The 109,421-nt window shown below is 39.2% G+C and overlaps 7 protein-coding genes across 9 annotated transcripts in view; 5 read left to right on the plus strand and 2 right to left on the minus strand.

The window, feature by feature from the left end:
- mtfr1l (mitochondrial fission regulator 1 like) overlaps nt 1-426 on the plus strand; it is a 5,936-nt gene extending 5,510 nt beyond the window's left edge. For both annotated transcript variants that reach the window (XM_022751191.1, XM_022751190.1), the window contains exon 8: nt 1-426. This exon is cut by the window's left edge and continues 1,447 nt beyond it. The gene's annotated coding sequence lies outside the window, so the exon portion shown is untranslated.
- A 12,982-nt stretch (nt 427-13,408) lies between these two features.
- stac (SH3 and cysteine rich domain) lies at nt 13,409-46,445 on the plus strand. 2 transcript variants are annotated; one of them, XM_022750726.1, is made up of 12 exons: nt 13,409-13,782; nt 15,062-15,094; nt 16,794-17,127; nt 25,765-25,898; nt 31,636-31,717; nt 31,943-32,049; nt 33,225-33,306; nt 34,285-34,352; nt 37,816-37,913; nt 41,181-41,232; nt 44,037-44,174; nt 46,008-46,445. In XM_022750726.1, the coding sequence occupies exons 1-12, from the start codon at nt 13,669-13,671 to the stop codon at nt 46,104-46,106; spliced, it is 1,341 nt and encodes a 446-aa protein (XP_022606447.1). In that variant the 5' UTR covers nt 13,409-13,668; the 3' UTR covers nt 46,107-46,445. The 2 variants fall into 2 exon arrangements, with proteins under 2 accessions (XP_022606447.1, XP_022606448.1); XM_022750727.1 differs by lacking the exon at nt 15,062-15,094.
- A 5,649-nt stretch (nt 46,446-52,094) lies between these two features.
- Nucleotides 52,095-54,058, plus strand: LOC111225993 (antimicrobial peptide NK-lysin-like). The gene is made up of 5 exons (XM_022751063.1): nt 52,095-52,168; nt 52,273-52,358; nt 53,190-53,267; nt 53,345-53,499; nt 53,746-54,058. Exons 1-5 carry the CDS (start codon nt 52,111-52,113, stop codon nt 53,819-53,821), a joined length of 453 nt encoding a protein of 150 aa, XP_022606784.1. The 5' UTR covers nt 52,095-52,110; the 3' UTR covers nt 53,822-54,058.
- Nucleotides 54,059-60,286: 6,228 nt separating this feature from the next.
- Nucleotides 60,287-62,194, plus strand: LOC111225994 (antimicrobial peptide NK-lysin-like). Its single transcript, XM_022751065.1, has 5 exons — nt 60,287-60,426; nt 60,530-60,618; nt 60,992-61,069; nt 61,148-61,302; nt 61,660-62,194. Exons 1-5 carry the CDS (start codon nt 60,369-60,371, stop codon nt 61,721-61,723), a joined length of 444 nt encoding a protein of 147 aa, XP_022606786.1. The 5' UTR covers nt 60,287-60,368; the 3' UTR covers nt 61,724-62,194.
- Nucleotides 62,195-63,861: 1,667 nt separating this feature from the next.
- tonsl (tonsoku like, DNA repair protein) lies at nt 63,862-76,984 on the minus strand. The gene is made up of 28 exons (XM_022750584.1): nt 76,695-76,984; nt 76,502-76,597; nt 75,545-75,687; nt 75,172-75,355; nt 74,918-75,047; nt 74,608-74,779; nt 74,389-74,503; nt 74,126-74,277; nt 73,800-73,952; nt 72,615-72,740; nt 72,169-72,367; nt 72,013-72,068; nt 71,796-71,885; nt 71,378-71,450; nt 71,101-71,264; nt 70,160-70,283; nt 69,819-70,060; nt 69,186-69,672; nt 68,891-69,093; nt 68,141-68,247; nt 67,766-67,922; nt 67,586-67,664; nt 67,192-67,496; nt 65,474-65,645; nt 65,051-65,226; nt 64,844-64,917; nt 64,589-64,722; nt 63,862-64,355 (listed from the first exon to the last, which is right to left on the minus strand). Exons 1-28 carry the CDS (start codon nt 76,717-76,719, stop codon nt 64,156-64,158), a joined length of 4,338 nt encoding a protein of 1,445 aa, XP_022606305.1. The 5' UTR covers nt 76,720-76,984; the 3' UTR covers nt 63,862-64,155.
- A 2,827-nt stretch (nt 76,985-79,811) lies between these two features.
- Nucleotides 79,812-93,774, plus strand: LOC111225654 (gamma-aminobutyric acid receptor subunit rho-1-like). Its single transcript, XM_022750658.1, has 10 exons — nt 79,812-79,954; nt 85,421-85,471; nt 85,594-85,700; nt 86,674-86,741; nt 87,537-87,760; nt 88,487-88,569; nt 89,221-89,361; nt 89,836-89,988; nt 90,980-91,176; nt 92,421-93,774. Exons 1-10 carry the CDS (start codon nt 79,848-79,850, stop codon nt 92,721-92,723), a joined length of 1,434 nt encoding a protein of 477 aa, XP_022606379.1. The 5' UTR covers nt 79,812-79,847; the 3' UTR covers nt 92,724-93,774.
- An 835-nt stretch (nt 93,775-94,609) lies between these two features.
- Nucleotides 94,610-99,715, minus strand: pm20d2 (peptidase M20 domain containing 2). Its single transcript, XM_022750659.1, has 7 exons — nt 99,091-99,715; nt 98,342-98,490; nt 98,083-98,225; nt 96,760-96,914; nt 96,234-96,360; nt 95,933-96,040; nt 94,610-95,759 (listed from the first exon to the last, which is right to left on the minus strand). Exons 1-7 carry the CDS (start codon nt 99,490-99,492, stop codon nt 95,620-95,622), a joined length of 1,224 nt encoding a protein of 407 aa, XP_022606380.1. The 5' UTR covers nt 99,493-99,715; the 3' UTR covers nt 94,610-95,619.
- Nucleotides 99,716-109,421: the final 9,706 nt, after the last annotated feature.

Genomic DNA, 109,421 nt, shown 5'->3' on the forward strand with positions numbered 1-109,421 from the left:
ACTTGTGTGTTTGAACTGAACAAGAATGTGCCCATCCGTGTGTCATTGTATGCAGTGGAGTTGAAGTATGTTTTGTCTTGTTAGAAATGGCGCTGAACGAGTCTCTGGTAATTTTTCTCAACAGTTAACTTCCTCATCAGCCAAAGTGATGAAGTATAAACTGATAAGCTGAAATACTATATGCAAGTTGAAATATATTCATTGTATGTCTGTACTTGAGATGGTGAAACTTGCACAACTTCAGTTGAGGATTTTTCAGAGAATTTATTGACTTTGTTTTGAATTTTGACTGTTTGTGCGTGCTGGTTTGAGCGTTTCTCACCATTGTACCTCTGTGTAGGGTTGAGCCCACCACCACCACCTGTACGTTTATTTTTTTGTCTTGTATGGACTTGTAAATAAAGATGGGCTGATGTTTTGAAACTACAACTGTTCTGTCTGTGGAAACTGTTGCACTTGGAACCACCGTGCAGTGACAGTTGTCACCAGAGTGGGGCAGTACAGGTGAACAAAACAAATGATTTGTTTTAGTTATTTAATTTGCCATATAAAGTAGTGAGCACGTTAACTCCCCATCACAACTGTGACATGTATCACATAGACATAGACCACCAGAGAGCAGTGGTTTGGATTATTAGCAGTAAGTTGGGGGTAGATGTACTTAAGTACTGTAATTTTGAGGTACTTGTTTACTTCAGTATTCCAATTTTATGCTCTTTTATACTTCTACTTCACAGCATTTCAGAGGGAAATGTACTTTTTTGACAACTATAGTAAGTAGTTACTTTTCAATATGAATTTACATGCAAAACTTAAATTAAAAAATGTGACACATAGATTACACTGTCTACATGAAAAATGTCCTGCATTCAAAACTTCAGGTATGGCAGTAATAGCAAAATGGTCTTAAAGAATCAAAAGTAAAAGTGTCAATTATACAATTAAATTTACTGTACATATTGTATATAATTGGTTTATTATTACTGATGCAGTAATATTTACTCAGAATTTTAATTTTGCCATGATTAAGCAACTTTAACTACTTATTGTTGTATTGTAGGTTATTTATAACAATGTTTATTACCTTACAAAATGATCATATGTTTTACATGTGAAACGTTTACCTATAAATAGTAACGACAGTTGTCAAATAAATTGTCGAATAAAAGGTTTTTTCCTGAAATTAAGAAGGAAGAAGGTAAATTCAGTACTTGAGTAAATTTACTTAGTTACACTCCACTACTGGTACCAACACTCAGCATCTGGCCCATTAAGCTAAGCCTAAAGCCTTCAGCCTAAAGTTTATGTGCCTGGAACATCAAGTCAATCTTCATTTTTCCTCTGAATAAAATCTGAGACAGTCATAACATGTAGTACCTTTTCACTAGATCACACCACGGGGGGCCTGTACTCTGTAATTTCCACGATTATTGTTAACCCACATTCTTTCACATTTCCTGTTCTTTCCCAAGATGATCCAGCCCCTCAGTGACTCACAGTCTATTTTCTGTGTGAGTCCTTGGCCTACTTTGTCCCTCTTCACCTCCACGATGGACTTCCTACCTATTTTAGATACAGAGAGATGTCTGTGGAGAGCTCAATTAATAGGGCTCAGTGTCAAAATGAGGCTCTGTTAAACCTATAAATACAGGCCTTTAGTTCAAAGTGACATTGACACATTTTCATCACTGAGACTTGTGAGAAAGAATTTCAATGGAGTTAATACACATTTGAATTGGCAGGTGCTAACAGTTCCCTGGAGCAGTTGAAAGGTTAGTGAAATACTGAGTAAAATTTAAACAAAAAATAAAAATGTAAAGGTTCCATATTGTAACACTTACAGTTATATCTGTACCATTTATGTGCGTCTATTAAACACTTCTGTTATGGTGTTAAAAAAAAAAAGAAAAAAAAAAGTGTTGATTTGATCCCACTGGTGGTAATCCTCATGGTAGCGCTAGGGGAAAAGTAAGGAAATTATGAAATCATAGGATTCGTCATTAAGGGAAAAATTTCACACCTATCCGTCCAATGTTGAGATATTTCATCCCATACTAAAAGTGGTGGACCGACCGGCCAACAGACTGACATCGGCGTCGACAACATTTTGGTCTAAACTTCAGACATAACACTCAAAACAATGACTTTGTTCCATCTGGATGTGTCTCTTCAGCAGTGCCTCTGTAGTTTGGCCAAATCCAATCCCACCAAGTAGAGCGCTATCTCCACCCAAGTTCCCGCACTGTGATAAGTTGCAGTGAAGCAGCAAACACGCCAACAGGTAGATTATCTGTCATCCTGACTGGTTGGCATGGCTCCTCCATCTCCCTGAACCGCTGAGCTTTTCATCACTGTCTCCTTACGTGGCTGGAAGCTCTTCATAAGGAGACCTGTCATTGGATACAGAAACTCCCCCCAAATGTCCTAGATGTTTTCTCATGCTGCCCAGAGGCTGTCAGGCTTCGAGCCCATTTGTTACTTTTGACTTTCCCCTCATGAAAAATATGATTAAAAGAATTGCTTTTTGGTTTCCCTTCATGGAGTGAGAATTTTCTTGTGCTGTCTGAATGGATGAAGTTTGACTTTGGACAGAAACATTGCTAGGGTTTTTGGTTTTGATTAATCTATCTGACAAATGTGCCGAGCACTGCCGCAGCAGGGAGGGTAATTCTGAGCTATGGCTGAGCGGAAGCAAAACGAGGGGAAGACGGATCGCACCAACAACTATCACAAAGAGCAGGTGTTACACAAAACGTGCCACAGTTTTACACATAGGCACAGTCGCATCTTTCGTGGGAAGGGCAGGGAATGGTTTCATTCATGGTTCACCTCTCACATCTCCTGAAAATAAAAGTTAGTGCTCAAGTTGCAGGGAGATGGCTGTGTCATCATCATGACTTTATTAAAAGCGCTCGTTGTGTTTAGTGTTGAACAAACATCAGATTTCCAATCACAGCCTTAAAATGCTTGTTTCTAAGTCAATTTAATTCAAAACATTTTGTCTGCAAAATAGGAACTTTTGTGCATTGAGACAATATCAGTTAAGTGTTCTTGTTCATACCATGTTGACTGAAAAGATTTTTTATTTGAACTGTAACTGCAGTTGATTCAAAGTAGGTTTTTGTATCTCAACCATATACCAACCTCCCTGACTCTAACTCACTGTTGAATTAACAAATTTTACTATGTAGTATAATTTTTAACACGAGTGAGTTCAGAAAATTCTTTCCTTGCTGCGGTTGTGAAGCTTTTCTGCATAGAAGTTACAGTTTTCTAGACTGAATAGCCTTCAACTTTGGAAATACCAGAGGAAATACCAGAGCAAAAGTGCTCTGAGCTTCATGATGATGAAAACAGCTCCCAAACTCTGTCCTCCTCATTTTCTACACATGAGAGGAAGCAACCTGAGAGCACAGCGGGAACATTAGAGCTCCCCTCTGTTTATCCAAATACAGTCAAAGTCTCATCATCCTCTTCATTTGACCAAAAAAAGTCACTGAAATAAACCTGTCAAATACAGTTAATGTGGGATTTATTTAACCGTGGCAGCAATATGTTAAGTATTAAGAAACACAATCATACTTTGACTTCACACCAACTTAATGTGGGCAACACATTTCAATTATGCCTGAAATAGAAGAGACTTCCCAGAATGTGTAAAAACGTAACAGCTTTTATGTGTTTTGTCTGCATGTTCAGTTCGAGTGTCATCTCCCATGTTGTATCGTAGCAACAACCGGCTGAACGAAGCCGAGACCAAGTGGATGACAAAGGTCTGGGGGAATACAAGCGTTGCATCTGCTGCTCCCATCCACCCTCCCCCAGTGTCACCCACGCATCCGCCCGCGTCATCAAGACACAAAACTAACTTGTGAGTCACAACAGGAACAGCTCCACAAGAGCGGATGCAGCGCCATTGAATTTACTGTTATTTCTATTTTAGGGCCTTTGTAGGGTTTCTGTCTTGTTAGTGGGCTTGCCCTCTAAACATGATTGCTTTGTGATGCAAAGTAAATTGCATCCCTAAGTGGAACTGTTGATAGCACTTAAGTGTGGTGTTGCGCTGTCTCGCACTGTAACACTGTGATGAACCTGGTGCTGCTTTTACAGTGTTGTGTTTAAATGCAACATGCTCCCTGTTAAGATGATGAAAAATGTGTGTGAATCTATCAAATATATATCAGACATGAAATAGACTCTTTTTTAATCTGCCCTCGATTTTGTGTAAAATTCCTCTTGAGCCTCTTTCAATCCTCTTTCTCTTAACACTGTAATACAATAGTTGGACATTATGGGAAATACTTTTCGGGAATTTACGGGAAAGGAGAAGAAGAAAGGCGTAATGAGGAGGGATTACAGATGAGGCTGATGGGATCTGTATTAGGACAGTACAGCACCCAGATATCTGTGGTATGTTCAAATCCATCATTTTACACCATAAATTGGAGCGAGTCATCATCATGCATCTTGCTTTAGCCTGCCAGCTCCTGCTACCTTAGTAGGAAAATATCTCAAAAGTATCCTCAGGACAGGGTCAGCTTTCTATATTACTGGTCAAAAGAAGGTAATAAACACATATTTGGTAAATCAAGGAAAGAAATATGACACCAGGTATGAGACTGTTAATAGGAATTCACCCAAAGAGATGGAGTCACTGTAAAGATGGGGGTGGAGTCCTTTCTTTCCTCTTTTCTTTCCTCCTCATTCTCTTTCCCCCTCAGCTCACGAGTCACGTTTTGATAAGAAATTGATAAGAGCTGGGTTGTAAGTCCCAGATGGTCCCCCAGTAATATGCCCTATGTGGCAGTCATTCATAAATGATTCAGTTTCTGTGGAAAAAACTAAATCACAGAAGCCAGTATGCTCTCTAAGTACTGTACACATATTTATGATACACTAGAGATGAATTTATAATGACTGCTTTAAATGGTGGGTTTCCAAAATGCTTTTTGGTCAAAAGGAAAAATATTTGATTTAATGTGAGCTAGTAATATTCAAGGAAAAGATCAAAAGTAAACATGAGCTTCCTTGAAATGGCCTGCAGGTGGGAAATTAACTATATTGAATAAACAATTACAAGAGCCCGTGTCACAAAATGATGTTTGTTCTACAGCTGATCTCGCTGACGACTTTTCAAATGAACTACAACTGGAACTAACCACAAAGACAACGTAGGGTCTGCAGATATCCACTTTACCTGGTTGGTGATCCAGCCATTTTAACATTAATTTATGGTTTACCACCAGGCACATTATTACTCAGCAGCAAACATTCTAACATTATAAGTAAATCTTTATTGGCTACAACCACAGATGAAACAATTAGTGCCAAATATATGATTAAAAAGAAAGACCAGAATAGATGAAAAGAGCACAGATTCACAGAGCACAGTATGTCGTCATCATCTGCACATTTCACTTCAAAGACTGTGGTTACGGGTAATGCACACTATTGCATCCGACTGGCAGCGCTGAAGTGTTCATAAATACAGCGAAGAACGTCCACAAAGTGTATGATGAGTATCTTCAGAACAGTAAATACATACAAATCAAAGACAGAAGAGAAACAGGGGAGCTGCTAACTAGCTCCCTTGTTACTACAGGAGTTGGAATTGCAACCAAGAAAGCCTAACTAGGCAATGTTTTATGGGGATTAAAAGCACGGTTGGAACCAGTCTTTAATAAATCAGATTGCTTGGCTGAACCGACCCATGGTATAAATAAAACATCTCACTTCAGGCCAACTGTGTGCATAAAAAAAAACTGGTGATTCTAGATGAATTGCATGTTTGATGAAGTGTGCACCCAGTGATCAAATGTTAGGTAAAATACAACAGTCAGGGAATGGCTTTTGGTCCAGTATTCTTCATGTACAGTAATTCAAATGTCTTTGAGGGATATCCCTAACATTTGAGTCCTTTACTATAATTTTTTTCACCAGGGGTTGAACCAGGGGTTGACAGTGTTGGACACAGTGTCCAACACTGTCAACCCCTGGTAAATGGTGGACAGACATTGTCTCAGAGACTCACTTTTCTATAGGTAGTCCTTGTCTGTCTTTCAAGATTTTTATCTGGAATTTAAAGATTGACATAGATTATATTCTGTATTTTGAACATTAACGACAAATTCCATGAAAAGACCAAAACCAACAATGACTTGATCCAACAAGTGTTGTCAGAGCCAAAGCCTTATTTTCTTTGTGAAATTGATCCCCACTGCCCAAAAACTAAATTCAAAACACATAAACGATGCACACAGTTGCACTGGGTGACATGTTCCTTCATTACCATGAACGTGTCATGATTATTTTAGGTCTTCGCCACCTACACCATCCTGCTGCTGTAAAGTCTCACTAGCGATCCAAATGCACATTAATCCACAGCTGAAAATAGTCCCCTGACAAATGCACCATTTGCTGAAAACCAGATCCCAGCTGTTTTAGGTAATTACTTAGCCCTTTAAAAAAAATGAAACTGTATATTTGTGACCTATTTTGAAAGATCTTCAGAAGCAACCAGTGAGTATGGCTGTCTGTGGCTGAGTGCTACAGACAGGGAACTAAAGTACTAAAGTACTACTAAGTATGGAGAGACGGACAAACACATTGCTGATTTTGGTCTTTCTATGGGATTTGTTGACAATAAAAATTTACTTTAACATCATCCTTTAAATTTTTAGTGACATATTTTGGTGTTGTTTGAACTTACAGTTTAAGGAAATCGATAATCGTTTTAAAAGATTGTAATTCTAAGTTTTGCGTCTTTTTAAAACTATAAAACAACAGGTTTTCCTACCACAGTTATCCAGACAATTCAGTAAACTTGATTCCTGGAACAGGCATCTAAAGCATATTATTTTGCAAAATATGTTGTGATCACAAACAATTGCCAATCCTCTCAATATATGATTATTCTAATTGTAAATATATATTTATATATGCATCATGTTTAAAAATAAAACCAAAAACCTCCGTAACAGTAGGTCAACCTGCCTTGCTCTTCCTCTCAGCGAGAGATGATGCTCTCAGTGAGGCAGAGGATCAGCTGCTGTTCTGTGCTGTTTTTAGCCTCTACTGTCTCATTAGCTCTGACTGGCACACACCGAGACTTAGAAATGACCAGCTGGAGACCGGTTACATGGTCGTAGGGGGTCAGCCATGCGTCACTGGATCAAATACAGTGATGAAAGAATGATCCTCCAGTTTGAACAGCAGCTCTCTCCCGTCACAATCGGAGTCCAGTGAGGAAAACAGATAACTGTTCAGCATCTCAATGCTGAAGATTAATGAATCAGTAGAGACAGACTAAGACAAAGTTAGTGTTTTTACCTAAACCTAAACCTGTAGTGTTAATGTCAACCTGCCATGTTCACAAAATGTTCTCACACCACAGACACACATACATCTGGTGGGTAATTGAAGGAGTAGTTTGCTCTTTTGAGAAATACACTTATCCACAAGAAGATGGATACCACTCTTGTAAGTGGAGTCTTTTTGTCTTTTTTTGGCATGATTCAATTATTGAATATGCTGTCATTTTGGGGGGAAAAAAGTAATGAGTAATTTGACTTGAGATGAGGACATGAAAACCTGAGAAGAAACTGTCAGAACGGAACTGGGTATGTTATGGTACGTCTTTCTCTGAGGGCACTAGATGCCCCATAATTAAACATTTTTAACCATACTTTGTCATTGTCTGTTCTTTAAACATCTCTAAATTACATTTTTCTAAAGTCAGATCTCACTCTTATTCTCTCCCTCTCTCTCTCGCTCGCTCGCTCTCTCTCTCTCTCTCACACACACACACACACACACACACACACACACACACACACACACACACACACACACACACACACACACACACACGTACAGTGTATATACACCTATCTCTTATTACTTTGTCATGTACCCTGCAGAGATTATTCCTGGGATGGTTCATAATGAGATGGGCTAATTAGCCTTGGTTCTTAGGGAATCCATTTACCCATTACTGTAACACATGCTGGGACACATGTGTGTGTGTGTGTGTGTGTGTGTGCGCGCGCGTGTGTGTGTGTTGTATAATGTCAGGCGGGGTCATTGGTAATTGCTAACATTTTCAGTTTTGCTTTGAGCTGAGGACACAGAGAAAAAATTGATTGGTGTACACTTTTAGATAACAGACATTAAAGGGCCATTTCAACCATTTAATATCATTTGATTCTCTGTATACTTCCACTTGTTTGCAGTGAATATCGATCAAATACGAGTCTTAACATTTATGCTTCACATATTTGCTGTTTGCTCTAAATTATTCCATTTCTAGTGAAATACTTTGCAGTTCCTTATGATCCATATAAATGATAGAACTGCCGCAGTGTTAAAAATAAAAATGTAATAAGTAATAATAATGATCTTCCATCTTAAACTAGACAGTCACCTTCCCATCAATTTTCCAGTGTTATTTAAAAGTCACTGTTGTAATAAATCGTGCGGAGAGCAATAATGATAAAAAGGTGGTTTATTACTTATGATTAACAACAATACTTTAGTTCTGTGAGCTCTCTACTTCTGCTCTGAACATGATGAACACTGATGGCAGGATTCAACACTGATCATGTCTTCTTGGCACCAGAAACCAATGCCAACACCATGTGCGTGAGCGGGAAACTACACTCCAAGAATAACTGGCTGCCATGTTGAGTCCCCTAGAGGAGCTGAGAACTCAGCAGAAAGAGGCAAAATGTGGACTTTGGCACATGCAAGTGCGACAGCGTCGGAGAGGGGATTTCACAACCGCCTGGTACTCAAGACACAATGAGCGGAAATGGCGTTGATGAATCAACTATGTACTGTTTACAAGAAAAAGTCGTGATTTGTTTACAGGGATAGGACAACTCAGCAGACAGAAATGAGCAACAAGTTATGGTTCCACCATATGAAGTTTTGTAGAATTTTTTATGACTACAGATCATATTCATAAAATTCATCTTGATTTAACAACAAATCACCCTCATTTAAAGCCACTACCATCAATTTCTATCCTTTTTCCCCAAAGTCTGGTAGGATGACAACAACAGCTACAACAGGAGTTTTCACACCTTGTAACTGTCGGATCAGGTGGATTTCATTAAATATTCAGCCAGGATAACAATCAATGACTACATTACCTTTTATTTAGAAATTTTTGCAATGGACTCCAGTATGTCAAATCTATAAATCTATAAATGTTTTTCTTTTCGGTGTGGTTGAAAGAAAATTGTCACAGATTCCACATTTGATTAGTAAAATAAAAAGAACTTCACTTTGTCTTTGTCTTAAGGGCGCCACTGTTTTTGGTTCCATATAAATGTTTTTAGTCATAAATGCCAGTGATGTGGGCCTCAGGACGGCACAGCCAGATGGACCTTTCATCCAGCACCACTGTCAGGTAAACATTTCAGTTTGTCTAATACTTGTATAAGTTGTCTTAGATGGAGTATATATGCTGAATCTTTAGAGATTCATTATGTTCACTCAGCAACAGTTCAGACATCTTAAGATCCTTCTATTCTTCCAAGGGCAGAAACAAGCCGCAGTGACAGTTTTTTTTAACCTATACAACACATTTACGTGTGAAATCATTAAATATGCAGTGTGGCACTCAAACTGTATAACAACCATTTACAACCTGGAAACGGCAAGTGAACCACAGTTACTCCAGAACAATATTCACACACAAACACACATTTCAGCAAATCCTAAAATACACACCCTTATCACCAAGTCTGCTGCATGTGTAAATCCGATGATGATCAAGTAAAGGTTTATTCCATGAAACAGACATTCTGATTTCATTTTGGACTTGTACGGTGTGACATTTTCGCATTACTTTATCATTATTTTCATCATCAACTTCAGCTTTTGCATTAATATGAAAACAAAACAACTTTCAAATGAAGAAATTGATATATATCAGACTGCTTATGCAGTGTGCACTCTTTTTAATTTGTGAAGAAATATAGTCATATTAAAGTTCATTTAGTGGCAAACAGACCACATTTTTTGAGTACTGTGTAATTTTAAATCAGATCTGCAAACATTTATATATTGAATAGTCACATACCCTTGGCAAATGAATTTCTGAGAAATGAATGAAAATGACCAGAGCAAGTTATAAAAGCAAAACCGAGAATTGTTTCTGGAAAGTTTGACCACAAACAACCACATGGAAATATCTGCCTGGATGGAATCTCTCTGATAAAATCTGCGCAACAACTCAAATATTTCTTACTGGCTGTCTCATCTGGTGGCAGGTAAACATAAGGTTAGAGCGAATCAAAGAGGTCACTCTGTTTTCTTTAATTGTTATAGTTATTTCATTGAAGATGAAAGAACTCCTGTTTCTTATAAACAGGAATAATAATTGTACGACAGAAAGAAAGAAAAGAGAAAGATAGAAAGAAAGAAATCCTTAAAAAAAAACAACGAGCGACTGTGAGCCATGAAATTGCGCAACTCGTCTCTTCACATTGCCTTGATGAAACCTTTCATTTGGAATAATTAACCCCTATCGCTCTAGTCCTCTGTCCTATCCTCCTCCATCGCTTCGTCTGCCTCTTTCATCTTTTCACGCCCTCCTTCCACTGCGATGGTCCGGCAGCTGAGAGAGGAAATTATAATGTTCTCTCTCTGTCTCTCTTTCACACTATCTCCTCTTGCTTCCTGGCACAACTGGTCATGCATTTGGCTTTTTCTGCTGACATGATTCACAGTAACCACACACACACACACACACACACACACACACACACACACACACACACACACACACACACACACACACACACACACACACACACACAGATGCAACACTGACTCACGCTCTGGTTGTCTGGCTTTCTGACTAACTCGGGGAATTGTCTTCTCCAGGTGGTGGGCTATTATGTGAAAGCATACAACCTCAGCTCATTTGATGTCACCAGTGAGCTTAAGTTTCATCTTAACACCATTCTTAGTACACTGACAACTTAAAAAAAACAAAAAAAAAACAAAAAAAAAAACACCCTGTGACAAATTTAAAAGTTCAGGATAGACCTTTATAAATTGTTTGGAATAATTTAGACCAACATTTCAATAGATAGTCATGACAGTTCTTTCTTGACCTTGCAAACAGACGTTTAAGCAAGAGGTAACAATCCCAGTCCAGGGTCTACTTCATCCAACACAACAACCACTTGTCTATTGACTAGATATTAGTGACATTATTTCCTAAGTCAGAGATTCAAAGCTGCAGTCTAAAGTGCTACCCTGACATTTTCTTGTTGTATCCCTAAATTCACATTCTTGATTAAGTTGATTGAGAGCCTGTTGAGTGGGCCTAGTACCGTAGGTGAACTAGTCCAAGGACTGGAGTTGGGACGAACTTTCCTTAGTGACTGATCGCTTTCAAAATACCTTTAAATGCATAGATGTTTATGTAGCTTTCGCTGCCTCTTTGGCAAATCTGAACAAGCTGTGAACAAATAACACCAACCTTTTTTACACCTTGTAAACTACCCAGACACAGTATAAAAAACCTGTAGCCTCAACTCCATCACTGGTTTATATATGTGTGTGCCACTGCCCAGACAGTTATTTCCAGCCATAAATCTCTAAACTTCATTCATCCTGCAGTACTTTCTCTGATGTATGGATCTTAAACACTAGATACATCCTCAGTCCCTGAATGCTTGTCATTTAGCTGATGCCTTTTTAATGACGCTGTAAACTGTAAAGAGCTTGTTTTTCACAAGTGCCTGAGGAGAGTCAGAATAACACATCCACAGACAAAGCGATACCTGGTCTGTCAAAAAAGTGATGACTCTCTGTGCTACCTGTTATTTTTAGCCTTTCTTTGACACATTTGTCTCATTTCAGAGGATGTAGCTGAGTTTTTAGGGAGGGAACCCCTTCTGATCTCAAGCAAAAAACTGAGCTGGATATGTAGACTCAACTCCTGGGGACTGTGTGGGTGTTTGCATTCCTGTCAGAGTGAGCAGACTGCAGTCTGGTGCCTGCCTCCTTCGTCCCGCAATATAACTTCAAGGACATCACATCACAGGGGAGCCTGGAGGGAGGCAGCGTGATGTATCACTACACCGGACATCACACCTATCCTATCAGAGGAGGATGAGATGCCTCATATTTCACTGCAAAAGCTTAAGTGTCATGATGTTGTTTATTTCCTGAGTAATAGCATATCGATGTGCTAATATATGAGTGTATACTCTCAGAACAATGACTTTCAGATACACCCTCCCATACGATTATTAACTGAATAATAGTTAGACATTCTGGGAGATTCCAGCTGTCTTAATCAATAATATATAATAACATAAACAAAGACTCAAACATTAACTACTTTCCTTTAAAGAACATCATACTACCTATCCAGCAATTTTTTTTGATAAAAAACTATTAATGGGTGCTATGCAGGAGTGTATTTGAGTATAAGTAGTATGGTTGTGTTTCAGTTAGAGTGACCACACGTCCCCAGTTTTCATCTCAGAAATCTTAGTGACAGTGTTTACTGCAGAGTTAGACAAGTGAGGATTAAAATATACCCTGCTGTTCGAAAAAGCAGTATAACTGTTACATTTCAGTATTTAAATGCCCTTAACAACAGACTTTTCTGACACCTCAGCACTTTTTTAGGGCCAGGTCAGATGTATGAGAGCTTTCGTAAGACTTAAGTCATAATTACAACTTGGATGTGAATGTTATTTTGTATAAGAAATAACAGCAATTATTGTAACTTTGATATGACATGTGGCATTAGTCACTTTCTTGCTGAGAGTTAGATAAGAAGTTTGATACCACTATAGCAGCTGATTAGCTTAACTTAGCACAAAGCCACCGGCTAGCCATGACTCTGTCCACAGTTCACCTAAATCCACCTATGAGCATGTCTAATCCAATTTAGTGTTATATTGCTCCTTACAACCTTTTTCTAGCTACTATTAAGTTGTAGTTATTTAGTCTTCAAACCTTACTTAAGTGAAGACAGCAAAGGATTAGCCTAAACAATGTAAATTAGGTAAAAGACATGGTTCCAGTAAATTCTTAAAACGTGTGGATTTGCACTAGAAACACGAACTACCTGAAACCTTGTGACCACCGCTGTCAACTTCATTTTTTCACTTGTTTTTTATTTAATTTTTAAGCGGTGATTCAATTTGACCATATGGTAGTTTTCTATGTGAATTTTGGCAGGACAGAGTCCTTGTGTCATATTTCTCCTCCTTCCCTCCCTCGGTCTCTCTCAGCTCTCCGCCCATCAGTGTATTGGCAGTGTGAGGCGCACGGCGCACAGCGTGGACTTGGAGATGTCTTGGCAGGATTACGCACGACGACAAGATCAACGCGAAAGCCTCTTTTAGCCAGACAGGACACTTTCAAGCTGGACTGGACAGACTTTTAACAATTTGGGAAACACAAATTTTGCAGCTTCCTCAAGACGTTTTTCTTATCTTTTCCTGTGGGACTCTGAGCAACAGCAGCAGCAACAACAGCAGCAGCAGCAGCAGCAGCGGGTCTGGATGACTTCTCCTTCTCTTAGACTCGGGTCACGGTGACTACAGAGGAATGGGACCGATGTAAACAGCTGGTGGGAGAAAACAAACTCTACAGAGCAACAGTTTTTCAGAGATCACAGAAAGAGGGAGGATGATCCCGCCGGCCAACATGATTCAGGACGAAAGTGGGGGCAAAGAGGACGAACGGGACCAGAATGAGACACCAAAATCCCCGACGGCAAACGCCAGCCAGCAGGAAACCAAGGTAGGACTACTCTGTTATTACTTATTTACCACCAGTCGGATATACTGTGTGATCGCACTGTGCGTCAGTCCAGCTCTTATTAATAGAGCAGGGTAAACAAACTTCTAACATGACAATAAAATCGACTGAACGGGGATCAGCTCAAAAGAACAACAACATTCATTTAAACTCTGTCAGTCTGATCAGCCTTTTAAAACAGCTTCAACAGCCTGATCCTGATTACATGCAAGGGCGATACCGTACCAATTACACTGATAGAGTTCAACAATATCAGTTGTACAAATAGGACAAAAACACGAACAAAACGCGCTTGAAGTGCCATAAAGAGTCATTACAGACTCGTTTTCAGTACAACACAACACCGTCAGTGTGTAGGAATACCATTAGAATAACATCATGACACCTTTAAATAAAGATGAGATCAGTTTAAACTCACTATTGAGTACCACACTTACTCTTTCTATCTTAATTTTTACTTTAATAGAGGGGTAGCGTATTTTTTCTTTAGGAGAGAGACTAAAACCTGTGTAAGATCACCAAATTGGAATTATTTGATGTAAGATTAATAAGGATGAAACATGTCCATGGTGTGCTTTAGAGGCAAATGAAGCAATATGATGTTATTATTATGGGTATATTAATAAAAAAAGTGGCATGTCGGTTTTTACTTTCTACTTGTGGCTGATACAGAAAAGTAGGCTGTTTGATAGAGATCCACAGCTGCCTCAGGCGTTTTGCCATCTATGTGGGTCACATGGTGCCCAGACTACTACAATTAGCAGTAAAATATTGGACTAGTCATCATGCTAGTGGATGGCTTGAATAGTTCTCCTCTCCTCTCCCCAGAGCTCTCACAAAGGACAGATGAGACTCATACTTTCTTTCTTTGACTGTTTGTGAAGATAAGACTTTTGCATTCGTGTAATCAGTCATCGCTCAGGTTTCTCAGTTGCAGAAGGGATGACAGAGATGATTTCCTCTGTTGCATTATGTCTTTTAAGGCACGAGCATGTGAGCTCTTACTTTGGCATGTGTAGTCAACAGGGTATTTCAAGAAACTCCTGGCTGACTTTTCACATAATATTGAAGCTTCTGCCAAGCAGCCACACTCACTTCCAATATCATAGGCGGAACAGCTCAGACAGACAAAAAAAAAGTGATTTAAGAAATAGTTTCATCATTTTTACAGACAGGATAAGTAGATCGAGCTCCTTAGTTGGCTGAACAAGTTTGCTACCATTAAGTAAAGCTGTGTTTGTGTTTTTATTCCTCCTTTAAGAATACTGTGAGGCCTGAACATCAAAAGCGCAAGGTGAGCCTAAACTCTTGTGCAAACTGTAGAGTACTGCTGATTTTAGTCCATCGTAACGGCATACCTGCATGTACATGAAGATAAAAGCTGTTTCACATAACAACTTTTACTGCTTTTAAATGATCACTTAGTTATGTAGATGCTACACAAGGTTAAAAATCCATCACCCCCCATATTTGTAGAGGGCACTCATTGGTCGAACGCTGCATCAGTAAGTGTATTCATGTACAGTGATTTGACATGTTATCTTACGCAATAACTGGCTTTGTTTTTTGTTTGTTTTGCATTACCCTGCTCAGCCCTCATTAACCCTCCCGGCTTTATGACAGAATACATCTCTTATGGATTTGATGCCATTAAACACAGCATGAGCTCCTGGATGCATGCACACATTCCCTCACTTTGCTGATTTTGCGATATCTTTATTTATTAAGACTGTTTTTTAATTAGAAAACCATATAAAACCACCTTACAGGAAAGTGTAGTATCTTTTACCATCACAGCATTTATAGATAAGTATAACAAACAAAGATTTTACAGAAAAAAAACTGTACATCTATCCAATTTAGTTATCTAGAACCAGCTGTGTTTATATTATCATTATGTTTTACCGCAAATTTTATTTTCAGGGTATGTAAAAGCCATGCGATTGAAGAGCTACCGTAGGTTGCAGGGAAATGTATGTGTGCCTGTGCGTACGTTCATGTGTGTGGGTGGTAATGGCAGAGAAAGGGTCTAAATTGATTGTTCCCAAAGTGAGCTGTGGAGCTGATTGATCTTCACCATGCCAAAGCTGCAATGATAAGCACTCTAAGCAATTTGCTAAGGCATGTTTGCCAAAATATCAACAGCAAACAATATACAGTTTGAATGTTTATTCTCCTTATAGTATGACAGTCTAAGGCTGGGATTTCAGAAGAATATCTCGGCTCAGAATCGGTTGATGTAAACTGTGTCTGTGTGTACATGGCTATTACTTCGTAGAAAACAAACTTCGAAGAGGACTGGTCAGCCTCGAGCAACCAGCAGAACATCAGTTAATCCCAACAGGTGTTTACCTGTTTACAGTTTTACATTCAGGCCTGTACTGTATGCTAGGATATAACGGATCATTAGGAGTCCTTCCCTTCCTTCTTCAATCAGAGACCTACAGCTATACACCAGCCAGAAACCAGAACCATAAAATCATATTTCAGTAGCTTAGGCATTCTTCATTATGTGTGTGAGCCCAGAATTAAGTGGGTTTCACAGGGGAGGAAGTACACACTGAGAGGTTAAATGAGGAGTTGTCACTGTGGAGCATTATGAATAGCATTACTGTAAAATAGGAGGCTAATGAGATTGATAGAGGCTGTGGCCAGAAACGACGGCACAGCTTGTGAGAAATAGTGTTGGTATAATGCATGGGCCTAACCTGGAAATCACATTATCCTCCAGGTAGGGAACCTCGAAGGTTTTCCACTGAGCAGTAATGAGTTAACCGTAGAAATGTACTTTTTTATCGGACATCAGACAATGAGACATTTGCTTGAAGGTTTGAAAGACTTTGTAAGCTAGTAATTTATTTAGGTTATTACAGGAATTGATTTACTTCACGTCCCACTTTTCTCTCTCCTCTGTCATTCTCTCTCCTCATGCAATTTCTGTCTTTTTCTCTCCCTCGCTCTAGTTTTCTTCAACTCTTTCTCTCTCTTTTCAGCTGCAGAAACTCAAACGCTCCTTGTCCTTCAAGACCAAAAGCATCCGCAGCAAGAGCGCTGACAACTTCTTCCGAACCAGCAGTGACAACAAGACGGAGCTGCTCTCTGACGTGAGCAGCAGCACGGGCCATCTCTGCAATATCGGGATGGCCCCGCCGCACACCACCAACCTTCCCATCCCTCCTGTCCCTCCGGCAATCCCCTGTGCTCCTCCTCCCACATCACGCTCCCAGTCACGCAACCCGCTGCAGGTAGACTCTGCGGGACACTGCTTTATGGAGCACATCTTCAAGAAGCCCACATTCTGTGACGTCTGCAACCACATGATCGTAGGTATGGTAATGATGCCTCCCTCCTTCATTAGTGTGATGAGAATATCAAACAAAGCACAGTGACAAGATCATAAGAGAAAACACAAGAAAAATCTGCTGCACATCATCTAATGAACTGTGCAATCACAGCGTTTAGAGTAACCTTTTCATAAGGAGACTTTCATTCGTTTCTGTTTCAAGACCATGATATCACAACGAAGCTGTAAGTGAAACTTTTGTCATCAGAGTTAAAATTAGAAGGTGATAAATATGTAATACTATGCACATATGGTATGCAAACAGCAGGAAGTAAGAGGTTACCGTTTCCTAAAGTGTGTACCTTTGTTTTTGTATTCTAAATACAACATTGTTATGCAGTGTGAATAGTTTGCAGAGCATTGACAATCACACACACGCACGCACACGCACACACATACACAATATACTTTCACACATACAGACAGTTAGGCACCTCACTCTGAGTATCCAACCTGACCTGCTGACATGTGACAGAAGTATCTCCGTCCTCCTCATTCACACACCGAGCTCTGTCCCTCCATCTGTCTACTGAGTTGTCAGGTAGTCAACAACTGCCATGCCAGCTCCTCTGCTGGTTCTCCCCTCGCCAGATGTTTCGGTTTCTCTCGCTGCTCCCTTGCTTGTTAACCGTCAGTACTGAGGGACCACTAAGTCTTTATATCCCTGGGCCTCTGCAGCACGATAATGACGAAGGCTGTCCGTGCCATCTGCTCAACAAGCCCCTGATATAAAGTTTGGTAGCAGATAAAAGACGTCAGACTGGTGGGAATGTACTGTAGGTGGGTTAAAAAATGTGCATGTAAACAAGCACATGTATACTACAGTAAAATCACAAAATACATCAGTTTTCCAACAGTCTTTGATTTTCCTTTGCACAATTGAAACAAATGAGATTGTCCCATATTCAAAATATTCATTTTAAAAGCTGTGTCCAGTTTTAAATCATAAGGTTGAACTCAGTATTTCCTTTTTTTCTAAACTAAGAAAGACAAAGTTCTTAGTTGGGTGATTATGTTTCTCTAATCTCAGTTCCCAACCTGACGTTGTAATGTCTAATGTGAAAGGGGTCACACATAGAGAGAGAGACTTTTCACCCGACTCTGCAGTTCCTCTCAACTCTGTGGAGCTTTATAGCATCCTTCAGCTCATTGTTTTGGTGTTATTGCCCACAACTTTACATTGGTTGCGGTTCACTTTCATCAGTGTTTTTTCCAGCCGCAGGATGCAGCTGCTTTCAGACAAAAAGCTCTACACTCTGCACTGTACACTACTTGCCTGTACCAAATGGCAGACAGACACCATTAGTGACTAGCTGGTGAACATGGTAGAACGTTTAGCAGATAGTTCCCTCAGGAGTTGATAGAGATCAAAAAGTTAAAAGAGAGTGAAAATTAGACTCACATTCATCAGGTCGACACAAACAACTCAAAATGGATGCTAATGTTGCTCCATTTCACATGGATGTGAAAATAACCAGCTGTTTACTAACAAGTTTGCTATATCAACGGGTGATAATGTGAAAAATGTGTTTAGAAGTGGTTTCCACAGCCCCCAAGTGGCCAAAAAAAATAATCAATCAATGCAGGTTTAATGTTAGCTGGTTTAATTTGCACACTTAGTTTACAGCATTGAGCAGCCAGGCAAACATGATAGCACAGGTGTCTGATGTGTTTTCCACCTTGATAGATTGAATTCATAGTGGCTAGACATGATGTGCTCACCACTTTCCTCTCTGCCTTTGACTCTGAAATACAGAATTAGTGTGTCATCATGGATTTAGTTCAGAGGCTGGCAAGCATAAAATTATTGGAGAAACAGAATTCTTATAATTTCTGACACAACAAATCTATTTTTCTATCCACGGTTTAGTGTCACCAAAAATCCATACTGGCTTTGAATGCAAAACAACTAAAGTAAAAAGTAAAACTGAACTCAACTAAACAAATTTACATGCTTATGACCAGTATTGCTGACACTGGTCTGGTTTATGTGTCCTAGCCAGTGAGGCACGTCCAGTGGCCATAGCTTTGAATGGCCCTCTGGTGATCTGTTGGTAATGAAAGTGTGATGTCAGGTCTGCCTGGCCCTGTGATAGGTGCTGTGCCCTCTGTTGCACTCGTGAAAAAAGATGCTGCCCTCTTCTTCATTTGTCCTCTTTTAATGAGAACATGGCATGGTCAGCAGAAGGGGGGGGGGGGGGGGGTTTTGGGGGGGGGGGTTCTGTGTGTGTGTGTCTGTGTGTGTGTGTGTATAATGAGCTGCAATAGTGCTGTCAAAGTCTGACTCAGTGTCCCAGAGTCAAAGACCAGCACACAGGAGAGATAGCGAGACTCAAACTGATTCAGAAGATTCTGAACTGCAATCACATTGTGATTATTAAATCTCAATGGCTGTTCATTTGAAATTTCTGCTGGTTAGTGGAGTTAAATGGTGCAGTAATTAAACGTGTTTTCTAAGACTGATTAAGGTGGGGAAGGTTCTGTGAACTGGAAAATACTTGTAATCAAATGAAAATTAGTGCATAGTAAACCAAATCCACATTTGTACATCTCACAAAATCACACTGTTGGATCGCTCAAGTACAAAACAGGTGTTTTAAGTACAGATTTCCATTCATGCTTTTGTCAGTCTCATCCTGAACAACAGACTCACAGACCTTTTTGACATTCCTGAGGCCTCAGGTAGCTGATTTAGGTTTTTTAACTTTATGAATCCATGTTTTGCCCGAGTTGTAAAATCAAGAAACCGTATAACCAGGTGTGATAGAAATTTACCATTTAAAACTAATATAATTTAATATATAAAAGGACATAGAAAAGGTGTGATAATGCACTAACTCCACTGCAAGGATCAATCTTATAACCAGTTTCACTGTTTTCACTATTTTTAATAACAGCTAATAGATGAATACCAATATGTTAATATTGAAAAAAGCAGACTGGAAATATTAAAACACCCACTTTCTTCCTACAGGAGGATCCTTTGTTATATAAAAGACTGTACAAATTTAATGTGTCATCCATTATTAAAAAAAGGCTGCTTTATATTATAGTCCTCTCTGAGTCATCCATTAGCTTTACTAGATGAAGGCAGAGTAAACTACATTAGTAAATAATTGATAGAGCCATAAACACATTACCATTTTACTGTAGGCGTTCATCTGTGTTTTTTTTAAACACTTGTACTGTATATAAAACAATACCTTGTACAATGTGTTCAGTTGATGTGACTAATTGTAATTGAACGTCAGGATAAGAAACTGCCAATATATTTAAATCTACAATGCAGCTAGAAGTTACAAAGTTCTTCTTTTATATATATATATATATATATATATATATATATAAATAAATAAAAGCTATTCAGATTTATAAGCTATTCAGATTTTGACGTTTTTTGACAGTGTTAAAAGTGTTATGAAGATCATGACATGATCATGATAACATCATCACATCGTACTTCAATTTACAAATGTCCTTTACAGGTTGACCATGATCATAATTTTTATGCCTCCGTGCTGGAGACAGCTGTGGATGACTTTTGGGCTGGGTTTTTAGGTTGTCTGTGCATCCATACGTCTCGTTCTATTGAACGCTATATCTCAAGAATGCCTGGCACAAACGTCCACTTGGACTCAAGGATGAACTGATTAGATTTTGGCGGTCAAAGGTCAAAGGTTAAGGTCACTGTGACCTCATAAAACAGGTTTTTGGCTTAAGGTCGAGAATTCATATGCTAAATATGATAAAATATACGTAATACTTTAAGTCTTCACAACATATATGAGTCTGGACTAGCTGAGTAGTTAGGGCGGATATGACATAATCATACATATGCTGGGCCTCGAGTCCCTGGTCTGACTCCCGGGTGACCAGACCAATTTTGCTGCTGATCATTCACCTATTCGCTTTCCCCACATATATTGTCTGTCTTCACTGTTTCTAGTCAATTAAATACATCTAATTTATTTGAGAGATTTAATTCAAATTTATTGATTTCACTGAATTAATTTCAGTGAATTTAATAGAGTACAATTAATTAGATTTAAAAATGTCACTCAATTTAATTCAGTTTCATTTAATTGGGCAAAATTCACAAATTTATAGTTTCATTTAATTCACTCTATTACATTTCATTGAGTAAATTTAATATAATTTAGAAGGCCGGGTTAAATAAAAAGATATATTCACAACTTTTAGGTTGTGGATTTACATAAGAAATTCAACATACAGAGCTTAAAAGTTTACAATATATCTAACAATGTCTGTTTTTCTAGAATGACATAGCAGGATATATACAGATGGAATATGCAGAAATTTTAACTATGATTACAAAATCTCACTGTCAGACAGTAATGACTGATCTCCTGCAACAGCTTTTAAAGGTTAGACAGTAATTTACTTTCAAGATCCCTGAAATGCCACAAATCAAGGCATCCAATTCCTAGAATTAGCAAAACAAGTTAAGAGAGTAATCTCACTTGATTAACATGCACTAATCTGTTCTATGAAATCCCTGAATTACACATGACAGGTTTGGTTGAGCCCCTGAGAGAAATTAACCTGGGGGGTCAGGGGTTAAGGTCAGCCAGCAGACAAATGCTGCTGTGATGCTAAATGATGCTTTACCAGTCCTCCCTGTATAAAACATACACACAGACAGACACACACCTCTCACAGTGTGAGAGGTGTGTAGTAGTAGATGTCAGTAGTGTGTTTGGTATTTTATCACAAGCTTGAGTCACTTAGTGTATGTCACCACGCACGTGCATTGTAACAGGATACCACTGCGTTTTGTGACGACCTAGCCCTTCCACTGATCCTCATTGTATCCACTTTACTGTAACGACTGACAGCTGACATTGTCCCACACATCTGTTACAAAAATGCACTATTAAAAGTCAAACTACATTGTTGCTTGCAAGAAAATGTCATCTAAAAAATTCAGCCCAAGAAAAGTTTAAGGAAAGTGAACATTATTTCAAGTTTGAGACTTGACTCATCCTAACTATTTTTAGGCATGTGGGGTTGATGTCTGTCTGTCTGGCTGGCTGGTCCAGACCGAAATATCTCGAAAACTATTTGATGAATTGGCACAACATTTTGTACAGACATCCATGGTTCCCAGAAGATGAATCCTACAGACTTAAGTGATCAGACTTTGATGACCTTGGTGATCTTCTGACTTTTCCTCACGCGCAACCATGAGCTTGAGATTTGTGGTTTTGTGTGACTGTCTTTTTGTATGGATTCCTGTGAAACTTAATGTCTCTTTTAGTGCCAGCATCTGGTCAAAATTTCAATTAAAGTTTGCGGCAGAGAATTTCGGATCGGATATCTTTGCAAGCTGATGCTCCTCAATACTGCAAATAAATTTTATTTCTAAGAACACTTAATGTCACAGCGGAGCACAGCAATACAGTTGATTTCAGATTCAGAAAACCCCTGATCACAGATGGATACATAAAAAAACAGCTATAGTATGGCATCAAGCATTCTATGCTTTATTTCCTTAATTTCCCAGAAGGGGAAATGGTGGGAGAAAATCAAATGGCTGTGGGAGAAACTAATTAAAGTCTGCAAATAAACAAAAGAGATCTGCTCAGGTCAGTGTTGTGGAGGAGCTTAAGAGGGAGAGGAGGTGGAGGAACCACTGTCGCAATGTAGGCTATCTGCACATGAAATCAGGAGGTGTGTAGTAGGATTGGCAGCTTAATGGATCAGTGTATGGCTATTGCAGCTTTATGCAGCTTGAGAGGGGTACTGTAGGGAGGACAAATAGCAAATGGAGGAAGAAACACTGTGCAGGAAAGGATAGGAGAGAAGATGGAGAAAAAAATGTGGCAGGAGTCTTGTTCTTCACTGTAGTGTAAATGAATAATAGACTTTAAAGGCAGAGTAGCCAAGAAAGAGCAAATGCCAGAGAGAGCAACACTGTCAATTCATTTTCCCCACAGCTGTAATGGCTTTAGACCCTGGACTCTTCTCTTAGCCTGGAGGAAAAAGCACCTAAACACACACACACACACTAACGTCATCACCTCGCCATTACCAAAGGAGGAAGACAATGTCAGCTTCTTTTATCGTCCTGCTAAAACACAGCATTGAGTTCATTTCTTAGCTGTTACAAGTTAACGTGGAGGCATCTCACAATTCTCCCATGTTGGAATGAGTCAGCTCAAACAAGCCAATCAACAACAGCTTGACAGGAACTTCATTTGCTTCCTGCTCCTGTGCATCCGCAGAGACAGACAAGAGCTTGAGCCAGGGTGGTTTAAATATACCAAAGAGAAATTCTTTGCTGAATGAGAATGACACTCAAAGTGCTCATTAAGCAACATCATCAGTTGACCTGATTTCGAGTGACCTAAAAATTGGTGCAGGTTGTGCTCATTGCCTCTGCTTCTGCAGCAGTTGTTGTTGTCGTTGTTGCTGTCGGTGATCTGTAGCTGACCGGCAAGGATTCAGGCAAGGATCACATTTCTCTCGGTTTCCGTCTCAGTGTAACCAGCTCTGCCAGCTCAGCCAAGCAACACAAGAGCTTTAAAAATTGGGGGGTGCAGATCCAGTTTTCCAGACATTACTGAGTTTAACTGCTGTCCAGCTCCAGATAGCCGTGACACCAGGTCACATTGCGGCACGTGAAGAGCAAGCAGAGATTTTCTTTTCCCCTCTGCTGGCTGAGTAAATTACACATGAGGGGCTTTGTACTTTAAGCACACAGTGTCTTGTGTTTGCTGTCTTGTTCGGGGATCAGGTGTTCTGCTTGGTTTCATCTTTACAGTAGAGCATTACCTCTGCTCACTGACCCCCCTCGGCCTGCTCATCAAACTGAATATGCTGCATTTTGAGGGTAACCTGGCCTGAAATGCTGATGTTATTTACCTGCCACAATGGCCAGCCACAAAGCACAAAAACACTGACAATCTTTCTGTGATGAAACCTGCATTCGTCAAATCATCTTTTAACCTCCCTTGTGCTCTTGACGCCCACTGAAGTGGATCAATGATTCCTTTGCATATCCATACTTTCACACGCACACATGGACGGTGTGGGCACGTGATCATTGATTAATCAATAAAGAGCTGGAGGCGCATCGCTGCCAGACTACAACTATTGCAGCACTGGGACTTGGTAACAGTGTCCTCCCTTGGTAATGTGGAATAGCTGTCGAATGATACGCCACTGCGGGCTGTAAGTGGTGGCTTTTGTCGTGCTATGTATAACACATAATGGTTTGCAGGTAATTTGTCTTCTCAGGAACCCGTGTCTGCTTTCATCTTCTTTGATAGATCGAGTCCACATGAAAACAAAAGAATATTAATTCACATTTTCACATACTGGTCCTTATACCACTAGCCTCCACTGTCCAGTAATAGTTTGTTATTAGCTTAACTACTAAATAAAAGTTTAGCTCCATCAAACATATAATTTGAATGCAGAATATGTACAGAGTTGATATTTGATGTTTAAGCACTGGCAATGTGACTCTCTCCAAGCATACACAATCTCAGTGGAGCAGATATTGGACTCTGTGCCTACAGGTGGATTGTGGAGCTTATGAAATGTTATATTAACATTTTTTTTGCTGGCTTAGCCCAATTTTCAGGATCTTTTTCTCACCGTGAGCAGGAATATGGCCCATGATGTTTCAAGGTCTAGACAGTAATATCAGGATCTTTTAAATCTTTCGAAGTTAAGGAACCTGAACTTTTGACAGATAAGTGAGGTTGAGCTATTTACCTTCTCAGTCTACTAACTACCTTTTTAATGATCAAGTCCACATTTACTTAATTAAATTTGTAAGATGACCAGTGAAAGCCAGATTTCCCCTGCAGTGATATCACACCCCTTTAATTCCCCAATCACGCCAGTGTTACCTAATTACCACGTATTCATGCATACCTGCCAATTCATATCTTGCCCTTTTGTTGTCTGTCTTTTAGCCTTACAAAGTCATTCACAGTGACAGTCTTAGCTCAGTGATCTTCTTTAAAGACTGAGCTGTCACTGTTGCCATGTGAGCTTTATTCTCTGCAAGCATATCTCTCTTCACAATCTCACATCTCCACCCAAAATTATCATTCTCATTTTTCTGCTCCATCATCTACAGTCTCTTTCCTCTGTATTTCACAGAGGTTATTCATTTGTTATTCACACACACACACACACACACACACACACACACACACACACACACACACACACACACACACACACACACACACACACACACACACACTCAATGCTTAAAGTTTAAATGTTGCGTAACTCTGGTTCGCGAATAAGTCAGATTAATCTTCATTAATTCCAGCAACAGTGAGTCACGTGTTAATAAGTGAGGGTGAGCTGCACTCAGACAGAAGTTTGAAATGGTTTCACATGTTGGAGATAGCACTGGCTCAGTTACATTCGTATTGATGCTTTTGCAGAAGAGCACATCACATGTCACATTAGCTAAATTTTGTTCCTGTTAAAATGTTCCACATGTAATTTTATTTTGGCTGGGAAAGGCTCCAGAAACTCTGGCTTATAGACAATAAATAAATGAATGAGATGGAGTCCAGTTCCTGACAAAACAGATTTGAACCTGTTGCCTCTATTCTGTGTGTGTGTCTCAGGTACCACAGCCAAACATGTGGTGTTCTTGGCGGGAAACACAGCAAAGCATGGCCTGCGTTGCAAAGCCTGCAAGATGAGCCTCCACCACAAATGTGAGAATGGAGTGGGACAGCAGCGCTGCATGGGAAAACTGGTAAGATGTACGACAGAGAAAGATACAAGACATCAAGACAAGATATAGGCGGAACGCTCTTCACTTAGCTGTCAACAATTTGGGAGACTCTGAGCTTCAGGGATATAATAATCGATGTCATTATGAACAACCAAAACAGACATATTGGAGTTGGCTTTCTGACGATTTCCCACCAGAATGTGCTTATTCAGAAATCACACTCTATGTGTGAGTGTGCCGGTACATCTGTGACCACCATCCATCCTCAGCATCATCCTCATGATCGTTATATCATCACTCTGTCGGCCTGTGCGTTAGATAATGGTAATGCAGCACACCATTTACAAAAATTCTGACCTCCACCTCACCTCCGTCATGTTCTGCCGCGCTGCCGTCAGCATATACCATTAAGTCAGGGTCAATATGATCACACTGATGCAGTTTTATAACCACTATTGAAGATCCGTTTTATTATGAGTTTGGCATTTCACAGTTTTCTTTACATGTAAATCAAGCCTTGGTCTTTGTCGAGTTACAGGGTGCAAGAGTAAGATTAGTCATCACTATAAATGATTAAATTCCATATTTTCTAACACCAGCAGAGGTTATGAGTTTGTGAGAAGTTTTCAGTATCACAAAGATGGAGAAGTTGGCTATAATGACTGGTGATAATTACACTGAATAAATAATATAACAGCATATTGACAATCTGCTGTTGTTATCTGCCTGTCCCGGTTCTCAGTTTCTTTTGTTTTGGTTTTGGTTATTAACACTTGAGCATGCTGAACTCTTAAAAGTGTTAGGAACTAGTATTAATTTTGTCAGAAGTCTATAACATATAGTCAATAAAAAAAAGAGAAATTCTGGAAACACACTGGAAACGGCACTGGTCAACCTTAAAATAAACTGGTTTTATTCATCTATAATTAAATCAGTTTACTTGCCTGTTGAGTTTCATAAAAGCCACTTCCCTGCTAATGAACTCTAAAACATTAAATTAGAGCTGATTGGTCGATTTCAATTATGCTTATGTGTCAACATAAAAAGCTAGAGCGAAACTGCCTTAACTGAGAAGAAGAATTTATTTAATAGTTGGTATAGTCTATAAGCTTTTCAGTGCTATTACTTCAGAAATTAGAGGTAATGACCATGTACTGTAATAACCCTTCAACTTAGTAATCGCTATCGTTATTGTGTCATTTCCCTCCTAGAAACACACTTTTTGGAGGTCTATCCTCATTATTGGGTGATGATAAATCAGACTGGGCTATGATGCGATCCACAATCATCATCGCCACTCATCAGCTGTGGATGTGCTGCATTATAATGAAACCGTTTGGTTACGGAGTTGGTTTGTCGGGGCGGGCAGGCTGTTTTTTTTACTGGGGAGACACTAGTGAAACCAAGAGCCAGAAAGGTTTCAATGCTTTCACCTCCATAGCAGTTCAGAAAACTGGCAGTCAGAACTGAACTAGTGCTCTTTAGTCATTATTACACATCACACACTGAAGAGAGAGAGATTGTTGCACTGTCAGGTCATATTATGTGTGATCTTGTCTGACTTGACTACACCTCGCTTGAGGAAATTTAGCTGGAATCAGTTGAAGAAATCTGGAATAACTTGAATAGCTTGGTGTTACTCAGCAAGAATAAAGTGAACTGACGTCTTATGGAAATATTATGGACGTGATACTAACAGCACAGGCCCTTTTTCTCCTTCCCCGATGTGACGTCTTTCCACTAGATGCCTTAGGGATGAGGCTTGAAGATATGATCGGCTCTCAGGAGTGGAAAATGAGGTTGAGAGGTCATGCATAAAAAGGGAAGTTTCCCCAGTGGAGTACAGCTCTAAATTCTACTTACTCTAAACTTGGACACTTCTGCAGCCATGCTTGTTTCTGTTGGCTTGAGAATGCTTGAGCAAAGGAATCAAGTGACCTCATGATCTGAATCTTCAGTGTATCTTAATTTGTTCATTAAGTTTCTGAACTAACTGACACAGTGATAAAGACTCTAACAAATCTAGTTGAAAAATCAGGGGTAATGAACACGTAAGCCTTTGTGGTTCAGCTATTTCGTTATATAACTTTACTTAATATGTATTTATTGCTTCAGATAGCAGAGCTGGGCTCCAAGAGAGAACCTAAATTTATAATTATTGGTTTTGGCAACAACCAGCTGCAAAATATTAGCGTTAAAGATGCAGTTTTAGTTATTTTACCAGTTCTACCAGAGGCTCTGCAAAAGTTAAATTTCGGAAAGATTTTGTTATTTACATTGACACATTATTTTATGGCTCTGTATACAGTTTTATTGCAGGCACAGTATGTTGGTCTCTTAGCTAACAAAAGCTGAGCACTCACTAGAAAAGAGTAATTCTCTCCTAACACATGGTTGTTATTCAGTCTTAACAACAACAACTCCAGTCCAATTAAAGTTTCTGGGAGACCTGCCAGTTTGGATCAAACATGATTAATAATCAATATGTGTCAGTTGATATGTGAGTCACTGCTTGAAACTCGGCAAACACCCTCAGTCGGTAGCCAATGAGATTTGAGTCTTACTACAGTGCTTGAGCTACATATTGCACCAGATCTGCTGCAGTGACACAGTTCAAAAAGTTGAAGTGATTCAGAGCGATACTTATGATAAATAACATGATTTACTTATCAGGTTTTGATGAGCAATGCTTATCGCTCACACTCAAACAATAGCAGGTGTCCTCATTTCCTCCCGGTCATTGAGCTCATATTCACAACCACAACTTCATGCAGATCTTTTACTCCATCTTCCTTAATTTCCTTGGTGCTCACTGTACACAAGTGGTTATTCAAAAGACTTGCAAGAATGCAGCCTTGAGCACTGCAGTTTAGGAAGTCAGACCTGACCCGTGACTCTGCTTTCAGCGATTGAAAGAGACAAGATCACAACATTTGCATGTTTTCCCCCAGTATTCAAAAACTTTGGATGAATTTCTTACTGTCTATGTGATCAAATAGCAGTACCTCCCAAAACAGGGAATGAGGAAATACACAATTACACTTTTACAAAAGCTGATTGCAGCTCTAACTGAAGTAACTGCTGTTATTTATTTACAGTATTAATAAAGTTACTAATTTCCCAGCTAACATAGAAATTACACAGTCTTAACCATGCCAGATGAATATAACTTATAAATGAATGAACAACCTCAACTCTTTCATGTGATTTTAAATTTGTAAACACATCTTGTTCTCTCTGTTTAGCCCTTCGTCTGAAGAGGCTAAAATGTGTGTGGTGAGACTTTAGTGTGTGTGAAGTATCTAAATCTTAAAATGCCAGCTTGGTGTTTCAGTATGTACAGGATAAACCTAACTTTTGCATAACAATGACTTAAACCAGCACAGTGAGGGTCAGGGCTGTGTGTCAGTAAAGTTAGTTGTACTGCTCACCTGTGCTTGGTTGTAACCTTGTGCACAGAGGAAGGGTGTCTGCGCAAAACATCTGTGCATGAATAAATAATTTAGGTGCTGTGCTGTGCTGTTCTCATCATGACTTTTGATTAATATAAACATGAATATTCTATATCTAAAACTATGACAGAAAGGCTTCCATGACCCTAACTATACTTTTAACTGTATCTGTAATCACTGCTGTCACAACATTGGTGCAGTAAATGCAGCAACTGTGACAGGTGTCTTTTGTTTGCAGCCAAAGTAAAAAAAGAAAAAAAGTGTGCTCTTTTAACCTTTTCCTTAATGAGTTTGCCCCTGAAAGTCTGACATGCAGTTCTTACGATGGGCCTGAAGAGCTCAAGGGTTGCTTATTTTAGTCATCTCATCATGAGAAGAGTCAAACAACGAATCAAGGAGGACTGATTAACCAACTGCAGTTTGGATACATGAAATGTAAACAAACAGAAACAGTCGTGATGCGCACATCCAGTAAAGAACTGAAGTTATCTTACCAGTAAATGGCTGTACAGTGGTTATCTGGGACGTCTTCCAGAAATCACAAACCTATAGAGAAAATGCAAAAAACTGTGAGTACGTACATTAATCATTACTCACTGTGCCTCAGGTAACATAATGTCTTCAACGACTTTGGAGAATTTCAATCTCCTGTCTTTCTTCTGTGCTTAAGACAGATTCAAAACTGATGGGGAAGTATTGATTGGTGAGGACGCAGACAGATAATGGATATAGAAATGATAAATGTTTGAAGGCCTTGGAAGATATGAGGACATGACAGGCAGATAAATTAAGACCTAGACTTTAAGACCAGTTTTTCTAGTCAGGTGACCACAGGCAAGCCACATTTTCTACTCCTTTATGTTTTGATTTGAACATAACAAATCATTTATGAATTTATGATGGTCATGCACGAATTAAAACTGTAATTATTAATATTTTTCATTCAAACTATAAGGTGCTGAAATTTAATTTAAATTGAGTGGAAATAATGTTGCACCTCTGCTGCGGGGTAGTGCAGTATTGAGTGTGGACTGAGTCTGACAGCCCCTTCAGCATCTGCGCGCCACTCCACCCATTCTGTCTCTCCTGCTGTGTAACTCTCAAGCTATCCAGACCAGCAGTCGTGCGATTGTTTTTCACATCCTCACCTTTTTTTGTGGCAGTTAGTTAGTTGCACTGTGATTACACTGCATGATGCATGTTGTTCGCTCCTCTGCCCTGAATCGAACCATTTTGTTCATTGTAGAAAAATACATGTGTCACTTAATGTATGCCAAACAAACTGCTTCATTCATTGGAACTCATGCTCAGATGTTATAAATAAATAAAATAATAATATTTAGTTCTAATTGTTCAGGCGCTTACAGGCATGAAACGATGTATCAGTGTCTCTATAAACAGGATTACAACCCATCCCCCATGGAGACATACTGTAGGTGCCAATTAACGTAGCTAACTGCTGGTTTTGTGTTCTTTAACCACATTCACAGTTGCGCAGTTCACATCTTTAATTAGGACAGAAATACAAACAGTTGAACTGTCAAGTTTCAAGTTGTGTTTACATGGCAAATGTGACACAGTGTTGACCAGTATTTTACTGGTATAATAAGTAATGCATTAATCAAATCATGTGATTACTGGCAAATTGTCACCAATATTGGTTTATAAAGGTTTTTAATAGTGTGTATATATATATATATATATATATGTATTTTTTTTATATATTTAAAAACACTGGCATGTATTTTTTTCAGTAATATGTGATTATTATTTATTAATTCACACATTTTTGTTTGGATATTTACTTCTAATAGTTTATAAATGTCTTATAGCAGATTAACAACAAAACTAAGATTAGGATTCATGCTCAAATTAGTTTTTTTCATGTTTCCTTCTTTTTACATTCATGCCTGCATATGTCGCTCACATTACATTACATTTGTGATCATCAGCATTAACTGAATATTTGATGATTCTGTTGATCATTCCCTCATGAATATGGCTGTGCAATTAAAACTGATGACTATTTTGTGCATATTTTATTCATATTTAAGGTATTATCTGACACAGGCCCGTCTGCTCAGTTTGTGAGGTGAAATATGCATGAGCTTGCTGTAATGCCTGGTATGCAGTATGGCAGAACTTAGGCTCTACAATGTCAGCTGTGTTCAGAAATGTCTGATTAAATAGAGTTATGTGCAGTATGTCGGTGTCAGGATGCTGTGCTGCCTGCGGTGCAACATATTGATTTGTCTCTAATGTCTATCGCCTCTCTTTTTTTCCCCTCTCTGTATTCCTCTCCCCAGCCAAAAGGCTTTCGGCGGTACTACAGCTCCCCATTACTGATCCAGGAACAGTATGGCTGTATCAAAGAAGTTATGCCCATTGGTGAGCGGCTTAGATCTCCAATATAAATTCTGTTCTGTGTGGGATGGGATGCTCTCAAGTGAAAACGTAACTCAGCTCTTCCAGAACCACTTTTGCTCTTGAACTGTTTTATAAAATTTACCTACATTGTTTTGTAGTATTGTGAATCACCACTTGGCTTTCACAAGAGCTTAACATTTATTTGTCATCAGCTTTCATTATGTCTTGTATCATTCTTTTCTAAAGCTTGTGGCAATAAGGTGGACCCTGTGTATGAGGCCTTGAGGTTTGGGACATCCCTGGCACAAAAGGCAAAGAGGGCCAGTGGCTCTGAGTCTCCACACAGAAACTCGGTAAGAAAAGCATAATTTATCATGTCGGGTAGTGTTTGTTTTTACCCTGCTGACACATAATACTGTACCTGTCATAGATTTCAAATACAAATCAAAAGAGAAAGTTTCAAATTCAAAGAGAGTTGTTGTTGTTTGTACTATTCCATGTCTTAGTAAAAACTATAATAATCTACTAGTGAACTAGTAGTGAACTAGTAGATTATCCCAGTTCAGTTCGGGTATCACGCTTGTTGTAGTTTTGTCCCACTGTAGCTGATCGTCAAAATAGATACGGCCACTGCAGGGCTGTAAACACTACCAATAAAGGCAGTCTGGTCCAGGCAGTGTCAAGACAGGAGATGTTGGTACAAACTCTCATGTTACAGCTCTGTAGATGGACTAGACTGATTGGAGAGCTACAGTCCTTTCCACCCTCCTTTCCATCTGTGTGTAACGCACAAGCAAATCTGTGTTTCATAGCTTATCACTTCTAATGTAAGCTAAACTGTATAAGCAGTCTGGACACGAGCCTCTGTATGATGACATCTGAAAGCTGTTGGGTTCGGGCCATCCTGTCCTGTCCTGTACAGCTGTTAGTGAATGGGTGTGTGTGTGTGTGTGTGTGTGTGTGTCAGTGGAGACTCAGAGAGACAATGTGATCTCAACAGGGGTTATGCTAATAGTTTCCACATGCAGACTTAGAAACCCGTGTGTTTGCTACACTGCAGATTTCTCCAAAACAGCTGGTTTGTCTGTGAGAGTGGGTGTATTTTAGCTAGTTTCATACTTATTGATCAACAGTATACCGCCATCTATCTCTGTTTATCACTTTCCCTATCTGTTTCTGTTTATCCATATATCACATATCTATCTGTATCTCCCTCTGTCTATGTCTATATCTATTTCTATCCATCTCTCTTTAATAGATCTCCGAAGATTAGTCTGAATCCTTTTTTAAACAAGAAATGCCAAAATTATTTGGTTCCAACTCTCGAAAAATGTTTTATATGACAATAATGTGAATATATTTGTATGTGGGATTGTTGGTTGGACAAAACAAAATATTTAGAGACGTCACTTCGGACTTTGGAAGACTGGGATGGACATTTTTGACATTTTTCTGATGTAAATAGACAGAACGATTAATTGAGAAGATTATTGACAGATCTTTTGTCTAATGTACCTCATCTCTGCAGACCAGTGACTTGGATAAGGTTCCAGAGGAGGTGGTGGCTCACAGCAGCAGGCAGGAGCTGTCGAGAAAACACAGTGATGATGGTGAGTATCCGTTATGGTACACTCTGTGCATCTGGATCAAAGCCATGTAGTCGCACTGAGAGAAAAAAAAATACTATTCCTATTGCTCTTCCCACAAGTGAGTCTGAGAAGGTTGCAACATCAAATTCTGCTCCTTTGAACCATCAAATAAGGTTCTACACTATTTTCCACTGAGTTGAACTTGCTCTTTTTGCTGTGGTATCTCTGAGCCTGCTTTAGAATACGCTGTAGAAAAAACTTACAGAAATGTGTGGACCCCTCTTTTTTTTTTTTATCTTGCATTATGTGTAGGTGTTGATTTAGTGGTGCTTGGGATTTTCTGCTGCACAATAGCCTCTGTAGTGAAGGGCAAGGCAATGACCCTTTACAATCCAATATATTCCCCCTGAGCAGTGAAGGCAAGGAGAGTGGTGGAGCGCACCATGGTTCTGGAAAATGCTATTTGAAGCATAGCTACAGTGCTGCTGAAATATTTCCCACAGAGAATGGCACCTGGCCCAACAAAATAGTTAACATTCAACTCATCTTGTTAGCCTATGCTATGTGTTGACCACAACCCTGTTCTAGTTTCTTGATAGTGTTTGGGTTGATGGGAAAATACAGCAATGGTCAAGGAGAAGCTATCCAGAATTGTGCTATGGATATTTATCAGCCTTAGAAGTCGAGTCATTGTGTTTTTGGTTACATCTTTGATTTGTTGATACCGTCAGTTTCCAGTTGCAAACAAGATAGCTCATAATCACACCAGTTGCTTGCTATGACTTCTTTTAGACCCATTCGATTTCACAGTAATGACCCCAAGATGTTTCAACTGGTGTCACACAAATGTAAACATTTTGCCCTTTTCCTAGTAAAGTTCTAGCCGGGGGCAAAGATATCAGCATATTTTTTGTGTTCAACATGGAAACTAATAAATTCTTGTTTATTGAAATGGTTATTAATTATAGTGATTTTTTGTTTGTTTGTTTTTTTTCTCAGTCTTCACAGTCATTGAGAATGGGACGGAGCATTACCACCAGCCAGAGGGAAAACCCGATGATTTGCCAGTAAGAAACTAATCAATCAAATAATTTCACAAAATACATGCTGCATCTTATTCCTGATGACTGGGTGTACACGAGTTTATTATATGCCTGAGTAGTACTGTTCTTGTAATATAATGCCAGGAACTAAATTCAGAGGAAATCGGAATGCTTTAAAGTTTGCTATGCTCTCTGTCTCTGATGATGTTGAATTTGCAGGAAATTATTTTCACTTTTACAATATGCAGCTTTACAAGCCACTTGACTTTAAGGCACCTATTCTTTCAAAAGACCATGTTTGACAAAACTCTAATCTCAGTGAATTTCATATGCCAAAAAACCTTTTATCTACAAGCTGTCTTTTCTTAATAGCAAGGCAACCGCCTCATTTTTCTTTAAAATCTTTGAAGAGTCAGTTGTTCAAACAGTTGCCGAAAAGGTTGCACAATTCTTTTGTCCAACAAAAAATCATGTGATCGTTCAATTTAAGTTAAAACACAAACATCACCCAGATGTGAGGTAAAGCCTTTTCACCTGCAGAGACAATTTGCTGCCACTTTTGTAAATAAAAAAAAAGCCTTCTAGTGAATGATAAACTCATGATTACATAAGGATGAAAAAGGAAAAGTAAACTGAAGATATTGTTTTAGAGGAATGGCAAGCTTAAACTGTCCTCTCTGCAATCTCACGTCAGCAACTGCGGTAGCCAACTCTGCTTGGTATTCTGCAGGCCAAGAGTTTTATTGTAACACTGTATTATTGACGTATTCTGAAAACCTCTGAGAACCAATTTTGTTCACTGACCAACTTCTGAACCCTGCCTGGTTACTCTGAGAACTGCTACCCAGCCAGTCCAGTCTGCGCCCATTAAGCATGCTGCACTTGGCCCCGCGCCTCTATCGTTGCTGCTGAATTTCCCAGGGCTTTGAGGGAAAACTTCTCTTCCTGCTGTAACAAATCATACCCGAGCTGACACGACCACTGGCCTGTACTGATACGGCAAAGCCTTGACCTTAATGTTTGGATCTTCAGCTCTGGGATCTGTGCTGCTGTATTTATTCTCTACGGTGTAGATGTAGTGCTGATGGTGCAAAATTCATGCCAGAGATAGATAAAGGTTAAATGTCTGTGAATATCTTATCACCCCTGCATCTTTTCATCTTCCATGGTGGGATTTGTGGAGAGGTGCTTTCAGTATCAATGTTCTTTGTACATATTTTCAATGTCCAGCCATCTGTCATGTTTACTTTTATAGTTTAACGTGTTTATCTCCATTGTCAACAGTGGAAAAAGAACCACAGATACTTGGACAAACACAAAAATGAAAAAATAACCATACAAGGCAAAAACACACACACACACACACACACACACACACACACACACACACACACTCACACACACACACAAACACAAACACAAACACACACACAAACACAAACACAAACACAAACACAAACACACAATATAATCTAGCAGTCCAGCCATCCATTTCAGGGAAGAGACTTGAAATGCATTGTGTGGTGTTGTCAGGCTGGACCGAGCACAGCTGGCAGTGGGCTGTTTGTCTGTCATCCGACGGGTCCATTAGCTCAGGCTGGCGGACAGACAGATGGAGGCTCGGCAGGGTAATGAGCAGAGAAAAACGCTCGAAAACTGCTTCTTCACCAGTGAATGGGCCTCCAATTTGAGATGAGAGGCTCACACGCACAAATGGGAACACACACAGTCACACACAGGATCGCCATCTGTTCACAGTTTCCAGGTTTTGTGTTAAACTCCCTGAGATCAATTGACAGTAAAATAGTCTGGTTCAGTCTGGTTGCTGTTATTTCTTTTCGCTTGAGTTCTCTCTTTGGAAAGTTTGATCTTGTGTAGGTGGCGCTATTTTTGTTTTTCTGTTCATCTAAGGCAGGTTCTGTTTATTCCAAACAAACTTCTATTGCTTGTGATGCTGCCGGGAGCATAAAATCTGTCACCAAATCATCTCTACTGGAATAAAAATATTGGAAAATAGCACTTAAAGCTGCACTAGTTAATAATTTTATATCTATATGTGGTTCAAATTAATCATTAATCAGCATGTGGATTGTGAAAAGGGTCGTCAACAGAACCCACAGAGAATTTTAACCCTGGCTCTGCGGTTCCTCTCAGCTCTACGGAGCAGTTAAGCATTTTTTTGCTCATTGTTTTGGTTTTCCGGCCCACATTATTCCTGTTTTGGTTCATTTGTTGCTCTCATCAGATGTTTTGAATAAACCCAGGGTACACTACGCACCCAGACACAGAGACAGCAGATAAATAGCCAGACAATTTCCTCGGGAGTTGTAGGAGACCAAAAACAGAGCTACAAGGACAGTGAATATTGGACTCGAACTTCAAACAAACACGACTCCAAATGAATGTTAATAATGCATCTGCTGAATGTGCAATTAGACAACTGTTTGCAAACATGTTCATATCAACATTATAAGGTGATATGAGTTGTGTTTCCAAGTTTTTGTACTATCCCCAAGTGGCCAAAAAAAAAGCAATAACTGTAGAACTAAAGGAATCCACGCTGCTTTCTTTTTTCCATTTTTCCATCGCTGCATTGTCCTTCACTTCAAATACCGCTCTATTTCCTGAAAACTCATTTACAAAGGAGACCATTATCTTGGCCTGCCCATCCTGTCAGCCACTTTTCCAGGCTTCTACAGCATCAAGACCCTCTCAAGGCCAGTGAGAAGCTTTTATTTAGCTGTAATGGATTGCCACAGCTTGATGTTGTTGTTTTCACCCAGAGGCCACAGAGGTAGTTTGCCTTGTGGCCACAGTTAACTCAACTCATCCATCAGCCACTTTGCCAGTCCACGTGGGTGACGTCGGGGAGCAACAGAAGAAAAAGCGCTTTCCCTCATTACTATACAATGCCACAAAGAAGTCAAATACTCCTGCTGTCTTGCAAAAATAGGTATAAGGGTTTCTTAAAAAGTCATTCCCATATCTTTTAGCACCATTTTCCTCCAGGCACCATGCAGGAACAAGACAAGTTGTCCTTAGTGACCCAGCAGGCTGGATTCAGACTCAAGGTATTGGTGATGAAACAGGAAAATGCACCCACCAGTTTTCTGAGCAGGTGTGAAGAGTGCCAGAATGGCAGCATATCTCTCTGCTAATTGTGCTAACACCTCTCCAAGAACTTCCTCTCCACCCACAACCCTGTGCTGTTTTAACTTCCTGAGCGTTCTTGAAAACCCGATCCTGCCTCTCCTACTCATGTTGACGCTGGATTAATAGGAACAGATTGCAGAACATCCAAAGCAGTTCCTCCATCTATCAGTGTACTGTAAACAAGGGCTTCTCCTGCTTATGTGAATGCCAAAGGAGTAATTTAAGATTCAACTGCAAGAAAAGGAGCTCTAGAGAATATGGTGTTTGTGTGTCTGAGACTTATTGAAAATCAAATCTGTGTGCTCATGTGTCTCTGTTTATCTTTGCTGTCTAGTTGGAGCAGAGCCAACTACAGAAAGACATCCTCAAGCTCAACACATATGTGGCTTTGTACAATTTCACTGCCCAAGAGAGCCATGACCTGGAGATGAGGTCAGTTTACACACATGTACACACACACATGTTAATTAATAAAGAAATCCTGCTACACCACCCACTGTCATTACTATACACAGCACCTGTCTGGGGACTGCAAATGAAATGTTACCAACAGATTGACTCTGACATGCCTACAATAACTTCTTTTGATTCATAATCACTGTTAAAAAATGTTCTGAAGAAAAAGAAAAAACTAATTTAACATATTGCCATCTCAGTTCTTCTGTAAGCGTGATTCAACTACACTGTGAAATTAGATTTAAGGTTTCTGAAGATAAACTGAATTCATAGCTGATTAGTTCGTACACATGTACTTAGAGAACTAATTTTTGTGCCTTATATTAGTGTTCTGACTCATTGAATTGCATGGATAAGGAGCTTGGGGTTTAGTGTCTGATTTTTGAACAACTCTAAAATCATAATATATTGATTAGTTTCACAAGCCTGCCATGCACACACAGCCGCAATGAGAGAAACAAAGCCTCTGTTTCTGTGACCTTTTAATGTATGTCTTGAAATTTATGTCTCTGTATCTTATGCATGTATAGAGTCAGACAACACAGCAACACTTAGGCACACAATCCAAACACACACATTGTGTAAGTGTATAGAAGGTGTTTTATTTACTATTTTAAGTGTGTCAGTATCTGCTATTGACGAGCTGTTTGCTCCCTGTCAATCTTCACTTACTTTTTCATGCCAAGAAATCAAGTTTTCTCTTAATTAGTGTTTCCTGTTTCATCATTCATTTTGAATTTGGTTGCAAATTCAGTTGCTGCAGCTGCTGCTGCTGCGCTGGTCTCTATAGCTGTTTGAAATCACTATTATTCACTCATTCACTATTACCTATAATAAACAGTCAATAGTTTACAGTAGTGAATAGTAAATTTAGTCTTAAGCAGTGGTGGAAAAAAATATCCTGTTGTCTGTAAAAGTTCTACATTTAAAATTTAGATTAAAGCAGTTATAATCAATTTAATAAAATAACAATGTTGACAATATGAAAACAGTGTGAAAACTCTGTGACAGTGTGAAGTGGGTGGTTTGTAGTGATGAACCTACTTAGAATTATCCCCTGAATCTGGAGCTTTATATTCAGTTTCAGCTCATTGTTGTCCATCCCACAACTTTCCAGGTTTTCGGTCACTCTCACCACTTTCATAGTGTTGTTTTCAGCCACAGCAGCAGGAAACTGTTTTCAGTATTAAAGCTATAAAAACCAACTGTACTCTACCTACGAATTGCAGCAAAAAGTAGTGTTGGTGCTACAGGCACTACTTTCATACAAAGAATTCTAACATGCAAGTAAAAATGGGAAAAATTAATGTAGTGTGTTACTGTTGGTAGCAAATATGGAGTGATTTCGGACACAGCCCGTGAGTTCAAATAATCAAGCATGTTGCATTTCTGGCCTCTAATCTGGGATGTCAGCAAGTGTTTTGGCTTTGACAGCTAATTAAAACCACTTGATGTGACACTGATTAGGCTGTGGCCAGAACTCCAACATGATAACATAACAAATTATAGAATGTATAATACTATAATTACAGAATTTATCATTTTGAATTATAATTCATTTGTTTTATGTTGAACATTAAGTTTTAAATTTTGTCAGCCTACAGACATATTTTGGAACAATAATTCCACACACAGCTCTATATCTAACTTGTCTTATTATTTCTGATACAATGTGAAACCTTAAGTATGACTGATAGAGCCAGGGCCCTCAAGAATGAGAGAATTCATCATGAACAGTCCTTCAGCATAAATAGCCATTTGTTCTTGGTTCTCACAGAAATCCTCAGAGGATTTAAGGATATAAGAGTGCGCCTGTTCTCTCCTTCTATTCCCTCTATACACAAACGCATGCACGCACGCACACACACACACACACACGGTACCTTCCTCTCTCTCTTTGGTCAGGAAAAACTTTACACAGCTTCATTTGAAATTCATTGACTTTCTCCTCTAGGACCCATGTCCACTGATACCTGCTCTACAGCACAAAGCTCACCAGGCTTTGTTTCACTTTGTTTCTTCTCTTATGAGAGCCTACATCAAAGTGTCTCCTCAGGGTCTTGCTGCAGACAGTATTCAATACATTAAACATTACCACATAAAGCACAAATGGAGGAAAATTGAATCCTTAATCAAAGGTTCAATTTTTATTTTCATTTTAAGTGAGTATATCAGTTTTGTGATTAGTTTCATGATTACTTTTGACTATGTGGGGACTATAACAATGTTGAGGGATGCATTTTAATAATAGATTAGATTCAGAAAATCTACCTTTTTTGTTGTTTGAGAGATAAAGATTTTACCAACCCCTTTTCTCACTGTCATTTCTCATTTTGTCATGATTAACTTGATTTTAATGCACAGTATTTCAAGGAAATGCTCATCTGCTTCATTTCCTGTTATCCTAATTGAATCAACATGTATCTACTTTGTTTATATAACCTTACAAGATTTTACAGCTGTGCTGTTTCTCACCTTCAGTTAACAGTGTTTTCTGAGTCATGATCATTATTACTAAAAGGCCAACCCGTGTTGTAACTGTACCACAAGAGGAAGAAAAAGGGAAATTGCGTAAAGCAACATTTGGCTCAACTGTGCTGGAACTTTTGATACTGAAGCCGACGGCTTTGAACATATGCTAGTAATTATGACACATGTGGCGATGGGGTAATGTGATTCATGCATTTCCTGGATAAATAAGGATTACTTACCGCAGACAGAATGAAGGTGTATCACATGTCATTAAATCAGAGAAAAGCTGACAAACATGTCTTCTAGTTGAACATGTGTGCTGTATGTAAGCAGGCCTCTTACCTGAAATAACTGTAGATTTTAGCCTCCTGTTATACTAGCTAATTAATGCTTACTCTCCAGACAGTTTTGTAATCTTTCAATCTGACTCATTATGACATTTTTAGGTTGTCCGTCTGTCTGTCCCATTCTCATGAACATGATACTTCAGTAACGCCTTGAGGGAATTTCTTCAGATTTGGCATAGACATTCATTTGAAATCAAGGATGAACTGATTAGATTTTGATGGTCAAACGTCAAGGTCACGGTGACCTCACAAAACACGATTTTGGCCTTGTGAACGCAATATCTCAGTAATGCCTTGAGGGAATTTCTTCAAATGGGTAGAAACGTTCACTCAACAGGGGGTCAATAGGGGCCAATAGTTCACTTTTGCCACTGGGCAAAAACCTTTTGGTTGAATTAGACTTTGTTTTGCCTTTTCATTGCAGAGCAGGAGACAGGATCTTATTGGCTGACGACTCTAATGATGACTGGTGGAAGGTAGGTACAAGACGTATTACACCTTAGTAGTGACATGGTTCCTTTCAAGATGCTAAATTCAAAGATAAAGTTTGCAGGTTTTGTCCAGTTTGCATATAATGTGTGTTTTCCACAAAGCCCCAAAAATGCCCCATTAAGAAATGGATTGATAAATTACTCAATGTCTGTCTGTACATTACAAGAGCAAGAAAGCAGGCTGCCTCAGGACACAAATGTATGACAGATAAATTAGGGAGACAAAAGGGCCAAAACGTGACTGTACAGAGGCAGCCTGCTGCCACCAGACCATGAAGAAACTCATCACGCATTTTAATGCTGTTGTTGTTCCCTACAGCCTGTAGATTAACAGAGGTGTCTGGCCTGTATGGTCTTTGAACAATGAATACTTAAACAAGTCAAGAGGCAATCATTTGCACCTGACACAACACCTGCATATAATGTATGTGTAGTATATGTACTAGGGATGCACGATATGAAATCAACCGATACAATAACCGATAATAAACTGCTTCTCATGGCTGATACTGATAACTGGTAAGTTTACATTTATATATTTTATATTTAAAAAAGACCTTCATATAATCTGGAGTTTGTGAACCCGAGAGAGTAAAAAGGCTAAGATGCAGTGATTATGAATGTATATTTTAGTAGCTCTGACCTAACTATAACAGGAAACAGCATTCCTGGCTCTTCAAATGTTTATTTATTTGTTTATGACTAGAACACCACAGTACATTATAAACAATAAACAAAGTTTGGATGCACTGGGGATGTGTCATATCACACACACAGGAAAGTAATTGAAACAAAAATGAAATCCAAATAAAAATCAACTGTGATGGCACACAGTGAATTTAAGTCAAGTGCACCTTGGTATGTTAGGCTCTACAAAACCTGAGGCCTGTGGCCACTTAGGCTGTAGATAAAAAAAAAAACAAACAGCAGAAGGCAAAAATAACCCATCAAATATTTTATATATGAATTAAGTATAAACAAAATGCACTTTAAATCTCACAATAATAAGAACAAAAAGTGCATCCCTCAACAAAAGGCTTTTGCAGCATTATTACTGCTTTATCTGCAGAAGGCATATAGTAGAGATTAGAGATTTCTAGATCTAGAGATTTCTTTTGTAAATTGTTCTTTTGTAAACATTTTTAGGTTTTTTTTAACAACTTAAAATGTTTTCCAATTTCCACTAATCAGCATTTCCTACCTTCCTTCCAAAGTACATCATTTTTCGCTTTTTGTCTACATTGTCTTTTCCAAGGTTTGAGGAACAATTTGCTATGTGAGGGCATCAGTGGGAGATTTTTCTTGATAAGAAGAAACATCTCTGCCTACTCACACCAATTCTGTTGCTTTTTTCATCAACAGCATTTGCAGCAGCAGAAAACAAATGTTCACTGTCTATGTTAGTGCAAGGGGCTGACAGGTATTTGCATGCAACTGAGGCGAGGTCCAGAACCAGGAATTCTTGCTTGTCCAGTATTCTGTTGGGCTCTCGGTTCTGGAAATCGGGGACTCTGAAAGATATCCCCTTATCTAAAGTAGAACAAAAACACACTTATAGTTTACCATTTTTTTGGTGTCTTTTTAAAGAGACATTGAAAGCTTTATTTATCTAAACACTCACTTGTGGCTCATCCACCTTCTCTGCTGTTGCACAGTTCAGCTTTTCCCTGAACATTTCTTTAGCTTGCCTTTTTGCTGCTTGGTTAAAATAGCAGTCCTCATATCTAAAGTCTAAGATTGTGGCAAGATAATACACGGGCTCTGTATAGATGTGACTAAATCGCTGCTCTATGGCTTGCAATAGAGTGCTCTTTGAAGTTTACACTCCCTGATCTGTTGCAACAGTCTTGTTTAACAAACGTTTTAAGGCTTCAATGGAGGGAATCACATCTGCTGCTGTGGTTGTAGCTGAGCTCTTTTGTCAACTGTTCACATGGGTCAAGAAGAGTCAACATCTTTTCAATTAAAGTCCACTGATATACACCTAGAGAGGCAGGTAATTCAAAATCTACTCATATAGCATATAGAACGTGCTGTTCCATCGTGTTGGTACGTCTTGTTAGAGACTTGTGGTTTTCATGCCCAGTTGTGTCTGTAAATCTTTCAGACAGGAGGTGGCAAGTTGGGAATGCTTAAAGTGGCCTACCATCTTCCTGCCGCCACTAAGCTGCTAAACTAAGCATACTCACTGGACTAATGTCAGATGCCCAAATGTCCGTGGTCAAACTTATGTTAAGTGTGTTGGCGTTGTAGTCCGGTCCCACCAAGAAAAACAACCAGACCGGTGAAGACATGTTGGCTCTCAACTCCAGACATGAGCACAGTACTGAGGTGCAGCAATTGACGTTATGAGCACGAAAACAGACTCGTTTTCCATGGTTTAGCCACAGTATAGTGCCACCTGCTGGTGTAGCAATGTCTTGCATTATCAGATCCATTTATCGGGTTAAATTTCTTTATCGCAGCAACAAAAAATGGTGTACTTTTCCCATAATAGACCGATTATTTATCAGCCCAATTATTATTGTGCATCTCTAATATGTACCATATGTAAAAACACATACACTATACATCTTTGATCTTGTGTCAGGTACATATAAGTTAGTACATACAGTAAGTAGTATGACCTAAAATAAAACTTTATACAGGTATGATGATCCTGTGTTGTTTTTTTTCAAAGCTTTTCATCTAACCACTTGTGAAAACACTGGGTCTGTAACACCCTTATGTCCTTTGCAGCTCTTCCATGCTTCAGCTGTTTTAATTTTTAATGAATACATTTTTTACAGGGGGTAATTGAGGACAGGATTGGTTTCTTCCCAGCAGCCTTTGCTCATCAGGTGCGGGTGGGGGACCAAGTGTTCAGGTGTAACAGGACGTTCATCGGCTGTAAGGAACAAGGCCAGATCACCCTGAAGGAGGGACAGGTACTGATAATTATGATGATGAAGATTGTGTGTGATTGATGATCGTCTTCCTTTTTAAAGATGACACTAGATGACGTTAAAAAAGCCTGGACACCAAGCTAAACAAAGCTGGTGTAAAGATTTCACAGTAGTGATATGATTGTTGATTGGGTTAATTGCTTGCCCCTGGAGCCACAGAGACAAAACACATTAAGAATTCATTTAGACTTAACGTTAGCAGGGTTGATCCAGTGAACACATTAAACCTGTGTGTAATTCATGATCACACCCATTAGCACACACATCCAGCAGGTCTTTAGCCATCACATCACCCTCCTGCAGTTCCCACGACACCCCTTACCTGCAGCAACTCTGCCCTCACATACACTCACTGAAAAGCTTGTTTAGAGTTGTCGGACACAGGAGTTATCATTAAATTAGCATTTTTAGCATGATGGCTGTACTTAGATCAGACTCCCTTTTTCCCACAATACTTTCCAGGGCATGTTGGGACTCAGAGGAGACTTAAAGTAAGCAACCCCCAGTGGAGATGAAACCGCCGAACACAAGACGGGTCTGTGACCCGCTGCCTTTCTTTTCCAGTCACACAAACCCAGGGGAAGATGTTGTAGAGTACTTAGAGCGAGCATGAAAACAGTGTGTTCTGGGTCATTATGAGGGTCAGTGAGTGAAATTAGGAAACAGCATATTTATTGCTCAAAACACAACCCATTCCCTCTCCTTGAAAGTTAACTGCAACCACAATTGTTAGTGTTGATTCTCATCGCAACAACAGCAGCATCATCATCATTATTATCACCTTTTTGTGTAATGATAATAACACATGAAGCAACAATTTATTCTCAAGATAGGCAATGCAGTATATTAACACAGATTTTGTGCTATGAGATTATTCTACACAAATCAAACTTTTTATCGTAGCTTTCATACAGGTTAGTGCAGCTACAGACTGTAGACTGTGTAAAGGTAATAATAAGTCAGCAGTACTATAAATAAAACAAATGGAGATTATGGTACAAAAAAAATAGAGATTAGAGCAGGAAAGATGAAAATAAAAAAATGAAGTTTTTGACTGCTCTTCAGAATACCTAAAAGGCTCATGCTAAACGACCGGTGGGGCTGTCATGACTCATACATGAAAGCATTTCAGATAATTATCTTGGTATCATGGAGACGATGTAGTATTTCTTAAAGTAGTAGTAAAAGAATTTTGAATATGAAAACTGACTCTTAAATAGGTGCAACGTGTGCACTCTTTCTGGTCCTAGTCAACACTCGGGCAGCAGTTTTGGATCAGTTGTAGAAAGACATAGTCTGGGATCTTTCTTGCAAGAAATCGTTTCCTGGGGGTGTCATGGCAGCCGAGTGGTCGAAGACACATACCATGTAACCGCAATGTTTCCAGTTCAAATTCAGTCTTCAGACTTTTTTGTTGCAGTCCAGTAAAGGTCTTCCCAACTAAACCACAGTTTTATGGACTTTTCTGTCCCCAGATTCTCACCACAATGTTGGGAGCACACTATTATCTTAAAGATTATTGTATGCCGAATTAACAGATTTCGTCTTAACTGGAATTAAGGCACCTAAGCCCAAACCATGAAATACAACTCCAGACAAGAAATACACAAGTGTGTCCACAAACATTTGACCTTGTAGTGTATTGCAATAGTATATCTGATGCTCTCAAAGATGTAAACATGACATCCTCCAAACTGTTGTGTGTCCCCTTGCCAACACAAATGAAAAAACATTGAGAGTAAGTTGTTTGATTTTGTTAACTGTACTTTCTGTTCATATTTTATCACTGGAGTAAAATTTCTCTTCTGCTCTCAGATCTGTGTAAGCAGTGAGGGCGAGCGCAGCGGCTTCATCCGAGTGGCGTGTGGAAAGAAGAGAGGCTTTGTGCCCTGTGACGTCCTGGAAATCATCTGAGAGAAACACTCAGGGAGCCGAAGATGGCGAGAGAGAGAGGGAAGATGGGATCAGCCGCCTGGAGGCCAGAGGAGGAGGAAACTGAACCGACAAAATGGCTACGAGGCACCAGTGAGGGAGTTTTCTCTCTGAAGAAACTGGAGTTTGAACTTAAAGGTGATGCTGGTTTTGTCACTGAGGACTCCACTTTGTTGCAGGTCAGAGTCTCTGTACTTTCCTCACTCCCTCTCAGCACAAGGAGAGAGATGCTGAGATGACTGTTTGTTGTTTGCAAGATGACAGGAGATCACTGTATCACTGGATTTGATTTAATTTATAGAGCCAATGTGTGTGTGTGTGTGTGTGTGTGTGTGTGTGTTTTGTTTTTTTTGTTTTTTTCTCTTAGTTTTATTCTGCTACAAGCTGTTTATTTTCTGAAAGTGGGCTGGCTGTTTATGCCTGAGAAAAATAATCAAACACTTACTACAGTTATTATTTTCAAGGTTTCAGTACATACAATGGCATTGCGCCTACAAATAGTTTAGTTTCTCATGCTTTTACATTATGTTTCAAGCAAAATGTTAGCTTTTCATACACAGTAGTCAACACTATGCTCTAAAATGGATGACAAAATCCCTGAGAAAACTTGATGCAAAACACCTATTAGAGAGAAAATATGATTTTTTTCTTTCTTTGAAGCCTTAAATCCCCTAAACATCTTAAAAAACTTCCTGCATAACCTCTAACATACATTTAAAGTCCTAAAAAGGTTTTCCATATGTTTCTCTTGTAACAGGTGAGAAACAAAGCACATCAGGTGCTACAAAGAGATGTGGGGGAGTATTTTCAGAGGAGTTTGACACAATCAAAGACTTAAGTAATTCTCTCTGGTCTTTCAAAAATATCACCCTCACACTTCCAATCTTGATATCTCACAATTCAGGATTTTACTTTATGATCATGGTTATGGTCATGGTAACACTGAAAATCTTTTCTAGATTTATTGTTTCAGGCTAGTCTTAAAAAGTTTTTTTAATTGATTGAATAATGGATATAATCTTCTCTCTTTTTGGTTGTTTTCATCAAAGATTTCAATCTTCATCACTATAAAACAGAAGAGAACGAGAAGGCACAGCTTTGGTATAATCAGGACAGAGACTGTTTTTGTTACTAATTTGTGTGATCTGATGGGAATGACTTGTGAATGCACAATGACGACTGTAAGACATTGAAACATGCAAGAAAATGATACATTTCTAGTTAGTGTGTTAACTTTAAATGTGATCACTATCATGTGACTTTCCTCTTTCTCAGTACAGACTATTCTGAACAGGCCTTCAGATTCAGATACTAATGAAGTGCATTTCTGGCAAGATGTTGCATCATAGTAGATATAGTATATCTTTTAAAGGTTGTTCTGCACTGAAACGGGGCTCTACTAAATGTCCAAGAATGCTATATTGTACATAATGTACGTACGAGATTAAAAGTCCTTCTTTATCACAATAACGCAACATGCATTATGATGATTTTTGTGTTTGTCTCGCATTCCTTTTCTTCAGCAGACTTCTGGATCCCACTGTACCTAATATTTCACAATTTACTGATTCTTATATCAGTCCCAATGATTTATACATTTCCGCCCTGGTTCTCTTTCCTCTTGTGCTCCGCAATTAGCGATCAATAATAAGCTCATCATTCGCTCAAGTGGGCCTCCAAAAAATATGCATATTGTGATATGATTTGGTTTGAAAACAACTGGCGTGTGACTCAGTTATTCAGTGTGTAAAGAAGTGAATCCAACTTCACAGCATGAAGGTGTTAAAGACTGAATGTTGGAGACAAATAAAATGAGGATTTTGCTGTAATGCACAGAGAGTTTTATGTGTCACAGTGGCTTTGTCTCAGTTTACACATCCCACTTAATGTAAAACTTCACCTTTTTAAAAATTTTATGGAAAACAAAAACAAATTTAACTAATCAGGGAGTACATCCAATGAAAGTTTTAACAATTACCTGAAAATGGGGGTGGGATTCTTTGTTAAGTTCTCAATTACAGAGCAATTATGAAATAATGCTGACAAAATTTAATATTCATCAAAATAGCATGCAGTGATCATATGTCCAAAGGGTTTGAACTCCATCATGAACATTTCCTTTGATAAAAAAAATCCTGTATGCTGGTACAGTGCGGTACAAGGCATCATGACATGGCATTACAACTGATCCCGATTCAAGAAAGACTTAAAAAGACAATTTCTCCAAAACTTCAAACTTTCTTCAAACATAGATGGAGCATCTTCTAATCTAACTAATGTACCTTCTAATGTTACTGTAATAACACGAAGCTGAAAAGAGTTAGCGACTTAGCATTGCATTGCTGTTCTACAACATAGCCAAACTCATAATGAGCAGTTTAAGAGATTGGCACCTAAGTTACCCAAAATGCAACTTGACTACTGACAGTTCTGTTGGAGATTTTTGTGTTTGGATTATTTGTTGAGTATTTTTAGTGTGTGTATTAAAATTTGTGCCCACACTCCAATTAAATGAAATAGTTCATCAGAAAGTTTGGACATCTAGTTGTTTCCAGGACTCTTTCAACCTAACCAGCCCACTTTCTCATCCACTCATCTCACAGTTCAGCAAGCCCTCCTGAATTACCCTTACTGGATCTACCTAGTCATTGTACCAGACAGACTGCACACCCTGTAGTCCATGATTAGAGACACAGTCTCACTGCAGATTCTGAGGTTTCTGCAGCTTCATTAAGCAGCTGCTCACATGTTGAAATTGTTGCTGGAGGCGCAGCCTAACTACAATCACAGACACTTTGCTATTTCCGTGTCTCTCCATTTTCCTGTTGTGTGTCTGTGTAATGAGTCACAACAGGCCGTCACTACAGGATGCCAGCAGGTCTCACATACTTGAGTCAAGCACCCCCTGTTGGTATTTTGGTGCAACCGCAGTCCAGTGCAACAGCCCTTGAACTAGAGAAGATCAAATACGGGAGACCAGGACATCTGTGACTTTGAGAATCACACTTCCACACACACTTTTAACCTTTTCACATCTTCAGTGCAAGTGTTAAAGATGTGTTAAAAATTTGTAGCTAGTGCAAACTCTTTTCAATTCATAGCTGTTTGGTTACAGGCAAGAAAATATAGAGAGGCTGTTTTAAGAACACTATATACCTTTTTTCAACTTGCTTACAGTAAAAACAGACCCACAGATTCAGTGTCTAGAACATACAATAAATCACATGATGCTTCACAACCTTTTATTTTGTCTCTACCAGTAAGAATTCTACTTAAAGCTGTACTACCTGATATTCCTGTATATGGTCAATGATGTATTGTGTAAGATGTTGGTTATGACAAACCCAAGTAAAATTATCAGCCAACTTTCCACCTCCCTCAGTTCTGTGGAACTTTTTAGTGTTTAGCTTATTATTATCCAGCCCACAGCTGTATTGTTCAGGGTCACTTGTACCACTCTCATGGGGTCTTCTTAAGTGAAAAAACTCCCCACTGCACTCTACCTGCTCAGTATCAGACAGCTGACAGACATATTTACAGATAGCAGGTGAACACAGTAGAGCATTTAGCTGCTAAAGAGCCAGATATTTCCCTCAGGTGTTGTTGGAAACAACAAGAGAGCTAAAAAGGAGAGTAAATATTGAACTTATGTTCAACAGGTGGCCAGAAACACAACTCCACATGAACGTTAATGTTGCTTTGTGTGTGCTATATGTGTGAATAAGTAACTGTTTGCTAACAATTTCTACATAACAACTTATATATAACAGATAATAAATAATATGTCATGCAGGTTTAATACAGACTCTCATTAACAGATCTACTGACTTTAAACATTTCTTTAAAGACACATTTGAATGGGAACAATGGTTTTAGGTTAGGTTTAAGCTGTTAAAGTGGACATGACGGACAATCAAGCAATTATGTCCATACAAACAAGTGACACAGAGCAGACATTTATGTATTCTTAAAAACAGCAGTGAAATTGAAAAGCAGTCTGTAGCCATTTTTTAGTTTCTGTGTCACAAGGCTAATCTGACACGAGTGTTTCAAGAACTTTCTTTTTTACCACTGTTCATATGAAAGACTGCCACATGGACTGAAGCTAAAAGGTGTTGATTAAACCTGTGGAAACCAAAAAAGATTATGCAAACAAAAGCAGCACTTAAAACGGATATGCATGGGTTTACATTTTGGCAATAACTGCACACCCTGTGAACCAGCAAGCTGTTGCACAGCAACACAGACTACAACCACAGAGTAGATTATGTCTCAAACCACACATGTGAATATGACACATCAGCAGCATTGTGGTACACAAAGCATTTTAGCTTACACTGAAGACTTTGCAAGTATTTTCCTATGGTTTTGTGTTTTGTTCATCTTTTTGTTTTGTGGAGCCAGAACTATTTAAAGCACACCTGGGTGGGCTAACACCTACATACATACTCTACAATTGTGAAGAGGCTACAGTCGAGTTGTTTTTACTTCTAATTCTTCTCCATCTAGAAGAATTGAGTAAAAGACGGACGAGTGTTTTACTTTTGCAACCGATACTCTTGTGGCAAATAACGGCTAACCCACATGGTTGAGTTGAAACTTTTTTTGCAAGGCGGGGCCTCCTCCCTTGGATGAGCAAAGTAGCTGCTTTAGCCCGTCACTCGTAGAGACAATAACACATTTTGGAGACAATAACACATTTTGTTAGTACTTAGTTTTCAAAAATTCATTAATAATAGTAATTTTTTTTTTGTTTAGAGTCAGTTTCATTTTAAATGGGCACAATGTACTTGTAACTTACAAGGTTTAAACTGTCAAAACAGAGATTATAGCAATACCTGTCTGGGTTATTTGATATGAGACCTTTGATGAGGTGTTATGGATAGAAACAGTCGAACCCCAACATAATTCTAATCAATTTCCCACTGTACATCTATTGCAGAGCACCTTTGCACAAAGTAACCAAAAGTCTGATGCCAAGCACAAGAAGCTCATATCAGGTGCATTTGACTGCACCAGTCACAAAATGAGTCCACAGTCTGAAGACATGTGGGGGGAATCTAATGGTCCACTCAGGCCCCTGCAGACCCTACAAAATACAAGAATTAAATTAAATGTATTTTTCATTTTAATTCCATTTTATGTTAAAACACCTTCATGTGGTGCAACCTTGCACTTTCTTATGAGAGTTCTTATGAGAATCCTCTTTTAATGATAATAATTCCGAATTACATTGTAATTGGTAATTCCTCTGATTCCATAGTTTAAAGGTAATGAAATAAAAAAAATATGCTATGGAACTGCCTGACTGAACTCTCACTGGGCTCTTGTGTTCCCATTTTTCTGTAATGAAAGTATTTAATAACCCTTGATAGTCCCTGCTCATTTTGGTTAATTATTGCTGATATTGTATGCATTCAGTTGCACGTGGTACTGACAACCGTGATTAATACTGACTTATGTCAATCAGAAACACTCATGACAAAGACCTAATGAAACCAGTGAAAAACTAGAGAACAAAGAAACAGAAATGAAACAACTTTACTGAAGAACAGCAAACAAAATAAAATCATACATAAGTTTCAAATATACATTATCATACATTCACACAAAAAACTGCAAGAGGCACACATGAACTGCTCACTGATTTAATTTATAAATAAATATCATGATCTGCACATGGATGACAAATACAAGAATATATTCATCATTTTTGCAGAGCTGTGAGTGATATTAAGATGATAAAGCAAACCACAATACCAACAAACCACGACCACTCACATATGATCTGACTGGAAAAAAGTTTGTGATGGTGGTCTTCCGTGAAATTGGCCTCCACAAAACCATCTGAAGAGTCAGTGCTGCGACTGGCAACAAATTTGTGGTTTGAAACTTCCGTTGTTGTGTAGCCCCTCACCTCTGTCATGAATAAAAGCAGGGTCATCAGCAGACACACTCACACACAGAGACCAAAGATCACTGCTGCATGTTAGCAATGGAAACATCTTCAGTCCTCCTTGTGTGCATCCTGGTGACATGTTCAGGTGTCTTACTGTGTTCTCTTTAACATGTTTTCCCTTGTAGAACATGGGTCAATGTGTCTTTGCTGTGTAAAGTGTACTTTAACATTTTTTTTGTTCCTTCACAGTCTGGACAGTTTGTGGAAGAAGCTTTGTGGTAAACATTGATGATCAGGAGCAGGTGGAGGTAGAAATCTCCACGGAGGCCGGCAAGGTAATATGCTTTACACAATTTAGGTTGCACTTAGATAATCTGTGTTCATCTTAAAATGTCAGATGACAAAATGTTCAACAAAGTGTCACATTCCCATTTGCTGTTTCTCTGAAGACTAAGTACCCCTGACTTTGGGCCAGAGAGCAATTTAAATTCTAATGTAAAGAAGCGGAACATCAAAACTAAAACCTTGATCAACACATTATTATTTATTTTGTTATTAGATTGTTAATACTGGTGAGTCAATTCTTAGGAAGCACTTTACTGTTGTAGCTACACGAGAGAGAGAGCTTGTTTTAATTACTTTCTATACATATGGGTGAAGTGTTTCCCAAGCTAGGGATCGATCCCCTCCAGTGGTCAGAATATAAATCTGAGCGGTCATTGGTTATTTATTCAGACAGGAAAGAAGAAAAATCAATGTTCTGCTTCACAAATTTATATTCTTTTATTGGGATATTTCCCTAATATTAGCATTTTTTTTTGCGTGAAATTTAGGATAAGTTTACATCTTTGTGCACCAGATATTTAAATTAAAACATATGAGAAGTTTAGACGTGAAATTACTCTTCAGTGGAACTGCTGACAAATCATGTGACAAGTATTGCACTCCTATGACTCCATAGAAAAAGGAGCCCGAACCAGATGGTCTATCATTGTTAGAGGTCACTGTATGGGCTGAAATTAGGGTCAATAGGATTTTGAGTTTGTAAAGTGGTGTTCACAACTAAGTCCACGATTTACTATAATAATAAAAATAATAACAATAATAATAATAATAATAATAATTATAGACACTATACAGAGAATTAAAATCACTTTCATTTGCAGATTCCAGGTGTGTGCTGGGCATGCAAGTGGGCTTTAAAAAAGATCAAGAAAATCATTGGAAAAAACACCACCTCAGAGGTAAAGCGTCTAAGAGCCTCAACAGTTTGATCTTGAGTATCTTTGAAGAAGCAATAATACAGTTTTTGCTCTTATAGGAGGTGAAGTCAAAGTTGAACGCCGTCTGCAATGAAATTGGCCTCTTAAAAGATCTGTGCCGCAAATTTGTGAAAAAACACCTCGGAGAATTGATTGAGGAGCTCACAACCAGTGATGATGTGAGGACGATCTGTGTGAACACCAAAGCCTGCAAGTGAGTAACCATCAAGCCTTACAGAGTAAACTACCCAATAAGTAATCTAAATATTATCATTATGATGTTTTCAGTGCATTTTGCCAGTAATACAAAAGTCCTTTCACTTATGTATACTTTTTACTGTAGGACTTTTACCTATTATGGAGTATTTCATTGCTACTTAATTACAAATAATGTTGTTACTTCTTCCAGCACAGATAATTATTTTGCTCTCTCTCTGTGCTTCTTATGTGCTCTCTTTAGGCCAAAGGAGCTGTCTCACCTGATCTTTTATCCAGGAGACGAAGATTCACAGGCTGAAATTTATGATTTTTCCTGATGTTATACACATGAATAAAAATCAAACTCTGCATTTAATTCGTAAGAAAAAACATTAACTATGTGTGCTTTGTGGTAGTGAGTGACTGGCCACACACACAGTGATTAGAAGCATTTGATCAAAAATCATTTTCAGCTTTCTTTTAATCGTAGCATTTACTCTGTGTTGCACTTTGTCTTGTACAATGACTTAGTTTTCAGTGCACATGATTTTAATAAATGTTTGCATTTCAAATTTTATTCTTTGTGGTACTGTGTCAGCCAGCACTGGGCTTTGGGATATGGGATCTATACTTTACAAGGTTTAATATGTACAAGGTCTGAAGCAATCAAAGAATGAACAATTAATTTAAAGTTAGGGCATAAAGATGGGGTTGGGTAAAAAAAAGGCAGTCTTGGTGATGTCTTTAATGTGCTTATAAAATGTAACACAAAGAGTCTTAGCGGTCAGACTTTTACAAATCACACAGTTGTCAAAAGTTACTGTTAACTGATCAAACTGGTGTCTGCATCAGGCTTGGCCAATGGCCAGCATCTGATATTCAGTTTTTCTCAGCAAACAGACAAGCCTCTTATTTCACAATTTGAGGGGTCATCCACCTTTACAGGCATATATAGCTGAGTATCATTTGCATAGCAGAGGAAATTAATTCCATGACTGTGTGTAATTTGGTCAAGAGGTGAAACATAAAGAGAGAATAGCAGAGGGCCAAGAACAGAGCCCTGGGTACATCATATTTCATGATACAGAATTCTGATTATTATTATAGGAAATATACCATGTTATTTCAGATGAGTACAAGTTTAACCACGTGAGAGCCACATTAGAGATGTCAAATTGATTTTCCAATCGATTCAGGAATATAGAATCATCTATGGTATCAGAAGCTACACTAAGATCGAGTAAGAGAAACACAGAGGTGGAATAGAGTCCTTAGTAAGCACATCATTCACCACTTCAGCTAGTGCAGATTTAGTGAGTGACAGTCCCTGAAAGGTATAGAGCGCACTGGGGGGGGGACCCTAGATAAAGGAAATTGAAACCATTCAAAAAGACTACTGTCAAATATGTAAGTGCAGAGACTCTTTCTTGTAATTTGTAGAGAATGGAATGACAGAATATGATCGAAGTACAAAATCACAAGTCATATGCATAGTTGCCCAACGACAACACTGATAGTGTCACCACAAAGCCAACACAACGAGGCTCTTGCTGAGCGAAGTTACACATGAATTTCAAATGATTTTTTTGGTGACTTCTCAGACACATTTAATTTCTTAATTTCAATGGCAACTGTAAAATGCATTTAGCACTTCAACAGAAATAGATAACCTTTTACTGTGTTAGCAAACAATAACAATAATAATAATAATAATAATAATAATACTCAATCACTTATTGAGTGAGTGAGTGAGTGAGTCTGAGTCAAAATGACAGCAATTCCGCTTCCGCAAGTCATGGATCATGAGGAATACACTGTACACTGTATGGCAATTAGTGATATGCGATACCAAGTAAAACCCAGCCTGGTATTGCTGATACCAATATCAATACTATACCAACAGGCCCACATTAAGAATGCAGAGGCCCCTGGGCACAAAATCTTGGATGCGCCCCTTTCCCAATCTGCTTTCCACATACTCAGTTCTCAGTGGAGGCTACTATCTATTGGAAACACCTGTAACTTGTACAGGATTTACATTGACAGGTTACAGCCTATGATCACAACCTGAAGGACAATATCAGCACCTGTACATATATATTATCATACAGGATTTACAATACATGAGTGAAACGATGCTTTTTTGGGTCAGCAGCAATATCAACAAATTAGCCTTCAATCCACAAGCACATACTGCCCCACATCCATCAATATAATTCTGTGATTCAGAGAGAGAGAGAGAGAGAGAGCGAGAGAGCGAAATTGATTCATACTGCTGAACAGAGACACAATGATACAACAGTTAAATAGGTTTTCAACTACGTCTCATATAAACACAGTGGAGACAAGAATATATACCTTAAATTGGGATAGTCCGTAATGTGCGATTAATAACAGGAGAGGAAGCCTACCTCAAATGACGGTCGTCTCTCTGGCCTTTTCCCTCGAAAACTCCTCCACTGTATTACTGAAGTCCATGTCTCTGTCCAGTGTTGCCTTGATTAGAAGTTCAACAGGTAGAAAGTAACAAAAAGAGGGGCTGCTAGACTGGTAACCTACTCAACCTACTCAGGGTGAGATGAGGTTGGGGCCGTTTTACAGGTGTCTTTGGCAAAGCTGTGGCTCTGTGCCTTTTTAATGCTGATGCTAAGATGAACTAACGGTAGCGTCTGCGGTCATTTTACTGTCCCCTTTCTCTGCGATGTTAGCATCATCCTCTCCCGGCTCTTTGCTAATGCTAATGTTTGTCCGAAGTTCAGTTTCTCTGATATAATTTTCTTATTTCGCTTCTCTCTTTGCTGTTCCACCTCTCCAACGTTTGTTCTCCATGATGTTTTCAGAAGCGTCTTCCGCGACCGGCCGGCTTTGGCGCTAAATTCCCATGGTCACCACCTGACCTCTGACCTGACTTGTCATCAACATGACAGAGACACAACCAGCAAACCGATCATAATAATTTTATTTGTAAATAAAGTAACTCTGTATAATTTGGTTCGCATTTCAACATACACACACTAAATTAATTTATTGATTTGAAAAAAAAAAAAAAAAGTAGTAGTAAAGTAGTGAGTTTGGACGCCCCCTAGAGGTCGGAGGCCCTGGCCCAGTCGGCCGTGTGGATAATCTGTACTTGGATACCAATGCTTTGTACAAAATACACTTAGAGGACATGAATAGGCAGGTTACAAAGGCTTATTGTTTCATACAGAATGTCATGTTATTCAAATTTAAATAAAAAATACCAGTGAAATCTATTATGAAATAAATAAATGCCATGTTAAATGCACAAAATGAGCCAATATCTATATTTTGACATAATCTGTCAACTGTCAGTCAAAGCTAATGAGACTAGATCAGTGATCATCACTGGCTGCTCATAGGCCTGCATTTAGTAAGGTCATATTTGTTGCCTATTTGAACATCAACACACAAACTGAAGCCGTGACAGACGTGAATCATTTTCTGTGTCAGTGACAGTGATAAATGTCTGTCTCTGTACCTGGATAATTCCTACCACTGCCAAACGACTCTGTGACTGAAGTCTGTCTCGCCCTAGCACCTCTCCTCTTCTCCAGACTGTTGCCCATCACATTCTGTCCTCTGATTATGTTTTACAAAGTTTGTGGTCCTCCCACACACATCACATACTGTGTTGTTGCTGATAAGAGACTTGAAAAAGTTTCACAGTAGTCTAAATTTTCAATCTCTTTTCAGTGCCTTACATAGAGCCATAGTTTGCATATAACGATGGAGTATTGGTTACTATCAAGTGGTGATTATTTAGACTAGATCCTAGTGATAGCTTAGTTACTTTCTACTGTGAATCTGTTGATGATAAGAGACACATTTAACCCAAATTACCGGGTTTAGATATCAATATTCTACTGTGAAAATAAATTATAGATTAGAAACATTTAGGATTGAAAGTATTGATATTTCATGGATCAATTGTCAGTGTTTTGCTCTGACATGGGTCATACGTGTCAGATTAAGGAGTAGTTTATTAGCAAATAAACAAACAATGAGTGAAAGCTTGCCAAACGAAAACCCACAAAGCAAGCAAATAAATTTTGATTATTCAAATTTTTATTTTGCTGTGAATTATGCACAAACATATGGAGCATTAAGTTTCAATCAAATTAAATAATTTCATTTCAAAGTTGGCACATCTGGACTTCCATATCCTGTAAGGACAGAAAATCATTTTTAGACACTCTTGACAACCCTGCACAACTAAGACAAAACAGAAAACAAGGTTTGTGGCCAAGAGTGAACCCTTTCTTAACTTAGCTCATCCGTCTCAGACACAGTTCGCCCACAGCTATCACAATGTTCAATCAAGAGCTGCATTAACCACAAGTTGACGTGCTTAGCAGTGATGTGTGACAGCAAGATCTATGTGAAAACCAGACACTTTTTCATTTATTAGAAATGGACCATTGAAAGAGGAGATGATGAGAAGATGAGTCACTTTAATTGTTTTTCTTTTTTTTGAACAAATCATACAATAATTAAGTTGTTGAAATACATGAAGCTATTCACAGTGTCCATGGATTGGTGTGTAACTGCTTATTTTCTTAGTTCAGTCCTTTTGAACGTTTAAGTGTGGAAGCCTCAAACTGTCACTGATGACTGAACACAATCAGAGAACAAAAGTACACCCTTATTATGAAAGCTGTGTGTTTAATACAATACGAGTTGGCTACTCATTTCACATTTCACAAATTCAGTGTCTGAGATAAAGATCTCTCACAAAGCACATTTAATTTTTCCTTCCTTATGAGGAGGCTGCAGCGGAGAGCAGACACTTGGTGTTTCGGTTAATGAAGTGTCCACGTGTCTTCCCAGCTCTGCTTTAAAACCTGCCTGTCCAGCTTGGTGAGTTCCTGAGAGCAAAGAGATCCTTGACCGGCTCTGTCAGACCATCCAGACCTGCACTGTCCCAGGGGCCCGACACCTGACAACCTCAGGGAGAAGCAACAAACTGAAATTCAGAGTGTATATGTGATTTTCCCAACGTTCTTTCCTTCACAAAAAAGATTTAGTATCCAAACCTGGCCTCTGTATATTTTCGCCCAACCTTATATTAGATATTCTATAACAAGCCCCCATTAAAGGCACCCTGTGGAGATTTTGACCACTAGTACCTCCATGAAGCAATATTTTTACGAGTTGATCTGTTTCACCCAATTGTACTGATGGACAATTGGTGATGATAATATGCCAAGAAACATAGGAAATGAATAAATGAATTTTCATTTCTGGCCATTTACATGACACAACATGAATCTACACAAACCAAACATTACTGCCTCATACAAATATGAACAGTATGTAAATACATTACGTCCCAAGAGACATAAAATATTAATTTAAAGAAACATTATAAAATCTGTATTTATATATCCACTCCTGTCAGTTTAAACATCGTATATCTGATTTAGTTTATTAAATAATCTGCAGTTCTTGTAAAGATCCTCCAGGCACTATGAGAGGAAAATGACACAAAGTCTTTTTATATTAAATGTGTGTCATTTATTTCTCATTGATGGTAAAGTGTGCGTGGTGTTTGAGTCGACTGTTTTGACACTGTGGTTTCTGACACCTCATCAGATCACATATGGCTCCTCGCTGTGTGATCAAATGTGATTTCAGTAAATAATCACACTAAGCAGGATGTTCACCACAGCTTTACATTTGAAACATTACTACATACCTCAGTTCATCCAAACAGACCCAAAAAAAACCCAAATATTTTCTATCTCTTCTCGAGTGGGTCAGAAGTTTACATACAATAAGTTCACTGTGCCTTTAAACTTGCTTGGAAAATTCCAGCCAATGATGTCATGGCTTTAGAAGCTTCTGATAGGCTAAATTACATAATCTGAGTAAATCAGAGATGTACCTGTCAAAGTATTTTAAGGCCTACATTCAAACTGGACTCTCTTTGCTTGACATCATGGGCAAATCCAAATAAATCAGCTAAGATGTCAGGAAAAGAATTGTGAACCTCCACAAAGTCAGGGTATTGGAGTGGCCATCACAAAGCTCTGACTTCAATCCAATAGAAAATTTGTGCGCAGAACTGAAAAGGCGTGTGCAAGCTCTGTTACACCAGCTCTGTCTTCATCTGAAGATGAGATGAAAGAAATAAAAGCTGAAATAAATTATTCTCTCTACTATTATTAAGACATTTCACATTCTTTAAAATCAAGTAGTGATCCTTACATACTGAAGACAGGTAATGTTTATTAGGATTACGGTAATAACCTTCTAGAGTCGAGGTACATATCAATGAATTTTTGCTGACTTTCTATGCATTCATTTTTGTCTTAGTATAAGTAAGTATAAAGCTGCCAGAAACCCAAAATACAAGAAAAATAACATGACGTCTATAATGATGTATAAATCTTGTGGATAAACCATATTACACCTGAGGTATTTCTACCTATCCACTGTGACTAGTTGCAGGTGAGACTGATGCCTGTGATTAATACTGATTCATGTCAAGTAGAAAAACATGCAAATACAAATAAACTGCAAACTGCACACATGAGTAGCTCACTGATTCGATTTGTAATAAACGGATGTTGTTTTTGCAGAGCTATGAGTGATATTAAGATAGCGAAGCGAACCAAAATACCGGCACTCCAACACACCACTACCGCTCATATCAGAACCTGACTGGATAAGATGGCAATCTAAATAAGTAGGAGATGTCAAGGATGTTTTGTGTGAAGCTGGTCTCCGCAAAACAGTGCTGTGAGTGGCAGCAAGGTTGTGCTTTGAAATTTCCGTTGCCATGTAGCCCCTCACCTCTGTCACGAATAAAAGGAGGGTCATCAGCAGACACACTCACACACAGAGACCAGAGATCACTGCTCCATGTTAGCAATGGAAACATCTTCAGTCCTCCTTGTGTGCATCCTGGTGACATGTTCAGGTGTCTTGCTGTGTTCTCTTTAACATGTTTTCCCTTGTAGAACATGTGTCAATGTGTCTTTGCTGTGTAAAGTGTACTTTAACATTTTTTTGTTCCTTCACAGTCTGGACAGTCCGTGGGAGAAGCTTTGTGGGTAACATTGATGATCAGGTGGAGCAGTTGGAGGTGGAAGGCTCTACGGAGGCCGGGATGGTAATATGCTTTACACAATTTACGTTGCACTTAGATAATCTGTGTTCATCTTAAAATGTGAGATGACAAAATGTTCAACAAAGTGTCACATTCCTATTTGTTGTTTCTCTGTAGACTAAGTACCCCTGACTTTGACTTTGGGCCAGAGAGCAATTGAAATTCTAATGTAAAGAAGCAGAATATCAAAACTAAAACCTTGATTAACACATTATTATTTATTTTAGGGTCAGTAAGATTTTGAGCTTGTAAAGTGATGTTCACAAATAGTTCCACCATTTCTAATGATAACAAAAATGATATAGACACTTAACATTAACATTTTTCCTCTCACATAAAGCTAAGAATTAAAATCATCCCTCACTTTCACTTGCAGGTTCCAGGTGTGTGCTGGGTATGCGAGTGGGCTTTGAACAAAGTGAAGAAAGACATTGGACCAAACACCACCTCAGAGGTAAAGTGTCTAAGAGCCTGGACAGTTTTGATCTAGAGCATCTTGGAAGAAGCAATAATGCAATTTCTGCTGTTACAGAACGTGAAATTGAAGTTGGTTAAGGTCTGCGATGAAATTTACACCTTAAAAACTGTGTGCCACAACTTTGTGAAAAAACACCTCAAACAATTGATTGAGGAGCTCATGACCAGTGATGATGTGAGGACGATCTGTGTGAACACCAAAGCCTGCAAGTGAGTAACCATCGAGCCTTACAGAGTAAACTACCCAATAAGTAATATAAACTCCACCTAGATTAACTACAACAATAAAATACCACTTAAATTTTAATACTACATGTAATATACATGTATAATCCAATGGCATATTAGTGTAACACTGACAGGGGACATTCTGCTTTTACTTTTGATACTTTCAGTGCATTTTGCCAGTAATACAAAAGTCCTTTCATTTATGTATAATTTTTACTGTAGGACTTTTACTTATAATGGAGTATTTTATTGCTTCTTTATTACAAATGATGTTGTTACTTCTTCCAACACAGATAATTATTTTGCTCTCTCTCTGTGCTTCTTATGTGCTCTCTTTAGGCCAAAGGAGCTGTCTCACCTGATCTTTTATCCAGGAGACGAAGATTCACAGGCTAAAATGTAACGAAAAAAATCTGTAATTTAACAGAATCTTAACTGTTTATTTTACAGATTTTTCCTGTATTTTTAATATACAGGTAAAAGAAGTAAATGCTCTGTAATTTTACTGAGATTTGTTTGTTAATTTACAAACATCTTGTGTAATTACGAAAGTTTTCACAACAAAAATGTTGAACAAATGTGTTTTTGTCAATTTATAACATGTATGAGCACTGGTAAACTGTCAAAATAAAGTTTTCATCATTGAAAATTGCCATAATTACTGTAATTTCACAGATGGTGACTTTTGTCCCTGATGTTATATGCATGAATAAAAATCAAACCACTGCATTTAATTCATAAGAATAAACATTAACCTTGTGTGCTTTGTGGTAGTGAATGAATGGCCACAAACTCAGTGATTAGAAGCACTTGTTCAAAAAAAAAACTATAAAAGCTTTCTTTAAATCGTAGCATTTACTCTGTGTTGTACTTTGTCTTGTACCATCATTTACTTTTAAATGCACATGATTTTAATAAATGTTTGCATTTTAAATTTTATGAATATTCTTTGTGGGACTGTGTCAGCCAGAACTGGGCTTTGGGATCTGGGATCCATGCTGTACATACTAGGTCTAATAGATTCATTGAGACTGAAACTGTCCTGCCAGGGGGACAATAACACGTACAAGGTCTGAGGTAATCAAAGAAAGAACAATTAACTTAAAGTTAAGGCAAAAAGATTAGTCTGGGTGAAAAAAGGTGGTCTCTGTGATTTCTTTAACGTGCTGATCAAATGTAACACCAAGATTCTTGGCGGTCAGATTTGAACAAAACACACAGTTGTCAAGAGTTACTGTTCACTGACCACTGGGCCGCAGTGAGAGTCCATATGTAGCTGTAGTTTTGTGTTGGCATATCAGTTCCAAATATCATTTATCGGTCTCCTTTATGACTAATAATCGGTGTCGGCCCTGAAAAAACCAGTTGATCCCTACTAGCTGTTCATTTCTCAGTTCAATTGAAATCTCAATCAGTTGTTAGGATGCAAGGATACAGTCACTCACTCCCTTTGTGGTTGAATCAATTACTTTAATACTCACTGTGTTAGTGATACCACTGGTTACCTTTCCAATTTGATAGTAGAACCCAGGTTGGTATCACCGATACCAATGCCATACCGACAGGAGGGATTAAGAATGCAGAGGCTCCTGGGAATTTTCTCTTGTCCACCTAATGAGTGACTGACCCAGCTACTGCACTAAATCTTACAAGCTTTGAGATGCTGAGGCGGCTCCTCCAGACGAAGCTGCGCCTTCTGCTGATACTGGTGGTGCCACGGCTGATAACAACAGACCTTGGATGGGCAGTAACAAGTAGCTAACTGTTCTAAGAATCAGCACTCGTACGTATGTAGTCATGTTTCCTCGGCAATGGTTAATGAACCAGTAGTGTAGTAACACATCCCTCTCCAACCCCTTCTCCATCTTATGGGGTTATTTGACCAATTATGGAGTGCAAGCGATCTATAGTTATTTTTCTAAATGTATAAAACCTATCCCCAGAGGTTCCGGTTTTAGAATTGAGGTGATATCATGCACAGAAACCTGTATTGATGAATCCTCCTTTCTCCTTGATCAAGCATCAATAAACATCCTCAGCATAAGACATCCTGGACTCCAGCGCTCGTTCAACACAGGTGATAAGAATTTCCTTAACACTCTTGACAACCCTGTGCAACTGAGATAAAACAGATACCAGGTTTGTGGCGAAGAGTGAACCCTTTCTTATCACATCTCATTTGTCTCAGACAACAGTTTACCCACAGCTATCACAATGTTCAATCAAGAACAGCGGCAAGCACAAACTGACGTGCTCAGCAGTATTGTGTGACAGCAAGATCAGAGTGAAAACACTCTTTTTCACACATTAGAAATGGAGCATTCGGTGCCTCGTTGGCTCACCTGGTAGAGCGCTTACCACATGGACTTAGTCCTAACCGCAGCTGCCATGGGTTTCAATCCTACCCATGGCCCTTTGCTGCATGTCATCACCTCAGTCTCTCCCCATGACTTTCCTGTCTATCTCAATGTACTATCAAAAATAAAGGCAAAAATATAACTTAAAAAAAAAGAAAAAGAAATGGACCATTGAAAGCAAAAGCATCATGAGTCACTTTAATTGTTTTTCTTTTTTTGAACAAATCATACAATAATTAAAATTGTTGAAATACATGAAGCTATTCACAGTGTCCATGGATTGGTGTGTAACTGCTTATTTTCTTAGTTCAGTCCTTTTGAACGTTGGTGTAAGTGTGGAAGCCTCAAGCTGTCACTGATGACTGAACACAACCAGAGAAATACAATAATAATACAAGTTGGCTTCTAATTTCACATGGTTAAAAATTCAGTGTCTGAGATAAAGATCTGTCACAAAGCACATTTCATTTTTACCTCCTTATGAGGAGGCTGCAGCGGAGAGCAGGCACTTGGTGTTTCGGTCAATGAAGTGTCCACGTGACCGAGCATTGTCCCAGCTCTGCTTTAAAACCTGCCTGTCCAGCTTGTTGAGTCCCTGAGAGCAAAGACGGAGATCCTTGACCAGCTCTGTCAGACCATCCAGACCTGCACTGTCCCAGGGGCCCGACACCTGACAACCTGAGGGAGAAGCAACAAACTGAAATTCAGAGTCTATACTTAAAGTCTATGCAAAAAAGATTTAGTATCCAAACCTGGCCTCTGCATATTTTCGCCCAACCTTATGTTATATATTCTATAACAAGCCCCCATTAAAGGCACCCTGTGGAGGTTTTGAGTTATGGTGCAGATAGGACAGACATGAAGGTTTCAAATTCTTCCCAAGTAGACACATACACACATACAGTACATACCTTGAAGGTTTAGAAGGGTCAAAGGTCGAGAGGCCTCTCTAAGAGAGTTCAGGATGCTGTGAAGTCCTGCTGAGGTGACAGATGGGTTTCCTGACAAGTTTAAACTCAGCAGAGATGGACATGAAGGCAGGAACCTGGAAGGGAATTAGAAAAAAGACTCAGAGCCAGGCAGCAGCAAAAGATCAAACCAAACAAATCATAATTGGGATCATAATTATGAGCCATGCAAGTTGGAAAATGCTCCAACACACGCACCTGGCCAAGGTGGCTACACTGCTGTCCGTCAACCCGTTCGCTGCCAGACTCAGGTGGGTCAGAGAACAGTCCTCCTATGATAGAAGATAAATGCCTTCATTTGTTTGTCCTGTACAGCAGCTATAGTTCCACATAAACCCCTCAATCAATCAATGCACTATAGACTATAGATTTGTATATTTCACTATATGATTCATGTGTGTGTACCTGTGACACAGCTTTGGTGAGGAGTTCCAGTGCCGGGAAATCAGCAGGACCCTTGCGGACGGCCGACAGGTCCAGGTGTGTGAGGGAGTGGAGAGGCAGAGTCTTCAACACCAGCTCAAAGCCAGTGGAGCCCAGTGCATTGTGGGATAGACACACTGATTTCAGGTGGCCAGTGCCTTCAAGATCAAAGGATTGTAATTTACTCATTTTAACGCCGCTCCAAAAACATATAAAGCGTAAATAAATGTAATTGAATCTTAAAAATATTTGGCTTGTTAGCTTTATCGATAACAGAGGGATTAGATGTTAGCTGGTGAGACACTTACTGCAAACTCCAAAGTTCGAAATCAAAGCGAACACAACTTTATGCATCCCATTATACAACACACTCCATCCATCCCCCTCTACATTTCGGGCCGTTACCTGTCAGAGCGCTAGCTAGCAGCAGTCGATGCTGCTGTAGGAATCGAGCAGTGAGGCCACAGGCCTGCAGCGACAGCTTGGCTAACAGAGGGCAACAGGACAGCAGACAGGACAGGGACTCTGACACACCGTCACCCAGGGGGTTCATACTGATGTCAAGCTCCTCCAGGCACTACGAGAGGGAAAACGACACAAAATAATTTATATTAAATGTGCGTCATTGCCAAATGTGCATGATGTTTGAGATGACTGTTTTTGACACTGAGGTTTCTGACACCTCTACTGATAACACAGGCCCCCCCCCCCCTGTGACCAATGAGATTTCAGTAAATAATACCACTAACTGAGGTGCAAGTGAAACTGTCACACTTACACCGCGTTCGAAGTAAACTGAAAAAACTATGATGGTAGAAAGTTTCATTAAAAAAAAAAAAAAAACACTGTGTGAATCCCTGAGAAGCAAATAAACGATGTACCCACAGCCGTATGAGTAATGACAAATCTAACGATTTGTAACACTGCCACACTCATCAACCAAATGAAACACAACAAAAAACATTTTCTTACCCTCCTGTTTTTCATCTGTCTCACAGATAGTTTTAGTTTTATCTGTTTTAAAGTTTAGTTCAGTTTTATCTTTTATCTTTTGAGATATCCATTTCCTATTGCAGATGACGCACAACAACATAAAAAGGTGACTTGAATTTTGTTTGTGGCACATTGAAAATATGCATTTCTGAAAACTTTTGGTTCATTTGGGTCCCAGTTGCTGTTAAGTTTAGTTAATTTGATTTTTCATTGCTTTGAGATTCACTTTGTTGTCCTGGTGGTGGCAGAAGTGTCAGAGGCCAAATCGCTGCACATAAACCAGAAACCAGCAGCATGACAAAGAGTGAAAACATCGTCATTTAGGATTTATTTACCCTTTAAATATACTATTATATAAAACTGCTTATAATGATCACAGTTACAGTGATCAACTGCTTATATGGCTCAAAAGGGACAGAATCATTCATATACAAATGCTGTTTAAATCATTTGCTTATAGTAATCAAGTAGTCTGCTCACAGTGCTCACTTTGTGTCTTTCAAACATGACATTGAAATTTTTTATTTTTTATAAACAGGCTATTTTCTAACTTATTTGTACGAGGTTTTTGCTCTGCCACAGCGTGTAACGACTGACCATGTCTGCTTCCCCAACTGTGTGTGAGCGTGAACGTGTGTGTGTGCGTACGTGTGCCTGCTGCACGCACTTGTGAGATCTTCCCCTCCACACATTGCCATGTTTCATTGAGTCATTTTGCCCTAACGCTCCTGTCCTGTTCGCATTGCAGGACTTCTGCAGTGGGTAAGTATCGCCCCCGCTCTCTCGCAGCAGGAGGTACGTTACATGAGTCGAGTGTATTTCACACCGACCATTCACACTAGGCTTGGAACAGGAGAGGGCCACGTTTACGTTATTTTATCCATCTTATATGACCTTTAAATCAGTAAATAGCCAAGCTATCAGTTTCATTACTTCATAATCATGTAATAAATATACAAATGTTGTGATTACTATTAGCGATTTCCACTGTAATTTAAATTTACTAGAGTGTCAACTTTAATGTTGATCTAAAGAGTATCGGACGTGGGAACAAATTTTTACCCAAGCTACATGAAACACTGATGACAGCAGGTGAAATAAAAACAGACTCGCCAAGCTGAGGTCTTTACCGGAAACGGCTGGCTCTGTCCCGTTAAAGCATTTGCTGCCTTCTCCAGTCCTTCCCCTGTAATGTGATTGGCAGAAATGTCCAGCAGCCGAAGCCGAGGCATGGTGATGGTTGTGGCCACCAGCTCAGGGAGAAGGTTGTCGTGGAGACGGTTGCCGGAAATACGCAGCTCAGTGAGGCTGGCCTGAAGTTTTAAGGCACGGAGCAGAGGGTTGAGGGAAGCGGGGGCCAAACTGAGGCCACACACCGACACAGACGAGCTCCCATCTTGCACCTCACACAGCCTGGTGACACGCTTGCTCTCATCTGCAGGGAGACAAAGAGACAGCTCGCTTCATAAAGTATTATTGAAATGCGTTTGTCTGTGTGCGAGTGCATTTGTGTGTGCTGCTCACCCACTGCCAGGCTGTGACAGGCCTTTTTGTAACGCTCAGGGAGAGGAGGGAGATCCCAGGAGCACACTTCAGCCAAAACCTGCAACATAGCACGATTACAATTCTGTCCTAAAAGAAACCTTAAAAACAGCCTTTATGCAACACACTTTTTCTTCATGTCTGCCCTCAAACTGCACTCACTTCTTCATTAGTGTGCAGGACAGCCAGCAGCAGGTCCTGTGGGGAGAGGAGAGCACCTTCTTTCTGCAGCGAGAGACGAGGCAGGAGGCCACATTTCTGGTAGTAACGCTGAGCGGCCTGCTCACACAGCCACGATACAGTGCAGGAGTCTGCCTCACTACAACACAGTGGAGTGGATATGGGTGTTAAAGACATGCAAAAACACCTGTATTTAACCAAAGTTAAATTTTAAATCCCAAAATAAAATAAAAAAAAAATCTAAATTCTGCTGCTGTCAGTCTCTTAAAACTACAAATGTCATAATTTGACAGAATATTTTTGAGGGAAATAACAAATAATGACGTGTAGTTACTCTTTGAAAAAATAAAAATCAACCTTTGTGGAACTGGGATGAGGAAAACATCTTCCTGAACTCTGACCCTCATTCTGATTGGTGGTGGCAGTGATGTGGGCATGGGAGCAGCCAATGTGTGAGCTGGAGGCTGAAATATACAAATTGAAAAACAAACAACAACAAACAAAAGATATGATTACTGTATCACAAAATTAAGTACACATACTTATGTACGTTTAGAAACTGCTATTGTGAATTAAATAACTTTCAACGGTCAATGTTGCCCACACCTAAAACTGCAGCTTCCAAAAAGGCCATGAAGTTGAATTAACACCTGTTTGAAACAGCTTCAATACAAAGTGAACATTTTAACCTTCATGAAGGTTGGATTTACAGCAGGGCTTTTGTATTATACTGCAATAGTTTTAGCTAGTTATAATTAATCAACAAAGTGTGAAGTGTTACACTTGCGAACTTACAGTGTGATTTTTAAAAACACACAAAATCCATTGAGGTCCCTGATGAAGTCATATTCAAGCAACAGCGGTATCTTAAAATGGCTCCACTTTCAGCCCTCACTCTCTCTCTCTCTCACTTACAGCCACATTTATCACTATCTAACTGAAGAATGATGTTACAGTTATGGCCCCTGTCATACTGAAACACTGATAACCATCTCGCTGGGGTCAACGCTGTCCTGAATAAGTAATATGAAAACTCTGTCTCTTGTTTTGACTTGGATTTCTTGGAACATGTTTTTCTAAAACTCGTCAGACTAATTGGAAGGATACCTGCATGCGTATTTGTGGAGGTCGTGGAGGCGTCTCAGGTGTCGTGTCGTCATCATCTGTAACGGTGGGGCTGTGCGGCCTGTTCACCTCTCGCCTGCCCAACCTCACCATGCCGGGCATCTGAGTCATTTTGACCTGGTGAGGCCTCAGAGAGCCATTTTTCAGAGAGAGCGTCCTGCTGGAGGAGGAGGGAACTGCAGAACCTAAAAGAAGAAGAAGAGCATAATGAAGGTAAAAGAAGCACCGAAAACGTGGAGCAAAATAAAAATGAAATAAAAACTGAAGATGTCGTTACCTCTGCAGCTCGTGTCAGTGTTTAAGTGCCTGTTTTGACTCCTGGCGGCTGAAAACGAGGCCGAATCCTCTCCCGTCATCCCGTCCTGCTCTACTCGAAGCCTCCTCTTCTTCTTCGGCTGGATTTCCCCCAAATCATCCTCCAGCCAGTCATCAGCCAGATACTCCTCCTCAGGAACCAGAGCTGATTTATTGCTGGATGATACAGCGGGTGTGCTGGAGAACTGGGGTTGCGACGGACCCTGGAGAAGAGATTTGGCGCTGCCCAACCCTCGAATGGCACTGTGGTACTCCTCTCGTGCAAAGACAAACGGCGCGGGGGTCTCCCTGATACTTTCTCGACCCGAGGTAGGGATCGAGCTGGTTTCTTTGTTTGGTGGAACTTCCTTTTGACTCGGGGCTGCTGGGAAACTGTGTCTCGGGCGGACGGGACGGAGAGGACTGATGGGGCAGTCAGAGTCGCTGTCGTCCGAGCAGCTGCTGTTCTTCTAAGGGATACATATACATAAAAATCATATACTGCAAGAGTAGATCTAAAGAATCCAGTTTGTATAATCTCAGTAAATCCAAAGCGGGTGCAGGAAGACGTTGTGTAGTATTTTAACCCGCAAAGAAAGCATTCATCAGACATTACCCCATACAGGACAGCAGCCTCTGTTCCTCTGGCTCTGTGCCGCTGTGTCGAACCATTGCTCTGCCACCGTTTGGGGCTGGCAGGTGCTGCCTTCACCTCAGAGTTCCTGTTGTTTCGAGGCCAGTCTTGGCTGGCGGAACCGCCCCCTCCAGAGGGCGACAGCGGCTCCGAGTTCTCGGCATCAAACAGCTGGCTGTCCTGCAGGGCATCGAAAGGCTTGGCTGGGGCCGGAGCAGCGGGCACTGTGGTAGACAGAGATAAGTGGAGGAAAAACAAGTGCTTGAAAGGATATTTAAAAAGCAAACTGAGGCTAACATGGCAAGAGCACGTGAAAGGCTCACCTCCCCCTGCGAGTGCTTTCCTCAGCAGTCTCTCTGTAATGATACACTCCTGTTTGGTGTCCCGGTCCAGCTCTCTGCTGTACGTCCTCTGCCACTGACGTAGGGTGTCCGCGGCCGTGTCACCCTGACGGAGGAGAGTGAAAACATGAAATAGAAACACACATAAGTGCAAAGTGGGACATGATTTTATCCTCTGGGGAGGTGGGGTGTTTTCTATCTTACCAGTACTGGTCACTAATAAAAACAGACCCAATTTTTGGTAAACTTCCTGGTGTGAGTTAAGAAAAAATTAGGAAGAATGTAAAGCAACATGTACAATTACTGCATCCAGTTTCTGGAGATATTATGCATCAAAAACGTTGGCGAGGATGTGATGAAAACCAAGCTTCACCTATCTGTTTTGTTGGTTTTGTTCAATATTAAAAAGACATTCTGGGGAAAAAAAACATTACTGTATGAATTTTGCCTGATGAAGGTCTGAGGGTCTTAATAAAGTGAGTTCAGGTGATGAAAAGTCTGTGGTATTTTTTTTTATTTTTCTTTTCAAGTCAGGAGTTTTTGATCCTACGCACCTGTCACTAAGACTTTATGGTGTGCAAGAACTTTTTTTTGAAATTACATCCTTGGAAAAATCATTACAGAAACTGCTACTTGGCAGAAAACCAACAGAAATTTTGTGTAAGGATGATATGCAGTATAATTATGCACAATTTGAAATGTGGAATGTCCATGCATCCACAATAGGGAAGAAATAATATTGAATAAATAGATAAAAACCATGGAGCAGATTACATTTAAATCAAGATGGAACTTAGAATTACAAGTGAATGGGTTTCCTGCAACATCATTTTCTATTAAAGAATCTTTTGAAATTTACCAGCTGCTACAAATCCATCAACACACACACACACACACACACACACACACACACACACACACACCTTGGAGTTGCGTAGCGTGACAGAAGCCCCTCTTTCCACCAGGAGCCTTGCAACCTTTAAATTGCCACAAGCGAGGGCATCATGAAGAGGAGTCACTTTTTCACATAAGGGGCCGCCGGGGTCATTGATGTTAGCGCCGCGCTCCAGCAGCACAGCGACAACGTCTGCATGAGAAAAAGAAAGAACGACAAGAGGATGGAAGAGAGTGTTTATTTCTTTATAACCATGAAAACAACTTTCAAACAAGGTTCAATACAGGTAATCCTAAATTGGTTACCATAGTGACCGTGGTTGCAGGCCTCATGCAGGGGAGTCCAACCACAGTAGTCTCTGGGGTTCACAGGGTGACCCTGACATACAGACAGGAGCAGGAAAACATTAATAATCAAACAATCCGTATTGTTACAGTTTCTGTATGTAGACCTTGTTTTTTATTCTTTTATCCTTATAAATTATTCAAAGCTGAGCAGAGACCGTCTCTGAGGTGAAGTTTGTTTTCTTTGTATAGTAAATATTTAACAAGCTCAGACAAGAAGCTCAAGTTGAAGAAATTTGTTACTGTTTACTGAGGATTTTACTCTCATCTGTCTGACTTTCATTTTGTTTTGCTCTCCATTTTGCATTTTTGGGTAACATTTCTGATGAAAAAAAGGGTTATTTTAAAAACAAAAATGATAAATCTTGTTTTTCCTCACCTGTTCTACCAGATACTGGACCTGCTTCAGGTTTCCATCTATACATGCTCTGTGCAGAGACGTCTCACCCTTCTCATTCCTCTTGTTCCACTAAAGTGAGGAGACAGAATAAAGGAGCAGCACGAGACATAAGAAGGTCAGAGGGTAAGGATGTAAGATGTGGAGTTTAAAGGTGAGGTGATTACCTGTGCAAAGTAACAACTGATAAATGACTCACCCTTCCCGCCTTCCTCCTTCCTGACACCATCTTGTCATAACCCTCCAAATCATCATCTAGAGACCATATGGAGAGTGGAACATTAGATAACTAATTTAATCCAAAAATGTCACAGGTCAACTCAAAGAGTTGGATAGTGGACAGCACGTAGCCCACCTGAATCTGAGAGGACGACATCACTGTCATCCAGAGGTTCGCTGTTGTCCATCTCCTCCTCTTCATCCTCCTCGCCATCACTCCCATCTGGACTCCAGCCCTCTGCAGCACACAGCTCCCGCAGCATCGCCTCAGTGTCCTCAGCATCTGGTGAGCCGCTCCGTCTCCGGGAAGCCAACCAGAGCCTCAACACACGTTTCTGTGGGAAGAGAAAGGAAGGAAAATCTCCAAACTTCAAAAAGTCTCCCTCCAAGTTTATTCATTCTAAGTCTTCAAATTTATAGTATGCCTATGTGGATTCAGCTAAATAAGAAAAGTGCTAGGAATATTACTCAGTCAGCCTGTTAATTTAATTTGACAATTTTTATTTTTTTTTTTAGATCTTAACCAATAACCAATTAATTTCCATTTTTTTTCATAACTTCCAGCTGCTGCTTCCACCTCACCTGTAGTCTGGCCTGCCCAGACGTCTGGGCGCAGCGTAAAGCCGTACTGTAGCTGCTATCTATATCCTGGGAGACACAGCTGCTCTCCTCCTGAGCTGTTGCGATGTTCAGCCAAGTGCTGCATTCCTGATAGAGACAGATTCAGGTGACAAGTTAGATTCACAAGTATGGACACCGACTGCCTGAATGAATGATTTATCAATTACAGTATTTTCTATTATTGTCATATATTGTGATTTGTTTTCTAAATTAAAACTACAAGCCAAATAATCGTGGACTTGATAAACTGCTGATTTTCCATGTAAAGAAGAATATACGGTATATTTTATAGAAATTTATTGCGATATTTTATACTCTAGTTGTTTTAAAGCCAAAATATATGGATGTAGCAAAGCCTATAAATGAGGACAAGCATAAAAAAGACGCTCAAAAAAATACACACACATCAATTGACAGTCTACTACAAAATGTAAGCACAATAAATTGATTCCAACTTAGATTTTTCAGTGTATTGAAGCAGTTGTTTGTTCTGTTAGTATAATTATGGTGTTAAATTAGGTCTGTTGTTAGTAGTACTAATGCTGGTAGAGATCATTGCACAACACCCAATACACATTTAACATGACACTGCAGACATTTAAAAACAGAGTAATGTTGGGTGAAGGTGGAAGTTGCGCTGAACAATATGCACAAAAAAAAAAAAAATCATATTGTGATAAGGACAGAGAGATATTGCGATATGAGTGAGGATCATAGTGGGAATGGTAATTTTTGCATTTCACTGTCACTGCAAAAAAAAAAAAAAAAAAAAAAAAAGAAACAAAAAAAAAACCAAAAAAAAAATAAATAATATAATATATAATATATATATATATTATATTATATATATATATATATATATATATATATACAGTATATATATAAATAAAAATGATGATGTGATTTTTGGTGGAGCTTGTACCAAACAACAAATCACATTCTCCACACAGAAGGGATGTTCCCTTCCGTGTGGAGAATGTGATTTGTAAGCCAGGGCCTCTCTGTAACACCACCACGCTTCACTTATGGTATGTTGTGACACAAATTGCAGCTCCTGCGATTTGGATAATGCACGTGGCCATATTGCGATTTCAATAATATTTAAATTAATTTTTACAGCCCTAGTGAAGATGCGGTCGTGTATACCTCTGAGGAGCTGCCCTGTCGTAAAGCCAGCTCCTGTCTGTAGTGCTCCACTGCCTTGCTGTGCTGCCTTAGATCTGTGTACGTCGCAGCCAGGGACACATGAATGACAGCCAGCTCCCGGGCAGCCTTCCCCAGTGCCTCAGCGCCCTTAAGCTGCACCAGAATGACAACACAGGTTTATATAATTCAATGCTCTTGCAATCTACTATACAGTTGCTAAAAGAGAGACATATGAGAAAAGTTAAAATGCAGTGGATATCGGGTGCTAAAAGTTAAAACGGCTGGGATATGAGTATTGTCCATGTAGATCTTTTAATGTTTCTCACTTGAGCTTGATAGGCATCCAGAGCTTTGCTGTAGCAGCCGATTTTACAGTAGAGGTCTCCCAGCTGCTCTGCGAGCTCCACGGCCTGATGGGAACCAAGTCTTTTGCCTTGATCCTCCCCCAGCTCTTCCTCTAATTTACAGCCCCGGTCAGCTATGGAAGAGGAAAAACAAATCCTGCCATTAACTCAAGCATCTTGAAAAGAAAAAAACATTAAAACATTAATTCAACAAGGTTGGGGTGAATCGAAACTCGCTCTGTCACCATATTTGAAAACTTTCTTCACTGCCTGCCTGTCCAGGGGCTGCTGGGAACCCAGCACGAGAGCTTTCTTCAGAGATCGTCTAGCTGCTACAAAATCACCAAGAGACAGCTGCACCTGTAGAAAAACATCATGAGGACACAGACACACACACTCACTCACTCGTCAAAAACTGTAGAATCACCGTGACAGACAAATGGGAGGGTTGGGTGAGTTCGTACCTTGCCGATGCAGTGAAAGCACTCGCTCTCACTGAACTTGTCTTTAATCTTCCTAGCACACTCTTTAGCTTGTTCCAGGCAGCGCACAGCATTAGACTGGTGGCCGTTACGAAAGTAGATGTTGCCCAGGTTAAAGTTTGCACGGTAGAGATCCTCCAGCAGCTGGCTCTTCCTTTACAGTAGGAAGGAAATGGAGGAAGACAGAACGATTAACAGCAAGAAAATGGAAGGCTCCTGACATTTTGCCGTCTTCCTGCCTGAGATTTTACACTAGGACATAGTAGTATAGTACAGTTTAGGAATTTCATACTCAGCGATGAAGACACTTCGGCGAATGAACTCGCTGCAGCGTTTGGGCTCCCCCAGATGATCGCAGACTAGACCAAGATTGAGGAACAGGCGAGCCTTCATCTCACTAATCTCTCGCCCTGGCACTGTCCCTAGAGTTAAGGAAAATTAAGAAAAAACAAAAGGTTAAGACGAACAAATAATCAAAAACTGCTTAACTATATTCTCCACAAATTCCAGAGGATACACACGAGTCTGTAACCAAACAGAACACACCTTCTAGACGATCATCCACAATGGCCAGGCTCTTCCTGAAGGCATCCTCTGCTTGCTCTAAACTCTTCCTTGACTGGTCCGATTCATAACGGAAGAGGTAGGTTCGACCAATAGTAGCCAGCGCCCTTTGTTCCTCCGCGTGATCTCGAACAGAGCGAGCCAAGTCCAGGTGATACTGCTGGTGCTGGAGAAGACAAATATATACAAGCCCTTATGTGCTTCGGAAAATATTGCTTGTGGGACTACAATGTTGTTGTTGTCCCGAAAATCTGCATCACTATAGTACTGCGGTAAAGTACAGCTTTGAAGAATCTGGTTTAATGGCCACACAAGTAATTTTTCCAGGCATTATAAAGCCAACCAATCTACTCACTTTCAAAGCCGCCACAATGTTTCCCATCTCTGCAAAGCACTCTCCTATCTTACGATTGGCCACAGCTCGTCCAATCACGTCATTCAGCACCTCAGAGAGCGCCAACTCCTGCTGGTGCTCCCTAATAGCAGCCTCATAGTTACCTGAGATACAGGGGGATCAGACAGAACAAACTGACTAAACAAGCAGTCAAAAAAAGGACTTGGGTTACACAACAAACGTTACGAATTCACATCAAGTCCAAAATGGAGTTGATAGGATGGAAAGTAGAGAAGGAAACAGTAAAGAATATGAATAAATAGATTGAGAGTAGAATACAGTAATCAAAACTCCACTTTACATCACTGTAAAACATTAGACATGTTATTGTGATGAATGCCAAGGGACAGAAGGAGGACGTCGATCTAACATGTACAAAATATACCACCGAGACAGAGGACATGATTGCAGACTTGTAGAGATTAGTATCATTAAAGACTGGTGTAAAAAATATGATAGAGTGAGGAGGTAGTGGGGAAGGCAGACAACTGGAGTGAATAAGCAAACAACTGTAGTAACTCTACCCAGAGTTAAATCCATAAACAGACAGAAAAAGCAACATCAATGATGCTACCTTCCATTGACCTCACAAAAGAAGAAGAAGTACCAGACCATGTCCAGTTCATGCAGAGATGATGTATGGAGTCACTGATTCAAAACAATTAAAAACTCACAATACATACATGTGCCATACAAAATGATGTTAATATATAACACACAAGCCAGCTCTCCATGTAAGAATTCATGTCTACTTGCGTCACCTTCATCTAGTGTTATAACAAATGTCCTATTTACACAAATGTCTATAACTTGCACATTTCTCCGGTCAATAAACGTAACATTGTAAACAGCCACAAGATGTTATTAATGGAACTGGCACAATCAACCCTGATCCTAGATATCATATAAACAACTTACCATTTCTGGACAGCAGCTCTCCTAGCTGGTTGCAGATGCTTGCCTCCTCTCGTAAGTTGCTACTGTTCTGGGCTTTGCTCTTTGCTTTCTGCAGCTCTGCAGAGTGACCACACATGAAACATTTCACTGACAACAGTCAAGTAAAACGCGTGTCCACTTCCACACACGGGTGACTATTAAAAACAATGCTTACGTTTTATCTCCCGTGAAGAACTCATCTTGATTCCGCTCTGGAGCCTGAGCTGGATGTAAACGACAAGGCAGCGCGCTTCGGTTTAGCTAGCGCTGCTAAATGAGTACCAACGGAGAAGCTATGAAGTCACGCAGTTAACCACGTTTTCACTTCAGCTTTTTTTTAACGATATGCGTCTTTGCTTGTCCATTAATGTTCTCGATGTCATTTAATGCATTCGATCGTGTTCAATGTCTCATGAAAACAGCGATAAACATTGGACGTATCGCGGCTTCAGCTACCAGCCTTTACAAAGCCCCGCCATTACTGGGAGCCAATGACTTCACTGCATTGAAATATGGTTAAGTTTTGCCCTAAGTACAGTTCTCAGGCTCAAACTCCACTTTAATAACTGGGAATAAAAGGTAATGTGTCCAATCCTGTCCCCAGCTCCGGCCATCTGCTATAAGATAGCACTTAAACACAACGCTTCTGATGTGTTGACATCTCTGTGTGCGTTATACAGCCTAAGAACAGCGTGCGCCTGTCTGTCTGACAGACCAGATTCCGGGGGAAAAAAACTTCTCATCGAAACGGCGGCGGTTCATTGGCTAACGACAACTCGTGGCAGCTGTCGTAGTTCCCCATAGAAACACAGTGGAGGGATCATCAGTTGCATCGACACGGAAGACACCGTAGCTGTCCTGTTATAGTCTGACACCTAGCGATTGTTTGTTCACTCAAATCTGCTACAGCACATAAGTATGAAAACATGTCAATGCCTTGCGACTGAAACAACACGCAGAAGTTACAGACAGTCTCTAGTCCACAGCAACGCCTTGCACTGACTGTGAGCCAAGCAGGTCAATCAGGTAAAAAGGTATATGCTTCCAGGTATCACATCTAAATCCTGTGACACATTGATTCAGTGTTGAGGAAAACCCAACTTTTTTTGTACCAAGAGAAATAAGGATTTATATTTTTATAGTCATTATAAAAATACTGGAAGTTGGGAGCCCATTCCTGCCAGAGAAATAATAAAAAAAATGAATTGATGGAAAAACAATCTCACAAAAATGACAGAGTAGGAAGTCAAAATGGTAATGTAGTATCTAGAAACCGAGAAATGTATGTCATGGCCAATATTATTGGCCGATTTAAGGTTATCAGAGAGTTTGTTTGTGCCAGAGAATATATCAGCTAATAATAGGAAGGAATAGTAGTACATCAAGTCAAATGTTCTGGTTTTCTCTGCCTACTAGTGGTGACTGCATGCTTTTTCCACTCATTGTAAAGCTTTGATGCTGCATCATAGCAGAGTCACTGTGACTTCACCTGTCTTCGAGATTTACTGCATGTCCTCCATCCCAAATAGTCCAGTACAGGTATGTTTTTCCTCTTTTTTAAACTTTAGTGTAGATTTACCCTTTAGAAATCAAGTATCAACCAGGCTATAATAACCTTGACTTAGTAAATCATAATTATGATTATACAATATAGTGAGTAAGAGTAAGTTAATTGTAAGATTGTAAATCAGAATTGTGTTGTTTGTCATAAAGGACATCCTCCGAAGAAGTTTTATTTCGATTCCTCAACTACCTGTTTTTTTCTAATTGCCCTGAATTAGCAGGCTTCCATTTACACATTAGATTTAAAAAAAAACATGCTTGGACTCGCCCCTGAGAAATAGATAGATATTTTTACTGTAACCCCCAAAACTAAAATTCAGTGTGCAGGTGGATGGGTTTTTTTTCCATTTTTATTTTACAAATTTTCAAACTGTTTTGTGTCAACAATTTCAAATTCAACCCATGATGTCTCTAATGTGAATCTTAAATTAAATTTGAACACCACTAGACTAAAGTAAGCTCACCGTAACTCAGGCGCAATAACTCAATAAAGGATATTCAGCTGATTGTTTGTTGCCTGTGTTGGTTTATACAGTTGGTGGCTGTTACATTTGCTTGGTCAGCAGGATGACTGTAAAGAAGGGTCCACAAATCTCAAATACAAACAATGTCTAACATTACTTACACCCGTTTGCAGATTGACGTCCATGGAGCTAACCCACATTCATGATCTTATAATCCAACTGTTCAGCTCGCTATAATAAAAAAAAGGGGATTGACACGTGAGTTGGATGATGATGATGTCAGTGCTGAGATGTTTGTTTTATTTTTGATTGGCTTATTCAGGTGGAAAGCACGCATTGACAGACAAATAGTGATGCACTCTGTAGTGTTGTTGAATCGAAAAACACATCTATTATTTGTTCTCCTTGAGATCACACTGGTGTTTGATGCTGTCTGTTGGAACCCAATGCATGTGTTATTTTATTTTTTTTATCAATCATCTGAGAAAATAAAGGACCAAGTAATTGCTGAAAAATTCTGCAAAGATCAAAAAGTCAGTTACCTTCTTGGCTTAATATTTATATATAAACATAAATATCATATAAATTAATATTATATATTATATTTAGATTTTAAAGGTTTCTTGTTTAAAAACTCTGTTTGCCTTATTTCTATGGGATTTGTTGGCACATCAACCTGTGAAATCATGTAGGGAGCATCCAAAAATATTCCCAGATCCAGGTCCCTCAAGAAGACATAGTGAAAAACACCACAGCAGACAGAAAGAAAAATAACTCTGCGATCAAAAACCCCACATTCAAAACATTTTTGACATGCAGACGCGAGACCGCAGTATCAGAAGGAGCCTTTCACGTTAGACACAGAGCTTCCTGTCAGCCTCTGCGAGTCTGTATCTCTAAACCGTTGACCTTACAAATGAGCACGCTGCATCACTGTGAGAATTGGTGTTTCTGGGCGGTGCAAAGTGGAGTAGAGCACATCAGAGTGCAGGATATCTGAGCACAGCAGCGCACAGAGAGGCAGGCACATCCGCCGCTGGAGGGATCAAATCTGTACCATCTGACGCTCAAGGATTTATGGGTTTAGTCAAAATTGCTTTTCCCACTGTGGAGATTAAGCACCGTAGGATGTTTTCCACTCAGGCCGTAGTGTAGCTGCTGCTGCTGTTGCTGTGTTTCTCCCCTTTTATCGGCTCCGGCGCTGGAGAAGGGAATGTCTCAGGGAGGAAGAGTGCTCCAAACCCTGGAGGGGAGTAGATTCTGACTGACAGGAGAGGTCCGTCCTCTGGGGAATGTGAACCATGCAGGTGGATGCTGTTCTTGTGCTCTTCTGTGTTTGGCTCGTGGGTGCAGCTGGGAAAATGGCCCAGTCGAGGGGTCACAAGCTGGAGACCTACAAACAGAGCAGGTAATGTCAAAGGAGTCACAGATGTCAAGGACAAACACTGGAGTGCATGGGTTTTATTGTCTTAACAGGATACTTTAGATGAAGCTTTTAATACAAAATCTGCAAACATTTTTAAATGTTAAAGCCCTTTTACCGATGAGGGCGTCTTTTTTTTCTTCTTATAGATGTTTTATTTTGGGTTTACACGATGTTGTCCAGTGTTTCCTGTGTCACCTGTGCTCCTCCCTCCCCCCCTGAAAACAGACTTATTCAGACAGCAGATTGGAGAGTGGAGAGAGAGGGAGACCTAAATCCCCACATCTATTTATGTACTACTGGTGAATGCTGTGTTCTTTTGCCCCACAACTGCTACAGGCCAGTTAATGACTGTTTTCCCCAAAGGCAGCAGTTGTAGTCAATGTCATTTTCAGGTGATTATTTAGGCTAATTGCTCCCTTGTTAATGCATCCATTGGATTAGATGCTTTAGTTTAAGCATTTAGTCTCGCTTCCTCAGTTCTTATAGATTGAATTGGCTTGGACATTAGAGGTGATTTAAATAGAAAGATTCTCATTTGCATATTAGGATGTAAAAACTTTTAGCACTGCTGTCAAGTGCAAGGAGCAGTATATGGAGGGGCAATCTGGACATAGCTGTGGTGGAAGAAACGTGACATTTACAACTCAAAACAAGCAATTAGCATTTCAGTCATTTTTGACTCACTTGTAAAATGCTGATAGCTTGACTAAAACTCAAAACCAATCAATATTTTAATGATTCGGTTAAATTTGGGCCACATATTGAAGCATAAAAATGCTTCATAACTGTAGATTTGTAGATTGTAGATTTAAATAGATTTGTGAAAATGCTGTTAGATACTTAAATGATGAACTCTTAAGTACATAACAAAATTGTCAGATGAAATAATTCAGAATTATAATATTCAATAGTGGTTTAAATAGGGCTGCAACTAATTATTCTTTTGTTGATTAAATTAAAAACTTGCCTATCAGAAGTTCCCGGAGCCAATGGTGACATCTTAAAATACCTCGTTTTGTCCAACCAACAGTCCAAAACCCAAAGATATTCAGTTTACTATCATATGAGACAAACAAAGACGAATCTTCACATTTGAGAAGCTGCAACCAGTGAATGTTTTAGCCATTCTTGCTTAAAAATTACTTAGGAGATTAATTGGTTAACAAAGTATGTGCAGATTACTTCTTTGTTGATCAACTAATTGATAAATTGACCAGCTGTTTCAGCTGTAATAAGAATATTCATATTATCACAGCTGTTTGCATGAAGCAGTATGTGGAAGTGCAGCATGACTAGTGGTGTACTGAAAGAAATATGACTTTTACACTACAAAAGGCGAAATGAGTAACTTAGTCTTTAGACCACATATTAAAGCATAACATTTTTTAATGCAACTGTTTGATATCTTGAGTAGAAGTTGTGGCATCATCTAAATATATGATGTCAGGTATTTAAAGTGAGCGTTAATATACACAGCAAAATTGTTAGAATTCATTTTAATCTGGGAGTATAATAATCATAATATGCCAGCATGTTTATAAGCCTGTCACTTTCAGATGGCACATGTGGAGCACAATATGATATCTGAGAGCAGAGAAATAATACACCTGCAACTAATGATTATTTTTTATTAATCTGATGATCATTTTCTTGATGAATCAATTAATCATTTGGTCTATTAAATGTCGAAAAAATTATATAAGAAAAACAACAAACAACCAAAAAACCATTGCACCTTCCCATAGTCCAAGTACATTCAAATTACATGTTTTATCCACCCACAGTCCAAAACCACAAGAAGACAAAGAATGGCAGGAAATCATCCCATTTGGGAAGCTAAAAATTGGGAATGTTTGGCATTTCTGTTTGAAAAATGGCTCAGATTATTCATCTATAATCAAAGTAGTTGCTGATTAATTATGTCAATCTGGTAATTCATTAATCAAGAAACGGTTTCAGTTTATGAATGAAAAACTTGACTCAGCAATATCCAAAATTACACTGACATGTCTGCTGTTATTTGACTCATTACAAAAAATAGTAAGAACACTAGTTGTCAGAAAAAGTTTGAATGATTCATGTATATTTGACATTTTTTTCACTAGGCTATTCTCTTGTATGAATATCCGCACAGAGTTCAACTGTAGCCTGCGGCCCCTGAGTGAGAAACAGTTTTTGCATTAAACTCTGGTGAAGACGATAAGATTTTCCCAAGCAGGCAAAGTACAGCTGTGTACACCTCATAACGCTATCAGCATTGAATGATTTGCATCTACTTAATATATCCAACAACCCCTGTCAAATCATAATCCCCCCTGCCTTTAGATATAGTATCACTTTTCACGTTATAACTGCTGTTATTTATAGATCAGAGACGACGTCAAACCTCAGCCTGCTTGAAATTAAGACACTCATCCATTTGAGTAAAAGAAATGTGTTTGACATAACATACAGCTGCTTGTATACATCATGACAAACTGTCAGGATGCATGACATGGTGAGTCTGATCTCACTGAAGGCACGAGTGTGTGTTAAACAGTGCATGGTTAAAGCTGCCTTTTTAAATCTAAACAATCCTCCGTGAAATTACAGTCATTTAAAGTGATCATCTCTGCCCTAAGGTGATTAAGAAGATCATTAAGTGTAAGAGGAGCACTATCGTAATCATCTGTGGAAAATCTGGAGAAGACAAAGCACAAGTGGCTCAAAGCTGCACTGTAATCTCTAAACGCCACTGTTGACTTGTTATCAAATCTATGCTTCACTGTTTTTTTCCCTTCAACTAGTTAAAAGTCCTCTCACATCGTCTTCTCTTTGCTGACACACACAGTCTGTGAATACAAATCTCTGATTCCTCTTCTAGCAAGGGGGGCGGGGGGGCATCTCATGTTCTTATGTAGAAGTCAAACTCGTCTTCTCGCTGTTTCTCATCACTCCACTCCTCCTCCTCCTCCCTTGAGTGTGAAATTGCAAAAGCGGCTGGATGTTGCCATAGCGTGGGTTGTGGGAGTTTTCACTAAATTACTGAAAAATTTTTCACCCGCTGCCTTGAAGGAGGAAGAGCGGAGTTGGGGATTTGTGTGGGACAGCAGAGTCCCACACAAGGGAACATCTGAGGAGAAAACCCTCATGAGGTTTAGAAGATAATTTGGAGTGGTGGCTGGATAATTCTTTGGACAGAAAAACAACACATTTTGATGATAGGAACTATCACCCTCCTTATCTTCCCTCATTTCCCTCTTATATGTTTTGCTTTTTTTGACATTTCAGCAAACAATCTGTAAATCAAAGGAAATTTAAAACACTTCCATACATAGCCAAAATGTGGTTAGCTAGCTACATATTTAGTCAAAACCTAGTTAAACCCAGAACCTCTTGACATTTATTTTACTTTATACTTTTTTATGTAAAAGAAAACAGCATGCTAAATATACAAGTTATCACAAAACATGGCTATAAACCAAACCAAACAATCAACTACAGAGTCAAGTCAAGCTAGCTGGTGAGGTAGCCATGGCTAATTTTGACTAAAGCTAAATTGATCTCCTCTACCCCCATAACTGTTCCCTGTGGTTGAAATATATACATTTTGATTAACTAACATCTTGGTAATTCAGTTATCCCTAAGGCAGCAGCTAATCATGGAGAATAAAAACAGCTAAACTAAAAAAAAAAGTAACTAGCCTAGCTTAGCAGAGTAGCATTGGAAACTCAAATTCAGTTTAACACACTACTTAACTGTAAATCCTTTTTTTATATTAATTTCAAAGTAATTACTAATAAATGGACAATGGGGAGCAGAGAGAATCCATTTTGTTTGTTGACACAGTTTTTTTTTACCACATTAATTCTTGTGGTAAAATAAAGTCTAAAAATAAATTACATAGAATAACGACATTGCATCCTATCCATCTATTACAGTACACCCAGTGAGCCTGTAAACTTTAAACTCCTTTTTTCGCGACTTCAGTTTTGTCTGTAGTATACATTCGCCATTAATGTGTCCAGAATGACCTCTGCAGAAATCTGGCCATTTAACCCTGTGGCGATGCATGCATGCATGCAGGCCAGCCGCTGCAGAAAACAGCAGAAACAGCGTCAGGCCACACAGAGCAGAGCAGTGTGCAGACAGGCAGTCTGCTGTGTGGCGTAGGCAGGCAGAGAGGGGATTGGAGAGGCATTTCTGCCAAGAGGATTAGGAACCAGCTGCTGGACGGACACAGACAAGGAGCACCCATTGCCCATCACATCACTGCAGCTACAGTAGCACCCAGAGAAACCCTCTTCTTACTGTTTGATTTTGCTCTTGTTGTGTTTTTTTCTGTTTTGGTGCAGTCCCTTCATCTCTCCCTTTCTCTTTCTTCCTCAGTTGTATTTCCTTAATGCATGTTTGTGGTTGTCACAGGGATTTGGCGCTGTCTATCACAGCATGCTCTACTCTATTAATCCATTTTAGGGTTTTTGGTATTCATCTTTTTTTTCTTTTCTCTGTCTCTCGTGGCCTGAAATGGTGCCTAAAAGACAAGTACACAAAGGCAGGCCTCTTGAAAAGTGACACCAGAGAAGATCTGGCTTCATTCAAATTGGATGTGATTAGGAAATGCTCTTTTGCCCTTTGTGCGGTTTGTGGATGAAATGTGTGTGATGTAACTACATGTATTACATCTCTGCCATAGAGAGCATCAAGACAAAAGTTATTATTGCCTCTTAACACTATGTAGATTTAAGCTTTAAAATGACATGTGTAACATTATTTGTTCAAATTAAAGCTACAACAAATTATTATTTTCATTATTGATTAATCAGAAAATAATTTTTTTCAATTGATTTATTAACAGAGTAATGAAAAATGTTTATAATTTCACAGAGCCTGAGGTGACATATTGAAAATAGCTTGTTTTGTGTGTCCAACAGCCCAGAACCCAAATATATTTAGTTTATCATCATATATGACAAAAAAGAAAGAAAATTTTCAAGAAGCTACAACCAACAAATACTCTTTATTAACACTGACAAGAGCAACACATTTCGCTCAACACTTTATCAGGCTGATGAAAATGTGGCGGTGTAGTGTTTGACCACATCAGATAATCAATATACACACAAGTACATGCAAGAAATAATTAAAGAAGATGAAAACAAACAAACAAACAAACAAAAGAAAAAGAACAAAAAAAATGGAAATGGAAAATAAAAATGTCAATCATCTATAGACTATAAAATGAAAGAAATAAAAGATGAAAATAACATGCCAATCAAAAAACACTTGTAGAAAGAAGCTAAAATACACAGCATGATTTACTTTTTTTTCAAAAAGAATATGTTGCGTTGTAGAAGTAAAACAGCACAAAAAGTAAAGTCTCAGCTTTTTGTACAATGTTCTGCTGCTGCCATATGTGACGGATGTTCTTATTTATTTATTTATCTATCGCTGCTCTTAATTAACAGGTTGCGAAGAGAGACCAGAATGGATGGAGGTGGAGGTCACAAATCTGGAAGGTACGCCTTAAAACTCTTAGATTGACAGATTTTCAAACTAATATAGAGTCATTTCCTAATTAAAAACTAATATATCCCTGAGGGCTCATTGTGACCACGTGTCCTTCTTTTGTGTTTTACAGCCCGATTTACAAACGAAGCCCAGACATGACAAAATCACCGATGACGAAATCTGAGCAGCTCCTGAGAATAGATGACCACGATTTCACCATGAGACCAGCATTCGGAGGTCAGAAAATCAGATTTGAGTAATTGAAGTGAAAGCGTTTTCTTTCATTAACAAATCTGCAGCTCAGACACGCTGGACAAACGATTTCATTGGAGGCTGCATGGTCAGTCATCAAGTGCAGCGGGATGAGATTTGTTCTGTGGTCATTGGTTTGGACCAAACTGTCCTATAGGCTTTAAGCTCTTGACCTTGGTGACACCATCCATGCAAGCTGTGCTGGAGTTTCCAATTGCAGCTCAGTTCTTTACATCACAAGTGTTGATACATGTCTTTTGCATCGCTGTATATTAGAGGGATGTGATGTCAGCTTTTTGAAATCAAATCTGAAGGATTACACTGAGATAAAGACACGAAAGCTTTTGTTTTTACTAGAAGATCATAATGGAATATAATCTTTTTAGCTGTCTTTATCTTTTTATTTGTCTTTTGGGGCAAATAACCACATATACAAGAATGGTATTTAACCCCCAAAAAAATCAATGCAGTGACAGAGACACGTGCTGTTTTTATCAGATGACTACTTTTAATCGCACGACAATCTGCTGCTGAAAACACACCAAGTGACCCTTCGTCTAGTTTCGACCATCAAGTGCGTCTCAGTTGGAAGTGGAAAAGAGAGCTGGATTTCATCCACCGCTGCATCAACTTTGATCCATTATTGTGACCTAATTGTGTTTGTGTACTATTGGAGGATGATGATGCAGAGTAAAAAGGCTGAAATAGGTCAAAAGTAGAGTCCCAGCCAGACCGACACAGTCATGGCATAAGGGGTTGCTCTATATTTGTGTGATTCAATGTTGTTTTTGGAAACGTGATTTCCAAAACAAGACAATGAAAAAGTCTCTGTAAGGGTCATGCTGACTTTTTACCCACTCTTACATTCGTAATGAAGCAGAAAACACACATTCATGCAGCTTCTATGGAGAAAAATAACATTTCTGCATTTGCTGACATGAGTCAATTTTCATTTCAGGCCCTCCAATTCCTGTTGGAGTAGATGTTCAGGTTGAAAGTCTGGATACCATCTCTGAAGTAGATATGGTAAGTATGACACAGCTTTTTGGTATACTTTTCAAAATCATGGATTGCAGGTTACAGGATACAGCAGTGTTTACTCAAGTACAATTTTGAGGTATTTTACTTAAATATTCCCATTTTCTGCTATTCTACTCCACTCCATTGATTTATCAGCAATAGTTACTAAGATTTGAAAGATTTTACATTAAAATGCATATGATGAGATTATAAACTACAATGTATTATCAAAGACTAAACCAGTAGTTCCTAATCAGTTTCACCAAAGAGACACTGCTCCTCCAAACGTCCCAGATGTTTGAGCCCTTAAGAGGTCAGATTATTCAACAATGAACAAAAACAGAAGAAGTCTGAAAAATGAATTCAAATGTGTATGACATAACTTTGTTTTGTCTACTTTGCTACTTCATCTATCACCTCATGACCCTTCAGATATATTTTGTGATTCTTTGGAGGAGGCCTGACCCCAAGCTTTGGAACTATTGGACTAAACTACCTACTAAACTGGAGCAGCCACAGGAGGAAAACGCTGCTTACACATGCATCAGTATTAACAATCTGTAATGTCATATACTATGTCAGTCAGAGAGAACATTTCACTGCACAACCACCACTTTTACTTTGATACTTAGTGGATGACACATTCGTACTTTTACCTACTTTTAAGTAGGATTTTGAATGCAGGACTTTTGCTTGTTATTGAGTATTTTTAGATTGTTGTACCGGCCCTTTTACTTTAAAAAAGTATTTGAGTATTTCCTCCACCACTGTTCAGCACTCCAGTGTTTTTCCTTCCTGTAGGACTTCACTATGACACTGTACCTGCGTCACTACTGGAAGGATGAGCGGCTAGCGTTCCCGAGCACCAACAACCAAAGCATGACCTTTGACAGTCGCCTGGTGAAGAAGATCTGGGTTCCTGACATGTTCTTCGTCCACTCCAAGCGCTCTTTCATCCACGACACCACCACTGATAACGTCATGCTGAGGGTTTATCCTGATGGCAACGTCCTCTACAGTCTCAGGTAGACCCAACGCCTTTCTTATAATAGTGAAAAAATGACAAGCCGTTTATATATTTGGAAGAAAAAAGAAATAAATTTAAGACAATATTATTGGTCATTTTCCTCTGCTATAAAAAATAATGGAAAACATCACAATAAGAAATCTTTTTCCAACAGAGAAATAAAAAAATTCAGCACGTCCAGAATCAAAAGCACACCACATGAAAAACTCACCACTGATTTGCTTTGATGAATCTCACAGCAGGTGAAAGGTCCAGCAGCATTCTGTGGAACAACATGATCATTGTAATCAGTGTTGCATACAATTGTGACAGCCCTGGGTTAATCATTCATTGTAGGGTCCTTTGAACCTGAGTTTAATCAGGAAAGTAATTTATATTCACATAGCATAACATAAGGCCATCTGATTAAGAATTGGGGATAACAAGAGGGATAGTGGATAAAAATTACACAACACTGCAGAGAGATAATACAAAGAGGAAAATGAAAACACATTCAACACTGCTCTGAAAAAAGAGAATAGCACAATCAGAAGTTTAACAGACTTAACAGACGCACGTCTCACTATCAAGCACAAACTAGACAGCCTGAGTCTCTATTCCTTCTATTTTTTTTGCCAGACTATTTACCGCACATACATTTGCGAATTTAACCTCCATCTTCTCTGTTTCTTTAGAAGTTAAATTACAGTGTTTTTGTTTGTGTCACACAATTTTGTCCCCGCAGAGTCACTGTCACTGCAATGTGCAACATGGACCTTAGCCGCTTCCCTCTGGACACCCAAACCTGCTCGCTGGAGATTGAGAGCTGTGAGTGGATTGATCAAAATATGGACAAATATGTCAGCAAGACACATCTTTCTTTTTTTTTCTCCATTTGAACATGCTGCTTCTACCATCCATCCATCCATCCATCTGTCCAGAGCATCTTAAAGATTTATGTCTGGATTTGAAATCTGCTTTCACATTCACGGTTCTCTCAGAGTATGGTTTTTCTTTTTTCTTTTATGCTTTCTTCTAATACCACCAACATTTCACTCATACGCAAGAAATATCAATATGAGTTGTGCAATGACATTTACTGAACACATTCATAAACACTTTTCCATTTTAGACACAACATAAGCTTTCCTCTTGTGTCCTCAAATTTGCTTCCCAGATATCTCATTAAAATCTGAGATATATCATACCATGAAAGATTTTGAGCACATTCATGCTTCAAAGAGAATAAATAGCTTTAATTTTAATGACCCTTTCCTCTTGCACCAACTCCTCATAGTGTGCAATGAATACTGCAGTCTCTAGGGACTGCTAGTGGTGCTCTAGACTGGTAGTCTTAGTCATGTTTTATCTTTTTCTGTTGGACATTTTGTTCGTATTATCATCCAGCATTGTCCTGACTAAATCTGCCCTGATTTGGTTTGTCACAGATCTTCTTACTTCTACATATTTTCCCACCAGATGCCTACACAGATGATGACCTGATGTTGTACTGGAAGAAAGGGAACGAGTCCCTGAACACTGACGATAGAATATCTCTGTCCCAGTTCCTCATCCAGAAATTTCACACCACCACCAAACTGGCTTTCTACAGTAGCACAGGTAATGTAATCCACAACTCTGGCACTTCTAATACAGTGATTATGCAAATGGCTCATATGTGTTTACCATGCGTGTAAGAACTAGATCACAATTGAATTACAAGTTCAATGAATTTCATTTTACTTTATAAGCCTTTTCCAACTAAAGGATTGAGTTTTCCTTACATGAAATTGATGTCCCTTGAATGTCACACCAAGAAGAATGTCCTAATATTTAATCCTTACTGTGAAATGAAATGAATCAAGCTATTGCCAACCACTTGTACTCGTCTGGAAAGCCACTGTAAAAGCCCTGCAGCTTTCTCCTAACCAAACGTCACTTCGCTCACAAGAGCAACCTGAAGCATGAAAAGGATTTGGTGTCCTATCTTTCTCCACCAGACTAGCAGGGAACCTCCGCTGCAAGTGTTTGTACTGTGTATCAGCAGCCAACATATGACAATGTGTGTGCAATGGTGATATTTCTTCTTCCTAGGATGGTACAATCGTTTGTACATCCACTTCACCCTGCGGCGCCACATTTTCTTCTTCCTGCTGCAAACCTACTTCCCGGCCACTCTGATGGTCATGCTGTCCTGGGTGTCCTTTTGGATTGATCGTAGGGCCGTACCCGCCAGGGTGCCCTTAGGTATGGCAGATTGTACCTCTCAGAGTGTGGACTTTACAAAGAAGCGCTACTAAAAGGATTATCTAGTTTGAGAAATGTTGGCTTGTTCCAAAAGGGAGGGAAGCAAGGAAACATAGTGCATTGTAGAGCAGTAATATTGGTTGTATAGAACATAAGATGTGAGAAATGTGATAGGTGATTTCCCATCCCAGGTTGCATCATTCAAAAACATATTTTAAAAAAGACTGAAGAGGTAAATGAATGCAAGATTTAACTAGAATAAAGCAAAGTTAGTTGAGCAGTACGTTAATGTCTACCATGCTACCATCCTAGATTAGCTTATTACCATGCTAACATTTGCTAATTTGCACTCAACAAAGTACCGCTAAAGCGGATGTGAATGTCATTATTGAAGGTACACATTGGATTTTTGTCCTAATTATGACATGATAGAAGGTTTAGGATCCACATCAATGTTTGTACCAGATTTCAAGACAATCCATCCAATAGTTGTTGACATTTCACTCAAAACCACAAAGGTGAACCTCATGGTGGCGGATCACCAAAGTCATTAGGTTTCATGTCTGTACAAAATTGTATGGCAATCCATGCACTGGTCCAAAGTTGAAGACGGACGGACGGACGGACGGACGGACGGACGGACGGACGGACGGACGGACAGACAGACAGACAGACAGACAGACAGACAGACAGACAGACAGACAGACAGACAGACAGACAATACAGCAGTGCCATCCCCAAAGCCATGCTGCTAGCTCCCACAAACCTGTGGAGGAGGGACTGTCATTAGAGAACTTCCCAACAGTGATCAATAAAATAGAATAAAATGAGAATAAAACATATGCATTAAAATTAATTACTACTATTTAAATAAAAATAAGAAGAACTAGGGTCATATGTGCACCCCTCTCTGTGCTATTTAGCGTTTGGTTTTATCCAGTAAATTAAAAAATCTTTGCTGTGACTAAACTGTTTGCATGCACCCCTCCAGGCATCACCACAGTGCTGACCATGTCCACCATCATCACCGGGGTCAACGCCTCCATGCCGCGGGTCTCTTACATTAAGGCAGTGGACATTTACCTCTGGGTCAGTTTTGTTTTTGTCTTCCTGTCGGTGATAGAGTACGCGGCGGTCAACTACCTGTCCACTGTACAGGAGAGGAAAGAGAGGAAGCTGAGGGAGAGAGTAAGTGTGATTTCTCTCTGTGGCTGAACAGTTAACGTATGAAATGTTGATGTCTTTTTGATTCACCATGACAAATTAGAGTGGTTGCTCTCTACATGGCCACTTTAAACCAAAGCAGTGTAATGATTAATTACAGTAATTCATAAAAGCCAGATGTGATTATTTGCTTTTTTTGGACATTAATCTTATGACCTGGATATAAAAAAAACAAACAAAATACTTCAAGGTGATAGTTTTGATTTCCCGATGTGTAAGTGAACGTAGCACTGTCAAGCTTAATTCATGGCCAAAATGTTCCATAGGTAAAGGACAAAAACTACGCAATGTTTAGTTCTGTTTTGGCCTTTTTAACAGTAAATAGAGCATCATTCATACTAAGAAATGAGGTCACATATCTGTTCAGTAAAAGATCTGAATGTGTGGCCAAAATATTCCCGTTTTACTTTTAGTTTTATAAGTAAAAATAAGGAAGCAAGTATTGCCCTGATGTTTTGCATGAATGATTAACGAAAAACAGTTGTTCGTCCTGATTTCGACCAGCACCTCGTAGACGTGGAGCTCTGCAGAATACATTAGTAAGTTCTAATTGTTGTAGTTTAAAAGACTGACACAAATATTTACATGGATTCATATTTACCATACAGCTTGTGGTTTTAAAACTCTTTGTGGGCTGATTTTAATTTGCTGAATGTGACACAGTCTGCTTTAGTGGATAATAAGGAGACACCCAAATGAAGTTGAAACAGAAGAATTGACAGCTCTCTCCAATTCACACAACAAAGACAAGACATGAAGAATGACCTCATTCAATATTAAAATATTTTACCCATTAAAATATTTCTAAACTGGGAGAAACGTTAATAAATAATGTATGTGCATTTCCCATAAACAGATAAATATTTTCTAAATTGGTTCAGTTAAAGCTGCTTGCGGCACTATGGCAAATTATTTCTGGGACTCCAGCTTGTGTACTATATTACTATTCTTCATCTGCCAAATGCTGCAGCATATGGAGCCAAATTGCCCACGTACCCCGAGGAAAATCCCCTGCACAAACATCCTTTTATAAATGTTTCATTCCAAACTTATTTAAAGACCTGAGTATGAGGATAAAAAATGATAAACATTTGACAAACTAATGGATTTATACGCTCTTTTTAGTTTGTTTACGACTCTACGGAAAGTAGCGTCCATCGTAAGCAGTTTGAGGAGTGTCAAATTGTGTTGTCTTTTTACCCCTCTAGCTGCCGTGTACCTGTGGCATCGGCAACCCAGACGAGATGATGATCGACCCCCAGATCACTGGCTATGGGTCTATGGATGTCAACACCACAGGGAATTATGGGATGCCTGAGAACGGCGGCCGCCAGGAACGAATCTTAGCGCAGGTTGCATTGAATGACCCGCAAATAGCAAGCCAGGTGAAGCCGTCCAGAGGCTATGTGAACATTTGGATAGACACCCACGCCATAGACAAGTACTCGAGGGTTGTCTTTCCTGGTGCGTACATCCTCTTTAACATCATCTACTGGTCCATCTACTCATAACACGGGATGCAGAAGTGCAACCAGTAACTGTGGCCGTCGTCCATGACGGGACTCCAGGAGCTCAGCCCATTTTGTACAAGAGCAGGAGAGGTGACAGTTTTCAGACAGAGGAACTGCTCATAAGATGCATGGAGACCATTGACAGACTGGTGACCATTGCCTTCTTGACCCAGCCACTTAAAACTGAGGTACTGACAAACGGGACAGTCGTCGTCACTGGTTTTGTCAATCCACCAAATCTATGTGGTTTTATGTTGTGACTGTACTGCTGTTGACGGAAAGTCGTTTGGATATTGTTGCCGCCTGAGGACCTACCGCATACTCAGATAATAGTGCAGTTTAACTCAGCTATGTTTCAACTCTTGATGCAGTAACTGACCACACAACAGCTACCCTGGCTTTGTCTAGCACCTTTAAAGCACACAGTTTTACTAGTAATATCTGTGTAAAAGCAAAAATTTAGCCATTTTGCAGATGGTCATGTGCCGGACTATTCCTTTGCTGGGACCAGTAACTTCCTGGAGTCTCGGCTGTTACTGCTCCAGGACATAACGTCCTGTAAAATGACAAATTGATGTTTTTACACCTCAGTTTTTATATGGATTATCAAATGAGATATAACACATTAATAAGTGAGCTGTAGAAGTGCTGGTTGGCAGATTTTGTAACTGTTAAACAGAGCCAGGCTAGCTGTTTCTCCATTTCCTGTTTTTGTGCTAAGCTAAGCTAATCAGCTCCTGGCTGTAGCTTCATATGTAGTCTTCAGATATGAGAGTGATATCAGTCCTCTCGTCATCGCAAAAGAATGCGTATAGGTGTGATTTTTCAAAATGTGGAACTATTTCTTTACCGGATGATCAGATTTTTCTTATTCTTAAAGTTCAATTCTTCTTTTGCAGCACGTTAGTATGATTCATTATATGTAAAAAATTTTGTGATCTTTGTATGAGTGCAGTTATGCATTGCATTAGTGTAATTTGACACAGTTTAGGAAAAAAGCAAAACAATGCAGTCTATTAAAATCACAAATGTAAAACTATATGTTTAGTAAATCCCAAATATTGATAATAATATTGAGTTTTATTTTTTAAATGTCCTTATTTCTTCTTTTCTTTCTTTTTTTTTTTATACAACGGAAGCTCATCTCCTCTGTCTGGTGTTGTGAGGCTTTGAGGTTCACTGTGACCTGTTAGTTGCTAGTTTTATTGTCTTTTTCAGCTTAAGACAACTTTATACTTTGTTAAGCAAAAGATATTAAGAACATCTTTCGGTGGTTCATAAAAAAAAATGTATTAACCAAAAATACAGATATAAAATTTTACTCTTGAAAGATGATACATGTGCGAAAATGTTTAATAAATGTTTTGTTTTCTGAAAATGTGAACATTATTTGAGCAGAGTTTAGGTGCTGGACAACAAAAACACAATACTGTACATTTTAAATCTCCTCCATGTAATTTATTGATTTTGTGCAAATAGAAATTGATTGAGATGCATGGCTGAAAATGCCTCTTTTTCCATATACGTCAATTAAAATCAACTTAAAACAAACAAAAACAGAAAAATTTGTGATAACAAATTTTGTGTCAGTTGAATCACATGGTAACATTTTACTGGTGCAACTCCTCAAGTCTTGGTCCCCAAGAAAATCCTATTTTCCTGCTCTCCTATACAGCATATTTAAACTGTGCCGGAGGATAAGCTTTCACAGGTATTAGACATTGGATTCCTACCAGCTCCAGGGTTTCTCTTCCCTCTCTGGCACAGGTCTGATTGCTGATGAGCATTCATACCAAATCACATAAACTGGATCTTCTGTAATAACATTAACTGCTCCTGTCACTTAAATTATATATATATATATATATATATAAAATATGTTAAAAGATGCAGAAGTCAAAGCAATACCACTTCTGATTGGTTCACCTTTATCATCATCAATAAAATCACTCCAAGTCAAAAAATCTAAAAACAAGACAAAGAGTCTGTTGCTTGCACTTTGGCACAGTGGTGCTTTGAGCTAACTAAATGCTAACTGAGCTTAGTGTGTTAGCATGCTAACATTTGCTACTCCCACCAAATGTGAACTACAGCTGAAGCTGATGTGAATCTGATTAGTTTCACGGTATTTAGTTAGAAACCGAAATACTGGACAAAAGATGATAGCGCTACAGTAAAAGTTAAGAGATCACCAAACTTATTACATTTCTGCCTCTGGAGAACATGAGCGTCTAACCCAAATTTCATGACAATCTATCCAATAGTTGTTGAGAAAGTTTCAGTAAATAGCCACCTAATGATGGCGCTAGATGAAAAATAAGAGAGTGTCAAAAGTCATTAGAATTTATCCTCTGGGGATCATGAATCTACCAAATTCTGTGGCAATCCATTCAGTATGTTGAAATATTTCACAGGATAAGTGAAAACAAAACTGAGGATCTTCAAACTCAGTAGTTTTGATCCTCTTGGGACCACAAATATCTGCACAAAATATCATCTCAATGCATCCAATAGCTGTTCAAATATTTAATAAGCTAAACAAGCTCTCAGACTGACACTGCCACCCCCTGAACTGTGCCGTGAGCACTGATGAAAATGGCCTAAAATTGCAACGAGGATATAAGCCATAGCTTTACCTTCTTTTAAAAAAAAATTGTGGCTGCTGCCTGTTATATTAATGTGAAAGCGTTACTTATTCCAGTCTCTCTCACTCCATTAAGGTGGTCTTTGAGATACTCAGGTCTCTGTTGTTAGTTTTACAGCTTTCCACAACCTTTCCACAACCTCAGACACCTTCGTCTGTCCGGAATTCGTGTTATTTTTCTTATTATTATTAAATTTATCATTAAAATTGGTGTATTTATGGAGCTGTCAAAGTTGCATCGCTGGCTTCTAGTCATTTCTCCTGTTTTTGTTTTGCCAGGCTGAAGTCCTCTCTCACTTGCCTGAGCAGATCAGGGCAGCACACGACATCCACAGCTGTCATAGCCAGGGTTTTGGCTATCCTCAGGGTGAACAACTGGGCCTTTTCAGCTCCTGGTGCAGGAAAAAGAGTGGAGGAGGAAAATAAAGCATCAAATAAATAGAAACTAAACAGGAAGACCAAGTGACCTGGGAAAAGATGGCTGAAAAAAATTGTCTGATCTTAGTGCAATTCAATTCCGTTACAAGAAACAACATCTGTTCCCAATAGACACGTGCTGCCATACCTGCTGCGTCGGTGTATTCCTCAGTGTGGTTAAACGCATCGGTGCAGATGTAGAAGAAAGGATGAATCCCAGGAACTATGAATGATACGTTGCCAAAGTCTGTGGAACCTGCCAGATAATTATAAATTCACTGTGATAATGAGTCTGTGTTGATCCACTGAACAACAAAAACATCACACTTCTACACTTCTTATGTTTTATACATTTTTCTGCACTTTCAGCATTTTTCTGTGTGTGTGTGTGTGTGTGTGTGTGTGTGTGTGTGTGTGTGTGTGTGTGTGTGTGTGTGTTTTTTACCTACCAGAGAAGTTGGCTGGCTGCTCTGGAAACTCAATCCCCAAAGCTTTTCCATTATGTTCGTACAGGTTTGCCAGTGCAGCATTAGGCAGAATGTTATAGTAGGCATGGGATGGGTAGGTTATCTCCACCTCAAGGAAACAGAAGTTAATTCTAATTCATAAAACGCAGTGTACAAAGATGTAAGATCACAACACAGTAAAATATTACCATCATATATTAACAATATATGAATCTGTGCACACTTCGCAGTTTGAGTTAAACCTGCCTGAAGCAAGTGCAGATGGAGAAGAAAAGCAGCCTGAAGATAACGGTGAATTATGTAACAGCAGCACAGCACTCAGAGCATAATTACAGGAATATGTTAAAAGGGACAATCTTATATAACAGAATTGCATTTCTCCACTATATGACCATACACTGTTTGTTCCTGTGTCTTTACTTGATTGTTAATCTACATAAGCAGGGATGCAATGTGTACCCAGCACAGAGGGAAGCAAATGGAAGACAATATATTTATGTAAGCTTACTTGGCAACCAGTGGCCACAGCGGCTGCCCTAAAGCAAGCCTCTGCTTTGGCCTTGAGGTCACAAAGATCCTTAACCAGCGGTGTGCGCAGATAAAACTGTAATTCAGTGTAGGCGGGGATAATGTTGGGCTTCACTCCTCCATGTTTGATGATGCCTGTAGTGAAGACAATGTGGACAATGAGCAAGGATGAGAAGGAATGAATCCATACCTCTGTATAGTTACACAATTCATACGGGTTTCAATGTCGATCTACATTTCAAAGTGCATATGTTACAGATACATTTACTCAGATACCTTATAATTCTTATTCCTGTTGAATTAATGTAACTGTTAGTGTATAACTTCACCATAATAAATAAAGACAATATCTTCTGTGAGCACAAATTTCTACCAGTGTGAGCCTCAGTGCACGAATGACCATGTATACAAAATAAAATATCACAACAATCTTTAAAGAAAATTTTGAAAACACAGTGAACTCAATAAACTCACAGTAATCTCAGTAAACTTCCATCTATGATATCTTGGGGCGTTTTACACATTGATTAGACAGATGACAGAAAATGAGGTGAGGGAGAGGGAGAGGGAGAGAGAGAGAGGGGGGGAGAGAGAGAGAGAGAGAGAGAGGGGGGGGGGGGGGGGAGATAGGGAATTACATTCAACAAATGTTCACAGCTGGACAACTGACAGCTTGAACCAGGGACATGGTCATCTAAATTAACAGTGTCCTGCTCTTGAGAGGATTTGTGTGATGTGTTTTGAGCCTGATGGCATCTTTAGCAACGACTAACGACTGACAATTAGACCTGTAACTAACTGTTGTTTTCATTACCGATTAATCTGCTGATTATTCTCCCCATTAACCAATTAGTCATTTACTCAATGACATGTTACAATAGTGCTACAGTGTTACATGTCACAAAAAAAAAAAGGCGTTCACAATTTCTCACAACTCATGGTGACGCCTTAAATTTCTTGTTTTGTCCCACAAACAGTCCAGAACCTTAAGATATATTCAATCTACTGTCATATATAACAGAGAAAAGTGGCAAATTCCCTCATGTGAGAACCTGGAACCCAGAGAAGTCGGTATTTCTGCTTGAAAAAAGAATGAAACAATCAACCGATTATTAAAATTGTTGCAGATAAATATTCTGTCCATTGATTAATCAATGAATCAACTAATAATTGCAACTCTAGTGACAGTTAGTACAAAATGCTTAAAAGGTAAATGGACTGTTATGTCAGCTGCTGCGTCCGAGGTCAAGAATAAACTCTGAAGCTCTAACTAATTCTGTCACAGTTCCTCTCTGTTCCTCACCGTGAAGCCTCCACTCTGGTTTCAGCTGCTGTCTGAGCACGGAGATATTGTTGTAGGCCAGAACAGCAGCATCCAGGGCGTTCACCCCCTCCCACGGGTACGCAGAAGCATGGGATGCCTTCCCGAGGTACTTCACTGACACCCTGTGAAACATCGACACAGAGGTTTAAGGTTTGTCTGCAATATGTAGAGGTCAGGGGGTTTATCAACAGGGAGTAAATACACAGAGAATAATAATGAGCAGTGAAACGGAACATACTCATCGAGTGCAACACAGGGCAGGAATGGAGCGTCCTGCTGAGCCGGATGAGCCATGAAGACGAGGTCGACGTCAGCAAAGGCCCCCTCCTTGATCAGGTCGATCTTTCCTCCTATAGCCTCCTCTGCAGGAGTTCCCAGAACAGTTATCTGATATAAAGTGTTTAATTCAGTCATCTGGCATAAATGTCACCTCATGTGTGTCAGTCATTCCAGCTATTCCTGTAGGTCAAAGTTCATTCAAAAAAATACCAATGAAGAACTGTGATTTGTGACCGCAAATAGCCTACATCTGTAATTATGAGACAATGGCTCCCTGGACACAGACATGTAAGAGGCCTCCAATTATTTTTCACACAGGAGCAAGACCCAGAAAAAAGACCCTGTCTTTGGCATGGATCTGTACTTGAGTTGTGTTTTTGGTCTCTTTGTAGCTGTTTTGTGTTTCTTTGTGGTTGTTTTCCATCTCTTTGTGGACGTGGTGAGACTCGTGATCATTTAACATCAACTGTTTGTGGCCATTTTCCATCTCCTTGTGTTTGTGTTGCCTCTCTTTGTGGTACCAGGCCTGACCTATATCGTTTTATAGCTATTGGTTGAAGTCACATGTCACATCTTGTGTAGATTAATTAGCCTAGCCTTATGTTTTAAGGATTTATGGACATTTTATTTATCATTTCACGTGTTGGTGAGTTTCAACGTTTGGCTCCGGACTGTTCTTGAAATACCCCTATAGTTCTCTAAAGTTACCTTTACTGGGACAGGTAGTTCAGTCTGGTTTTCTAAGGCAGCTCTCAGCCCCACAGCGGCCGCAGCTCCCACCTCCGCTATCAGGTTGTGCCCGCAGGCGTGTCCGATACCTGGGAGCGCGTCGTACTCGCACAGGAACGCCACGTTCAGCACGGGGTCACCCTCCCTGCCACCTACCGGACCCCAGCTGGCCCTGAATGCGGTCGGCAGCTTGTAGTGACTTTGGACCGTCCATGTCTGGTCCTCCTGAGAGAAGAAGTGGACCAGCCTGTCGTGCGCATATGTCTCGTCACCGGCGAGTTCAGGGCGGCTCCAAATGTCCCGACTCAAGCTGTACAGCTCGTCTTTGCACCTGTCTATGCCCAGCTGGAGGGTCTCTTTCATCTGCTGTTGTTTGTCCATGTGGCCCGACTGTCTGTTCAACACAACACACTGTCTGTAGACCGAGCTAGAGTCCAGATAGCACAGGAAGCAGTAACCCTACATTATTCTGTTTCACATTAAAGTTTCATTTGGTTCACCCTGCCTGTGACTTTGGTTTTGTGCGAACCGCTGTCAAAGTGAATTTGCTCTCCTTCATAAATTTAGCGCCGTTCAGAAAGTGTGGAGGGGTCGGGGTGGGAGATACTGGTCTCACACCGGAAGTAGTTTGAATTGTCACTGGAGTTTTTCTTTTTTTTTTTCGTTTGTGAAAAATAAATAATGAAAAAGAAGCAATGGGTAAAAACAAAACAAAACAAAACAAACAAACAAACATAAAAAAAATAGCTATTTATTTTGCCCTCTGGGTTTAGGGAAATGGTTTCATCTTTGAAATTAAGGTTTTGTAACAACACCTGTTATAATTTTGGCCTAGTCAACATTTTGAAAAGGAACGACTTGTAACTAAGCTAAAATGCTCTTATTCGTTTTTATTTGAATAGACAACAGGTAATGAATAGAAGAAGAAGAAGAGGAAAAATAAAAAATAAAAAAGAAGAAGAAGAAGAACAATGTGCTCCTGGTTCTATTTTTGTTTAACTAGGGTGGATCCTATAGTTGCAGATACACTGTATGAGATTGTTGCTGCAATACTTATTTCTTTACATTTTATGAAAATACAGAACATATGGTAGCCTCTATTTCTGTGAAACTAAAACAAAAAAATCACTGCACTCTTCCTGTTTACAGTCAATTGCGGTGGAAATATTGCAAAAGAGTAAGTTCCTCTCTTTTGTTAAGCACCAGGCACTGAATGAGTCACTTTGAAGCAAGACAAGTATCGCCATCTGCTGGCCAGGATTACACTCTGCCCGCGTGCTTAAATGTTAAACTGACAAATAACATAACTACATGGCTTCCATCGAACTGTACCTAAATATTTGATTTGATACGGGAACATTGGATTTTGAATTATGGGAGAAAAATAAACAAAATATTATACATACAAACTAATTGCCATTCAATTATACTTCAAAAGTCCAGAAATATAATCTTAACATACACCAGTTCACATTTTGCATGTGAGTGATGTGCATCAATGAAAACCATGCTGCTTCATTGTTATTCTCTTTATCAAGATAAATCACAGGCCTCCTATCTACACAGGCCTATGTGATGTGCTGTAATAAATATTGTTACCACACTAGAGGGACCCAGAGTGACATACTTTGCTAAAAGGCTCCTTTCGCACATGGTTCTGAATTATTTTCTTTTGCAGTGAAAATAAATCAACTTTTCATCTTTTACCTTGAACAGTTTAAAAGACCGACCAGAAAAACTCTTTTGAGAGCAAACCTTTCAAATATTTATCTAAAAGGAATTTTTTTCTTATTGCCTGTAGCTACTCAGATGACTGTACACATGCAGCAGGCAAACAATGCTTTTCATTGCTGAGGATGAACTAGGATCTGGCCCTGAAAAACAAGGTCAATTAGCACTGAATGAATAAAGACAAAGCTCCACAGCTGTCACATGCCCAGTCAGTGTGTGTGTGTGAGAGTGAGTGAGAGAGAGCAGGTGTACATGTACGTGTATTCTGTCTGTATTTGAGTTGGAGGTTAATTGGGGGCGGTTGTCACAGGAACAGAACAGCGCTCAGCAAGCTGACACCAAGACTGCCTCCTGACATGGCCTGTCTGTCAGCTTACTTTACGCCCCACCAGTGATGCTGACACTCTCCACTGTGTATCAATTAAGTGACATCGAAGGGAGGCGGCCATGTGTCACTCCATTGTCTTACTAGGAGAATTGGCTTGCAAGCATGTGCATAATTTCACATGATTACACATGCTTTTGACATCACATGTTGGCCTGTGCTTCCAAAAATCAACAATCTGCGATTTCTATGTGTAAATGTGGTTTAAGATTGTTATCATTTATTCCCAGGTGATAATTTCAAATCATCACACAGATGAAATAGAGGTGCTCAGCTTCAGAAGAGAAAGAAAACCGCTGGAGACAAATGTAAAAGTGAATATATTATATTATATACATATTCTGAGTACATGATACATACGTTAACAAATATTTCAAGCAGCTTAGATTGATATTTTAGTTCGAGCCATGAGTTAAGATATATGCATGCATGCAGGCGTCACAACAGCAGGATGCCCCAAAGGAAGCCTGGCTTGACAGCTACAATGAATGGATGTGCCACTGATAACAGCATGTTTCTGAAATGGGAGATGAAACAAAAAACAGACTACGCCTGTGTGTGTGTGTTTGTGTGTGTGTGTTTGTGTGTGTGTGTCTTTGTGTATTTGTGGTCAATGCAAGAATATGGTCCACATATTAATGTTTTTGTGTTTTGTGCCTCCACAAATATGGAAGATTTGCCAGTAAAAAATAGACACGATGTAAATAAAAATGTTGAATCTAAAATTTTGACACAGGTTTTCAGCACAGTAAGTGAGCAGGTGCACCAGTGGCACTGTGGCTTTCGTAGTTCCTCCACCCTCCTCTCTGACTTTCCAATGTAAATGTTCTGTAGTCCCTAAAAAGATGAAGTGATTGCCACTATAACGTCGATAAAGACTCAAAAACTCAAAAATTTGACCCAAAGAAGTACATTTCTTTAATTGGCAGCCAATTTAAATCATAATGTTTGAATTTACATATGAGTTCATTTAATGTTGAAAACAACACATATACACTACTCACCAGTCACTCGCGGACAGTTTGAGAAACATTAAATTTAAAACAGGATATTTGAACAAATTTACTCATGGACCCCAGTAAAATATGTGAGCTGTAGCATTGCAGTAAATTTGTCAAACCATTTAAAACAAAGCAGCATCTCCTTGCAACCTGATATCACTGGTTGCATTCTTTACCAGAAATCAAACAGTAAACACTAGTGGAAAGTCTTAAAGAATAAACGTAATCCTGTGTAGCAGGAATATGTTTTTCTGGTTTGTATGTTTGTATGTATGTAAATCATTAGATGACCCCGCAGATTAATTGTGCGGCCTGTTGTTGGGGTCCTAAAACTCAGGTTGGGAAGCAATGTTGTAGCAAGTTTACTACAAATTACATATACTCTAAATCACAGTCAGCCATTTTGAAAACCATGCTGCTTTGGTTATTTATTTTCTGTTTGTTTTTTTTTACAATTCAAATATTCTGATTTTCATTAATTTCTGTATGATATGATTGGCAGCCTGAAACAATTTTGACTTACCATGAAATTTATTTAAATTTTCAATGCCTAACTTTTCATTTATTTTTTTTTATTTTTCTGGCTTAACTGGTCTTCCATACTAACCCCAATTCTTCCAGGTCATTTTCTTTCCAATAGATGAGCATGAACACAGAGAAGTTGTAGATGAGTCTGATTTTAAACATGAGATTCCAGTTGATTGAAGGAAACTGACAATGTGTCAGTCGTGCTCGCTCTTCCCTGTCAGCATCACTATGAAACAAAATGTACCCTTAGAGGATTCCCCGGAAATCCAGCCTGCAACATTCGATATTGCACAGCAAGCCGCTTGGTAGTTGGAAGATATCCCCCACGGGCTTCAGAAATGTGTGTATGCATGTGTGTGTTTGTGTGTGTGTGTGTGTGTGTGGGTGCATGTGCAACTTGACAGTCCTGTTTCTGTCATTAATGTCACATCAGTGCACACAGTGTGTCTCTGCGTTCTCCAAGCTGGAATACATTAACACCTCGGTTTATCAAGTCATCCTGCCCATCCTCTTCAGGGGGTGGAGTGGGGGTGGGTTTACACTATACAACATTTGTTCATGTTTTTGTGATGCTTGATGGTTTTTGATTGAATCTAGCTTTATCCTACACTCTAGAGCTGGTGAACCCACAAAGGATGGCTGTTGACACCTTCAGTGTTAATGGATGTGAATTCTATTAAAATTTGTCTTTTTTAGAGATGTAATCCACATTTCCAGAAAAATTAGTGTCTATTTTTCTGTCACTGTTTGAAATGATCTATACAGTATATTACCGCTTTAATTCTTTTCCAGTTAATAAACACTACACTTCCTGTTCCTAACACTCTGGTAGGAAAATTCCTCTTGAACGCAGATAGTAACACATTTTCTCATCTCGGGTTGCATCAGACCCCATGACATTTGTTTGCAATGTAAGAACAACTTGATAGTTTGTATGGATGGTGAAAGCTATTATTGCTGTGCGGAAAAGGTAGAGACAGGACAAAATAGAATGGGTGATTCAGGAAAAGAGAGATCACAGTGCCATCATTTGAACAGAACACGTTTCCTCATTCTTTGCTTCTTTCTGTCGTCAGGTTGAGTTGTATTTTCTACACTGTCCTCCCAAGAAGTCCACACAGCTGCCCTCGCTGCTTCAGAGGAAGCCCTGCTGTAGCGGTGCCCTTTCTTTGTTTGACGGTGCTGAAAAGGCTGCTGTCTCCCCCAATAACATCAGCCTTTGTGGGCAGTGTGTTGAACAGTGGGAGTACGGGTCATCCCTCCAACCACAGAGGAGCCGCAGTCAGCAGGATGTGTGCAAAGTGGAGCTGAAGAGCAGATTTGAAAATGTTACCCTACTGAGTTGCTGTGCAGGATGGTCTTTTATAATAACAACGAATAGATCTGTGTCTGATAACAAAGGTAGCTTTGGTATAAGAACAGAAATGCATAATCCCTCACACGCATGTAATTTGTTGTAGATTATATGTCTTCTCACATCAGTCAGTGAGAGGAAGCTGTAGTTGAATGTGAGGAAAACTTGTTGAAAATCATTGTTAAGCCCAGAGACAGTTGGCACAACTTAGCCTGACTTTCATACGACCCACATGTATTGCATTTGAAATGTCGAAACTCTCCTCGGTACATTTGTCCTCTTCGAAATTCACCCAGTGAGTTCCTAAGGGGCAGGATTAATTTCAGTTTTGTGATCCAGGGGAGGGAAGATATGCCTCCCTCTTTTCTCTTCAGAGGATCCTCCAGCTCTGATAATTGCCACGAGCAGGAACAGTTTAAATAAAACATAGACTATGGTGATGCTGGGCGACTGAGGGGCCAAAAGTCTGCAGGGAGGACAGAGATCAAGCAGGGATCAGTGTTTCTCTCTAATAGTGAAAAAGCTTGAGACAACACAACAGAAATGTCAGTCTCCTCGGCATATAAAGGGAGCAGAAAGGGAAACTGCTTCGTCAGAGTGGACCTGGCCACAGTTAGGTCTGACAGTCTGGAGTAGAGACAGGCAGATCATACATTGTGTGCTGGGCGGCTTCTTCACCAGTGTAAGCAAGATTTTTAAAAAAGTGCTAAAGTATTGTTTATGATTTCCTGTTTAATATATCAGTAATTTACCAACCACCTTAAGTTTCCCAAAATAAAAAAATATTTTAAGCCTTTAAGTCTTAAAAAGACTTAGTTTCTAATATTTGTATAACATGCTACCATATATGTTAATGATATTTAATTTATATATGCAAGTTTATTCAAACAACATACATATACAAATTCTATATGCTTATGTATGTTTAATTATTAATTTCTCATTCATTTTAAAGATGTTTATTTTCCATATACATACATGCATAAACATACATATTTGTATTGGCTAGACATATATGTCAGTATATGAAATTGTTCTTATTTGTGATAGGTTTCATATAAATTTTTTCATATAGCTTTTTATTTTATATGTAGCTTAAATATATTTCATATATGGAAATTATATAGTGATAGTATAGTATGATATAGCCTGTCTCTTCGTCTAGACAGAGAGCATGACTAAGAGTCTACAGTTTTTTCTTTGTGAGGCGGCACCCACTGTTGCGCTAACATGCTCACAAGGCCAGTGCTAACGTTGGTTACATGTTTACAATGTTACCATCTTAGTTTGGCTTGTTAGCATGCTAACTTTTGCTAATTGGTACTAATGACAGAGAACATCTGAACTGGACGGGAATGTCATTAGTTTTGCAGGTGTTGGGTGATTAACTAATGTTGACCTGATGAAGCTAGAGAAAAAATAAAGAAATGGTTATTAGGTGACAATTTACCCTCAGGGAAATGTGAATGAATGTTCCAAATTTTAATGGCAATCCACCCAATACCTTTTAATAAAAAAAAAAAAAGGTTAAGCAGACCATGTAAACAGCTTTTGTTTATCTTAAATAAAAGATGAAATTCACAGTGTCTTGGGAGCATTAATTTTGTACTTAAATACCTTAATTCAGATATGATTTTCACATCTAATAAATAATACATTCTCTCTCTGTGAGTGGGTCTGCCTGAACACACTCTCTCTCTCAGTCTTTCCGTCCCTTCACATTCTTGAGCCAGCCAACATGTCAGCGAGAAAGCTTGAGTGTTAATTGGAAGCTCTCCCACGGGAGCTCGTAGGCGTCTTCCTTGTCCTCTGTGTTTATCGGCTAATGCGATTGCCACGGCTCTCTCGGATTCATAGCTACTCCTGAATAATGAACATACTTAATATTCCTTTCAGACTCTCGTGACCTGTTGTGCATAAATAATACTTAAGCATTCAAAAGATTAAACCCCAGCTGACACAACTGGATTTATTGTGCTACAACAGACACAGTGGTGTGTTATTTTTGTGATGGCTGCCCTGTTGCTGGGTTACATGATCCCAGTTTTGATACACACCCTCTTCTGACACTTGTAGGGTGTCAGTGTTTTCAAGAAATCCTTTGGGAGTATATTTTATATTAAATAAAGGGCTTTTAAAGGAATAGTTCAACATACACTAGACTTCAAAGAAAAAAAAATCATACTTATAGATAGAGTATAGATACTTGTAAACTGCAACTTAGCCCTGTCTGTCTGTCTGTCTGTCTGTCTGTCCGTCCGTCCGTCCGTCCGTCTGTCCGTCCGTCCGTCTGTCTGTCTGTCTGTCCGTCCGTCCGTCCGTCCGTCCGTCCGCCTGTCTGTTTGTCTGTCTGTGTTTGCATAATGCTACACTTTTGCAGAATGGCCACTGCTATCCTCTTGGCTTTTATTTTGAAATATTTACTTTTACTACCATGTCACCTGACTACATTTCTTAATTATTCAAATCAACAAGGAAAAAATGGAAAAAGTCCAAAAGTCAAATTTGATTTTTTTTTTTGGTTTTTGGTTTAAATCTAAAAAACAAACTGCCTGAAAGTATATTGGTCCTCTCTGTATGGTAAATGCTGGTTAGCTTAGCTTAGTTTACAATGAAGACTTGAAAAAGCCAACTTGGTTCTGTCCAAAGGTAACAAAATACAGATAAACAAGATATAAAAGTCAAGTCAAGTTAACTTTTATTTATATAGTGCCAAATCACAGCAGAAGTTATTAATTCTGTTATAGTGACCTGTAGAGGTGCTGCTAGGTGGATTTTGTTTGCAGTCTTTATGCTAAGCTAACTGGCAGTTAGCCTTGTGTTTTCTTACCATACAGTCTGTCAATCTGTCTCTTGACAAGAAAGCGAATAAGGGTATTTCCAAAAATGTGAAACCATTCCTATGGCTAAGCCCCATCGGTATAGCTGATCCTGACATTAATAACATATACTGGCAAGCAGAGAATTGAAATTTGAGACTGGATTCACTGTAAGAGGAGACTTTAATCTTTAGTACATAGTAGATCAAGCTCCTCTGCTTGGCTCAGTGCTGTGATTTGTATTTGAGCAAAACAGTTGAAAGATTAGATTAATCTTACTCTACAAAGCTTTGATTTAGCTTAGTTTATAATACACCCTGCTCCTGCCATGCTGCCCACAGGCTCTGCGGTCATATTCCGGAAGTCACACACACACACACGCACGCACGCACGCACACACATGCGCGCGCGCACACACACACACACACACACACACACACACACACACACACACACACCAAGTAGGTGAAGTGAGATGATGTGCACTCATGAAATAGCTTTTGTCTAATTAGATTTTGTCAGATACTGTCACAAGAAGCTAAACCCTCTCATGACAATTTTTCCATTTGTTTTTGATCTTATGTTTGATGGAGATTAAACACAGCCTGACAGCCTGTCCATTTGATACAGGGTACAACTGAGAAATTAATCTAATTATTATTCCACAGGCTTTGCTTTATTCAAACAATATGAATCAATACAATATGTCAGACAGACAAATGTTAGCATGAGCTCCACACCACTGTATTGATTCAACAAACACGCTGTACATTAATTTGATACCCCTACATACTGTACATACAGCATTAAGCAGTGATGAACTGGATATAGATTTTGACCCCTTCTTGAATTGCAGGGATAACACAATAACTGTGCAATTATCACTGGTCAGTATTTTATTGGTTTAAAATGGCTAATAATGCTGTTTTCAATTGCAATAGATTCCCTGTTCAACAAAGATCAATGAATTGATTATTACACTACAAATTACTGTAGCTGTAATTTACAACAAGTCTGACTCACCAGCCATTTGATGAGTATAATAGACCCAGTGTTAAACAATCAGACAATCATCATACAGGATGTGAAGACAGGCTTATTCACCACAGGATGCCATTCACAGGTTGATTAAAATGGGAAGCAGCAGTGTCACATATAGAGACTATTGTGAAAAATGTTTCCTGATTTTGGGTAATCACTGATTGTCCCTCCAAAAAAAAAAAAAAAAAAGCATGATAACAGCTTGATAAAAAGAAAAAGAAAAACAAAGAAAAACCACACACACGCACACATTGTCCGGTGAAGACCTTTAGCTTTGTATCTATTTGTCACTAACAGATGTGTGGTCATGATGTTGGGCTTGGCTCATTTATATTCCACATGACATGATCACAGACGTAAGAGCAGATAGTTCCTCTTAGCGATGTTTTATCTTTACATCTCCTTTGTTCTGTTGGTGTTTTTGCAGAATCTTCTTAGTAGTTTTTGCATTGTAAACATGGTTTTCATTGTGATGCGTATGTAATAATTTATTTATGTTTAGGTGTCATTGTCAGGTACAGATTCACATGAAATCCAGTATGGATATTCATGAATGTCAGAGAATGATTTATAATTATTTTAGTGATCTGGGAGGTTATATTTGCACTTGACTATAACTTTAGTTATATGTAATTATATATATTCTTATAAACTAATGAGCAGCTTTACATGAAATTTGTATGGATATTCATGATCCCCAGAGGTTGAATCCTATAATGTATTTGGTGATTTGGAGGTTTTTGACTTTCCGCAAATGCAAGGCTATACATGGTATCAATAAAATGTATAAAATATATTTATATCTATATATTTATATTTATTTTTACATATAAAAATATTATCTATTTTTAATTCTCTAATTATTAAATAGCCACTGAGTACCTATTATCTAAAGTGTTAACTTTAGTTTCAATTTGTATCTGAGAAATATGAGTTTAAAATCTAATGTTATACCATCAGGATGACAATCAGTTAGTCAAATGGTCTTAGTTCAACATTTTACATGAGGGCAAGATATCACAGCTACTACCAAAATTTGGTATATGGTCATTTGTAGTTTCCAGAGGATGACTCCTAATAATTTTGGTGACCCAGTGAGCTTTCTTTTAGTGGCATCCTCAGGCCAAGAAATATTAACAACTAATGAGCAGATTGCCAATAACTTCAAGGTCCCAAGAGGAGGAACCCTTTCCATTTTGGACACTAACTTTCCTTTAAAGCCGCCCTCAGCAAAACTATCTACTTTGCATTCCTCATAAAATAATAGGTGGCCATTTGAGATGAGCCCCTTTAATTTTTAATGATCCCACAGTCGAACCACAACCTGAGGATAAACTTCTTATTCCAACCTATAACTATTACAGCTTGTAAACTGGAAAGAAACATGTTGTGTGTGCTGTTCTGTGGAACGAAAAGCCTTGTGTGGCTTGTTTCTTCTTGTTTTTCTGATA

This window comes from Seriola dumerili, unplaced genomic scaffold, assembly GCF_002260705.1.
Source record: "Seriola dumerili isolate Sdu_G_001 unplaced genomic scaffold, Sdu_1.0 BDQW01000149.1, whole genome shotgun sequence".
NCBI classification, from domain to species: domain Eukaryota; kingdom Metazoa; phylum Chordata; class Actinopteri; order Carangiformes; family Carangidae; genus Seriola; species Seriola dumerili.

Bases quoted from the DNA above. Each gene is read 5' to 3' on its own strand.
- tonsl (XM_022750584.1), bottom strand. From the start codon at position 76,719: ATGAGTTCTTCACGGGAGATAAAAC. The intron at 73,953-74,125 runs GTGAGAAACATT...ATTCTGGTGCAG, and splicing joins TGGATGCCTATCAAGCTCAA to CTTAAGGGCGCTGAGGCACT. The intron at 72,368-72,614 runs GTGAGGTGGAAG...CTCTTCCCACAG, and splicing joins CTGGGCAGGCCAGACTACAG to AAACGTGTGTTGAGGCTCTG.
- LOC111225994 (XM_022751065.1), top strand. From the start codon at position 60,369: ATGTTAGCAATGGAAACATCTTCAGTCCTCCTTGTGTGCATCCTGGTG. The intron at 60,619-60,991 runs GTAATATGCTTT...TTTCACTTGCAG, and splicing joins GCTCTACGGAGGCCGGGATG to GTTCCAGGTGTGTGCTGGGT. The intron at 61,303-61,659 runs GTGAGTAACCAT...TGCTCTCTTTAG, and splicing joins GTGAACACCAAAGCCTGCAA to GCCAAAGGAGCTGTCTCACC.
- LOC111225993 (XM_022751063.1), top strand. From the start codon at position 52,111: ATGTTAGCAATGGAAACATCTTCAGTCCTCCTTGTGTGCATCCTGGTG. The intron at 52,359-53,189 runs GTAATATGCTTT...TTTCATTTGCAG, and splicing joins TCTCCACGGAGGCCGGCAAG to ATTCCAGGTGTGTGCTGGGC. The intron at 53,500-53,745 runs GTGAGTAACCAT...TGCTCTCTTTAG, and splicing joins GTGAACACCAAAGCCTGCAA to GCCAAAGGAGCTGTCTCACC.
- pm20d2 (XM_022750659.1), bottom strand. From the start codon at position 99,492: ATGGACAAACAACAGCAGATGAAAGAGACCCTCCAGCTGGGCATAGAC. The intron at 96,041-96,233 runs GTAGGTAAAAAA...ATTATCTGGCAG, and splicing joins GCAGCCAGCCAACTTCTCTG to GTTCCACAGACTTTGGCAAC. The intron at 95,760-95,932 runs GTATGGCAGCAC...TTCCTGCACCAG, and splicing joins GGAATACACCGACGCAGCAG to GAGCTGAAAAGGCCCAGTTG.
- stac (XM_022750726.1), top strand. From the start codon at position 13,669: ATGATCCCGCCGGCCAACATGATTCAGGACGAAAGTGGGGGCAAAGAG. The intron at 13,783-15,061 runs GTAGGACTACTC...TCCTCCTTTAAG, and splicing joins CCAGCCAGCAGGAAACCAAG to AATACTGTGAGGCCTGAACA. The intron at 32,050-33,224 runs GTAAGAAAAGCA...TCATCTCTGCAG, and splicing joins AGTCTCCACACAGAAACTCG to ACCAGTGACTTGGATAAGGT.
- LOC111225654 (XM_022750658.1), top strand. From the start codon at position 79,848: ATGCAGGTGGATGCTGTTCTTGTGCTCTTCTGTGTTTGGCTCGTGGGT. The intron at 85,701-86,673 runs GTCAGAAAATCA...TTTTCATTTCAG, and splicing joins CATGAGACCAGCATTCGGAG to GCCCTCCAATTCCTGTTGGA. The intron at 87,761-88,486 runs GTAGACCCAACG...TTGTCCCCGCAG, and splicing joins AACGTCCTCTACAGTCTCAG to AGTCACTGTCACTGCAATGT.